Here is a 144,179-nt window from a genome sequence, read left to right as displayed (position 1 = left end):
TTTTGAAATATATGACATCCATATTTTTATGGGCGTCTTTTTCTCAGCCACCTCGTTGGGCATTTTGCCTGTTGTGGCGCGTTGTATTTGTATTTGTATTTGTATTTACAGTAACTTGATGACATTGTGTCGTCTTCAAGCGCAGAATTTACATTGATTGAGAATAATTCATTCTATTTTTTTTTCACTGTATTCTATTACGTTTATTTTGCTCTTTCGTTATTTTCATGAATTAAAAATTAATCAAATTAAATTCAAACATATTTATATACTTCAGACAATTTTTGAACAACTATCTTCTAATGGAAAAACGGGGGGTAGAAAATTATTCATGTTCGCAAGAGGGGGAGGGGGCATAGGAATGAGAAATGGTTGAAAGGGGGCCATGGACAAAAAAAGGTTGAGAACCACTGTATTAAAGGATATTTTTAAAGATAGTCTGAAAAAGTATCGAACCAAATAAAAATACTACGTCTGATATTCTTGGCATGCTGGAACTAGTTTCAAGTTTCATATCAGGGTTATTGTGAATTGATGATTTTCGACAAATTATTTCGATATTTACGTCCACCACCCCATTCGGAAAATTAAGTTTGCTCCCCCTAAAATATAATTCATGTGCCTCTACACACATAAAGATTAGAAACAACTGATCTATTGGACGATTGAGGGCACAACAGCTACTAGAGCTAGTATACTATATTACTGAAGTAATTAAAGATATTCGGCTTCAGAGGGCGATCGCTCTACCGGTTTCTCTATATCAGGGATTAATAACATCAAAATTGCTGAAACGCTATCGCAATTTCACTTTTATTCTTTTACTGGTATGTTTCTAATTAACACCAATTAGCGGCTGACACCGAACACACAGCTATATCGTTCATGCTACCGAATTGAAATCACTCCAATCAGAAGATCAGAAATTCAGACTAAAAAGTGGGTTATTTTCAAAACGGGAGGTATGGTCTCACCCTAAAACAAATGAGCCCCGCTTCAGATTTACCAAATGCGATAAACTCTACACTAGCCACATTGGCAAGGGAAAAGGAGTAGAATGGCTGTAAAATGTCTATTGGCCGGGCAGCTGCGTGGGTTGTTTCTACTCAGACTGATGAATAAAATATTAATGGTAATGACCCTCAAAAAAACGACAAACTCTTAGGAAATTTATAAAAAAGTATATATTATTTCTCAATTTTTTGGAATTACAAGCTTTGATATTTCCCGCACAATAAGTTCTGTTGTTTTTTTTTTCCTTCTCAGCCGTATATTGCATCATATTTCCACTGTTAGGAATATATTTTCTGTTGTTAGCACACGTTCAAAGGGGGGGAGACGGCCATTTACCTGTATAGAGAAGAAAAATACGGGATATATATACATTGCAAATATCCAAAATATAATCCTTTTCGAAATCCACTAAATATTCAAACAAACAAAAGTATCTGAAAAGTATCTCATTTACCTAAATACTTCAGATTCGCGGGTCGATACCAAAGATACTGAAGTGAAATCTTAACAATTAGGGACGTGCCCTTCATTTTAAACTTTCGCGAGGTGGAGTTTGGATACAAGGCAACTAAACCTACAATTTTTCTACTCACCATAGCGGTGGGTATAATTAGAGAATGGAAGAGTCTCTAATTATACCACCCGAATCGCCGGATTTTAGTCTCGAGATTTCCCTATTTGATTTCTGATTTTCCGAATGCAATTACACGAGTAAACATCGCCACAAAGCTAATCTGGTATCTCTCGAGATCGCTATACATCACACCGGTATCCTAATTGCTAGAGAGAGAATGGCTTAGATCCGTAAGAAAGCCATTACCAGCTTTCCTGTCCGGCGACGATCGGAAGTATTATCCAAGGAAGAGTATCGTCTTTTTCCTCTATTATGTAAGGGTAGAGATATTGGGCAACATCTGGGGAGCTCAGTTTCCTATACACACACACACACACACACACTATCCATGTCTTCGAGCTCAGGATGACGCGCGAATAAAATGGTTGTGGGAGCTGCAGAAAATACGTCCAAAAGCACGAAGATTCGATCAAATATCGATAAAGTTGTGACACGAATCGTGAGTAAGATTCATTTTGGGTCAGTGAATGGTTGTCGATGTGAAATATAAAAGTTTCCCAAAAAAAAGTTTGGACACGTATAGAGAAGAGGTGGCTTAAGAATTAGTGAAACAAACAACTCTTGATTAGAGAGTCCGAAAAGAAAACGGCTGCCAGGAACCAATACAGGGTTTCTTTGGTCTTCAATTGGATGAAGCTAGCTCCCCTAAAATAGCTTTGTGATTCTTAATTAATTAACTGAATAGGAATGTAATAACCGTAATTTTCACGTTATAAATAGCTTTAAAATCTTTAGTTTTGAATTAGTTTCAAATGGTTTAAAAATTCGTAAAAATAGAACGAATTGGTATGTTGGAATGCGGTTTGCGAAAATTTATTCTCACGAAGGGTAATTTTTTTAATTTTTTTTTTGGTACAGAAAAGATAATTAGTGTAAAGTTTTAACGATAGAAGGCACTGCATGAAAGTAAATCATTGGTAATACGTAAATCAGAGTCCTATAAGATGCAGGGTGTATGATTAACAGCTCATTTCTGAATTTTCCTGTCACTGGCGCACAAACAAAAGATTTTTTCATTTGATGTCGGCATTGATGGTTAAAGCAGTTGAAGTTGTTATGCCTCAGTTACAAAACTTTACGAACGTTTCGGACATATAATACATTGAAGAAAGGTTCAGATCCAATACTCCTGTCGGACTTTCGTGAAGCACCCTCTACCGACAAAAAATTTTAACCAATTTTTTTTTTCTGCACCAAAACAAAACCCTTCCTGAAAATATATTTTTCTCAATCCTCATTCAAATATACAAATTCTTTCAATTTTTATCAATTTTCAAACTATTTACGAATTTATGGGACGCCCTGTATTATAAAATTCCAAAAGGAAACGTCCACGGTAAGTTTATCATACAGCATTCAGTTTTATTTCAATCTGGGTAGTGTTTTTTTTTTTGGTGTTTTTCCATCAGGTTCATTAATTGAATTAATCATTTTTGAATTCCCATGTGTGTGTATGCCGGGCTTAGGTATTTTGGTGCATTGTGGGATGAAAATATTTGCGGCCTGCTGTAATATCTGTATGTATGGATTACACAAGCGTAATGCTGACGGGACTCATCATTAAAATAAGAAGTCAAATTGCATTTTCTTTTTTCATTATAAATTTATTAAACATTCGATGCATAGAGTCATTCTCAAAACCCGGACTGGGGTTAGTCAAACACCGTTACCTAGAAATGAGGAGTGGTCACATCTTGTATATGTGTTTGTTTGTTAATAAGGTGTATCACTCATTATTTTTGGGATATTCCGTCTATTAATTGATCAGATTCTAATCTAAGACTTCCTTGAACAGTTAAGGTAAAAATAAAACACTTGGTCAATGTATTTTACTCCCTTTCAATGAACCTTAATATTTTATAGGTCAGTGCTCACCCTTCGCATATACCGTGGTCCGGTATACAATCTAGAGATCAAATTAAGTAGGCTACTGTGCGATGTATTTCTGCAAGAGCATACTTACAGAAACTAACCTCGCCAGCGCGCACACACGTCTAACACGAGAACTATCTCTCCACACGACTAATATTTCTAATTCAACTTACCACACGCTGGTACACGCTAGGCATTTAGATGAGAACGGTCTTTCCGGAAAGGAGCGTTGGTGCGACGATTCCTCTGTTGAGGAGAAGTCCTCCGGTCTTAAGACCGAGTGGTGCGCCGATTCCTCTGTTGAGGAGAAGTCCTCCGGTCGTAAGACCGAGTGGTGCGACGATTCCATTGTTCAAGAGAACGCCACCGGGAGCGAGTCCGAGGGTGTTCAGCGTGGCCACCTTGCCGAGACCCAGTGGGGCAGGAGCCAAAATCGGTGCTGGAGCGATGAGTCCAGGAGCCAAGACAGAGGCTTGGGCTGCAGCCAAGCCAAGGCAGATCAATAGAACCTGTGGAAGAAAGAGAATAATGACAATTTAAATAGTGATAACATAGATTGTTTATTTCAGGAACCATTTCGGTATATATTTATGTAGTTCATGCTGCGAATCTTGAAGATGGGTTCATTGAAAGTTTCATGAAGTCAAAGCAATAGGTCCAGAAATGAAATCAGCATAATTGCCAAAGGTGGAGAAAGGTGCCTTATCTTAACTTCCACCTATACATCATTGCCATTATTCATCGCAAATGTTCTTACGTCAACTCGTGAAAGCGACTTCATATAGCAGACTGACAGCAGAGCAGTGAAATTGCTAGATATCATTAGGCAAGGTAGGCCTACTCCAAGTCGATGAGCTACCCATTTAATGGACTTGGGTTAAAAAAGGGCATTCCGAAGATTCCTGAGTTCCAAACTTCAAAACTTGTCTGGATCTTGAGCCACAGTCATTTCAGACCCCTATGAATACATTTGGGAAATAAAAAGAGATGGTGTCAAAGGGCAACCGCACAAGTGTACAGCACCCAAAAAAATTCTCACACTACATGCGGACTGCACACTGTTTCGGTGAGAGAGAGAGAGAGAAACTGAATTCAGTATAAACTGTTAGTGCCGATCGATCTATCCAGCCATCGTACGTGTAAAAACTTGTCAAATGACTAGCCGTCATCATTGCAGACCCCGACTCAAATCGTCGCCATCTCAGAAAACACTAGACTACCAAAAAACCTGCATTGAACGGTGGTTCGCAGAATCAATCAACATTCGTATAAAATTCAGACACTTTCACTTCAAAATATGGAAGACAGATGGCAGCACTAGTGAAACACGAAATGCTATTATAACACTGATATCATAAAAACGTTAGAGCCACACAACCACACACAACAACGGCATGAACCAACATTCATTAGTAATTCCCCAGAAGAATATTTATGACATACATGTACAGTGTAGTAATGCAATACATGAATTTCAAACTAGTGTTCCGCGGAACACCGTTGTTCCATGAGAGCTTTTCTAGGGTTCTGTGGTATCATTAGCTGTAAATTCTTTTATTGACGTGGCAACAGTACCATCTCTCTTAGAGGGAAAAATTTATAGGCTATTTTAGCCTAATTATTATGAGATAGCTTGACCGTTGGAATTCTCTGGTCGTATCAACCTCAGAAATTTAAAATAATATACCCCACCAATGCCGTAACTAACCATTCCTGTGCCCCGGGAAATAAGTAGCATTTACGCCCCATCTGGCTCATTCTTGGACCCAGAATGAGCCAGAAGAGGCCCCCCTTCCATGTGGGCCCTGTGCGGGTGCACCTGTCTAATTACGGCACTGACCGCATACTTTATAAATGCCGGCTTGGACAGAATTTGAAACAACTCGAAACAAACTAACCACAAGAAAGATACTAAGACTATATAGTATGCAATAAACATGCACAAAATAATAACATAATCCAATATAATACCTGAGCGATCATTCTGGAGATTTTGGATTCTGCTCAACGAAGGCAACACGAGAAACAGCAATGAGGTTGGTGAGTATGATTCCAAGAGGGTGCCGCGACCTCTTTATATACCTCTAGGGTAAAGTACCATTGACGAATTAGGGTAATAAATACAACATTGTTCTTAACATTGAATACAATCAAATATGCGTGTAAAGATTTGATTATTAAAACCACGCCTCGTGGACATGAACAACAACAAGAAGAATGTCGTTTTCTGATGCAACGATGGTAAATATTGCCATCATTGGAATCATCTTAAGGTGTATTTGTTGTATCCGATGGCCTTTTTTTTTTTTGGGGAGTGGGTTTCGATATTCAAACGTAAACATGGGGATTTCAACCTTAACCCAGTTAAAACGATTGTTTTTGAAGGATATGTCCGATGTATCGGAATATCCTCCACGGCTTACCGTAATGGATTTATTTGACAGGGATGGTTCTATTTTTAGGAACGGCGTGTCCTTCGGATCCTTGTTCTTCCTTTCGAGTCAAGAAACTGTTTCGGTTGGAGAGAAAGAAAAAACGTTAAAATATCGTCTATTTTGAGAAATCGTATTTCGATTTGACCTTCGATGGCGTCTTGAATGTGCCGGTTTCATCATGCGTGTTTATTGCAGTTGTAATTATTATTATATAATATGGTCACGTTAACCTTTCGAGTGAGTGGTTTCAGATGAGGGAATAAATTTTTTTTATAAATTCAATGTAGACTTATACAGGGTGTCCCATGAATTCGTAAATGGTTTAAAAGTTCATGAAATATTGAAGGAATCGGTATATAGAGAATGCGTTTGCGAAAAATTTATTCTCACGAAGAAAGATTGTTGAGAGATTGCACAGGAAAAAAAATCGTTCAAATTGTTGGCGATAGAGGCCACTGCACGGGAAAAAAATCACTGGCATTCCGCAAATCAGAGTCAATATAAAAGAGAACAACAGAAATATAAGTTATCCAAAAAAAGTTCTGAGACATAAACAGAAAAAATGGCTCAAGATTTGGTGAAACAAACAACTCTTGATTAGAGATCGGAGAGAAAACGCCTGTCAATAACCAATACAGGGGTTTCGATAGTCTTCAATGGAATGACGATAGTCTTCAATGGAATGACGATAGTCTCCAATGGAATGACGATAGTCTTCAATGGAATGAAGTTAGGCTCCAGAAGTAGACCGTAGGAGCTTCTACGGCCCAGAAACACACATTTCGCTACTGTTTTTGTGATTCTGAATTAACTGAATAGGAATGTAATAATCGTAATTTTTTCTCGTAATAAATAGATTTAAAATCCTTAAAATTTCATCTTCAGCTCTAGTGGCTAGTTCGAGGCATCTAGTTGCTGCATCGTTTTTTTTCTAAATTTAATTCATTAAAAATTTAAAAATTATGAAATTTTTTTTAATTCGTTCTAGTATTGTTTTAAAATTACACTCCAGATCAATGTCTAATGTCGCATTAGTACAGGGTGTCTCGTAAATAGTTTAAAAATTCATGGATATTGAAGGAATCGGTATATTTGACTGTGGTTTGCGAAAAATTTATTCTCCCAAAGGGAGTTTTTTTTAATTGCAGAAAAAAGTTCTAACTTTTGTCGATAGAGGTCTCTGCACAAAAGCATATCACTGTAATTATGCAAATCTAGAGGGGCTTACAAAATTCATCGTGTATAATATTATATACAGGGTGTATCTGACCTATTCGGCCAAACGAAAGGTGGGTGATAAACGAGCCCAATTTGGATCACTTTAAGCACCCCACCAACACCCTATCCTATCTCAAACCATTTTCCAGTGATGATGGTGGATAATTGATTATGGAGGAAAAAATGCATCAAGTCTGAGAAAACTTTATGGAGTTTCTGAAAGACCTATACGCAAATTAGGCACACATTTGGGAAGAGCAGAAAAATGATATAAGGTGACACCAATTTCATCGAAATATCTGGTTTTAATGGCGAGCTACAAACGCTGAGAGATTGGCAAAATTCAAAATTGAATTGTCGCAAAAATTTTAATCATCAATTCTGCAAACACCCTTCTAGCTACAATCTGTCAAATTTGCCAAAACCTTTCCCATTCCACCATCTTCGTTTCACCAACCACATCCGTTTTCTAGTTCAGGAGAAATTTAGTCTTTTGTTTGCAATATATAGGCCTACATCACTGAAATCAGCGTATGTTGAAGTAGATATTCGATGAAAAATCGAAATTGGCGGTTGCAGAATTTGGCGACAATTTTGCTTCGCACAAAAAATCCTATAAGGCGACACTACCTCTATCTACAGGATGTCCGTATTTAATGGTGAGCTACAAGCGCTGAGAGATCGGTGAAGTGAAAAATCGAATTGTCGCCAAATCCTACTGAAATTACTTCATCAACGCAGGTTTCAGTGATGTATTGTTGGGAACAAAAGATTAAATTTCTCCTGAACACTGGATGGCCAATTTGGTTTATTCTAGGCTCTTTCGAAAGCTGGTGGAATGGACAAGTTTTTGCAAGTTTGACCGATTGTAGCTAGATGGGTGTTTGCGGAGTTGGCAATTAAACATTTTGGTGACAATTCGATTTTGAACTTCGCCAATCTTTCAGCGCCTGTAGCTCGCCATTAAATCCAGATATTTCAATGAAATTTGTGTGTACCTAAAAGGATATGTGTTAGGATAGGTTAGTGTTACACCTTATAGGATTACTTTCTACGCTTTCCAAATACTATATGCTTAGTTTGCGGTTTTTTCTGACTTCACGCATTTTTTTTTTCGATATAATCGATTATTCACCATAACTCCAAAAAGGATCTGGGCCCAGGCCACTGAAATCGTTAGACGCTACTGAAACCAGTAGTGCAGCAAATCGATTTATTTCCGGATTGTAAGTAGATTAGTGTGGCATGCAGTAATCATGCTTATAACAACCCTACTGTAATTTGTTCAGTTCTTCGTATTTAATTGAATCTCACCGATTATCATAAAATACAGGGTGTCCTGTAAGAGCTAATGCGACCTTTATCTCATCAACCCATCGTCGTAAAAATAAAGTTTCAATTTAAAAAATGCTTAGAAGACGTTCAAAAATTACCCTCTACTAGTTTTGAGAATTAGAATACAGTGTGTAACAAAATAAAAAAATCTTAAATTTTCATATGGTTCCCCCTGTTCTCTAACTTCCAATTAGAAAGTTGCCGAGACTCTTCTGAAGAGCCAAAAAGAAGAAAATTCCAAGTTTCTAATTGCAATATTAGCTAAGATGTTCGGATTCACAAAATAACGGACAACGCTCCTTTCCCTTATTTACTCTGTGTAGAAGCAACAAATTTTCGTTACATTTCAAACTTCTTTCATAATTCCGAGATAATTAACATTTATTATACAATTGAATTCACAGAACCTACAAGAACGAACGGACCGCGTGACTGTCTGGTTTGAGCGGCCAAACGCAAGTCCAGTTCCTCCATCGCGCAGGCGCGCTCTTTTACCTATTACGCGGACAGCGCCATCTGTATTATTTTGCCACACATTGTATTCTCACTCTCAAAACCGGTACAGAGTATTTTTCAAACGCCTTTTTGAGCATTTTTTAAATTGAAACTATATCTATACGACGTGCGGTTGATGAGATAAAGGCCGCATTAGCACTTACAGGACACCCTATCTATCTTGTTACGTACTTAAGGGGGACATGACGTTCAAATGAAAATTTCTTATTACTCTATATTTCTTGCTAAAAATGCTCTAATGACATTTCAGTACCAATATAATAACAATTTCAGGTCTCTTAGTTTAAAAAATATGTATTTCAACAAGTTTGGCGCCTTATTTATACACCAAAAAGCGCCAAATTGGAACGGTCATTTTTTTGTCCCCTGCATCTCAAATTTCATTGAAAAGCATCTATGATAAACCATTGATGAATAAAAAAATATAAACCTGTTTTTACGGCACAAATTTGCAAATTTTTCATCATTTTTCAACTTTTTTTGCCAAAATTATCATGAAAATGAAATCACACAGTAAAATGCATGCTACAATTTATTGATATATGCCTAACAGAGCAAAATAAAAAAAAAACTGATGCTTTTCAATGAAATTTGAGACACAGGGGACAAAAAATGACTAAAAATTTACCGTTCCAATTTGGCGCCTTTTGATGTATAAATAAGGCGCCAAGCTTGTTGAAAAGCATTTTTTAAACTAAGAGACCTTTAAAATTGTTATTGTATTGATACCGAAATGTCATTGAAGCATTTTTAGCAAGAAATATAGAATAATAAGAAATTTTCATTTGAACGTCATGCGTTGTCCCCTTAAAGCTCTAATTCGTTTAAAATCTATCTATACCCGGTTTAAAGACTGAATTATAAATATCATAATCCAATAGCAAGTTGGGGGAAAAAACAACATCTTTAAAATAGGTATTTGTAAGTGGATATTGGGTCGCATTAGAGAGAATTATAAGAAGGGGGGACACTCTAATGGCTGTTTACAAATTAGAGTTACTCGCCCACAGGAAAGAGTCGAATGTTTTGTTGATTAGCGAGTACTTCTCGTGTCCAAACTATTGAATATAGTTCCCCCCCGAAGGTAATTTCAAAAGTTGTGTCCAAGAGGAGAGAGAGTTCCCATCATCATGATCAGGAAGAAAACATGTTGACTGCGAGGATGGTATGTGAGCTTCGAAATTTTCCGATCTAATCTAATAGTACTTTGATGGCAATGAGATAGACTGTTCGGGTCACGTGGAAAACAAACCCGGATCGATGATTTAATGAAAGTGCTAGCCATTCGAAACTTAATTTGAAACGTTTACGTCCGTTACGCCTTCTTTACGCATTGGATTCGTTATCAATTATATAGAATTGAAATCAATTATATTATACACTGTACGCTTTTCAGAATTATTTCAATTCGAATTACACTCTACACAGGGTGTCCTACAAATCCCTCATCAACCGCTAGCCATAGAGGTATGGTTCCAATCTAAACAATGCTCAAAATGCAGGGCCGTCATTTCAACTTTTTCCGGGGGAGGGGGGGGGAACACATGTATACAAATACAAATACAGCGCCACAACAGGCAAATTGCCGAACGAGGTGGCTGACCTTTAAGAACATCATGGATCCCCGAGCCATTTTTTGGAGGCCCTACCTACTACTGCTACACCACACATGCACCCCGCCCACACCCCCCCCCCCCTCCGTGGAACCCCCAACGAATCGGTACATGCGGGAATGTGCGTGTACGTGTAATGAAACCTGACGTGAAGTTTTTTGTTTCTCTGTAATGCTTGTTATGTGTAGTGCTGCCATCTGCCACCAGTTTTTCTAACTATGAGTGAAGTGTTATGATTGAATGATTTATTGTTGTAGGACTGTTGCTCTCTGTGGTATGTATGTATATACCATATCTGTATGTATATACCATATGTCCGTATCAAAAAGTACTCTCTCAATGTATGTATATGTATATACCATTTTTAGTGTATTTTCAAAAGCCGGGGGGGCAACGGCCTCCCTCCCCTGCCCCCCCCCCGCCCCTAAATGACGGGCCTGTCAAAATGCGTTCGAAAATTACTCGGTATCAATTTTTAGAGTGAAAATACAGTGTGTCAGAAAACAAAGTAAACAAAATGTAAATTTTCATGTGGACACCCTGTCAGAAAAAAGAAACTCTATTATGGAAAATTGTTGTCATGTCTTTTTGGATACCAACAAAACAAATTTCGCGTTTCTGACTGCAATACTCGATGAGATATTTGAATTCATTGGAGAAAAATTGAGGAAGAACAGTATATAAACTAAACTGACGGATTCGCCCCTCCCCTTATTTACGATAATCTTTCCCAACTTTTCCCCAAGTTTGAATTCACATATTTCGGTGAATACTGCAGTTAAAAACGTGGAACGTGATTTTTTTTTCTGCCTTACAAGGGGCAGGGAAACAACTTTCTAATTAATTTTTTTTGGACAGGGTGTTCATATAAAATTTAGGTTTTTTTATTTCCAACTGTATTTTCACTCTCAAAACTGATGCAGGGTAATTTCTGAGCACATTTTGGGCATTTTTTAAATTGAAGCTATACCTCTACGACGAACGGTTGATGAGATAAAGGCTGTATTAGGACTTACAGGACAACCTGTATATCTTTCAAAAATGAAGGAACCGCAAAAAACTTACAGATAACGCTCATCTCACTTATTTATGCTGCCCTTTCACAACTTTCCGCTGATTTTGAATTCGAATATCTCAGCGAATGAAACTTGGAATTTTTTTTCTTTTTGTTTGGGAAAGAAGAGACAGGGCAAAACAACTTTCTAATTGAGAGTTTTAGGACAGGAGGGCCATTTATAAATTTTGATTTTTTTATTTTGTTACACACTGTATGTTTCACTCTCAAAACTGCTTCAAAGAAATTTTTGAACGCCTTTTGAGCATTTTTCTAATTGAAACTACGCTTCTACGACGGACGGTTGATGACATAGCGGCAGCATTAGCACTTACAGAACACCCAGTACGTGTGGGGAAAATATCGCATTTTCACGATTTCCGTGAGACTCGTCTTAGTGGAAATTTGGCAATACCTATTGCAGTTATCCAGACGTCCCGTATATACGGGATTGTACCATAGGCGGAGATAGACTTAAAAGTCTGGGGGGGCACGATGTTTGCTAGAGGCGCATGATGATGATGATGACGCCAATTCATATATACGCAAATACATTTGGTTAGTCGGTTTTACCTTTAACATTGGGAGAGGCAGCCCCAACCGCCCCCGTATCTCCACCCATGGATTGTACCAATGTCCCGGGAAAAAAAGCATTTCGTTTGTTTCGTCACAAATTCCTAAATTACAGAAAAAGCAGAAATTTGTGATTCTTTGATAATTGTTATAAAAGTTGAAAATTTTTTTATTAGTTTTTCACAACCCCTGGTGGTGGTCCAAATTCGGCCCGGAAGGACTTCCATCGGGAGCGCGAAGGGTGTTCCGGTTGAAAAGAGGAAAATCAGGAAAGTAAAAAATATTCCTTTAGGTCTGCTGGAAGGACTTTTTAGTCCCTTGAGGCTACTAAGTATTTGTTTGTATCATGTGCGTATTATTTATTGGTATTCGTGTATTATTATACTTGCATTTATCTATGACATGTTTGTATTTGCGTGGCATATGTTTGGATTCCTGTACGTTTGTATTTGTGAAATAAATAAAAAAAAAATGTCGAAGTCCGTATCAAAAAGTATCATTGAATGGCCGACCATATTTCCGTCATAAAAATACGGGAACGGGGCATCGCCAATTATTGCAAAAAAATAGCCTGAGGTACATAAAGTTGCCAATTGTAACCAATAAATGCCAAAGATTTGCCAGTTTATGCCAAAAAAAATGGAATTGTTAAGTAAAGTGGCCAACTGTCACAAGTCCCGTCAGAGCAGTGTGTGGCCGCCTTAAAAGACCATGTGAGTATACGAAATGTGTCACCTCTTGATTTGTTTAGTGAGTACCGCGGTGCTCCCTAACAACAGGTTCAAGATGACTGACTGCCTTCTATATGTGACAGTAATTTTCTCTTATTTCTCTCTCTCTCTCTCTCCAGCTGAAAAGCCAGCTACGACCTTGATTACTGGTTGAGTTACCAGGTTGAGAAAACATGAATACGTTACTGTTTAGCAGCCTATATAAGTAGCCTTCAAAGCATAAAGCAACTTCTATAGAGGCCTTTCTTTAGTTTTAATCATCCACAAATCCTTCATTGTGGCCACCAACAACAGTTCCAACCTTTCCTGGAAGAGATTATTTTCGTCAGAATACTATTTTCTTGGCAGGCCTTTAGGTGCCTATATAACCGGGCGGACTCATCAACCTCCATCTTGGACAATGGTGCAAAACCCAGTTTTCTTGTTCAAAGTGATGTATAATCGTTAAAAAGAATACGGATATAGGAGACAGTAGTTCTCTTGGAAACCCAGACTGACTTATCCGCCATCTTTGTGCCAAGTAAGCCGTCTGTATTATCGCCACAGCCAGACGCTGTTCCCTATCCCGTTTTTACGCAACGATTAGATGTCACTATTGACAAAAAATTTGTTTTTGTTTCTCCAAGATAGAGGAGGATGAGTCCGCCCTGTTATCAAGGGAACAGCGTGATTGGCTAAAATGTCACACTTAGCTCAAAAATGACAGATAAGTCAGCCTGGAGGCAGACCTAACAGCGTGGTCGTCCCTATATCCAGTGCTTTTGAATAAGAATTCATTCACCTGTTAATCAAAAACGCCTTTTTTAACGACAAAATCTGGTTTCATGAGTGTCTCTTATTGAGAGGTTGTACTGTATAGCCCGCATTTTAGAAGATAAATAGCCCATAGGGTGTATAAAAAAGAGTAATAAAAACACGAAATGAAGAGAAAAAAGTTTCAAAATTAGAATTTATTTAATAATTTCAATTTCATTGACATGAACTTTTCGAGCTGATTTTCCAGAAGCATTACATCAAGTTCTCGAACCTAGCTGTGAATTCCGGTCTGTAGCAGCGACCCCTGCAATGAAATAAATGCACAATTTTCAACTCTAGAACATGCATAAAGTTAACTTATTGTACAAAAAAATCATCAGATATCGAGCATGTACTCAGTACTGAATAAATTACTGCTGTTCTTCTATTGGATCAGTCAATCATGTTGGAAGGTTTGGAGTCCGCTTTGCAAGGAAAATGTCAAGACATGAATAACTGAGTGTTGTAGATACATACCTGTCATTACGGTATCAATATATTGCTTTTCCTATGACGGCGCCTCTGGGAACTCCGATCACACCGCCATGGGCAATACCGATTGGAGCAGCCACGACTGCAGGGGCGATCGGTCTTGCGTAGGCAATGGGCCTAGCGGCGATAATAGGAGCACCGATGGGTGCTACCAGGCTGCCGTGGGCGACTGCAGCTACGAGCAAGAGGATGGCTACCTATTGAATAATTCGAGAACACTAGTTATAAAAGAAGCGCACAGAAACACACCAAAATATTGTCACTTACGTACATTGAGTGCACACGGGGTGCTCTAACACTTTAAAAACCAACTAAAAGGAAACAATGATAGTTAACAAACTTCTTATGGGCTCAAAAAAAGATCGGATTTTTTTTTTTAATCCAAGAAAAAAATTAGTTCCAAAAGTTTTCGATAGATGGAGCTGAGATTAAATATTTGAAGCAGATTTTATGCAAATCATCGTCAGCACCATCTCTATTACAATTCCAACTCGGATTGGAGGAAGGAGCAACCTAATTATCTTAAATAAAAGAAAAATTTAGTTACCACGTTTAAATAATTGACTTATTGAAAGACATGATAAGTAGATTTCGCACAATCGCTTAACAGTTTATCCCGAGTATACTCGTGCATCTCATTTTGAAATTTCGTGTTAATTATATTCGCGTCTCATTTATTTTGGCGTACTTTCCGATTAATAGATGGTGTTGCCTAAGTATTGAACAAAGTTTCTCGGCGATAAAAAGGGGGTGTTTTTATTATTTCAGTCGTATAATACACAACTGTATGGAAAAATACAAATTACCTACTGATACAAAAATGCAACATTAATTTTCTACAATACAAAATATTTAAATTCAGTGGCCTATGCTTTTTTACATGTATTTTGCATTTAACAAAGCGTTTTTCATTGGATTTCTTGTGTTAAAAAAAAAATTCTGGGTATTTTTTTTCAATAATCACAATATATAAGAGCAGTTTATCTAATTGCTTCAAGTATCGACGCATGCCTTTAACATTGATGAGGTTGCCTAAGCCTCTAGCTCATATAGGGAATTGGAATCAACTGTGTCAAAAAAAAGTTCAAAGGGCCAGATTAAACAATGTGGGGAGCTCCCAAACTAAACACTACATTTCCATGGGGAGATTAATTTAGAATAATATGATATTAAATTCTTTCTTTTATTTTAGCAATTGAAAAATCCTAATCCTGGCCAAAGAACCCGGTTAAAGATTGTGCGCGAGAGAGAGGGGGGCTCCTAAACCAAACACTTCATGCACATAAAAGACATTAATTGATTATAATCAACGTCTTTAACGCTCTCACCGACATTGACGAGATATGAATAATATAAGAATATGAGTATATTCTTAAAATAATTTTTATTTTAGCAGTCTACAAATCCTGGCCCAAAAGTCCATTTAAAGAATGTGAAAAGCTCCTAAACGAAATACTACATGTCTATAGGAGGCATTAGTTGGGAACAATCAGCGATATTTAATCCTCTCACATGGGTATCGGCAAAATATCCCATCTCCTTTAAACCCTTTCGTTTTAGCAATTAAAAATCCTGGCCTAAGAGAGTGGTTAAAGAACATTGGAGGCTTCTAAACTAAAGATTACATTTCCATAGGAGTCATTAATTGAGAATGATCAACGATATTTTTAAACGTCTCACCGTCATCAACGAGATATCTCGTTATTGTAAAAGCCTTCATCTTTCTGGCATGAGGGTCCCTTGCCTTCGTATTACAGGCACAAAGAGTCCGCGGAGTGGAACACAATAAGTTAAGAACCTGTAATTTTGAAGAGGCAAAAGTCACAAATGAAAAAACTACTCACCTTAGCGATCATGATGACTTTTCTTCTAGAGATCAAGGAATCGTATGATGCCGTCTACAAACTATCCCGGCCTTTATATACCATAAAAACGGCTCGCATTTATTAATTGGGTTTTAAATTAAAAAAGAAATTCCCATGAAATCGAAAAATTATCAAATAAATTTAAATCTATAATTAACTTCCAACATGGTAATGATCGAAGATAATTCTATTTCGAGATATGGTCAGAAAAAAATATTGCATACGCGTCGAGAATATTGATCATACATACGTCTGATGTAATAAGAGCCTAATCTTGCAAGGGATTGATTGCCTTCAGCGGAAATCTATCATCCATAGGCGTCGCCGCCGCATGTCCCTAATAAAAGAAACAGGCCTATAGGCTACTGAAAGCACACACACACATGGCGAGTGAAGGTCTTTATGTAAATTAGCACAACAGCATCGCACTAATACTAAAATAAAAATGCTAACAATAATAATAACGGTTAATCGTTCATTTGTGTTCGGCTGCTCAGCATTCGGAGCTGTCAACATCATGGCATGTTTGAAATAAATTAAAAAAAAAAAATTCATGCGCCAATTTTACATGAATTAGAAGAAAACCGTGAATCTTATGAGAGAGAGAGATGTTGACTAAAAACTGACTTTTCAAGGATTTCTGGAACAAGGTGGTTCGAAGCAATGTTCAGGCGCATGCCCTTGATGTTGGACGAACGAACAGATTTCAGTTCACCTTGAAAAGTTTTTTGTTTTTTTTTTTGAAAAATAAAGTTTTTGATTAATATTTTCTGAAAATTTTCAAGAAGATAATTAAGACCAGATGGATTTAATGGATCAAATCATTTGCCTGTGGATAGAAAAGCAAAATATAGCGACGGAAATCATTTCTTAGAGTTTCATATGAACCGATAATTATTAAAGATGATAATAGGGCAGGATGAGTGATAATTATATTCATGCTCATGGATTCAATTTCAGTATAGTGTCTTTTTCTGCTAATAATAATGGTTTATTTTCCATACACACACATAAAAATGCTGTTTACTCTGCAAGTTTTTACATGCTATGATGGAAATGTTTCCGTATGTTTGTTGATCATTGATCATTTTTGTCGCACCACGGTCATTTTCTACACACGAGGGCTAATTATACCGGGACCTACAATTTAGTGCCGATTCCGAACGGCAATTGTTTGTTTTTTTATACTCATCGAGAGGTTGGTGCTGTAACCCCTCGATTGGGGACTTCCCTGCGGTAGCAATTTTTTCTCCGGTCATGTCGCCGTTTTTGTTGTACCTCTGTGTCAGGAAAGTTTTCTGACAAGGACGGACCGAGTATCGAACTCGCGACACCTCTAAACATCCTTTGGTACTTTAGGCGAGTATCTTATCGACCTGGGCTACCGCGCCCTCCGTATGTTTCTATCGAAGGGGTACTGAACAAGGCAGAGCGTTAAAGCCTATGACAAGGGTCAAAGATTTTTGGTTATAGTATAGATATAGATATAGTATAGTATAAATCTTCCGAATTACAGAAGCAAACACAAACCAACCTCATGAAAAGCAGGTTTTGAAATCTGGAACATTATAAACGTTTGACCAGCAGATGGCGCTAATCTAAAATCAAATTTTCACAAGTAAGAAATTTTCATTTCGGATAAGAGAAATTATTACTGTCATCCAATGAAGGTATCCGCTATAAATGCAAATCTTTCTCTCTTTTGGACTTCTTTTTTTCCTTTCTTTCAAACCGAGCACAACCCTGGTCTATCGCCATGGGCAATTTGCTACCGAGTGAGTTGTGCTGGAAGTGTGAGTGTGTATGCGTAACAGTCTGAGTGTGTATACAGGATGTCCTGTTAGTGCTAGCATGGCCTTTATCTCATCAACTGTCCGTCGTAGAGGTATGGCTGTTTCAATTTAAAAAAATGCTCAACAGGCAGTCAAAAATTACCCTGTATCAGTTTTGAGAGTGAAAATACAGTGTGTAACAAAATAAAAAAAAATCAAAATTTTTATACGGTCCCTTATGCTCTAACATCCAGTCAGAACATTGTTCCTCTGTATCTCCCGAGGCCAACAAAAATAGTCCAAGTTTCTAAGTGTATTATTCGCTGAGATGTTCGAATTCAGAAATTGGAGAAAAGTTGGGAAAGGACAGCATAGAGATGAGGGAAAGGAGCGTTGTGTGTGTGTCCATTAGTTTTTTTGCTGTTCTTTCATAACTTTTCATTGCACTCAGAACAATGGAATTTTTTCCTTTGGCTTCAGAAGGCAACAACTTTTTTAATTAGAAGTTAGAGGACGGGGGGGGGGGGGTTCAGATTTCTTATTTTGTTACACACTGTATTTTCACTCCCAAAACTAGTACAGGGTAATTTTTGAACGCCTGTTCGGTATTTTTTAAATTAGAATCCCACCTCTACGACGGACGGTTGATGAGATAAAGGCCATGTTAGCACTTACAGGACATCCTGTATAGCATATTTTCCCAACGTTTTTTCCTCCCACCGCCCCCTTCTTCGAGAAATTTTTTCCTCCCAGCGCCCCCCAACGCAATCTAACCAATAGAATCCTATGCTATATTCGTAGCTTCTACCGCCCCCTGGAACATTCCATCGCCCCCCCCCCAGGGGGGCGTTAACGCCCACGTTGGGAATCACTGCTGTATAGTGTTGTGTTTGATTTGTCAGCGCTGCCATCTACATTTCAGAAGTGAAGTGAGTGAATTATAATGATTGAATATTTGTTCCGTTGTAGGCCTGTTGGCAAGACTTTTCAACTGGCAGATCGGCTCGCATTCGCGCCCTGAACTTTGAAACCACAGGAAAAACAATTTCACCCGACCACTCCACTTCGGGACCACGATAGAGCGAATTAGAAGACTTTCATTGCGCAAGCTTTCCTTCGCTTTATGCTACATAATCGCGTAAAGTGAGTTGAATTTAGTGTGACTAAGATATAAATGGGGGAAGTTTCTTCTCAGATGAATAAAGAAAATAAACCAAACTGTAGCAGCAAAATAAATTTTTATGAACGAATTGATTACTTTAAGTAAGAGGATAAGTTTCATAAAATCATAATTAATTCATTTATAGAATTAATTGAATTAATAATTTTTACTTCTCTGACTGCTCTTAATTGTTGGACTGGTTCTGGTGAGAGTGTGGATCCTGATCGCGAAAAAACTGGATGAGAGCTGATGAAATAGTCTGCTAATGAAATAGTCAAGAATCAGATGAACAGCAAAGAGCAGCATTCTTCGCCTGCACAAAAACCTTTGTAGAAACACACAGAATCCCGAATATACTTCGCAAATATGACGATCATTCTTGTTAGTTTCTTAAAACAAGTGCAAAAAGATTGTGACTGCAAAAAGATGCGTTGTTAAAAGATATTCATTGGAAGTTTTGATTAGTTAAATTTAAGCGGGGGGGGGGGGGGGTTTCCCCGACTTATCTACTGTAAATTCCCCAAATACAACGGATTTTGTCATTAAAACAGAATTTTCAATCACGTCGAATCTTTAATTCGTACGCCGCAATTTACAAAATTAAAATCAAACTCCAGATTTTCGTAGGTTGCAATTTCTTACAGTAATTTTTCAAAATCGCGTTATAGCGAAAACGCGTAAAGGGAGATCGCATAAAGCGAGGGATAACTGTAGCCGCGAAAATTTGCATATTATAGACACATACGTAATTGCTAAAACTTGAAATAAAACATATTTTTATTAAAGTCGCTGAGATTTCAAATAGAGGAATGATAAATGAAGAAGAAATGACACAGATTATTCCTGAGCATACAGGAAGGAAAACTCGATAAAAAAAAAAAAAAACTTATGATAAATCTGAAGTAATTTTGAAAAATGTACGTACAAATTAGTAGCAGGGAAAATCATGATGAATATGATCAAAGTATTTCAAGTTCATAGTTTTTCTGCAAGTGCGTATGTTAAGATGCTACAGCAAATTAAACCATTAAGTCAGCAAGGCCCATGCGTGATCGTATATACAGGGTGTACGTAATTTCTGAGCTGTCTGAAGCCGTAACTACTCATCAGGAAACTTTGAGAATGTCTTAATGAAGGGATAGGAAAGAAACCGAATATAACAAATTTAATGGGTTCCGACTACTTTCACTACTGGAGAATATTTTCTACGCGAATAGTTGTGCATGTGCTAATGTTTTGCAAACGTGAGACCACAATCTAAAACACTGTACAGATCATTCCCAAAATTATCCCGTATATCGGTTTCAGGGAATTAACAGAGCAGCTGAACTGTTGGGGAAGGATGGTTGTTCTTCTATGGCGTGTGAGGAGAAATTTTAACCAATACGGTGCGTAAAAAAGATATGAAGCCTTTGGAAATCCGGTGTTACGCATTAAGGAATATTTCATACTTCTGTTTCAAAATGAATGAGGAGCCTCGAAGGGAAACAGCTTTCGATTAACGTAATACTTGATATCATTTCTGAAGTTGATGCTAGGGTAAATAAAAACAATCTGGCCTTAAAATACGTCATTTCTCCATCGACCCTTTCAACATTTTTGAAAAATCGGACGAATTTGTAGTTTGGAATTGAAACAGGAGCCTTTTCCAGCAGGGCCACGGAGCGGCGGGAGGAGACGTTCTAGGATCCCGTAGGAAAAAAGACTAAACTTTCAAATTTTCAAGATGTGGATGTCTTTACAGGACACTTTAGAGAAACATGCATGTTTTCAAAACGTTCGTTCCAGAAATATGCCAGCATGTGCTTTTGGATGCGATATCTTTCGAGCACTTATTTTAAACATTGCGACGCGTTTGAGTCCACGTATACTTTAGAAGAATTTGTTGTTTCCTCAGCTTTTCCACAATATTTGTACAAAAAAAATACGGATTATTTGCCTCAAATATGTCAAGTAAGTAAGTAAAACTTATCCAAAAAAAAACAAAAACGCGGTGCTTAATTGATTAAGTTGATCTTTTGAAATTTAACTTCATACTTTTTATTTTTGAGAATAAGTAATTTTTTTTCCTTAGAATCAAATTCCACTACAATGAATTCTTTTTAACAGATGTCAAAATTCGCAAAATCGGAAATTCCTTCATAATGAAATTCCGTTATAACGAAGTGATTTCTTCGGTCTCTCGCAGTTCGTTATAGCGGGATTCGACTGTAGTAGTATATATATATATATATGTATATATAGTTGGACCAGCTTAAAATGAAGTCGAAAAAAGAAAAAACAGCGGAAATATTCGTAAAATGTGAACTTCGTTGTATCCAGACCGACCTGAAAAGTATAGATGAGCAATACGAAATTCCCATGAAATGGCGAAACTCCGTTACATGTAAAAATTCGAGATATTCGTGTTGGTTATAAGTGAGTCCAATGTATATAGGTGTCCCAGAGTCCAAAAACCAATTTTCCGCAACGCTTGTTTGTCCCGTAACCATTGATAACCATAAGGAAAGAAAAGTAGAACAGCACGAAAATTAGAAAAAGAAACGAATCATTACAGTGACCGATTAATTCAAACAAGTTTTCATTCAACTTTTTCCCCTCTCTACTTGCGTGACCATAAATTTTACGTATTTCCCGGGACATTATAATCGTATTTTCGCGTAGTTTTCGCCATCCCGACATTTTTGTAAAAATGTCCTATATCCCATGAATTTTCAATTAAGCGAACTTCAATTTTCTGCCTTTTTTTTGAAATCAAGGATTAAAATCATCTTCCCAACTCATAAATTATATTATAATAATTACGACAATAAATGCCAAACCAATATTCCTCTCACATACAGGGTCATAATTAAAGTTCCCGTACTCTGAGCAGGTCTTTTTTTTTTTCAAAAACTGCTTATCCGAATACAGACAAGTTTTTAGGATATCTTAAAGAGACCATGAGAGAGATTTATGAAATAAAACGAAGCTCAATTTTCGACCACCAGGTGAAAAAGTGGGTTTTTTTTTATTGCATTTTACATTTTCCATAGGTAGCCATATAGCGTATATATGAATACCTATGTACACGTATGGCCACTCTACATCCCGTATTTCCCGGGACAGTCCCGGTTTTTTTCTGTTTTTCTAGCTGTCCCGACTTCTTTGCAAAAATATCCCGATTTTTCACGTGTTTTCAACGAAGCCAACTCGACTTTTCATTCTTCATTTTATTCATCAAATCAACAGATAAAATTATCTTCCCAACTCAGAAATTATGACAGTTACACGACTGCAAATTCATCTCACATATTTGTCATGCTTTTTATTTTAATTCACTAAAATTTGAAGTGGGTCTTCATTTCTCATGATTGGTGACTTTTCTGCGATTTTAGCAACAGTTAGCAACTTTGCTTGGTTTTGACATCATTTTTTGGCAAAAATTGGAAATGTTTCGTATTTTCCTGTATTTTTCTCGAGAAAATATGGTCAGTCGGTATTTATACCAAGTTTCAATGAAATACGTCAACCAAAACGGGTATAGGTCTGGGTTGTTTTAGAAAACTCAAGGGCGTAGCGAGGGGGGAATTGGGGGTTTGGTCCCCCCCCCCTAAATGTGAGAAAATGACCGAAGAAAGAACAATAGATTTGGCCATCTTTTTCCCTATCATTTTGGTTTCCCCCCCCCCCGAACAAAATTTCTGCTACGTCCCTGAATATACTGACACTGCTCAAACTAATGTAATGTCATTGATATCCTAAAAAATTTGGCTATACAGTTTTGAGAAAAACTACTCAGAGTACTGGAACTTCAATTATAATCAACGTTTATCGTGTTTTTCATTTTTTAATTTCATTTCGTAAAATTCTCTTTAACACTTAGGCTGACCAATTGTTGCCAAAAATGACGCCAAAATCGAACAAAGTTGGCAAATATTGTTGAAATTACGGAAAAATCACAATGGCGGGAAACGAAGCATTTCTGCAAATTACAGTGGATTAAAATGAATTTCACAAAAAAAAAGTTCACCAAGACAATTGTGGGAGATTAGTATTCTGATATATAGTTGTAATTATCATAATATAATTTATGAGTTGAGAAATAATTTTAATCTTTGACTTGAATAAAGAATAAAAATTGAAGTAGGCTTCGTGTAAAATACGGGAAAAACCGGGACACTTTTGCCAAAAAGTCGGGACGACCAAAAAAAACAGAAAATACCGGGACTGTCCCGGGAAATACGGGACGTATGGTCACCCTAAGTAGAGCTTCATTTCCAGAGATTGCGATTTTTCAGTTGATCTCACCAATTTTTGACAACTTTCCTTACTTTTGGCATCGTTTTTGGCAGTTATTGGCAAGCTCTTGCGTTTTCCGAAGAAATCTGGTCAGTCTATAAATAGGCTGTTGAAAAAAACGGGACATTTCCATAAAAGAAAAGTGGAACGAAAAATACATTAGAAAATGGACATGTTTGGCGCCGAAAAAATAAAAGTCGCCAGAGATTCCTTTTTTTTTCCTAATCACTGAAGTTCCATTCCCATTTCTGAGGCGAACGAAAGTTTAGTTTATTTTTTATATAATAATAAAGCAATAAAGTCCGTCGGGGGCGTAGCTCAGATGGTAGAGCGCTCGCTTAGCATGCGAGAGGTACCGGGATCGATACCCGGCGCCTCCAAGTGACATTTTTTTTTTTTTCCCCCACCCAAACTGTTCAACAAAGCAAAACTATAATTAAAATGAAACTAATTTTCCAAAAATCAACAACAAAGTATCATAATTGTTTTTCCTAGTTTATATTTCATTCTCGCTGTGCATCATTCCTTAAACTTGTTTAGTAAAACGCTGATAATATTTGAATTGAAACGTTATAAATGCTGTAATAACGCATTTTAAATTTTTAAGGTAATTTTTCATTTTTTAAATAAAATATTTAGAATATTTAAAAATATAATTCGCTTAATTTTCATTAATATGCGAGAATGCAAATTTTATATATACAAAAAAAAAACCCCGTTTAATAAAACTTAAATCGAACCAAAAAGGAAACCGAATTTTGAATAAATTTCTCTTTTGTAAAATTGTAAAATATAAATATTGTTGAAACAATATTTATATTGTTTCATTTTACAAAAGAGATTACTGTATGTAGATTGAACATCTAAAAATAAACACAAAACTGCAACAAAAAAACCACGCAAAAAAAACCTAATTCATAACTTAGGAAACATTATTCATTATTTTTTCACAATTTAAAATTAAATGTGTATATTTATATGACCTTATATTTTGTATATTTTGCTTCAGAAAAATTTTGACGTTGATAAATAACTTCATTATCATTGAAATTTGTATTCTAAATGGCATGTGTGTAATTTTGTTAACCCATTTTTCACTGACGTTGCATTTTTGCGCTTAGTTTTTAATTTCTTTCTTTTTTTTTTTATTTAATTTTCATACAAATTTTTGTATGAAATTAACATTTTTGGCATCAGACCTTCCAATTTAAAAAATTAAAAAAGGTCTAATGTACGCGCCGTGTAGTATTTTTAAAAATTTGTTTACATAGAAATTTAATTTTCTTTTTTTGTGACTTTTCAAAAATGAATGTTTCGGAAATTTTATCTCAATTTTCGATCTGGTAAGACCATGAACAGAGAAAAAATAAATTTCAAAAATAGAAATAGTTTCTTCTTAAATTTCTTTTGTCACACGTGAAACATGAAATTTCTTAAAATCATAACAATTTGATAACAAACATTATTGGTTAACCATCAATAAATAATTAAATGGCCTTATTTAATATGTATTAATTTTAAATTTACATTAATTACAAAGCAGAACATGTTAAATAAAAATCCAATTTTTCGAAACTTCCCAAATTTTTTTTTTTGAGCAACCATCAATTATCATAAAAAAGAATTGTGCAATTCTGTCATGAATTGTAGAAGCAGTCAAAAATGGGGCAAGTAAATTATTGTTTTCCACTAAAATATTCAAAAACCAAAATAACATCAAATTTTTAATAATTTTTATCTTTTCTAACATAGAACAACATATCTGAGAAATCATCTCTAATGCTTTTCTCCCATAACCGAATTAAGAATTGATTACATGGATATATGCTTCTCTATAGCTTCAGAATAGTAATTGAACCCTTAATTAAAATCAATTTAATAATTAACTTTATTACAATTGGAGGAATTTGTATTTTAAATGATACGATATCATGAGTGAATATCTATTTTTTAATGGAAGTATGGATTGCAATTTACTCAGCATTTTTCTGTTGTCGGGGTTTGTTTATATAAGATAATACATAATAAAGTACTGGTGGCAACAGGGGGTGTAGCTCAGTGGTAGAGCGTTCGCTTTGCATGTGAAAGGCCCCGGGTTCGATCCCCGGCACCTCCACTTTTTTTTTTTCTTCTTCCTTTCCCCCCCCCCCTCCTCGACGAAATGTCGAAAAATTGCTAGGTACAATGTGAATACAATTTTGTTTTGTCAAAATGGACTTTTAAGAATACAATTTATTGAGTATAAAAACAGCATTGTGCATTGAACGCTAGATAATCTTGATGAGTTTGGGGCCATAGGTGTAAACTTGCATCCGGGACATGCAGGGCTGGACAATGGGTGAGGCCGCACCGGGCCACTAAATTTTAGGGGCCGCAAAACAGATTTGATTACATTTGACCTTCAAAAAATGACTAATTTGCATTTTGATTTCATAACATTAGCTTAAAATTTTGTCCAAGACTACAAAAATTCGGACATCTAAAGCCTAGGGTTTTGACAAACTGTTTTTGCACCGGGCCGCAAAATACTTAAGACCGGCCATGGGTACATAGGCGGAGATAGACTTGGAGATCTGGGGGGCGCGATGATGTCAATTCATATATGCATATATACATTAGATCAGTCAACTTCACCTTTGATGCTGGGGGGGGGGGGGGCAATGCCCCCCACATCTCCACCCATGTATGGGTAAAGCCGTCTCAAAAGTATCACGGGCTCTTTTCCAGTGATTTTTGTGAGGCCCTGTACCTGGCTAGAAATTGTTGCCTACTAATTAAAATGCTTACTGCCTAAAATTTGAACACATTCGTAAGGCCCCTCTGCACTCAAGGCTCCCGGGTTAAGACGGCACTGCCCATTTACCCGCCTTTCAACCCAGTCGATAAGGGCTGGCAGGGAGCATAGGCGGATATAGACTTAAAACCATAAGCCGGGAACGATGACCTCGGTTACTAATAGTACAGGGCCGGTTCTTGGCATTTTTCAAGTGCAAGAGAATATTTCAGAGATAAAAAAAAATCACTCCTCATCTCTGGTTGTTTGGCGCCCTAAACAAATCACTCCCCCTTTTTCCCATCAGTCGGCGCCTTCTGCGGCTGCGTATTTCGCACGCGTATTAAAGCCGGGTTTTCCTGGGAGCCTGCTCCGTGCGCGAATCACGCGCGCAACGTGATTCGCCCAGCGTGACACGCAGTCCACTCACCAATAAGAAAAGCAGCATGACTGTTTTCCTACAGAGCGCAATACCGGTGCCGTCTTAACGCACGGCCCGGGGGCGTCACAGAAGTGACATCCGGTTGAAATTCTCTAAAATTTTCAAGGTAGGGGCCAAGGCCTCAGAAAAACCACTTGGCCCGGGGGCGCGTGATGCTCTTAAGACGGCCCTGCGCAATACGCCTCACGACAACGCATTACGTCGGGCGTGATTGGCCTACTGCTTCTGGAGGAGTCAAATGCGTCGTGCGCCGCGGTTTTGCCGATGTTCTCTTCACTCTCGTGTTTTCTCTCCCTTCCTGTCAAACCGGAACATGCAGACGACAGAGTAGCTGATGCCAAGGCCATATACTATTATAATATAGCTACCCTGCTCTGATGCGCCACGCTAGGAAAATACAAACGCGTAGCGTAATCATGTAACGCGTTGCTACCGACGCGAAACTATACTGTTTGGTTCACGCGGCGCAAAACACCTATTCCTTAGGAAAACCCGGCTTAAAACACATTGGAATCTTCCGATCCAGATTTTGAACACCAGGCACCAAGTTCATCACTGAGGCGGCTCGTGCTGCCATCTCTTATAAACATGTACAGTTCGAAAATGTTATGAGTTTATACGTAATGTTAAGATGGCAGCACGAACACATTAAAAGCAGTGAATTTTCAAATTGTCGAAATTGGTTTTTTTTCCCTTCTTGAGTGGTCCCGCCAGTACCCGACTTTAAGGGGTATGCGACATGTGCGATCTCACATGGGGGGGCCCCCCCCCAGTGCCGTCTTAACGCACGGCCTCAAGAGAAGAGGGGCCTCGCAAAAATGAGATCCGGTTGAAATTTTTTGGGATTTACCGGGTAGGGCCTCCGAAAAACCACTTGGCCCGGGGACCCATTGTACTCTTCAGACGGCCCTTTCCCCCCCCCCAACTCTTAAGAATTTACGAAAGAAATTATCGTAATTTTCATCCATTTTGGAAATCTACACTTTCACCTATAAACTAGTTTCCCAAACTTTTTGTTCTATCCGCTTTTCTTTCATCAGAAATTTTTTTGTCTCATCGCCACGCCCCACTCAAGCAAACCTACAGGATCTTATGTTAAATCAGCAGCTTTCATCGCCCTAACCTGGATCACTCCATCACCCACCAGGGGTCGATATTGCCCACTTTGGGAAACACTGATCTAGAAATAACTCCGTAATTCTGATCTAGAAAGAAAAAATTTGTGGAATTTTCATCAATTCTAGAATTATTTCATTTATTTCGAAAAGCTTTTAACAATTTCAAAAAAATAGAAAAAAAAAGCAAAGAGTCCGTAGAAAATTGAAAAATTCATGAAAACCGGAAAGTAACCGATTTAAAAAAAACGGTTTGCAGTGTTACCATCGTTACGTCATGGGAAGTTTTACGAGGGGAGAAATTATAAAAACAGCCGATAGGTGGCACTGACGTACACAATTCAAAAAAAAAAGATACGCAAATAACGAACAGAATGCCTCCACACAAATCGTTTATTACAGCAATATGTGTTCATGACCACCACAGGGAATAACACATTGAAGACGAGTCACAAATCCAGCAACGGAATTCAGCATCCTTGCTCACGAAACTCGTGACGTCACTGAATGAATGAACGCCAGGGGTAAGACGCCTTCATATAGGAGTTATTAAGGAGTGTATTAAGGAGTTCTAGCCAGGGGCTCCACCACTGGACCCATCCCGTTGTCGAGATCTCTTCCAGCCCAGCTTGCGTGGTAGAGTCTGGAACAAAGTGAGTGCACCTAATAGTCTCAGTGTGTAGCTAGTGTTGTATCTGATATTTCAGTGCTGCCATCGATACTTCAAATTGTGAGTGGAGTGTAATGATTGAATATTTGTAATGTTGTAGGCCTGTTGCTCTCTGCGGCGAGACTTTTCAGCGGGGAGATCGGCTCGCTTCAATGACGTCACTGAAGAATGCCATTTGACCTATTGCCATTGGCTATAGCAGGCCGACGCATGCGATACCTTTGCCTTTTTTGCAATATATGAAATGGTAATAGGAGAAATGGCCGCATTCATTGACGACAAAACCTCCGTGCGGAGGCCTTGTGCTATAGGTGGTGTTAGCTCACGTACACGGTTTACAATGGTAAACTGGTTGTCGATTAAAAGCGAAAGTTCTTATAACCGTCTCATTTGCATATTTCCACCGAAGTAGCTCGTACCAGCGCTACCTATCGTACCAGTTATCGGCTATTTTTTAAGGGGTGGTTATTTTCTCTCGTTAGCCCCTAGCTTTCCGATTAGACGTCATAATCATCAGCATCACTATGAGGGACAAGCACAGGATGGGCGTGTTACAATTAATAACCATATTTGCTCGAGAAAAACACGGGTCATTACCAATTATAGCCAAAAATTCTGCTGAAAGTAAGCAGTCGCCAAACCATGCTAAAATCACAGAAAAGTCACTAATCGCGGAAAATGAAGCGTCACTTTAAATTTCACTGAATTAAAAAAAATAGAGACAAAAGGGAGATGAATATTCTTGTTTGGTTTGTAGTCGTACTTATCGTACTGTAATTTCTGAGTTGGAAAGAGAACATTTTAATCGTTAATTTGAATAATAAAAAAGTCAATTTTGTTTCGTTGAAAATACGTAGAAAACGGTACATTTTTTGCAAAAAAGTTGGCACAGCCAAAAAAACAGGACCATCCCGGGAAATACGGAACGTATGGTCACTTGTGGTGGCCGCCTATAAAATTAAAAAAAACAAAACTATTCATAATTTTTCTAGCAAAATTAGTCTGGTTGCTTTCAACCATTAAAAAGAACAATATTTGTACGATATCGATGTATAAAGCTTTTACGACCTGGTACAATTACTCAACCATTACACTTTGCTCATAGTTAGAAAAACTGATGGCAGAAAAAAACTAATACACAGAAACAAACACAACACGTACCAATTTGTTAGAAAGGGGCCGTTCAAGTATTACGTAAGCAAATTTTTAGCCATTTTTGACCCCCCCCCCCCCGTCAGCAAAATTTCGTCATCAGCTCTGTCCCTCTGAATCCTAACTCATATTTTCATAAAGGGTGGTTGATGACGTAAGCATTATCCAAACCCCCCCCCCCATCAAAAGTCAGCAAATTGGAAATCTCCCCCCCCCCCCATCGATGATTACGTAATACTTGAACGGCTCCAAATTCCGTGTAGGAATGCGCACGAAGTGCATGTACGGTTGAGAAGTAGTGGTAGTAGTGTAGAGATTCTAGTATAACATAATTTTATGCAATCAACATCGATGGAGAGGAAAAGTCTACTTTTCAACAATTTAAGAAAATACTAGGGCTAGATATGCAATAAATTAGCAACACAATTTACCCCCAGAAAAAGAAAAAGCAATACCCCCCCCCCCCCTAGTACGTTACATCAATGTTATTAATGATTGCACCGTAATTTATTATCGGTTTCTCGAGGTCCGGTCCGAACTCTGCTTTCAAGACAGCTTCCGGGGAACAAGGCACTCGCACCAATCGGCCTAGAAATTCGGCCGAGCAGATGTCGAAACTTGGTAAAGTGTACCTAAAATTACAAAACAGTTGTCCTTATCAATGACAGTTTCACATAGGTACAATCACAAAACTATCCAGCTATTATTGGACGGGTGGTCGCAAAGTGTCGTAATGTTTGTTAAGATTCATGTCTCTCCCTCTCAGACACCTACCTAAGCAAATATCCATCTCTGTATCTTGATGTATGTCGAAGCTCTGAACCTAGTTCTTCCCGGATGAAATACAGCTCGGTTTGGACGTCGTTGAATCGCATGGTGAATTGGTGGTCCTGGAAAAAACGCACAACAAGCATACTTTATGTTAAGCATAAAAATAGTTATTCAACTAAGTATACGTAGGGTTACGATGTGCCGAAACTTGGCTAAGAGGACGCAAGCGTGCGCACTTTGGCAATGTCACTTAATGTGTTTCCAACCAGGGACGTCGGAAGTGTTTCAGACGTGTGGGTTCAATGACTTGAGATTTATGTGCAAGATTTTGATTTCTGAAGTAATTCGGAAGTTGTTTGTCCCCATGCTACAGAATTCTAATTCTACCCACTTGCTCTGACGCGACTAGATTCAAACCAGGAGCGCCCTTATCAGAAGCGGAGGACGGTGCGAAAATATAAAATCGGGGCTAAGTAGTAGCCCCCCCTTTCTGGGGTAGGGGAGGAATTGGCATCCAAAGATTCACACGTTACAACAAAATGAACAGGAACGCTGAAAAAAATCTATTTACCAATGAAAATTCAGAATTAATCAAAGAAAAAAAAAATCTCAGAATTCAAAATATGTGTGATATACTGTATATATTTTTTTTACTTCTACAGTATTACGGTAAGTACGGGCATCCCCCCCCCACAAACAGTGGGGCCCGGTGCGACCACACCTGTCACACGCCTCTTAAGGGCGGTTCTGTTTTAAACATAGGGTTATCAGACGTCCTCATTTTTTTATGTTATTCTGAGCATCCTCATACGTTTTCGAAATTTCCCTCTCTTTATTCCCCTTTTGTCCTCATTTCAAAGTTTCCGGAATTATTAAATTATTATTTTTCCTTCTTCGGAAAGAAAAATGCACTGCGAAACATCTCTTCATCCGTATGCGTGTTTACAGGTGTTTTTTCCCCTTGCACACTTCGATCAATCGCCATCGAAATCCATAGAAAACAAGAACCCAAGTTGCCTATATGGAAATCATTAAACCTTCCGGAAAAATTTGCTACCAAGATTTTTTTTTTCCGATTGCGAGCTGATAAATTCGTCTCCCTCCCCCCCCCCCCCCCCCCCAGAAAAAACCAATATAATAAAAAAACAAGAGAGAAAAAAACTATCGTTTTCTGTTATTTATACTGCACGCATGTGATCGTATACTGCCTCGAAGAAAACCCCATCCTTTCCTCTCCGCTTCTGTTATCAGATTACGAACGGAAGCTGACTCCGCCCGATTGGCGTTTGATTGGCAGGATGGGAGGGGGTGGAAATAGGTGACCAGGCAAAGCTCTCTGTACAGAGCTACTAGCTAGGATCGTGAATGCCAAAATGAGAGGGATTTAAGGAGACGAGATATCTAGGCAATGTCGCTGTAAGGGTTAAAGTTCAACTTTCAGGGGTTTTTAAGATGACTTCAAAAGGGGTAAAATGAGCCACTCATGGAAAAGTGTGATTTATTATATAAAAGTTAGTAATAAAATTCTAAAAAAAAAATTATATGTGAATATGAATACACCCTGCATCAACTTGGCTGCAAAAGTCAGTGTATCTCAAAGTGTGCGCCACGGCTTCTAGGAGCGTCGCCAACCTATGTCATGAGCGTCGCGGCGAGCTGGAGATATTGATTTGTGTGCCTGTTCATGCATTGAAGCGGTTCTTTTAATAGTGCAAATGTCCATTCAACTATTCTGGGGAGTCGCAGATGCAGTACCGTCTTAAGGCATGGGCCAACCCGGGCACGGCCCGGGGGCCTCAAGAGAAAAGGGGCCCCACAAAAAATGAGATCTGGTTGAGATTTTCGAGAATTTGCCTGGTAGGGCCTCAGAAAAATCATTTGGCACGGGGGCCAACGATGATCTTAAGACGGCCTAGCGCAGATGGCCCATAAATTGGTCAAGGGAGCCGCGGGGGACAAAAGTTTGAGAACCACTGCCCTAAGTGATACATGCACAACTAATCTCGAAATCACACAAACTAAACTCACCGATCTATCCCAATCGAAGAGATGATCCCCACTGCTATTCACTTGATCGGCCAGAACCAAATCGATTACATCGGGATCGATTTCCCACGTTGCATAATCGATTTCCGATGCTGTCGAAATGATGTCACAATCTCGATACCAACCTGAAATATTCAAATTAGTAATGCTTGATTAAATTGGAAAATTCACTTTTATAGGCTTCCCTGTAATTTTCATGTTTTGTTTCTTCCTCACCGAGCAAAGTTTCGCTCCACAAGAAGAAATCCATCAGCATTGGTTTGAAACGGAGTCTTAGTTCCTCAGAAGAACTATGAAAAGCATTTCTCAGTTTCTTGGTGGTTCGTGGCTTCTTCGTTTCGCCCACAGTCTTTTTTCGATCGCATTCCAAGAACCTCGAAGATGAGATCTGCTGAAGGAAAGAAACGGGATCCGAAGGAATGTAGATGGAGCCACCATCGTATTCCAGTCTCACTGGAACAAACCTAATAAAACCATAGAAAATTTTCAACTTATGTTACATGGCATGAAAGGATATCACAGTCAAGCCTGTCTGTACAGAATTTCTTTAGTATCCCCTTGAGCGCAATTTATGCACTCACACAAAAAAAACTTTTTATATTACGGTGTTAATGAAATAACCAATCATTTTCAAGTCTCCACTTCACTCATGGCCCCGTTGGCCTATCCATTGAGCCCCCGAGATTATTCATCATTTTTTGCCTTTCATAACAGAGGAGTCCCTGTCCAGGGCCCACCAAAGATCTCTATGGGCCCTACTGCAGGATTCATGGGTCTCTGCGCAGTCCCCGGTTTAACGCGTGGTTGGGACTCACGAGGCTGGAGCCCCGTCAGCCTATTGAGAGGCATATTCACGAATCAAAAACTTTGATTATAACCATCACCAGAAGAAAAGCTTCCGTACAAGAACTCTAAGATATGCTTTAACTGAAATAATCAGGATGCTAATCATTGAATTACAGGTTTTTCACCTGAGTTGCCGGTGAATATATCCCGAGTAGAAAATCAAGTATCCATTCTCAATGGTTTACGTGAGCACCATGACCCCTCCCCCAAAGGTGGGGCCGACAAGGCTCTAACACGGGGGTCCGGGACAAATCTTATTGTTTCTGTTTTTACAATATAGAGGCCCTACGAAAGATCTCAGTCTTGGGGAGGGGCTGTCTTCGGGTGACGGGGCACGATGATAACCGAGATACTAGCGGCGGGAGAAAAAAATTTATTTTTACGTAAAATATACCCTCTTCATCCCCTCCCCCTTCCGATGGAGGTACATTATCTTTTATTTCACCTGCACAGAATTTTTCTCTGCACACAGAATTCCCATGCCTGTGCAGAATGACAAAATAACACGCTACCCCATACAATGTGGAGAACTTTTTCTCTGCTCATAAAAAAACTGTACATATGGAGGCATTCTCAGTCATTCTCACAGTCTAAACGTCCATATTTTTTGTAAACTTATAAAACCATGAAAAAAAGAAAATGAAAAATTTTCTCCATAACCAATAAACGGGAAAAAAAGTAAAATTTTATCAGCATGAATCACCCGATTTCATAATGATTCTACACTTGAAGTCGAGCATTAACAAAAATTGTTCATAAAAACGTAGACACGCATTTTCCCCCGTATATTCACAAAATACTTATCATTATATTGTGTTTTAATTTTTAAGAAATATACAATTTTGAGAAATCGGATGATTCTCTCCAAATCACCCTGTAAACCTACTATCTTGATATCATCCGCTACATGCTAAAAGCACGAATGCACAAATTTTCCTTTCTTTTTATCAGCTGTTTGGATATCTTATTTTGCTATCCAAGTTGTGCCTGAAACGCGAATGCGTATCCCTGTTGAAACACGTTTCAAAACACTTCATAAAAATAACTTCCATAGAGTAACATGGGTAGAGTAAATATTCAAACGTTATTTTTTTGCAAGGACATTGCGCAGTCGTGATTCTGGCGTGACGGAGCCGATATATTGATTATTGTGCAAGTAGAATTTGATGAAGTTACATTGTACGATACACATGGTAATCAGCTCAGCTGAATAAAGGCATTCTTTAGTTTTGACATATTTTAAAATAAAAATGAATGTCTTATTTGGAAGTTCTTATTTTGAAGATTCTCTCACGACCCCCCCCCCCCCCCCACCCTTTAGTTCATTGACGCGACCACAGAGTAATAATACTATAGAGTGCGCGCGAGGGGTTACAATGTGAAGCAAAGATCCGGAGTCACGTGATTCCGGTCGAAAGGCTGGTCAGGGAATCTCGCTGGCAATGCTTTCCTTATGGCTACTCGTATGACGATCTACACGCGCTGTCTTATTTTTGATTAGAATGGCCAACACGTGTGCAGCTTTCGGATGTTCTGAACGGTTTAGGAAAGGAGGAACATTATCCTTTCACAAAGGAATACTTTTTTGCTTATTCCCCTTCTTATAAATTAAAAATTGGAATATTAAATTGACGATGCAATGGATTTCTGACGTAATCTCAGTTTCTAACGACTCCATTTTGGATTTAATTCAATTAAAGTTCCAAGTTTTGGTAAAATTCAAATGACATGAATCATTATTAAATGTTTTAATAGAATTTTTGGCAATAAATGATTGAAATTGTGAGTTTTATGAAGTTTTAACTGAAATATACGTCTCCGCAAGATTTGGCGAGATTTGGCGAGCTAGTGAGTTCATTCGAGTTTTGCTCAACTTGGAAGAAAATATGCTTTTCAGATGGAGAAATTTATGAAAAATATTCTATTTAAATAGAATGTGAGGAAAACTCCCCCCCCCCTCTAGACAATTGCAGTTTTGCATAAAAATGCATAACAACCTCTAAAAATAATAGTATTTTTACCCCTCTTCGTAACGGTTATGTTTGCATATGCTGATAAATACAGCAAAAGCCAACATGAACTAAGCCGATGAAAAAAAATCTCTCTCTATCTTCGCATTTATTATTAATTTAATTTTTATGGCGAAATATGTGTAGTGCACGCATCTCATACGGACAGAACTAAGTTGTTGAAATAAAGTGATATTTCAGCATGGATTTTTTCCATATTCATTAAACTTACTAACTTCATTTTGAGAATTATTCGATTCATTCGTAAAAAGTGATAAATGCTACGAAATTCATCAAACTTACTAAAAATATTGGTAATTATGCATATATTTACCAACTATTATGCATAATTTCTGAAGATAACGCGCACTACGGATTTATCAAATTTACAGTAACATAAACATTATATATTTGTTGTATACAATATTTTGTTTCCTGTGTGTGTATAGATATTTAGAAAGCTATTAAAAACTGTGCCAAAAAAATTTATTTCATGAAATTTATACTGTTTATATTCACTTCCTTCAAATATTATATATTCAATTAAAATTTAAAAACCCATGTGTTAAGAAATTATTAAGAATTATCACTTAATGGAAAATAAATAAATTCCGTTTTCCAATATTTGTTTATTTTATAGAATTTATTTTTTCAAATCTGATACTCCCTAAATATTTCACATAAAAATGAGTGAAATTCATTGAAAAAATGAAGGAAAGTTTTCATCAACTTGATCGAATTGAGTCAAATTTCGTTACAGCAACATCCTAGCTTCTGCGAAAACGCGCCAAATGTAATAGCGCAGAACCTGTTCTTTCCCCGACAATACTGCTCATCTTTTCTTCACGTTCGACAAGTTTTATGAATAGCGTGCGCGGTCTATTTATATCTTAAGTCTATGGACGCGACCCACGGTTAGCGCACCACTGCTTTCATCCCTCGGTCACCAAGTCATTCTTTTAGTGACTCACATGCTTGCACACACTCTAGGTTTCACCCAAGTGGTCTGGATTTTTCTTAAACGATACTATCCTGTTAAAAACGCACGAAGAAAAGCTTTGCGAGTATCAGTAACATGAAAGTTTTTCCTCTTTGAAAACTCTACGAGTTCCGGCATTTTTAAGGGTTCCACGGCGTTTCATCACACGGAACCCCCCCCCCCCCCCAGGGTTCCGCGGAACATCAGTTGGAGAGCCATTTTGCCTTAGAGACACAAACTTATTAGGTGTCATTCACAAGTATTCGGATTTGCTGACTTGATGACAAGGGGGGGGGGGGGGGGGGAAGAGGGGTTTGAAGGTTGCTTACGTCATCAACCACCCATTTTTTGAAGATATGAAATATTCTAAGCTGCTGACGAAATTTTGCTCACGGGGAGGAGGGGGTCAGTGTTTTGCTGACAAGGGGGGGGAGGGAGGGGGGTCAAAAATGGCTGAAAATCTGCTTACGTAATACTTGAATGGTCCCTTACCCACAAATAACCGCGATTTGGGTTTACCTCCAACCTTTTGGAATGACTGATATCAGCATCAGACTGAAATCCGAGCTTTGACGCCAACTCACCTCTCGTAGGCCGAATCCATACCTGCGTACAGCAACTTCTCCATCTTAACGATGTTCATAAGCCTCGTGGGCAAAGCTGGTAATTTTTCGAACCACAGGAAACCCCGCCTCGAGAAGAACACGACGACGTGCATCACGATGTTCCGGCGAATGTAGAAATGGTGACTCGATAAGTTGCCCGGAATCTTCTTGCCTTGGCGCGATGACATCCATCTCCGTCCCTCAGACTTCACTTCGTAATGTTGGAATCGGAACTCCTTCAAAACGGTCTCGTTCTAGATTTGAGGAAGGAAATTTTTTTTTGTATTTGAATTAAGTTGTGATGGGAATAATGCAGATTGAAATTTCTTTTGAAGAAGAGTTCACTAAAACTTAATGACGGGAAGGGGATTCACGGAAAATATTCATCGCCAACAATTCACCAAGAAGAAATTTCACCGAAGGAAAAACTCACCGACAACAGTCCAGTCGACACAAGCTTCAGTAGACTACTAAAACTGATTTCGCGACAGTTCGCTGCCGAGAAATCGAGTGAGTGGGTAGTGAAATTACTGAGTGAACTCACTCGCTCACTGACTAGGTCACTCACGTACTCACTAACTCGGTCACTCTGTGGTGAACAGTTGTTTGTGAACTTTTACCTTTCTCTGAATTTTCCATCGATGAATCATGTTGGTGTATTTTCCAGTGTTAGTGAACAATTAAATCATTGAGTGAAGGAGTTATAGTCACTTGTTCATTCACTCACTCACTCAATACCGTACTACTTTACCGCACATTAACTCCCGTCAAATCACCATACGGCAATTTCATACTCTGGAGTTGGGTGAGAAATTAAGACACCATCTATCAGTGATCGCTCTAGGCCAACACTACCTGTATAACAAGGCCTCCGCACGAATCTTGTGACGTCAATGAAGGCCATTTCTCTTATTTCCATTGGATATACTGCAAAAAAAAAGTAAATATATCGCATGCGTAAGCCTGCTATATTCAATGGCAATAGGTGAAATGGCCTTCTTCAGTGACGTCACGAGCTTTGTGCGGAGGCCTTGTTCTATAGGTGGTGTTGCCTAGGCTCGGTAGGTAAAGAACTTGTTTTCCCTAAATGTTCTTTCCCCCCTTACCGAACCCGTGGATCCTGACGGTAACCTTCATGGTGGAAGACTAGCATCTTACCTCACTCACTGACTAGGTTACTTGCTCACTCGTTCACACATTACTCACTCAGACATTCACATAGTGCCGTCTTAAGGCATAGACCCGGGGGGGGTGGGGGGATGCCCTCTAGAGAAAAGCAGCCTCACAAAAAATGAGATCTGGTTGAAATCTTCGATAATTTGCCTGGTTGGTCCTCAGATAAAATCACTTAGCCCGCCCCCCCCCCCCGATGCTCTTAAGACGGCTCTTTATTCACTCACTGGCTCGGACACTCTTTGAGGAACTGTTATCATCGGTGAACTTCTACCCATAAATGAATTTTCCGTCGGTGATGGATTTACCCGGTCATGTCTCCAGAACTTACTGAATTGATCTTTGGAAGATCTCGTTCCAGGATAGCGAAGTTAACGACGTTCGAAGTTCCCAGAATGGACTCCATGTCGCACCTCCGTGCCGCGAGCAGAACTTTCAGCTTTTCCGTCGTCATGCAGTACAATATGCTCGGCTCCACGAGCACTGGCTTGACGTCGAGTTGGGACATCGCCAAGTTGAAGTCCAATAAGACGGTGCTGACTGGGTGTTGGACTCGTTGACGTTTTGAGCTTCTTTTCTACAGGTAAAATTGAAAATAAGTCCATAAACTGACATATACAAAGTATAGCTATTAGTTTTTCATAAATCCCTCCACCACTCAGAGCCGGACGTTTTAACGCATGGGCCACACCTTGTATGGGTCAGAGCAACACCCCCTATAGATAAGGGCGTATTCTCCCCTCTTATCTACAGGGGGTGTTGCTCTGAGACCCTCATAATAAGATGCGTATGTAAAGTGGGGTGGGCTATAGCCCAGAGTGGCAAATATTTGATGAATGAGTAGCTTAGGAAATTAGTGTAGAATGAGAGAAGGGCGACAAAGCCATGAGTTCACTTATGTTTAGAGGTCGGGGGAAGATCCAAGTTAGTGAGTGATCACAAGAGTGATCTAGATATGTGGGCAACAGCGGGAGTGGCCGAGCATGTCAGCGACAAAGATCTAGAGCTGGGGTGCACAAATTTTTCAGTCAGCGGGCCAGATATGCCGTATTTCTGCATCTCGCGGGCCAGAAATAATATATACAGTCGAATCCCGTTTTAACGAGAATACCGTTATAACGAAAATCTCGTCAAAAGGAGAACTTCTAATCCACCAGATAAGTTTACATAGGAACAATGCGAAAAACCTGGAAATTCCTTTATAACGAAATTTTGTTTCAACGAAGTGATTTCTCCGGTCTCTTGAGTTCGTTATAACGGGATTAGACTGTGTATATATACACACACACACACACACAAATATATATATATATATATATATATATATATATATATATATATATATATATATATATATATAGGGTGACAAATGACCCGTATTTTACTGAACATTCTGATCATTTTGGTCATCTCAACCTTTTCATAAAATGTCCCTTTTTTTCCCTTTTATTTTAAACACTAATTTTTTATTTCAAGAATTCTTATAATTTTCATGACCTTTATGAAGTAATGCCTTTTTGGCTATAATTGGCATTTTTACTTGCCTTTTTTCAATTTTTTTAGCTCAAATTGACACTTTGTTATGCTAAAATTGGCGTCTTTACTTTTACAAATTTTTTAGCTCAAATTTGCACCATTACTTGCCTTTTTCATTTTTTCAACTCCAATTGGCAACTGTACTTGCCTTGGACTTCTTTTTTTTTTGTGATAAATGCAATAGACAAGGATGACGTCACTCTCCGCTATCATACGAAGGTTTTTTAGCAACTGGATGTCGCGAAGATATATTTTGGAAAGAGAAAATTCAACTGCCCCTGCGGGGAATCGAACCCACCTCTTTTCACTTTCCGGGTGAACGCCCTATATTTTCCAAAATATATCTTCGCGACATCCAGTTGTTAAAACCTTCGTATGATAGCGGAGAGTGACGTCATCCTTGTCTAAGTCGCCATCTGGTGGCAGCGTCAGCAGTTGTGAGCTTGGCCTGAGTCTGGTCCGGCCGTCCATGTACGGTCCCTTTCAGTGTACACGAGCTCCAAGGAAAGATTGAGAGATTCAGTGCCTCTGTAGTCTAGGGCGTTCACCCGGAAAGTGAAAGGACGTGGGTTCGATTCCCCGCAGGGGCAGTTGAATTTTCTCTCTTTCCAAAATATATCTTCGCGACATCCAGTTGTTAAAACCTTCGTATAAATGCAATATCCTGTGTGGATACCAATTTCCCGTATTTTATGAATTAAATGTGGTCAGCTTAGGCACTTATTGTGTCGTGTTTGGCAGCTGCCGTTATCGATAATTTTCCACTAGAACACTTTCCGCGGGCCGGCTGGAACCTCTTGGTGGCCCACAGGTTGCGCACCCCTAATCTAGAGAGCGTGCAAACATATGTGGGACCGCAAGAGTGATCCAGAAAGTGTGCAAGCATGTGAGCGATCAAAAGAGTCACCCGGAAAGTGCAAATGTAGGCACCCCCCTTTCGCAACAGCGTTACTGGTGGAGCCGACTGATCTAATATATTTTCGAATTCTCATATTTATGCTAGAATCATGATCATCGGCCTTCCACTCACTCAGCCGCTGTGGTGGTCGAGTGGTCGTAATGACGGACTCGCATCGCGGGGATCCGGGTTCGAACCCCACCGTCACCGCAGTGGTGGTCGGCTGAAGTTGGTTTCCTGTGGTTCCCAACTTCGAGGCGCAAATGCGAACCGATCTCCCCATTAAAAAGTCTCGCCTCAGAGAGCAACACGCCTACAACGATAAATTATTCAATCATTACACTTCACTCACAGTTAGAAAAATTGGTGGCAGATGGCAGCACGACACATAACCAGCATTACACAGAAACAAACTTCACCTCAGGTTTCACTACACGTATACACACACATTTCCGCATGTACCAATTCGTTAGAGGTTCCGCAGAGGAATATGGATGAGGTGCATGTGGGGTTTAGTAGTAGTAGTAGCCTTCCACTCAAACTTAGAAGTCAATCTTCACCTATGAGGGTGCAAGCGTGTGAGTGACCAAAGAAGTGACCCAGAAAGCGAGAGGTAAGGTCAGTGATTTACCAAAACAGTGACCTAGACAGTGTGTGAGCATGGGAGTGACGTTAGTGAGCTATTAAAAAAAGAATACGGTGAGCGACGAATCGCATTAGTGAGTGGCCAAAAGAATGCAAGCATGTCCAGGTCAGTGAGGGGAGTAATAATGGAAGTAGTAGTGGTGGAAGTATAGTGAGCGAGGGCCGAACCTAGAGCTATGAAAACGCGCGCGACCAAAAAAGTGACTTGGGGCAAAGGCATATTCACAATAGGTATCTTTCGGTCAAGAGAATTATTCTAGAATGGGTAAATGGACAGCAAAATTTGCAGAGCCCACAAGCGATAAAACAGTCTCTGCTCATAATAATTTTCCATTGCAATTAACATCAACTGTGCCCCCCCCCCCCCCATGCTACTGTTAAGATAGCCCTGATACAGAGTGGCGTTGTGAGCACCAAAATTGACAATATTTTTACTTGCAGCATTTCCGTCGTGGCGGTCATCGTAGCCATCATCCGAATCGCTCTTTCGTATTACATTCAGCTGATCATTGGCAGCGACAACGCAGAGGAGTTTGCTGGGTGCCTTCAGACAATGTCCGTATCCGTCCCGCAGAACATCAGCGACATTAGCAATGACAGAGGAATCCCTCAGAAACTGTTGCTCACTTGGCATCTAAAAATAAAGATATTTTCTATATCTACAGGGTGTCCAATAAACTCGTAAATGGTGTAAAAATTCATAAAAATTGAACAATGATAGGTTAATTCAGAAATTCGTACACCCTGCATTTTTTTTTTTTTTTTTTTTGGACTCTGATTTGCATGTTCCTAGTGCTTTGCTTTCGTGCAGCACCCTCTATCGACAATTTGACCAATTTTCTTTTGCATCAAAAAAAGATTATTCCCCCTTCGTGAGAATAACTTCCGCATTCGTATATGACAATTCCTTCAATTTTTATGAACTTTCAAACTGTTCACGAATTTACGGGACACCCTGTATTTCGATGGGCAGAAAATGAATGAATGATGATCGAAAATAAGGATAAAGTTTTTAGCAATTTTTATTGTTGAAATAAAAATTATTTTTTTGCAATTTTAATTCTCAAAAAATAAAATTTTGATTTTTGAAAGAAAAAAACAATTTTTGAGTTTTTAAAAACCGAAACTAAAAACTAAATTTATGTTGAAAAAAAAGGAATTTAAAATAAAAACAAATAGAACTCATTAGAACCTTTCAGTTCTAAAAAAATGAGCGTACTTACAAAAATACGCGAGAAAAGTACTTGTTTTTAAACAAAGTTTTGCCCAAATCAGTAGCGGTTTACGGAAATTTCTCACCTTGCTGAGTGACCAAGTGAGTGAATGGAATGCGTGACCGTATGAGTGAGTGACAGTATGCGATCGTACGATAAACCAAGTATGTGGTCCCTCATACGGTTGCTAACTTAGGGCCGTATTTCACAGACATGGTTTAAACTGTAGTCACAATTTTTGGATAAGAGATCAACATAAACTGGTTAAAAATCTGAATTTAACCAATCCGTGTCGATCTCTTATCAAACAAAAGTGACGATAGTTTAAACCGGTGGTTCTCAACCTTTTTTTTTTGTCCATGGGCCCCCTTTCAACCATTTCTCATTCCTATGCCCCCCTCCCCCCCTCTAGCGAACATGAATAATTTTCTACAACCCCCGTTTTTCCATTAGAAGATAGTTGTTCAAAAATTGTCTGAAGTATATGAATATGTTTCAATTTAATTTTATTAATTTTTAATTTGTGAAAATAACTAAAGAGCAAAATAAACGTAATAGAATACAGTAAAAAAAATAGAATGAATTATTTGCAATCAATGTAAATTCTGCGCTTGAAGACGGCACAATGTCATCAAGTTACTGTACTCGTTACAGTGAAATCTGACGATACGAGGGGTCACTGGAAGAAAATTCTTTCCCCCACCGAAACATGTTCAACAAGATCCTCAGAACTAGTAAGAACTAAATCCAAAATAGCAGTACCCCTAGTGGCTTCTGATACATGCTGATACGAAACATTTTCGAGCACCAACTTAAGAAAGTCTCTTTCATACTGATCTCTAAATGAAAGGTTTACCCAATCAATACCTGGGTAATTGAAATCCCCTAGTATGAGAACCCTCTTACGCTTACACATGTAGGAAAATTCACCATGGATGAAATTTGTATTATTCCAAATTAGTTTATTTTTGTGTAAATAATTATGGTTTCATTGAGAAAATGTCAGTTGTAGCTCCCAAAATACGCATTCTTGTAGTGATAAAAATCACAAAAAGTGGTAGCAAGCAGTTTTATTAATTTTATTCTCTTCATGCGGATAAAAGTAGTTAAGAGTAGCCACACAAATTAATCACAATTGAAAAAGTTCAACCTTTCACATCGTTTTCAACAATAATACATGTATCAAGGATATAGGTTCATGTTGTAGCCCTACTATAAACTTAAAAAAATGAACTAAAATACGTGTGAAAAATATTTAAATATTTGTTTGAAACATTCATTCCAGAGAAATCATGTACGCAGTCACAGGGACGGATTAACCATTAAGCAAAATAAGCACGTGCTTAAGGCATCAGTACAAAAAGGCACCACAAAAAGATATGAAATGGTATTTTTTTTAATGTAAAAATTTTTTTCAACATCGATCATCCGATAGAAGATCCTAAAATTTAAAGAACACTTGATTGTATAGTTGAAGTTCATTATCACAAGGATGGCACAAAAGATGAGAAACTAATAATATTGCAAACTAGACCACATTATTTTGCTGAGGTTTTTGTGATTAGCTTTTCACAATTTTCATAAAGTACGCCCAGGGCTGTCTTAACATTATCACACGCCCACATACAAAGTGATTTTTCTGAGAGAGGCACTGCTGCATAGCTAAAAATTCCTATCTACCTATTTGCATATTTACTCTAGAAAATCGGAACCAGATCTAGTTGTCACTTGGTTGTCAGAAGTGCTCAGGTGAGCCCATGCGGTAAACCAAGTTCTACACAATAAGGACATGATTTTTGTGGATCATTAGTGGATCAACTGTGTAGTTTGATCTATAGAAGTAAAAGAGAATAACCAATATATAACGGTGATTCGTCAGAAATAAGATACCTACTGGCAGGGCCGCAACTGGATACTTGGTTAGCCGGGGCAACCACTCATTTAGGCACCCCCCCCCCGTAATGCTGAAGGATAGGTTGAATGGTTATAAATCTGCGCCCCCTTTTTAACGCGCCCGGGTCACCAGACTCGCCTGTTCCCCGCCCCCCCCAACTACTTGCGGCCCTGCGTATTGGTAATATTATGGCTATTCTAAGACTCAATGGTTTCTCCTTGGAGTACTGTTACAGACTTTATCTCATCAACCGTTCGTTTTAGTGGTATGGCTCTAATTTTAAAAATTCTCAAAATGTGACCAGAAATTACCCTGTACGAGTTTTGAGGATGAAAATACAGTGTACACAAAATAAAAAAATGAAATTTTTATACGATTCCTTCCCCTCCCCCCGCCCTCCAACTTCCAATTAGACAGTTGTTGCTCTTTCTCTTCTGAGCCCAACAAACAAATTACATGTTTTTAATTGCATTATTCCCTGAGATATTTAAATTCAAAAATCGGAGACCAGTCCGGGCTTAGGAGAATTTCATGGCTGGCCCAATGCAAAAAAAAAAAATTGCGGGCCCCCTCTAACATTTTTTTTATGTAGTTACTCCTCGACTTACAAACTTTTCGAGTTACGAACATAAATCTTGAATGGGGAATTTTGTTTTCAAGAAAAGAACGAACTCTATCACACTCATTTTTTTTCATTATTTCAGGAACGCGTTGATAGTCTGGATCGTAATCAAACACGATCCATTGAGAGGGAATGGCATTAATTTTACAAAATTCATAAATTATTAATAGTAATTATCACGTGGTCCACCTGCTGACACTTCGTCGTGGCTCGAACCCTATTGAACAGACATAAATTTTCGTCAAACTTTTAAAGCGCTTCATCACCATCTCTTTATCAAATATACGTTGCAATTCTATAATTTTGATCATTTTTCGAATTTTTTATTGATGTTTTTGTTTAATTAATGTAAATTAATAGAAGTAAAGGAATCAGGTACTACCATTCCATGACCCCCCCCCCCCACAAGAGTGGGGCTGACAGGCAGGATCGTCGTAATCGCATCATAGGCCCCCGAGCCAAAGGATTTTTTGGAGGCCCTACCTGAAAAATTCTCGAAAAATTCGTAAAATAAATAAATAAATAAATAAAATAAATAAATAAATTGAATCTGGTAACCCTATCTGAAGACCACATAATCCGTATTTTCACTTATTTGTTCGATCATACATATTGTCCGAATGTTTTTGTGGAAAGAAATAATTATTTTTTTCTACATAAAATCGATTGTTGCAAATGTACAATTTTTGTTACCAAAATATTCGTCTCAAAAAAAAATTTTATGCCAAAAAATAACAAAGAACTCTCTATCTCTCTCTTTCATCATCGCATGAGTTGATTGCAATTTCGAGATTAAATGGCAGCACCAACAGTACATAAATCAAGCCTACGGAGAGCGGGGCTCGGATAGAGTATGACGTCAGCGGTCTCCACCTTGGCAGTGCTGAGAACTGTCCCCCCCAACATCTTTCGTCGGAACATCACGTGACTTCGCGAAAACAAACACGATCCCCCGTTATTTTCTTATGGCATAAATAGGAGTTTAAAACAATAAATTAAAAAATAATTTCAGCATGGACGAGATAATTCCAAAATTAATGAAAGTTATCATTTCAGCATTAATGGAAGAAAATATTCCAGAATTAATGTAAGAGATAATTGCAGCACTGATAAAAGGGATAATTCCAAAATTAATGAAAGAGACAATTCCAGAATTAATGAATTAATGAGATATAATTTCAGAATTAATGAATTAATGAGATATAATTTCAGAATCAATGACAGAAATAATTCCAGCATTAATGAAAGAAATAATTTCAGCATTAATGAAAGAAACAAATCCAGAATTGATGAAAGCAATTATTTCAGAAGTAATGAAAGAAATAATAATTAATAAAGGAAATAATTCCAGAATTAATGAAAGAATATTCAAAAAATAATGAAGGAAAATTCCAGACTTAATGGAGGAAAATTCAAGAAATGGTGAACGAAATTATTCCACATTAATGAAAGAAATGAGATTCCGGTATTAAATGAAAATAATTTAATCTTTTTTCATCTCTCTTTAGATGAGTTCTTTATCCTTTTTTTAAATCTTTAAAACCCAATATTTAAAGATCGAACTGTACATTTCTATGGAAAAATTGCCAGGCGGGAAGTTTGTTTTCTCCGAGTGACGTGATTTCCCTGCATTTGATGTCGCTGCAGTCGCGGTGGCTGGATGCTCCCTCCTGTAATATATAATCTCTGTCGTCTGCTTCTCTCCAGGTTACTTGTTTCGGACTGCTCCTTGTGCCCTGAAGAAATTACTGAACTGGCAGTTCCAACTTCCAGTTCCGTTCGTGAGCTCAGCTTGTAGGAAACCGACTTCTTGTCTGTCGTCTGCTCATTAAGAGGTTCTTTGCTTTGGACGCCTCCTTATGCTCAAATAAAATAACCGAACTTATAGTTCAAATTTCCAGTTCAGTTTACGAGCTTTGTTTATAAGGAACTGAGCGGAATAAAGAATATAGTTTTTTACTTTGAACTTCATCACCACATGAGTCGCTTTTAAATTTGAGGTTAGATGGCAGCACATTACTATAAAGTGGAGTGTGGAAAAATTCCCTTTTTACGATCTTATCCGTCGTCTGCTTGTGTGGAGATCCTTTGTTTTGGATGTCTCCTTGGGTCTTCAAAAAATTACTGAACTGGAAGATTGATCTTTCAGGTCAGTTTATAAGCTTTGTTTATAAAGAGTAAAGCTGAATGAAGAATTTAGTTTTTTATACCTGAGCTTCGCCATCACTACATAAGGCACTTCTGATTTCGAAAGTAGGTAGCAGCACCAACAATATTTTTAAAAATGAATGTCTTAAAGTATTCTAGAGTATTAAATTAATTTTAATTCACTTAAAAAATTGTTAGTGCCATTGTGAATTCGCTGCAAATGCTACAAGGCAAAAAAAAAAACAAACTGCTTTAGCGGACGGCGTAAAATTTCGAGTCAGCCGGTATATACGGGTTTTATCATTGCGTAACGCAGTGACAAAACTTTTCATGTGAACATAATAATGATTCATTATTCAAGCCCATCGAAAAATATAAATAATCAGATTTTCAAATAAGAAAATTATCAGTTTGTTGACTTCAATTTCGATACGGTGAAAATCTGATATTTCGTTGGATGACAAGCTACCTTCAAGTGGCTTTTTAGTTCATAATGTGGCCGCTCTCTCGCAGGCGAACGAAGCAACGTGCGAGTTGGCTTAGACACAATACAATATTTCACATAATAGTCCGTACTATATTTAATATACAAGGCGCTTAAGCCGGGTTTTCCTAGGAATAGGTTTGTTGCGCAGCGTGAACCGAATTAGACTATTTCGCGCCGACGGAAACGTGTTACATAATCACGCTACGCGTTTGTGTTTTCCTATCGAGGCGCATCAGATCAGGGTGGCTACATAAAGTATATGGCTTTGGCATCAGCTACTCTGTCGTCTGCATGCTCCGGTTTGAAGGGAAGGAAAAGAAAACACACAAATAGTGAAGAGAATATCGGCAAAACCGCGGCGCACGACGCATTTGACTCCTCCAGAAGCAGTCGACCAATCACGCCCGACGTAAAGCGCTGTCGTGAGGCGTATTGCGCTTTGTAGGAAAACAGTCATGCTGTTTTACTTACTGGTGAGTGGACGGCGTGTCGCGCTGGGCGAATCACGTTGCGCGCGGCACAGGAAACCTGCTCCTAGGAAAACCCGGCTTTAGGTAACGGGGCATATGACATTTTACTGGCGAACCATTGGTCCTGGAAAAAGTGCAATATTCACTGAGATATTCAAAGACAGTTGGAAAAAAAATATATTAAATGCGAGGAAACCATTTTACCCGCATTTAATGCTGTTTTCGAATTCACATATCTGGGTGAATATTGCTCTTAGAAACGTGAAATTATTTTAGTTGCCATCGGAAAAGACAGAGCAACGACTTCTTAATTGGGTTCTTTGGCACACGATGACGGTATAAAAAGTTTTTTTTACTTATAACTATACAACCCCTTACAACATGAATGGCATATCTGAGTTGGACACGTGATTTGGATACTTTTTCTAGTTGGGTATGTCTCTAAGACTAACGACTCACCAGTAAAGTACCATACGCCCTGTTACCCATGCAGTCTGCATACGCACGTAACAAAAATAGTTTGAGACGAAATACAGTCGACTCTCGTTTTAACGAATACCGTTATAACGGGAAAAAAATCGTTTTAACGAAAACTTTTCTAATGCCTCGGATAAGTTTACATAGGAACAATATAAAAATTTGAAATTCCTTTGTAACGAAATTTCTTTTTTACTCCGGTCTCTTGGAGTTCATTATAATGGGGCTTGACTGTATTCCCACCAAAAAGAAATCTGATATTTTTCCACTAAAGTAATTGAACTTTTGCAATTTGATCTGAAAACAGTCCTTTTTATAATGATTATGTCATTTTACTTTTATAAATTTAGGAAGGAAACAAAAGGAGGAAAGGGTGGGGGAGGAAAAAAAATGGCCGAGAGGGGCTGTATTGTGCGTAAATGCCTTGAAATTCCACTTGTGCGCAAGGGGATTCGCGCCTCACTCCCAGTTTTATGTCAAAATTTCACATTTATGAGACATTTGACTAAGGTTACGATTAGCCTCTATGTATAGCTTTCAATATTAAAATATTTCGTTTATATATACGAAGCACAATTTCAATTATTTGACATTTTCATTTTGACTCGAACTCAAAATCTTTGGCATTTAGACATCATTTCTATCTATCAAATCCACGAGGTTTTTACAGATTGTGAAAAATGCGTCGCTGAATTGGTTTTGCATGCGTATTATCAACACTGAAAACCATGAATTTTAGGTTGACCGATACAAAGATACGCATTGAGCCGGTCGGTTATGGACATTTCAAAGTGAAGACTTGCGTGAGAATTTATTACGCGTTTCTGAGAAATCAGCAGACGCAGTGAGTCTCAAATAAACGGATTTAAATTGCTGCTTTAAATGTGGTCATACGCCATTTTATAATTTTTTTTTTCTTCTAATGTCCACAACATTGTTCTTGCAGGATAGGAAAATTGCATTGAAATTATTTGGGATGTTGCAGGCCAGTACTAGGCCAGCAACAGGCTTACATAGTAGGGCAGTTATATTATAGTATAGATTAAAAAAACTTTAAAGATGTGGTGTCAATCTTAGAATCTGCTTGGATTGCATATAGAAACCAATCAGCAGACCAAATGACGTTAAGACCGTCTTAAATATGTTTAAAATTACGTTTTTCCTATTGAATTGAAAGGAATGGCATATGAACACTTGGGATTTTGAAACAACAGCAAATTTATGCAATTACAGTTTCTTAAGTTATACAGCAATGTAGTTTTAAAAAATATAATTTCGTGGGTATTTTTCCTCATGTATGATTTGGTCTTTTGGAGTTCGTTATAACTGAATTCGACTTCATTTCTTTTCAGTGGAGGCAATGGGTGTTAGCACACCCCTCCCCAAAAATTCATAAAAAATACCCCAGAGCAATCATTCCTTATTCGATTTTTATAAATAATTATATAATAATTTTATAATTCCCCATCAGACCACTCAGTGCCGGTTGAAAATAGCTTTCCGTCTGTAATTGAATGAAAATGATGGGGGGGGGGGGGTTACAAGCTTTCATTTTCCACCCATTTACTTCTTGGATTACATTTACTACCAGCACACTCAAAAGAATGTCAATGAATGGTCAACAAATCTTTGTCTGTTTTCTTTATGGCAGCCCTCTTTGAATGAAAAGTCTTCGAACACACACACAATTTTCTGTCTTTACAGTTACTCCATTTTGCTTAAACCTCTTCTATAGTTTGTGTCAGGGCCTACTGTCACCCCCAAGTCATAAACCCCCCGAGCTTACACGCAACACTTTATTTCCTTCTTGATGTTAATGTTACTCAAATAGAGGAAATATTGCAAAAATTATATTCTATGCATTTTGTTTGAAATTAAATTTTTTTAGTCAGTGACTAAAAAAAATTTAATTTCTCAAACTTCACCGTGGCCCTCGTATCAGTAGCCGTGGCTCCCCTTTTGCAAGATTTTCATCCGTGGGCCCCCCCCCCGGAATATCCTGGGGCCCTCCTGAGGACATATGGCCCCCGGTTGAGAACCACTGGTTTAAACCATGTCTGTGAATACCGCCCTTGATCACTAAGGCTGTCACTCGTACGGTCAGGCACTTGATGACTCATACTCACTTAACCATTCACCCACACAACCATAGTCACTCACATTTACTCATACGATCACTCACTTGATCACTCTTTCTTATTTTACGGTCACTTGCTCACCCATACCGTCACTTCACACTCACTCATACGGTCATTCACTTAATCTTTCATACGGCTACTCACTCACTTGATCACTCATGCGGTCTCATACGCTCTCTCACCCATACAATTACTCACTCATATAGTCAATGACGAGCTCACTTTGTCCCTCTTATAGTCACTCACTCTCTTACTTATAGGGGGACTCACCCAATCAATTGGCCATTCACAAAGTCAGTGCGGGAAGCGTCGGAATCGTCAATAAATTGTAGGTACCGGTCTAATTATCCCTCATGTGCAGAAAATGACCTTGGTGCGACAAAAATGATCAACACAGTCAGTCACTCACACACTCGGCCATTCGTACATACAGGGCAAGCGAAATGTCAGCGGGCTGTAGAAAAGGGTGATAAGTTCGAAGGGCCTTCATATTTAAGTAACTGATGATCAAGAACTTATTCAGTAAATTAAAATCTTCCAAACGACGACTAAAAATTGCATCATATGAAAAAAAAAAAAAATTCATCTGCGCAATAATTATAATACACATGACACAAGCTTACCTGCACGTGCCTGAATACAAGAATCTGACTTATCAACCAACCAGCAATCGACACGGCAACTAAGGAAGACGCGATCTTTAGATACCTCGAGATATTAATAGCAGCCATGCTTCGTAACACTGACTATCACACTCAGCAATCAACAAGGAAGCACACGTGTACACCAGAACAGCATTCAGGACAACATCCGTGACTTGTATATTTTTATAGCCTCGTGGAGAGATCAAAGGGCGATCGACACCCCCTTTAATGGATAGTTTTTGATGGAATGCATCGGGGGGAAAAAAAAAACTCCAAATTCCAAGTATTAATCCAATAAAAAATCATTGATCAATCAAAAAAAACGTTTCAAGAAAATACTAGTACGTAGTTATAATGATCGTGAATGTATTTTTAACATTGTCAGTCGAACCGGGGGAAAAGCTTCCAACAATGTGTCTGTAAAGTGATACGAATTCTAAACAAATTCAGAATAAAATTCTGACATGAAAGCTCCAAAAATGCTCATTTATTTCTAGTTTCCTAGTTTAACTATAAGCATATTCACCAGATTTTGCACCAAATGTGGCGTCAAAATTTATTGTTTCGCATAGAGAGTACAGGGTGTATTATCAATTCGTAAAATGTTAAAAAAAAAAAAAATCATGAAAATTAAAGGAATATGAAAATTTTTATTTTATATTTGATACAGGGAAAAAAATTGGTTAAAATTCTCAGTCGATAGAGGGCACTGCAAGAAATCAAATCACAGAACCTTTATTTAATCTCTTCTGTGTCCGAAACCTCCGCCGGCTGTTCGTGGCTGAGGTTAACAACAACTACAATACTGCTTTTTATCCACCAATGTACGAAAGCAAATCAGAGTCCTATAAAATATTCTGGGTGTAGGTTAAATAGACCAGACCAAAATTAAATTTTGGCTGATTCCCAGCCCTATGGGCCGCCTGTCAGCATACAAGCTGGCCATGAAGGCCTATGAAGAAAGGGAAGAGTATATATTGTTTGTGTAAAGAATTATGTTGTGCATGTTTGTGTTAGTGCTTGATTTAAAAAAGTCCAATCGGTCATGGTCTGTCTGTCTACTCTAACACACTCAATGCCGCCACAACATACACAGTGCCACCACAAAACATCACAAGGGAGAAAGTACATTCGATCATAACATCTGTTCTGGGTGTAAAAGGGGAAAAAACATCATATGGGTGTCGTGACGAAAAAAACCTTCAATTTTCGTCATCAAAATTCAAAAAGCATACATGAAAGTTCTGTTCAAGTATTCAGTGCAGTGCCTTCAGAAAAAATTTCCCCATACAATCAAAAATTGTATGAATGTCCTAAAAATGTCCAAGTAGAAAGTCCAACTGTCACTTTTTTTTTTCTCTCCCAGTTCCATCAATAAGGTGATTAAATGCGGTTAAGAAAAACAAAATAAATGCGACTAAATATGGATAAATGCAGATAAAGTTCTATCAGGACACAAAATACAATTGTGTGCAATTGCTGGCTCCTTAATTTTACAAATTACAGAGATGAAAAGAACATGCTCACTTATATACAATATTTACAATATTCCCCCTTCCTGAGAAATAACTTATGTTGCCTTAAAGTAGCTCCCAGTCCAAGTGCATTATCTGTCTAGGTCTCCTATATTTCCTTAGGATCCTTATGTCGTAATTCACTATTTCTTTGAGGTGTACAAAATCATAGTTTAGCATTCTGTCGAATTGTTCTGTATTTAATTGTTTAATGTATGTAAATATATGCGAATGTTCCATTTCTTATATTAACTCCTCTTACATACCAGGGTGCACCTACAAATCTCCTCAGGATCTTGTTTTGAGTAATTTGTGGTTTTTTTATGTTTGTTTTGCAAGCCTGGGCCGACGCATATAGCATTGTTGGTCTTAAAATTCAAGTGAACTACATCTTCGAATTTCTCTGTTACGAGCGTTTACATAACGTTGGTTTCCATCGTAATGGCTGCCATTGGTGGATAAAAAACACCATGTTGTTTTCTCTTCAGCCACTTCAGCTCCTTCAGCTTCACTGTAGAACCAAGCCATGACTGTAAAAATGAAGGGACGGACGGACGGACGGACATTCATTTTTACAGTCATGGCTAATAAATCGAAGAGAAGAGCTACGTGTGTCGTTATTCGCACACGGGGCTTGATTATTCTTTATGGGCATTGCATAATATTTTATCATGTATATATATATTGTTTTTAATATTGCATTTTTAATTGGGTTGCTGTATTTTTTAAATATATGACATCCGTATTTGTTATGGGCATCTTTTTCTCAGCCACCTCGTTGAGCATTTTGCCTGCTGTTGCGTTGTATTTTTATTTAGTAGTAGCCTTCATCAGAAAGGGTCCCTGGAACACAAAGGGTTAAAAGGTCTGCGGTAAAGGATGGAAATGAGTTAGCGTCGTCGTCATACAGTTGTGCTCAGACTTTGGTGACGACCGGGAATCAGTGTTTTTTGGTTTTTCCTTCCCTTATTTTATCCAACAGCCACCTTCTTTCGTTTTGTTTGTTGCTTCAATGTTCCAGCGCTTTGTTGAAAATTGTTAGATACGGTGTCAGTTCCAAGCTTGCTGCTCCACTGCTTATTTGCGAATGAATATCTAGGGTTTCTCTGAGATCTTCAGGAAGTTTCACCCTCACAGCGGTGTCTTATATTGTGAATCGAGTCGTTATAATATCACTTGAAGGTTGGTGATTAATCAAATTGCTGTTCGTACCGCTAGACTTCCAGTGGTGTTGGCTGCTATTTAACTCACATACGGTGAGATCCTTGTTGTTAATGCGTCTCATAAGCTCGGTAAGCACTCTTTTTGCAATCCACCGTCTCTCTCAATTCCGCTGATTAATTAACTAACCCCTTCACGTGCAAGGCTGTTGGCGATAAATTAGAATGATCTGTGTTATACGTATAGGCGATAAATATGGTAGCCTTGTTCTCGCGTTAAAAAAACGAAGGGAAAGAAACCGAAAAAAAACAATTGGGGGGGGGAGGGAGAGGAACAGTACAGACAGTAGATAATTAGATAAGAAAGTTACAAAGAGATAAGATATTTACAGTACCTTGCTTTTTCACCCTCACCTGCGTGTTACCTTTGTCACTGCCATGTACAGTATATAATAGAAAGGTTAATTCTGAGAAATTATATTGTATGTGGGGAGGAATGCCGTGGAAAACGAGGAGGGAGAAAAGGTGGAACATACACTACTTTATTTCATAGGGTTACAATAAGCTTCGCGATGAGGAAAAAAGAGGATGAGAAACAGAGAAGTTGAAGAAACGGACAGCTAGATTTTATTTATTCCACTGGCATTTGGACGTAATATTACGTCCCTGATCGTGAAATAGTTAACAAAACATTTCCCAACATCAATTACCTCAAGTCATAGGCGGGAATAGACTTGGAAGTCTGGGGGGGACATGATGATGATGTCAATTCATATATACATATATACATTAGATCAGTCGACTCCATCTTTGACACTGGGGGGGGAGGATGCCCCCCCCCCGGATTCCCTCCCATGCTTCAAGTTGTTCCCCACCCCGTCATTTGTCGAGAAGGACAGGCTCACGATTTTAAAAGACTTATCCTAGTGTCCTGGGAAAACGTAACACAGTACAATCCCGACTGTCCGGCCTAATGAGGCGGAAGGGCGGGCCGGAGTTCTATAAATGCCCACTTCCTACATGCCATGGTCGAAAATGTTTTATACGAGCAGTGTTCGGCTTCAACTTGATGCATGGAACTGATTATTAAAAAAAAGGCTGGAGTTTTCGATCCCTTCTGCGGAATAAAAAATATATTTTTTGTATCAAAATAATGTGCCGTAAGTGCTCGAGCAGCCGGGCCGTCTTAAGAGCATCACGGGCCAAGTGATTTTTCTGAGGCCCTACCACGTAAATTCTGGAAAATTTCAACCAGATCTTATTTTTGTGAATCTAATGCGACAATGCCTCAAGACGACACTGTCGAACAGTCGGTGTTTACGCAACAAAAACACTGCGATGACGACGTTATCGAGAGCACTGCCGTGGCGCTTTTAGTGAAATTTCTAGGCGGCCAAAATAGCACTAAAAACGCCAAACGGGAAAGCGCCGAAGCTCTTGCGCTATTCTCGTTGGGCAGTTGCTTTACCTAAAAGTAAATAATAGAATCATCCGACATGACGTAACGTGACGTAGCCAGTGTTCTTCTCGTGATCGGTGGACTATACATAGTGGGTAATGCAAGCAGCCCTCGTTGCATTCACATGAAAATCGATTCAAAATGTGCACCTTTCACACGGTATGTACTGCACTGTACGTTTCAAATAATTATTTCAGAAAAGCGAAGTCCAACAATATAAATTTGATTACGAAAATTATGTAAATAGTTCTTTCCTATCTATAGTTCTTTTCCTATTTATTATGTCATTTTCACCCGTAAACAGTCATTATCTTATATAAAAATGAAAATTAATGCTTTCCTCTGTAAATATCGACAAATTCGCAACAAACTAAGGTAATTGAAATAAAAGATAGGCCTTTAATCATTGAAAAAAGCTGAACAAGGAATAGTGATTGGCTGTAGCGATAATACTAACGTCGCAATACGCTCAAAGATAGCGGATAAGTCAGCCTGGAGATTCCCCCCCCCTCCACTTAGGATCTCATACACGGTAATGTCCTTGAAGTATAGTAATTTCTGTGCGAAGTCGGCAGTATCTGTACAGTCGCACCAACACCACCTATATAACAAGGCCTCCGCACGAACCTTGTGACGTCGATGAAGGAAGGCCATTTCTCCTATTGCCATTGGATATACTGCAAAAAAGGTAAAAATATCACATACGTCGGCCTGCTATATTTAATGGCAATAGGTGAAATGGCCTTCTTCAGTGACGTGCTTCGTGAGGGAAGCCTTGTTCTATAAGGTGGTGCTGGTCCTTCAATTTTGGAACAATTCTCAACCTACTTCACCAACTCTTGCCATATCATAATTCACTGTTATTAATGGGATGGAAATGAAGGCGCGGTCGATCGGTGGTCGCCTCAAGTTCGTGGGGAAAATACCTTAACTGCATCCTCCCTCGGATTCGCACCCGGGACCAACCTTCACAAAGGTAAACGAGCTTCTTACCACCACGCCACTCGGGCGGTATATGGTATATGACTGGAGTTGGTGCAGTGTGGAAATTTCCAGCTAGTGGAGATGGGTGGGAAATCAAGGCACCATCTATCGCTGGCCGCCCCAGGCTCGATAGATAAAGAGCTTTTTTTTATTTTTTTCGGCTGGATTCAAAACCATGGACCTTGACAAAAACCTTCATAGTGAAAGACGAGAATCTTACCACTGCGCCACTCGTGCCAGTTCTCAACTTGGTGGCATATACCCCCCCCTACCAACCGGTCCTGAGATATTCTGAGTGCGAGGTCACAGCAGATGAAATGGGGGGAGTCATGACAATTGATGAAGGTGGGGGCCACAGAGAACTGTGCAGCAATGAAGCTTCCAAGTGAAATATCATGTAAAAAAATGTGGCTACTTTCAAAATCCATCAGAGCTGTTTATAGAACCAAAGTCGTGGTGGCCCTTTGGCAATTTCTTTTGGCTATGATCGGCAACCACACTGGCTTTACACTATTTTTTAATGTAATTTGCAACTTTACAATTTTTTTATTACACTGTAATTGTCGTTTACTTGTGCTGTTATACTTGCCAATTATAGCCAAATGTAAAATTATAGCCAATTATAGCCAAAAAATGTCAAGTATTTTCAGACAGGTTCCACCCCCCCCCCGTTTTTTTTCTTTTTTTTTTTAACGGTAACTGGTCACTCGCATTTGACAATTTTTTTTTTTTTTTTTTTTTTTTTTGCTGTAATTTGTGATGTCCCGTATGGATCCCGATTTCCCGTATATTTATGAATGAAATATCGTCAACATAGGCTTTTATCGTTTTGTGTGTGTTAATTTTCCACCGCAACACCTTCCGCTTGCCGGATGGAACTTCTAAGGGCCGTATTCACCGACATGGTTTAAACTGTAGTGTCACAATTTTTGAAAAAAACATCTACATAGATTGGTTAAAACCTGAATTTAACCAATATCCGTGTAGATCTCTTATCAAAAAATTGTGACTATAGTTTAAACCATGTCGGTTGCATTTGCTCGAATGTAAACGATCATCATGTTAGTCGAATTTTTCAAGTTTTATAAAAGCCCTTTTACAAAACTTATAGTGTAATCCCGGCCTTACATGCCATTACATCAGAACTGAGTTATCATATTTATCGCCGATTCGTCAAACAAAGATCATCCGAATTTCTTGCTATTCGCTTGTAAGCGAAGCAATTTAACATGTGTATTTCTGCAATAGCTATAGTATTTCGTTGGCGAGAATTGTATAATGCATCCAGTGGATGCTGCCATCTGTTTATCGAATGGAAATTAACAAATTGGTGATCGGGGTGTGTGAACGTGAAATTATCTTTTTTTTTCTTTGCAGGTAAACGATGAACCGTTTTGCAAAGTTTACGTTGATCACGGTGCTATCGGTCGCATGTGTGATACTCCTGATCGTGATCATCTTCTACCTTTGCTACCGGTGCTGTTGCCGGAGCGGCGCAGCGAACGTCGTAAGCTCCACTACCGCCAGTGCCGCAGCATCGCCTTCGGTTGCCGCCCCTGCACCGTCGACTGGCATTTATCCGACGATGACTCCGCCAAATGCTCCCCCGTTTCCCCCAAATGCGCCTGCCGCAGGTTCACAAATGTATCAACTGATGAATCGTTATTATCCACAGATTCGCCAGTTTGTCAATCCTGGAAGTACTCAAGGAACCGTGAATGCCGGTCATCCATCGACTCAACAACCAACGAATCCCGCTAATCTATCGATCCAACAACCTGTGAATGCCGATCATCCATCGACTCAACAACCCACGAATCCCGCTAATCCATCGATCCAACAACCTGTGAATGTCGATCATCCATCGATTCAACAACCTGTGAATGTCGATCATCCATCGATTCAACAACCTGTGAATGTCGATCATCCATCGATTCAACAACCTGTGAATGTCGATCATCCATCGATTCAACAACCTGTGAATGTCGATCATCCATCGATTCAACAACCCACGAATCCCGATAATACATCGACTCAACCACCCACGAATCCCGGTAATCCATCTGCTCAATAACCTGTGAAACGCTGTTCATCCATCAACTCAACAGCCTTTGAATGCTAATTGTTCTAATTGTTCTAATAATACACACTCAGCAAACTGTAAATCCGCCGATAATCCTTCGACTTAACGACCGATGGAGATCTCGATCAATTCTCAGAGCAACGACTTTGTTACTGAAACATCGCTCCTCTCTTTCATGGGATGCGCAAATTCACACAACGAAGTAATAAAAATAAAAGATGCTCATTTGTTCAAAAGATATTCTATAGAATGTTTCATTGGACCTCTCATAACAGTATGGACCTCTTATAACGGACCTTTCCGTTAAGCCAAGGCAACACTCGTGTCAATGGTGTTGTCAACACCCTGGCCCAATAGTCATTCGCAAATTCATATTTGCTTCCAATACTACTCCTGAAGCCATGGTCACACTCGAGTCAAGGCTGGCCAAATACCGGTAGAGAGTACCTTCCAGCTTCCAACCCAAGTCAAAGGTGCCACCTTTCCCGAACTTCCAATCTGGCCAGTCCCGTAACTAGGCTGGGACAACTGGGCACTACCCTGGGGCACGAGCAGAATGGGGATGGGGCCTCTTATAAAGTATTCACTTATTTAGCATAATAATAATCATTTTAAGGGTCCCCCCAAGAAAACGTCTTTCCCGAGGGGCCCCTCGAGAAGACACGCTATCTGCGTCTGAGCACCCATTGGTCGAAGAACGCCAACAGTCCTAACATGAAAGTGTTCTGGAAAAACCTGTTCTGTGCTTGCTAAATATTCTCCAAGGAATATTTGGCCAAGCTTGGTCAATTTCAGTCTATGGCATAATAAAGCAACAATAAGGGGGCACAGCAAGCCTATGCCTTTCAACTCCGGTCTATTGCCATGTCTATACGCACAGAGACTGTTAGCTGCGCACACTCACACTTCCGTCAATTTATTGCCGAATGAGTTTTGCCGGAAGTGTGAGTGTGTGCACATAACAGTCTCAGTGAGTATACAGTATAGTAGCTGCCATCTATATTTCAGAACTGAAGTCAGTGAAGTGTAATGATTGAATATTTGTACAGTTTGTCGGCCTGTTGTTCTCTGTGGCGAGACTTTTTAACGAGGAGGTTGGCTCGCATTCGCGCGTTGAAGTCGGGAACCGCAGAAAAGCAACTTTCTGTCGGCAACTTTCAGCCGACCACCACTGTGGCGACGGTGGGTTAGCCTATGCTGCTGCTGCTGCTGTTTTACATCGGGGAAGGCAAATTATTGGAAGCAAAAGATTTGTAAATGGATAATTAGGCTAGCACGAGTGTCGCCCAGGCTTAATATAAAGAAGCAGTGGCGACATAGGCCGGATAAACATTTGCCCAGTTTGGCCCAATATTCCTTTGCGAATATTTGCCAAGAACAGAACAGCTTTCTCCCCAGAACACGCTTTGTGTTGTGACTGTTCGACTGACTGTTGTTCTTCAATCAATGTGTGACCAGATGGATTAGAAGATCGGGAAGGAAAGCGGTACCATTGACTTGTGTTGGAAGCAGGAAAGTACTGGTCGTTCGGTACGCGACCACCCTTCCAATACCTTCGATCTTACAACATTTGACGATCATTGCCAATGGTGGAGCGGCCACACTACTTACCCATGGAACGTATTGGGCCAACCTTGACGCGAGTGTGGCTATGGGTTTAGCAGGCAACTCCCGTAGTATAGCGCAAAGGACGCTCTGAGTCGCTGTGAGGACGCTCAGATGCTTAGATATTCATATCATATTCGTTGCATACAAATTTGATTTATAAATAAACACTAGATGCATCCATCCCTTGGGAGCACCTTGAAATCTGTAAAAGATACAAGGCGCAATGCATCTGGTCTTATTTGATAACTCTGTTAGCGAACATTTTTCCAGCAAAAAAGTATCAGGCTTTAATGTATTTTGCAATGAATATGATAACGGAAACCAGGGCCTGTTTCTCACGAGTTCGGGGAGTTGGCAAATATGAATTTTTGGGTCCAGTAAATATATTGTTCTTTGAGACATACTCACACGCACAGAGGCATACGAAGGAGAGGGGGGATGTGCATGTATGCCTACGATAAAAAAATGCAAAAAGGGTACGGTTTTGGGCCCTAAAAGTTTGTGAACGCTGGGCATGTGCTCCGTTCGCTTGCCCATAAACAGGCTCCGAAGCACAGTCCCCGTAAAGCAGGATTTTTCCCTAGGAACAGATTTCTCTGGGCCGCGTGTATCGAATAGGACCATTTCACGCTGGCAAAAACTTTAACGCAACGCGTTTGTGTTTTCCTAGTCATTATGGAAGGAATCATTTGTTCTGTCGTCTGAATATCTACGTATGTTTACCCTTCGCGAGGCTCACGACGCATTTGACTCCTCCAGAAGCAGTCGGCCATCACCAAACCAGAACTTCTTATATCTATATATATAAAATTGATTTTCTGTGTTTGTGTGTGTTCTCTATACAAATCTACAATTTTAGATCGATCGTCGCCAAATTTTGCATATATACCAAATGGGACCCGACTTAAACGATAGGCTACTTTAAAATTTCGTCAGAGCAGGGCAAATGCCCCAAATGGGCAAAAAACTGTCGGGCAACAATGGTTTCTGGGCCTCAACAATCACTTTCGGAACGTTTGCTTTGGTTACCGTGGTTCCCTAGCAATGCGTTTAAGACGTGTATAGTTTGTCATTTCTTCAATGCTGTACGTATATGTATAATATTTATGCCTTTATAATGGTTTGCCACTTTATTCAATCCTCCCAGTAATGAGAGCTTTTTGAATAGACACCATCATCAGCATCACTTTGAGGGTCAAACAAAGGATGATCCCTCATAAGAAATCATTGTTAAAATTGCCGATTTTAATATAGAAATGCTGAAATTTGTTGGAAATTTTTCTGTTACATCAATAATTTTGAAAATTGTATTAAATACTTGATTTTTGAAATATCGTGTTCGCTTAGAGATATACGAAGCCCAGGAGATTAAATATGAAGTAATTAGCCGGACATTTATTTTTGCGGTTGGATATTCATGCAATAACATTGATTTCAGCTTTTTATTTATATCTTCTCAAACATGAAAATTAATGTCCCGAATTGTCTTTTAATATTCACCTGCATAAATTCATATAGTTTAGGTTGCTTTAAAATTAATTATGGGCCCGTAAAAAGTACATCGAAAAATTCCACAGCTTGAATTAAGCATTTTTTTGAAGCAGAAACAGGCAGATATGGATAACTTGAAGTTCAAAGGGGGAATCGAAATACCTAGCACCCTTTAAAAAAAGAAAAATGTATATATTTATTTTTACGTTTCTTTAAATCTAGATTTGTTTCTTTCATGAGTCGCGAAGGAAGTAGCCATATTGGTGAACTTAGACACGGTATGCATGTCCCTCAAAGAAAGAGGGAGATATCACATGATCCAAAAAAGTCTCATTCAAGAAAACCGGGTATTATAGCTAATTGATTAATAAAATTAATTTGTATGTATTGCCCCCGTAAAGAGCTTAATCGCAATACGCCGTGGCATGGCCCCATGGCCCGGGACGGTTATCATCATTTTTTTGCTTTTTCACGCTATAAACTAACTACAGAAGGAGCCCGTTAAAAATCTGACTGAGGGGCCCGCAAAAGTTTCGAGCCTAGGATGTGGAGGCCGTGATGGCCCTCATATCCTGTAGCAGGGCGCCAAGGCTGGAATCTTTGGCAGGCCCCGAGCCAGATTGATTCTCGTGGGCCCCTACATAGTAAATTTACAACGTGAAAAATAAAAAAAAATGACAAGAATCATCCCGGGCTCCCGAGCTGGAGCCCTGCCAGCCCAACCAGTGTGGGGGAGGGGCATGTAGAACCACCCACATGAAGAAAACATTGAAGGAGGCTGAAAGTTGCTTTTCTGCGGTTCCCGACTTCAACGCGCGAATGCGAGCCAAACTCCTCGTTAAAAAGTCTCGCCACAGAGAACAACAGGCCAACAAACTGTACAAATATTCAATCATTACACTTCACTGACTTCAGTTCTGAAATATAGATGGCAGCTACTATACTGTATACTCACTGAGACTGTTATGTGCACACACCCACACTTCCGGCAAAACTCATTCGGCAATAAATTGACGGAAGTGTGAGTGTGCGCACCTAACAGTCTCTGTGCGTATAGACATGGCGATAGACCGGAGTTGAAAGGCATAGGCTTGCTGTGCCCCCTTATTGTTGCTTTATTATGCCATAGACTGAAATTGACCAAGCTTGGCCAAATATTCCTTGGAGAATATTTAGCAAGCACAGAACAGGTTTTTCCAGAACACTTTTCATGTTAGGACTGTTGGCGTTCTTCGACCAATGGGTGCTCAGACGCAGATAGCGTGTCTTCTCGAGGGGCCCCCGTGAAAGACGTTTTCTTGGGGGGGACCCTTAAAATGATTGGTCATTCAACCACGTTTTCAGTCTGCGCTATAACACTCTTTGCCACTGAAGCAGGAGCTACGTTAGCCTCGACACAGATGTTTGGTGTTAAAAATTCTGAGCTATTTTGAGATTCATCTTTGGACTTTCATTTATATTACCATAATGAGCTCAAAAGGTATTTTCTTCCCTTTATTATGAGCTGGACCTCAACTAGTGGGGGGGGGGCGTTCAGGCTGGTCTGGGGCTCCGCGCGCCGTACTAGAGGGGGCGCAAATTTCACTCTTTAATCTCTCCTTCATTACGGGGGGGGAGGGGTGCCAAAATGCATGCTTGCCCCGGCTGGCCAAGCATCTAGTTGCGGCCCTGATTATGAGTGTAGCGATTGAATATTTGTACCGTTGTAGGTCTATTGCTCTGTGTGGCTAGATCTTTTAACAGAGACAGCCGCTCGCATACGCTTTTAGATCAGATTAAGAGGGGGTGGATTTGGGTTACTTAATGTTCAATTTCCTGACTTTTAGTACAGGAGAGCCTCTCGAAAATGGATATCCACGGAGACCGAAATTTTTATCCGCTAAATACGGGATTTCCTAGGAACAGGTTTTCTGTGGTAGCCCTCTCGGCATAGATGCTGAAAGGCTACTCCAGGTTTCTCTTAACCGCTCATATTATAAGTTACGAGCAACTGTCGAGAAGTTTGGAAATATTACGAAGGGTAGAAATTTGAAAAAAAAAATGTTACTGTATGTTAAGAACGTGTGCCATTTGAATTTTCGAATAGAACAGCGAGATAATATGAACTCGGACAGAAGAATTCAAAGAGAAAAGACGTATGTACGAATGGCTGCTATATTTTAGCAAGACATATTTTAGCTGCTGAAAACAAAAGTTTTTTTGTTCTCAAATCCTCGTTCTTCTGAATTTTCGCGCATCGTCAAGTCTACCGCGGAGAACCTGACAGAGATTCGCGCGAGGGTGCAGTAGCATGCATTGCATGCTGTTTTTGATGTTCATTGTTGCACAAATCGGAAATTCCGTCTTTGTTGTTTGTGATGGGAGTTTCTCGCATTGTTGTCCTTGGGACGACAAACAATGCAAAACTGATTCTTCGAACCCTATATAAAGAGTTCCGATTACGGTTATGGTAGCTCCGGTTGTTCGAGGCTTGTGTGAATGTCATTATAATAGTTATTCTTATTCTAAGCTCTCAAGACTTTAGGTCCTTAGCTGGATTACTTCACACAGTGGGGGATTCGTGAGTTCAAGGAGTGACATGGTGGCATTTAGTCGATGAAGTGGAGGATTGGACACATTTTTTCGGTCATTCGTTCTCCATGGTCATGCTCACTCTCAACTTCCCCAAGCATGTTCCATGAGCTTATGCTTGATTTAGGTGTTCACTCCGAAGCGGAGGCTCCCGACGTAAGTTGTGATTTGCGATATTTAGCTTCTAGTCCTTGCGTTTATCCACGGAAGTGAAGCCTTGCTTGATGAGACGTAGTTGTTTGGGTGCCCAAACGTAAAATAATGTAAGATAGCTCTGACTGTCCAAGTGAACAATCGGTGGCCGAACGTGAGATCACGAGTCGACTCTCCCGGGGAGTTGGGAACTAGTGGCACGTTCGAACGGGTAACAAACACATGTACAAACACAAAGGCCACAACAGGCAAGTTACCCAGCGAGATGCCTAAAGAAATATCGATGCCAAATACAACCAAATACAGCAACCCAATGCCTATAAAAGGCGTTATGGCTGTCTTATCTATCCACTATGTTTGTCGCACATCTTTTTAGACATGTCAATCTCGAAAAATCTTTCTTCTGCGTTGTCTAGTTTTCTGTTTTTGCATTATTCCTGATGTGCAGGAATCCTGATGTGATTGGGAAATCCTGCCCTGATACCCACAAAACATCTCAATCCAGAAGCCTTGTTCGGTGACGTGGAGGCCCATTGCTGAGAGATACTTTGCAGATAAATTATATTGAATGTACACTATACTGCACTGTGTTTTTATAGGGCTGTGGTTCCCAATCTGTTCGTTGCAGCACTTTCTGGGTGCTGCGCACAGGGCCATAACTAAGAGTGAAGATTATTGCTGTCGAGTTGGGCGGGTGGGCTGCCACAAATGTAGTTTACATCACAGTGTAAAAATTGATGACTTTGAAAGATAGCTTTTGTTTCCCCTAAAATTTTAAAGAGAAAAGCCTGAGACCAGCCTGAACCCCCCCCCCCCCAACTAGTTGAGGTCCAGCTCATAATAAAGGGAAGAAAATACCTTTTGAGCTCATTATGGTAATATAAATGAAAGTCCAAAGATGAATCTCAAAATAGCTCAGAATTTTTAACACCAAACATCTGTGTCGAGGCTAACGTAGCTCCTGCTTCAGTGGCAAAGAGTGTTATAGCGCAGACTGAAAACGTGGTTGAATGACCAATCATTTTAAGGGTCCCCCCCCAAGAAAACGTCTTTCACGGGGGCCCCTCGAGAAGACACGCTATCTGCGTCTGAGCACTCATTGGTCGAACAACGCCAACAATCCTAACATGAAGAGTGTTCTGGAAAAACCTGTTCTGTGCTTGGTAAATATTCTCCAAGGAATATTTGGCCAAGCTTGGTCAATTGCAGTCTATGGCATAGTAAAGCATACATAAGGGGGCACAGCATGCCTATGCCTTTCAAACCAAGGACAACTCCGGTCTATCGCCATGTCTATAGGTCATGACTGTTAGGTGCGCACACTCACACTTCCGTCAATTTATTGCAGAATGAGTTTTGCCGGAAGTGTGAGTGTATGCACGTAACAGTCTCAGTGAATATACAGTATAGTAGCTGCCATCTATATTTCAGAACTGAAGTCAGTGAAGTGTAATGATTGAATATTTGTACAGTTTGTTGGCCTGTTGTTCTCTGTGGCGAGACTTTTTAACGAGGAGGTTGGCTCGCATTCGCGCGTTGAAGTCGGGAACCGCAGAAAAGCAACTTTCTGTCGGCAACTTTCAGCCGACCACCACTGTAGCGACGGTAGGTTAGCCTATGCTGCTGCTGCTGTTTTACATCAGGGGAAGGCAAATTATTGGAAGCAAAGGATTTGTAAATGGATAATTAGGCTAGCTTCAAAACGAATGTCGCCCTGGCTTAATATAAAGAAGCAGTGGCGACATAGGCCGGATAAACATTTGCCCAGTTTGGCCCAATATTCCTTTGCGAATATTTGCCAAGAACAGAACAGCTTTCTCCCCAGAACACGCTTTGTGTTGTGACTGTTCGACTGACTGTTGTTCTTCAATCAATGTGTGACCAGATGGATTAGAAGATCGGGAAGGAAAGCGGTACCATTGACTTGTGTTGGAAGCAGGAAAGTACTGGTCGTTCGGTACGCGACCACCCTTCCAATACCTTCGATCTTACAACATTTGACGATCATTGCCAATGGTGGAGCGGCCACACTACTTACCCATGGAACGTATTGGGCCAACCTTGACGCGAGTGTGGCTATGGGTTTAGCAGGCAACTCCCGTAGTATAGCGCAAAGGACGCTCTGAGTCGCTGTGAGGACGCTCAGATGCTTAGATATTCATATCATATTCGTTGCATACAAATTTGATTTATAAATAAACACTAGATGCATCCATCCCTTGGGAGCACCTTGAAATCTGTAAAAGATACAAGGCGCAATGCATCTGGTCTTATTTGATAACTCTGTTAGCGAACATTTTTCCAGCAAAAAAGTATCAGGCTTTAATGTATTTTGCAATGAATATGATAACGGAAACCAGGGCCTGTTTCTCACGAGTTCGGGGAGTTGGCAAATATGAATTTTTGGGTCCAGTAAATATATTGTTCTTTGAGACATACTCACACGCACAGAGGCATACGAAGGAGAGGGGGGATGTGCATGTATGCCTACGATAAAAAAATGCAAAAAGGGTACGGTTTTGGGCCCTAAAAGTTTGTGAACGCTGGGCATGTGCTCCGTTCGCTTGCCCATAAACAGGCTCCGAAGCACAGTCCCCGTAAAGCAGGATTTTTCCCTAGGAACAGATTTCTCTGGGCCGCGTGTATCGAATAGGACCATTTCACGCTGGCAAAAACTTTAAAACGCAACGCGTTTGTGTTTTCCTAGTCATTATGGAAGGAATCATTTGTTCTGTCGTCTGAATATCCACGTATGTTTACCCTTCGCGAGGCGCACGACGCATTTGACTCCTCCAGAAGCAGTCGGCCATCACCAAACCAGAACTTCTTATATCTATACTAGGGGGGGCTCTGCCAATACCTTCTAAAGCAGAGCTCTAAAGCCTTGCTCTAGAAGGTGTTGGCTCTGCCCCCCTGCCGCCTTTCGAGGCCAACCCCCCCCCCCACTTCTCTCCCGGACATATCTTGTTTATTTCGTCCCACTTCATCAGCGTGCTATGGAAAAGGGGAAAGGGACGTGTGAAAGCACCAGCCTACTGAAGAAGCGAATTTTAATGAAAATAGTAATAAAGCAACAAAAAACAAATGAGATTCATCAAGTATCCCCAGAAAACTTCCCCATGGGGGTCCCCAGATTCAATTCGCTGAATTTCAGTGGGACCCCACACTGGATATATCTTGGGCTACCGATGTGTTGCAAATTTTACAATGTTAAACCACAAAAATCAATGAGATACATTCAGGGGCACCGGATTACAACCTGCCAACATTTCCATGAAGCTCTGACCTGCAAGCTTGTCGGACACCCCCCTGTGAGAATTTTTCATTTTTATCAATTTTACAACGAATAAAATCCAGGGCCCCACATCCAGTAGCAGGGACACAATACGCAGATTTTTAGTGGGGCAAACATAGGGCCCCCGACTTGGAAGCTTGTCGGTCATCCCCCGGAGCGAGTGCCATGAAAAATTCCCATTTGTATTCGTTTTACCAACGAATAAAATCCAGGGCCCCCAACCAATTACCCGGGACACCAATTCGCATACTTTTGGTGGGGCCCCAGACTGGCTTCATCTCGGGCTTCCGCTGTTGCGAATTCTACAACAGAAAAGAATGAGATTCGTCCAGGGCCCCAAAATGAAACCTGTAAACATGGGGCCCCCGACTTGGAAGCTTGTCGGTCATCCCCCGGTGCGAGTGCCATGAAAAATTTCCATTTGTATTCGTTTTACTAACGAATAAAATCCAGGGCCCCCAAAATGAAACCTGTAAACATGGGGCCCCCGACTTGGAAGCTTGTCGGTCATCCCCCGGAGCGAGTGCCATGAAAAATTTTCATTTGTATTCGTTTTACCAACGAATAAAATCCAGGGCCACCAAAATGAAACCTGTAAACATGGGGCCCCCGACTTGGAAGCTTGTCGGTCATCCTCCGAAGCGAGTGCCATGAAAAATTTCCATTTGTATTCGTTTTACCAACGAATAAAATCCAGGGCCCCCAACCAATTACCCGGGACACCAATTCGCATACTTTTGGTGGGGCCCCAGACTGGCTTTATCTCGGGCTTCCGCTGTTGCGAATTCTACAACAGAAAAGAATGAGATTCGTCCAGGGCCCCAAAATGAAACCTGTAAACATGGGGCCCCCGACTTTGAAGCTTGTCGGTCATCGCCCGGTGCGAGTGCTATGAAAAATTTCCATTTGTATTCGTTTTACCAACGAATAAAATCCAGGGCCCCCAAAATGAAACCTGTAAACATGGGGCCCCCGACTTGGAAGCTTGTCGGTCATCCCCCGGAGCGAGTGCCATGAAAAATTTCCATTTGTATTCGTTTTACCAACGAATAAAATCCAGGGCCCCCAAAATGAAACCTGTAAACATGGGGCCCCCGACTTGGAAGCTTGTCGGTCATCCCCCGGAGCGAGTGCCATGAAAAATTTCCATTTGTATTCGTTTTACCAACGAATAAAATCCAGGGCCCCCAACCAATTACCCGGGACACCAATTCGCATACTTTTGGTGGGGTCCCAGACTGGCTTTATCTCGGGCTTCGGCTGTTACAAATTCTACAACAGAAAAGAATGAGATTCATCCAGGGCCCCCAAACTGAAACCTGTAAACATAGGGCCCCCGACTTGGAAGCTTGTCGGTCATCCCCCGGAGCGAGTGCCATGAAAAATTTCCATTTGTATTCGTTTTACCAACGAATAAAATCCAGGGCCCCCAACCAATTACCCGGGACACCAATTCGCATACTTTTGGTGGGGCCCCAGACTGGCTTTATCTCGGGCTTCGGCTGTTGCAAATTCTACAACAGAAAAGAATGAGATTCATCCAGGGCCCCCAAACTGAAACCTGTAAACATAGGGCCCCCGACTTGGAAGCTTGTCGGTCATCCCCCGGAGCAAGTGCCATGAAAAATTTTCATTTGTATTCGTTTTACCAACGAATAAAATCCAGGACCCCCCAACCAATTACCCGGGACACCAATTCGCATACTTTTGGTGGGGCCCCAGACTGGATATATCTTTTACTTCCGCTATCGAAATTTTTCAACGTTAAAGCAGCAAGAAAACAATGAGATCCATCAAGGGCCCCTGGAAATGAAAACTTTTTACTTATACGTGAAATCTTCCCCGGGTACCCCGACCCTGTGTTGGGAGCACTGCTGTTGTGTGTGTATATTATACATATATATACCTCTCGGCATGGACCTCCCCCCCCCCCCCCCCACACAAAGGAAGGGCTGACAGGGGCCACAACGATTCTTATCACTTTTTGATTTTTCACACTATAAATTAATCACAGAGGGGCCCCTGAAAAGCTGGTTTGGAGGCTCGAAATCTAAATTCCAGCCTAAGGGCTCTGCTGTAGGATGTAGGAGCCTCTTGGTACATGCACGTAACATGGTCCCGATGGGTCAAATGGGTCCCGATATGTGAATATCGACCCAATATCGATATATTATATATGATATCATATCGATATATGAATATATGAATATGAATGTACGATATATGAATGTGAATATCGATATTTGAATCGAAACGACTTCCGTAACAGATTTCCGTCACTCAAAAATTTCACCCACTTCCGTCACTCGGTTGCTTAGCAACAGGCCCTTTTCGAGCTTGTTTGTGATTTTATATTATAGAATAGATATATAAAATTGATTTCCTGTGTGTGTGTGTGTGTGTGTGTGTTCTCTATACAAATCTACAATTTTAGATCGATCGTCGCCAAATTTTGCATATATACCAAATGGGACCCGACTTAAACGATAGGCTACTTTAAAATTTCGTCAGAGCAGGGTAAATGCCCCAAATGGGCAAAAAAACTCTCGGGCAACAATGGTTTCTGGGCCTCAACAATCACTTTCGGAACGTTTACTTTGGTTACCGTGGTTCCCTAGCAATGCGTTTAAGACGTGTATATGACTTTACAACGGTTTGTCACGGTGTATAATAGTTTATGCCTTTATAATGGTTTGCCACTCTATTCAATCCTCCCAGTAATGAGAGCTTTTTAAATAGACACCATCATCAGCATCACTTTGAGGGTCAAACAAAGGATGATCCCCATAAGAAATCATTGTTAAAATTGCTGATTTTAATGTAGAAATGCGGAAATTTGTTGTGAATTTTTCTGTTACATCAATAATTTTGAAAATTGTATTAAATACTTGATTTTTGAAATATCGTGTTCGCTTAGAGATATACGAAGCCCAGGAGATTAAATATGAAGTAATTAGCCGGACATTTATTTTTGCGGTTGGATATTCATGCAATAACATTGATTTCAGCTTTTTATTTATATCTTCTCAAACATGAAAATTAATGTCCCCGAATTATCTTCTGATATTCAACTGCATAAATTCATATAGTTTAGGTTGCTTTAAAATTAATTATGGGCCCGTAAAAAGTACATCGAAAAATTCCACAGCTTCAATTAAGCATTTTTTTTGAATCAGAAACAGGCAGAAATGGATAACTTGAAGTTCAAAGGGGGAATCGAAATACCTAGCACCCTTTAAAAAAAGAAAAATGTATATATTTATTTTTACGTTTCTTTAAATCTAGATTTCTTTCTTTCATGAGTCGCGAAGGAAGTAGCTATATTGGTGAACTTAGACACGGTTTGCATGTCCCTCAAAGAAAGAGGGAGATATCACGTGATCCAAAAAAGTCTCATTCAAGAAAACCGGGTATTATAGCTAGTTGATTAATAAAATTAATTTGGATGTATTGCCCCCGTAAAGAGCTTAATCGCAATACGCCGTGGCATGGCCCCATGGCCCAGGACGGTTATCATCATTTTTTGCTTTTTCACGCTATAAACTAACTACAGAAGGAGCCCGCTAAAAATCTGACTGAGGGGCCCGCAAAAGTTTCGAGCCTAGGATGTGGAGGCCGTGATGGCCCTCATATCCTGTAGCAGGGCACCAAGGCTGAAATCTTTGGCAGGCCCCGAGACAGACTGATTCTCGTGGGCCCCTACATAGTAAATTTACAGCGTGAAAAATAAAAAATAATGACAAGAATCATCCCGGGCTCCCGAGCTGGAGCCCTGCCAGCCCAACCAGTGTGGGGAGGGGCATGTAGAACCACCCACATGAAGAAAACATTGAAGGAGGCTGAAAGTTGCTTTTCTGCGGTTCCCGACTTCAACGCGCGAATGCGAGCCAAACTCCTCGTTAAAAAGTCTCGCCACAGAGAACAACAGGCCAACAAACTGTACAAATATTCAATCATTACACTTCACTGACTTCAGTTCTGAAATATAGATGGCAGCTACTATACTGTATACTCACTGAGACTGTTATGTGCACACACCCACACTTCCGGCAAAACTCATTCGGCAATAAATTGACGGAAGTGTGAGTGTGCGCACCTAACAGTCTCTGTGCGTATAGACATGGCGATAGACCGGAGTTGAAAGGCATAGGCTTGCTGTGCCCCCTTATTGTTGCTTTATTATGCCATAGACTGAAATTGACCAAGCTTGGCCAAATATTCCTTGGAGAATATTTAGCAAGCACAGAACAGGTTTTTCCAGAACACTTTTCATGTTAGGACTGTTGGCGTTGTTCGACCAATGGGTGCTCAGACGCAGATAGCGGGGGCTGAAAGTTGCTGGTCGACCCGAATATATGGGACACAAGCGCGTACGCAGGAGAGAGAGAGGGTGCCATGGCCCCCACATCTTGGTGCAGTGCCCCCTAGGCTGGAATATTTGTCGGGTCCCCAGAACCAGATTTTTCACGGGCCAAAATTTATAGCATGAAAAATCAAAAAATGATAATTGTCTCGGGCACCAGGGCTGGAGCCCTGTCAGCCCTATGTAGGACCATATCTACCCATGTGGGAGCCATGGAGGGTGCATTGCATTGTTTTTACAGAAATTATTGGGGGCCGTTCCCTCATAATATATATTGGAAGGGGCCTCAAATAGCTCCATCGGCCCAGGGAACAGGGAAAATAAATTTCAAAGAAATTTTTATTTGAATATCATTATTTCATCAGCCACTGCAGAAAAATAACGAGTTGTGTGTAAAACGCTGTGATGTTTCCACAAAAACTTTTGGTCCTGGGCAGCAATTTGGAGAGGACGGCAAATTTTAGGGGAAACAAAAGCTATCTTTCAAAGTCATCAATTTTTACACTGTGATGTAAACTACATTTGTGGCAGCCCACCCGCCCAACTCGACAGCAATAATCTTCACTCTTAGTTATGGCCCTGTGCGCAGCACCCAGAAAGTGCTGCAACGAACAGATTGGGAACCACAGCCCTATAAAAACACAGTGCAGTATAGTGTACATTCAATATAATTTATCTGCAAAGTATCTCTCAGCAATGGGCCTCCACGTCACCGAACAAGGCTTCTGGATTGAGATGTTTTGTGGGTATCAGGGCAGGATTTCCCAATCACATCAGGATTCCTGCACATCAGGAATAATGCAAAAACAGAAAACTAGACAACGCAGAAGAAAGATTTTTCGAGATTGACATGTCTAAAAAGATGTGCGACAAACATAGTGGATAGATAAGACAGCCATAACGCCTTTTATAGGCATTGGGTTGCTGTATTTGGTTGTATTTGGCATCGATATTTCTTTAGGCATCTCGCTGGGTAACTTGCCTGTTGTGGCCTTTGTGTTTGTACATGTGTTTGTTACCCGTTCGAACGTGCCACTAGTTCCCAACTCCCCGGGAGAGTCGACTCGTGATCTCACGTTCGGCCACCGATTGTTCACTTGGACAGTCAGAGCTATCTTACATTATTTTACGTTTGGGCACCCAAACAACTACGTCTCATCAAGCAAGGCTTCACTTCCGTGGATAAACGCAAGGACTAGAAGCTAAATATCGCAAATCACAACTTACGTCGGGAGCCTCCGCTTCGGAGTGAACACCTAAATCAAGCATAAGCTCATGGAACATGCTTGGGGAAGTTGAGAGTGAGCATGACCATGGAGAACGAATGACCGAAAAAATGTGTCCAATCCTCCACTTCATCGACTAAATGCCACCATGTCACTCCTTGAACTCACGAATCCCCCACTGTGTGAAGTAATCCAGCTAAGGACCTAAAGTCTTGAGAGCTTAGAATAAGAATAACTATTATAATGACATTCACACAAGCCTCGAACAACCGGAGCTACCATAACCGTAATCGGAACTCTTTATATAGGGTTCGAAGAATCAGTTTTGCATTGTTTGTCGTCCCAAGGACAACAATGCGAGAAACTCCCATCACAAACAACAAAGACGGAATTTCCGATTTGTGCAACAATGAACATCAAAAACAGCATGCAATGCATGCTACTGCACCCTCGCGCGAATCTCTGTCAGGTTCTCCGCGGTAGACTTGACGATGCGCGAAAATTCAGAAGAACGAGGATTTGAGAACAAAAAAACTTTTGTTTTCAGCAGCTAAAATATGTCTTGCTAAAATATAGCAGCCATTCGTACATACGTCTTTTCTCTTTGAATTCTTCTGTCCGAGTTCATATTATCTCGCTGTTCTATTCGAAAATTCAAATGGCACACGTTCTTAACATACAGTAACATTTTTTTTTTCAAATTTCTACCCTTCGTAATATTTCCAAACTTCTCGACAGTTGCTCGTAACTTATAATATGAGCGGTTAAGAGAAACCTGGAGTAGCCTTTCAGCATCTATGCCGAGAGGGCTACCACAGAAAACCTGTTCCTAGGAAATCCCGTATTTAGCGGACAAAAATTTCGGTCTCCGTGGATATCCATTTTCGAGAGGCTCTCCTGTACTAAAAGTCAGAAAATTGAACATTAAGTAACCCAAATCCACCCCCTCTTAATCTGATCTAAAAGCGTATGCGAGCCGATCTCCATGTTAAAAGATCTAGCACACAGAGCAATAGACCTACAACGGTACAAATATTCAATCGCTACACTCATAATCAGGGCCGCAACTAGATGCTTCACCAGCCGGGGCAAGCATGCATTTTGGCACCCCCACCCGTAATGAAGGAGAGATTAAAGAGTGAAATTTGCGGTCATAATAAAGGGAAGGAAATACCTTTTGAGCTCATTATGGTAATATAAATGAAAATCCAAAGATGAATCTCAAAATAACTCAGAATTTTTAACACCAAACATCTGTGTCGAGGCTAACGTAGCTCCTGCTTCAGTTGGAAGTTGGAGTGTTATAGCGCAGACTGAAAACGTGGTTGAATGACCAATCACGAGACGAGGGATTCGCCCCGCTTTTGCGTGTAGGATCGGTTTGCGTTTAGACGTACGATTTTGAACCCGCTATTGAACGCTGGAATGACCAGTTCCAGCGTTCAATCGCGGAACTGGATTCCTAACCGTACACTTTTTTTTCGCCTTTACATGCACACTCTAGAAGGCGGTTCTGGGTTTGTTTACAGCAGTCGCGCGCGCAAAAGCGAGGCCTTAAGGGTCGAAAGTAGTGCACGCCGGTTTCTAATTCTGCGCGTCGGCACAGCTATGGATTGGTTAAAAACCTGAATATGAAGTTTTTGTAACCAATCCTTAACGGTGCCGACTCACAGCATTCGAAACCGGCGCGTGCTCCGTGTTCGTACCCAAAAATAGAAAAAAAACGCCACATAAGACGAAAAATGAGAGGACTGCGATGGCTGAATTGTTTATGTGTGGTTGCAACTAGGGACGGGATCATTACCTTTGTCTAGTTGCATTTTATGTCTCTCTACATCTGGGGTAGAAGTATCTCTAGGTGCTAATGTCTAACCAGTCTCTGGTTTCACTCTGCATTGAATATTACGAGTAGAGTCACTGGATGGATACTTACCCCGAGCATCGAAGTCAGTCTTTATGTCTAGTTGCGGCCCTGAGTGGGACCTTCCCGGACACCATCATTAAAGAAAATTTTTATGCCCAAGTAACGGGGATCCAGTGTATTTTGCTCTGATTAGATTATGTCAACGGACAATCCCCATTAACAGACGAAATTTCGGTCCCCCATGGATGTCCGTTATCGAGAGGTTCCACTGTACAAAAACGTAACCACTGAATAGAACTAATCCAGCTTCTTTCCCCCAAATCTGACCTAAAACCAATGAAACGGTCCGTAAAGTTGTTCAACTGCTCGCGAGCACGAAATTGGACACAAGCATCGAGTACTCTGGGTGCTTCAGGAATCCCCGAAACCCGGCGGAGACCCATGATGCTCTTGAGACGACCGTGGGTTCGGCCCCCTTCCCCTAGAAATGTGAGAAAATGAGTGATTGATGGAATCACATAATTAAGTTTACTGCCGATCTGGCGGCTCAAATAGCCACCTTGGTGCTCGCGAGTAGCTGGTTGAAGATGCAAATTTGAGGTCAGCTTGCATTCGTGCCTTAAAGTTGGAAAACCACAGAAACCAACCTAGGCCGGCCACTACTATGCCTTCAGTAGGGTCCAACCTGGATCATCGCGATGCAACTCCAGCTAAGAAACGTACAGAATATTTTTCTTCAATCCCTTTTTGACTGACGCTTCGTTTGAATTGTTTTTTTCAAATATTTTTCATTCAAATTTTTGTATGAAATGAACATTTTTGGGAACTAAAAGGTTATTTAAGTTGCCAGTAATCGCATATAAAAAAATTGTGATCATTTTTGTCGCACCACGGTCATTTTCTGCACACGAGGAATAATTAGACCGGGACCTACAATTTATTGCCGATTCCAAACGGCAGGCTTGTTTTTTATACTCATCGAGGGGTTGGTGCGCTAATCCCTTGCGGTAGCAATTTTTTCCTGCGGCCATGTCACCGTTTTTGTTGTACTTGTGTCAGGAAATTTTTCTGACAAGGACGAACCGGGTATCGAACTCGCGACACCTCTAATACAAATACAACGCCACAACAGGCAAATTGCCCAACGAGGTGGCTGACTTAAGAACATCATGGATCCCCGAGCCCCTACCTACTACTGCTACACCACACATGCACCCCCCAACGAATCGGTACATGTGGGAATGTGCGTGTAGTGCAACCTGACGTAAAGTTTGTTTCTGTGCAATGCTTGTTATGTGTAGTGCTGTCATCTGCCCCCAGTTTTACTAACTATGAGTGAAGTGTTATGGTTGAATGATTGACCGTTGTAGGACTGTTGCTCTCTGTGGCGAGACTTTTTAACGGGGAGATCGGCTCGCATTTGCGCCTTGAAGTTGGGAACCACAGAAAACCAACTTCAGCCGACCACCACTGTGGGGTTCGAACCCGGATCCTCGCATCACGAGTCCGGCACTATAACCACTCGACCACCACAGCGGCCTAAACATCCTTTAGTACTTTAGGCGAGCATCTTATCGACCTGGGCTACCGCACCCAAAAAAAAAAATTGTGAGAGTTTGTCACGAATTGTAAGAACGGTCAAAAATGGGTCGAAGGGCGATCCGTAGCCTCCATCAGAAAGAGTCCCTGGAACACAAAGGGTTAAAAAACCCCTTTAGGTAAAGGATGGAAACGAGTTGTCGGCGTCGTCGCCCTCAGAATTTGATGACGACCGGGATTCAGTGGTTTTTTTTTAGTTTTTTTTCTTTCTCTTATAATATCCAACAGCCATCTTTTTTTCGTTTTGTTTGTTGCTTCAATGTTCTAGCGCTTTGTTGAAAATTATTAGATACGGTGTCAATTTGCAAGCTTGCTTATTTGCGAACGCATCTAGGGTTTCTCCGAAAACTTCAGCAAGTTTCGCCCTATCAGCGTTGTCTTATTATTGTGAATCGAGTCGTTATAATATCACTTGAAGGTTAGTCATTAATCAAATGGCTGTTCGTACCGTTAGACTTCCACTGGTGTTGGTCGCGATTTCACTCGCATTCGATCAGATCCACGTTGTCGATGCATTTGGTCATTTCGGTAAGCACTCTTTTGCAATCCACCATTTCTCTCAATTGCGCTGATTAACCCCTAAGCTGCGAGAATAGCAAGAGAAAACTTTCTCTCAAAATGCGGCCGAGTAAAAATTTTTTAGTGGCCTTTTGTGAAAGATAAACGGTACTCAAATCCATACGTTGCAAATACAGTGACACCTCGGCTAACGAAGATAATTCGTTCTGGAATCACGTTCGCTAGCCGAGGTATAAATGTACAGTGAAACCTTTCTTCGACGAAATCAAAATATAATCCCTTCATTGATTAATGTTTTGTGTGTGTGTGTGTGCGCGCGCGCACTGTTATAAAATGTGGAAACCTGTTTATAATGGAATATTTTTTCAGACTCCTGACGCGCGTTGCGTTTCGTACAGGTGTTTCAATGCTTTATACCAGTTTCCCAACCTTTTTTGTCCCATCGCCCCCTCCTTCGGGAATTTTTTTCTCCCACCGCCCCCCCCCCAACGCAATCTAACCCATAGGATCATGTTATACCCGTAGCTTCTACCGCCCTCCCCCATCGCCCCCAAGGGGGCGTTAAAGCCCACGTTGGGAATCACTGCTTTATACAATCGAAAAAGAAAAGGGATAATACAAACAAAGAGAATCTAGGTTCGAATCCACCACCAACAAAAGAGTGATTCGGGGGCAAGAACTCTACCACCACTCACTCAGGGATGGTAAACCATTTTTTAATGTAATTGACTTGTCCTTAACAAGTTTTCTGTCTGTGATTGTCATTTACTTGGCTGTAATTTTTTTCGTTTTTCTTTGCGATAATTTGTGATGATAATTTGATCCCGTATGGATCCCGATTTCCCGTATTTTTATGAAAGAAATATGATCAACATAGGCTTTTATCGTTTTGTGTGTATTGATGATTTTCTAACGGAACACCTCCCACTTACCGGATGGAACTTCTTAGCGGGCTGCGGGAACTCTGACCCGCGGGCTGAAGGCTGTGCACCCCGTCCTAGAAGTTTATCCACTTCACGATGAAGCACGTAATTATTGCGTCCAAACGCCAGTGGAATAAATTCAAATAAGTCTGTTTTCTCTCCTCATCACCACGAAACTTTGTGGCAACCGTATGAAAAAAAAAGTAGTTCTTTCTACCTCCGTCTTGAGGAGGTAAAAAGTTTCTACTCTAAGGTTAAATAGGTTCTACTATATATACATGTACATAAGAGGGGAAAGAGAGATATACTTCATACCTATATATAGATGGTAAGAGAGAAATAGTAATATACTGTTTTTCCCCCCTTTCATTTGTTTCCCCCTATTACTTTTCTACTTTTTTCCCCTTCCTTTTTCTAACATGCCATTACGTCAGAACTCACCACATCATTTATCACCGATTCGTCAAACAGATTAATACATCCGAATCTCTTGCTATTCACTTGTAAGTGAAGCGGTTAAACACGCGCATTTCTGCAACACCTGGTATTTCGTTGGCGGCGAAACAATAGAGCCTTGTATTATGCGTCCAGTAGCTGCTGCCATCTATTTATCGAATCGAAATTAAGAAGTTGGCGATCGGGTGTGTGTGTAAACGTGAAATCATCATTTTTTTTTATTTCTTTTAATTTGCAGGTTCGATCATGGTGCCATCGATCATAGGTACGCTATTATTAATCTTGATCATCTTCTACCTCTGTTACCGGTACAGTCGCCGGAACGACGCAACGGCCATCGTAGGCCCCAGTGCCGCCTCTTCACCGCCGACTGGTATTTATCCGACGATGATTCCGTCATATGCTCCCCCGAATGCCTATGCCGCAGGTTCACAAATGTATCAACTGATGAATCCTTATAATCCACCGACTCGCCAACCTGTCAATCCTGAAAATACTCAGCGAACCGTGAATGCCGATCATCCATCAACTCAACAATCCGTGAATCCCCCGTATGCTCAACAGCCTGTCCCGTATGCTCAACAGTCTGCGAATCCCCCGTATGCTCAACAGCCTGCCCCGTATGCTCAACAGTCTGCGAATCCCCCGTATGCTCAACAGTCTGCCCCGTATGCTCAACAGCCTGCCCCGTATGCTCAACAGCCTGCGAATCCCCCGTATGCTCAACAGCCTGCGAATCACCCATATGCTCAACAACCTGTAAATGCCGATCATTCATCGACTCAACAACCCACGAATCCCGATAATTCATCGACTCAACAGCCCACGAATCCTGGTAATCCATCTGCTCAATAACCTGTGAAATGCTGTTCACCCATCAACTCAATTCCTCTGAGTGCTAATTGTTCATCTGCGCTCAACAAAATGTAAATCCGCCGATAATCCGTCGACTTAACGATCCATGGAGATCTCGATCAATTCTCAGCAACGACACTTTGTTACTGAAACATCCCTCCTGTCTTTCATGAGATGCGCAAATTCACACAACGAAGCAATAAAAGATGCTAATTTGTTCTCAAGATATTCTATAGAATGTTTCTTTGGTATCCTTGATATGGACTTCTCATAACGGACCTCTCCGTTAAGCCAGGGCAGTGCCGTTACTAGATTATTTGTCACCCGGAGCAAGCCGGAATTTTTGCGCCCGTTGCATGTAAAGAAAGCAGTTAAAGCGTGAATTCGGCACCCCTTCCGATTCAGCACCAGACCTGCCTGCTTCCCCCCCCCCCAGTTGCGGCCCTGAGCCAGGACAACACTAGCGTCAAGCCTGGCCCAACAGTTATCAGCAAATATTTGTTTCCAATACTTGCCTTCCCCCTAAACACATAGCCACACTCGTGCCAAGGCGGGAACAATACTGGTCGAGTACCTTCCAGCTTCCAACCCAAGTCAAAGGCGCCCTTTCCTTCCCAAGCTTCCAATCAGTCTGACCAGTCCCGTAACTAGGCTGGTGGAACCAGACACTGCTCCGCACTCAGTGGAATATGGAGGGAGGTGGCCCTCTTAAAAAAATATTCACCTATTTTGCATAATAATAATCTTTTCAAGCGGCCCCCAGAAAAAATCTGTTCCCGGGGGCCCCAAGAAGGCACGCTATAGCCCTGCGCCTGGGCATATAAATTGGTCGAGGAACGCCAACAGTCACAACACGGAGAGTATTCTGAAAAAACGGTTCTGTTCTTGTTGTAGGTAATAAAGTAATTCAATAAGGAATATTGAGCCAAGCTGGGGCGATGTGTGAAGTTGGGGCCCCTGCTTCTTTGAATCAGGGAAGGCAAATTATTTTAACCAATTTGCGAATGGTTATTGGGCCATCCCTGACACGAGTGTGGCCCTAGCTTGATACAAAGAAGCAGCAGTGGCAGGGGCTGGCTGCATAATGGCCCAGCTTGGCCGAAATATTCTTTGGCGAATATTTGTCACGAACAGAGCCGGGTTTTCCAGAACACTCTTCGTGTTGTGACTGTCGCCGTTCTTCTATCAATGTGTGGCCAGACAGATTGGAAGAAAGGCGGCACACCACATTGACTTGGTTTGGAAGATGGATGGTACTGGTCGTTCGGTACGACCAACCCTTCCACCTTACAACATTTGACGATCATTGCCAATGGTGGAGCGGCCACACTACTTACCCATGGAACGTATTGTGCCAACCTTGCACGAGTGTGGCCATGGCTTTAGCGAACGTCCACTGTAGATATAATGGGGGGGGGGGGGGGCATCAAAGAACCCAACCTAGGAGCACAGGTGTAGGATGTGGGGAGCCATGACGGCAGCACTAAATTTTTAGGGCTAAAAATTTCAGGCTAAACACTAGGTTGTTAGGTACACATACATACTTCCGGCCATGGCCCACACAGGGGTGGGGCTGGCAGGGCTCCAGTCGTGGAGCCCGGGAAGATTCTCATAATTTTTTTTTTCTTCACGATACAAATGCATCATAAACGGGCCCAAAAAAGATCACAGCCTAGTGGGGCCTGCTGCAAGGGGGAAAGGCGTGCTTCTCCGGCACAACTCATTAGGAATTAAATTCACCCATGGCGATAGAACGGAGTTGTACTCGATTTCAAACGAAAAAGGATCTAAAAGCCTGTAAAAACGGTCGCACGTACAGGAAATACCATTCAGTACCTTGAATGGCAATCGAATCACGTGCTACCATTTTTCCATTCTAATAGGTGGCTTTATTTCCCATTCCCCCCCCCCCGACAAACCAGTCACGGCCCAGGCTCTGTCCCTCCAGGGATATAAGCCTTTTACCCTTGCGGTTTGGGTCGCGCTGACACCCCCCCCCCCCCCGCGGCCCAACTGATGAGGCACCGGTCCCCCTAAACCGTAGATTGCGGGTTCGGATCCCGCCACGGATACTATTTCTTTTGGGGATGCTGAATCAGTATTCCGAAGTGTAGGTCCTAAGGGTCGAAAAATAGTGCACGTTGGTTTCCAATTCTGTCAGTCAGCGCCGTTATGGATTGGTTGAAAACTTGAATTTCAAGTTTTTGTGACCAATCCATATCGGCGTAGTACGTATCCAAAGGAGAAGTACGATTTATTACATAAAATTTAGCAATAATATTCTGGAAAAAAATTGTATGTGAAGATGAATATACCCTGCATCACCTTGGCTGAAAAAAATGTGAATGAAGTGAATTATTTATTCACCAAAAAAAAATTTAAAAAATAAATATTTGCTGACATTTATGTTTTTAATGAATTTTTTGAATATCAAAAATGCAAGAACATTTCGAAAATTCCAAAAAATGAATGCTTGGGTATTAAAGGATTAATACAGGAAACAAAATAAATTCCCCCATGTCAAACCCTTCAATTAATGCCACCCTCCTTTCCTGTAGGATATCGCAGACTGAGTAAAGCTAATGTTTGCAAAAAACTAAAAAAAAATCAAACCAATAAAAAAAAAAACATTGTTACATAATTAATTATAATTACATTTATTGCACACAAACTTGTGACACCTTCTACTGACTTTAAACCACTCAAGAACATTTAAGATTCACATTTTAAAAAAAACTTTAAAAAATTGTTCAACATTTCATTAACTTGAATGTAACGCACATGGTCACAGCCCAATGCCCAAACGTCTATCTCAACATCAGATTATCAAAACCAAATACAAATATTCGTAATAAAAAAAGTAAAACAAATAACATCAGTGACACATACACATAAGATACAAAAAAAGGTAGACAGTCTCGATAATAGGTATCTAAAAACAAGTTAATTTTTCTGAAGGGCTTTCTTTAACAAGTCTATGATGCTGTACACACAATGTTCGGTCAAAAGAATTTCTCTGTGGAGGAAAAATGTAAGTCATTCACAACACAAAGTTAAACGATCATAAAAGTGCAATTTAAATAAATCTTCCTTGAATACAAAAATATCTCAAAAAATTAATATAAGGTGCAGAACATTCACTTAGCTTTTTTGGTATTACATCTGTTAATATAATAGACTTTTTTATATCTAAACCCTGTTGGTACACCCCACCAGAGTCGCAACGAAAAACAAAAATTTGTTTAGCCTAGCCCAGTCAACTGGGGCTAGTTTAAATTTTGGCACCCTCCTTCCTGTAATTTTAAACAAAATTAAAAGTTAACTCCGAGCCCTTCCTAGTCCAGCACCCGGTGCATCACACCCACTCTGCCCTCTCATAGTTGCAACCCTGAACCCCACAATATAAGAATAATTAAATTTTTAGATTCACTAAAGTCCTGAATATCATGTCGATTTTAAAATGATGATTTAGCAATAAATTTTTAATTCACGGGTAGGTTCTTCCCAATACTTCCCAGATCGATAACAGTCCAAGTCAATGCTTTCAGAATCATCCCACAGATTGTGTATTTTATTTTGAATTAATAAAGCAGTGATTATAAGCAGAGAAGCACTAGCGCGCTATTGCACCAAATACCAAAGATTTTGAGAGAGAGAGAAAAAAGGTTCTTCAACAAACTAGGTTTCAGATACCAATGCGAGTTGGAATGAAATGACTTCACACTCATATAAAATTTAGATGATTTATATCTGCAAACCACTTCTAAAAGACCTTACAAAAACTCATTACAAACTGAATAAGGGATCATCAAAGTATGATTGCAGTGATGTCACTTATGCGCTATATAAAGAGATACACACCAATTTTGAAAAAGATGTGTGAAAATTCAATTCACAAGTTCTATGATACACTTTCACTCACTAAGGACCCAGGTTATTCTACAATCTAGGTTTCAAGGATCCAGGAGAGTAACCATTAAGTGACATCACTGTGCGCTTTTTTTTTTTGTTCTTCTGTATAAGCCTGAATTCTGATTTGCAGTCCATAAAATTTTCGGCTATCGGCTAGACACATTAGGAAAAAACCATACAGTCGACCCCTGATTTCACAAGCCAGTACGGACTTAAACAATTAGTTTGTAAATGAGAAACATGTTTAAAGAAATGGGATGTTGTTTGAGAACACGTGACTAGTTCATAAAAACATGCTGTTTGTAAAATGGAGGTTCGTAATATTGAGCGCCGACTGTATCTGCCAGAATAAAAGACGCATGTATCTCAAAAACGAGGTCTGGCATGTCATACTAAAATAATGTCTGTGAAAGACCAATTCCCAACAGGATCAACTTTTTATGGTTTGGAGTCTCCTTTCCCCCCCCCCTTTATATATAAGTTAACCTCTTAAATCAAAATACCACTCCTTCAAAGAGAGGAGTAACTCCTTTTTCTTAGAGAGGTTTCGCTGTAGTTAAGTGTTAAAAAAAATGCCTCTTATACACCCACAAGTTTGTTACATACATGATGCAAAACTGGATATATCATCCTCAAAGCGAAAATCCATCTTGTTTAATAATAGATTGGGTAATATGGCTTCTTTTGATGCAAAAAATAAACATTGATTACTGAGTAAACATTGACTACTGAGTTTTTATGTCCAAAAGAGAAATCTGAGTACCACAATAATACTAAAAAAAAGTCATACAGAGTGATACAATTTGTAAGTACCTACATGGAGACTATGGCCATCTTGCTTTATTAGACAGAAAATATATATATAATATATAACATTTAAAAAAATCTTGGTTTACTAGATATATCGATATAACAATAATGCCAATAATATATTAAATATATTTAATACTCGACACATAAAACTCATCATCAAACCCACATAAACCATGAAATTTACATATTTATAATAGTTATATATAATATATTACGATATATGTAGGTAAGTCTAAATAAAAATATTTCATCTCTTTTAAGATTCTCGCCTCCTCTTAAAAACTCTAATATTAACTTACACATTGGAAAAGACTAGATGTTTTGCCCATGTTAAACCTCCTGGAGAAACATTCATCTTTTACCAGCCGTATTAAGATTTGAATTGATTTTCATAACTTTTTCCTTTTATTTCCCCCTCTGATCCTTCAGTATAGACACATCAATCAAAAAAACATCCACAAAAAAAAATTTCCCGTATATTTTCTGGACTTCCCATGTCCATAGAAACATTAAAATTCAAAACAAAAAAAATTAAATTTTATTCTTCCTTAAAAATAGGTGATTTAAAAAAAATTAAATTGATAGCAGCATGTGTTAGAGATGTAAAGTTCTCGAGAATAATCTTCAAGAGAATATTCCTATCGAGGATATTCTCATCTGGGACTATTATAAATAACTTGTGAGAATGTTCTTATAAATTCTTGATGAGAATATTCTCCTGTTATTTATAATATAGTTATATATAATATCCTCAAGAATATTCTCTAGGACTACTTTTATAAATTACTGGGGAATATTCATATCGAAAATAATAAGAATTATTATTTTTCAAGTAATTAAGTCCTTCCAGAGAATATTCTCCTTGATGAGATATTCTTCCGTTATAGAAGTCTTTCCAGAGAGTATTCTCAAGAATATTTGTAATAGCATGTATTATAATAAATATAATCTCTATAAATAACTTGAGAACAATTATTATTATTTTCGATAAGAATATTATCTAGTAATTTATAATAGTAGTCCTTCGAGTGAATATTCTCAAGAATATTCAGACAAAGAAAGACAGAGAAATTCTCAAGAATATTCTCTGTCCCCGTCTCTCTTCCCATCAAGAAGACGGGAATATTGAAGTTTGCAGCCCATAATATTAAAGTTTAAAAGCGAGAAAATTAAACTAACATGGCTGAATTGCACAACTTTTAAAGAAATATGAGTAATACAGAATTTAAGTGTATGTACATTGAAGAAAACAACAGTTCTGTATTTTCTTAGAATGAAGGTGATTATATAAGAATAGCTTCCTTTATCGATCACCTTTGGTATAATTTTTTGTTTTGAACTTATTTCTGAAAATTTATCCAATTTTAAAATAATTTTTTAAGGTTTTAATCTTAAGGTTTCTAAAATCTTCATAAATAAACTTTTAAAACATCATGACCAAGAGCTGAACTAAAAGTTGCAATTATGTCAAAAATTGTTTTTTTTTAATGTTTCAGGCAACGAAAAAACTGATTTATATTTCATAATATAAACAAAATTAGTAAAAAAATTTATAATATAAAAGAAAATTAATATTCCCAATCCCGATTATTCCCCATCTTTTAAATCCAGGAGAATATTCTTGTTCTTTGATCACATTTCTAGCTTGAAATTTTTGTTGCGCAAAATTAAGTTTGGAATCTCACACCTTTGAGGGAAGAAAAAATTAAGTGCTTTCATGAATCCAAAATATCATATAAACATTGGCCGTTGAAAAGTTAACATCTTTAACTTGCATAGAACCTTGTAACACAATCTTAAAAAAAAAATACACGTCAAATAATGAGAACAACTGTTGCACTTAACGTGGAAATTTCTGGTATCCCCCTGATTGGACAAATGTTTCAATTTTCTAGAATGGGATCTTCTACGGGGCTAGTCATAACTTCATTGCATGCATCATTAAAGTTCTTGACACACTCTGCATTTGGAGTCGGCACCACCGTTGGAGCTTTTGATTTCTTTTTCTTCAAGAACAGACGAACATAGTTTGCCGGTATCAGCCCATAATGCTGCTTATCTGCAGTAGCTAGAATCCAATTTTTGACTTTCGGCTGAACACCTACAAAAAATTATGTTATTTTACTTGCTTCCACATCATCACATTCACCTACTGATATTACTTCTGAAGATAGAATGCAAAAGGTTGACATATAGTCATTCCTAGGTATAGTTAGGGGCATATGCGAGATTGGAGCTTTTGGATGGGCACAAGACATTTCTTTCAGAGAAATTTTGAGTTATTAACCTTCAAAAAGCATTTAAATTAGCATGAATGGATAAAATAACATATAAAAGGTATTTTCCTTTCAGTATTTTAATATTTTTTCATGAAAATACTAGCTGTTATCAAGTCCACACGAGCAAAGCCATGGATAATCTGAAAATTACTCCGCGATGATTTGCCCATACAGCATTTAAACCTATCACGATCCCCTTGGGGGTTGACTTTTCAGAAATCCTGTCTTAGTGGGTGTCTACATTATAGAATGTAATACTGAGACCAAATTTCATGTTTATAGCTTCAGCGGTAGCAGTTTCATCTCTCATGATAACAACAGAATACCTTATTGAATTGTTTTGTTTTTTTTTGAGAGAGAGAGATATATAGTGATAATCAGTGTTACCAACTGTTTTTATTTCAACAAAATTTGGAAAACAGTGAAATTTTTTTTTATCTCAGGAAAATTCTTTTATAACAAATTTATAATCTCACGTTTGAAGGAAAAATTCACGTGTTCAGCAACATCTAGTAAAGGGGTAGGTAAAATTACAACCAATTGAGATGAAGGATGCGGAGTGCTATCAAAAATTGTGGGTGGTACAGCGGTTTATTTACATATGGACCCGAGTTATCAGGAACACACTTTAGATTCTTATATCATGAAAAAAAACATGAAATGAATAAGAAATATTTTTGGGACTTTGCCTTTTGGAGCTTATCATACTGGTCCTTATAATGGAATAGTTGCAATAACACATTTTTGCGATAAAAAGTGTCAACTGAATAAGTGTTGTGGCATTTTTATTCAAGAATACATGATTTTAGAGCTTGTAGCGGTTATGTTGATGCAGCACATAGACGAGTTTTCATTTTGAAAAAATAATTCATGAAAAAAGTTGAAAAATGCTAACAAATATTGTATAGGAAACATTACAAACTTTGCCTAGTTTCGATTCAAACTATAGGACAAGTTTTCAAAAACAATTGGGCAGTTTTTAGGCCATTGCTAAAAACTGCATGTTTTTAATTCACAGTCAAAGAGTTAAACAAGATGCCCACAGGTGCCGAACCTGAGAGCTCAGGCTATTTGAGCCCCTTCCAAATTTTGTAAAGGGACTGAGACTGCTCCTCCCCCGCAATGTTTTTTTTCATGACACAGAAAGGATGGTTGCTAGATGGCATAAAACAAAAGAAACTGTACAGTTTATGATGGGGGTTTCATACATACATCACAGGGACACAGTGTATTAGGGAAATATGAAAATATATGCACAGAAACAAAATATACTATTGCAGAATACACAACGCTGTAGGCATAGTGCATTGAATGGAGACATGACATGCTGAAACAGATGGCTACCAAATTAATTCTCAACTGCCAATGCACCTCAACCAATACAAAGGAAAAACAATGGGCAGACACTTCCACGGCAGACAGTAACCCACTACCCTTTCAATGACTTTATTTGTTGGTTTCAAACCACAACTTTTCTGAAGATAGCTATCTCTTCATTGCCAGGGCCGAAATGCATAGACCAGAGAGGACATTTTATATATGTTGTAAAAATGTGTTTTAAATAAATACAACGCCACAACAGACAAAATGCTCAACGAGGTGGCTGAGAAATGCCCATAACAAATACGAATGTCATATATTTCAAAAATACAGCAACCCAATTAAAATGTAATCACAAACAATAATATACATGATAAAATATTATACAATGCCCATAAAGAATACTTATGTTTGTCTTATTCTAAGTATGAATAGCTTCTCAATTTACCCCAACATGTTTATCGTATTTCTTTTTGAACGTGTCAATTGTGTTACAATTTACTACCATGGGGGGTAAGTTATTCCATTTATTAACAACCCCATTAGAGAAAAATTCCCTGCGACACCATAACCTTGCGTTGTCTCTTACCAATCAATACTGGTGCCCCCTTGTAAAAGCAGTCGATTGACGGTGTACTAATAATTCATGGTCCATCCTATCCAACCCATTGAAAATTTTGAACACTTTGATCGTATCTCATCTCCCCAACACCTGCGTTCATCCAATGTAAACACTAAAAAAATGAAGTCTCTTTTCATAACTCAAGCCCTGTGTGCCAATAAGGGCACGTGTAGTTCTTCTCTGTGCCCCTTCAACCAAGTCTATGTCCCTTCTGTAAGTATAGTCTCCAAAACCTTACAGCATACTCCAGTCCAGGATGAACTAAGCCTCGGAAAAGCAGAGGAATGACTTTAGGAGAACGCGAAGAGACCTTTTTGAAAATTAAACCGAGCATTCTATTCGCTTTTTTGACCACCGCTGAACAATGTTCAGAAAACCTAAAAGCCACTCGTCAATGAGAATTCCCAAATTGGTGACCCTAGTTGCATCAGGGATAGTCACACCATTCAACTCATAAGAGAACTGTGAGTTGTTGAAACCAAAATGAGCAACCCTGCACTTGTAAACGCCAAATGTCATGCTCCAATCCTGTTAAAATTAGTCTGGAGCAACTCCCTTAGTTTGAAATTTTCATAGTCATATTTTTAATTACTGGAAGTAACATCAATTCCAGAAAATACTTAAGAGATGGCAAAATTTGACTATCAATTTCAGACATTTGAAATATACGTTTCTGCAATTTAAAAAAAAAAATTCAAAGAAAGAGGGGGAAAAAACCAAGGCAAGACAACTTAACACCTACTTTCAGGAGCTACCAACAAACGCTGCCCACGTCTAAATGACAATTCACTAGGATTAGAAGAGTTGAAATCATACAATCCAACTGCCATATATTCTTCTCCAACCTCTGGAAAAAAAATGTGGGAAAAAATATACATGAATACTAATGAAATGTATTAATGCCTTAAACGATAATTAAAAAAATACAATTTGAACTCTGACATCAAATAACATACGGTCGAACTTGGTTGTAAAAACACCTCAGCTGTAATGTCAATAGTTGGCAGGTATTACTTTGAAAACTTGAAATTACCTATTTTTTTTGCAGCCATTTTGGAGAAAATTCGAAAAAGCAGCCACGGAGCCCCAAACACCAATCCCAAAAATACAGCTATCGGCCATACAGAATGGCCTGGGTCATCTTCGGCCTTGGCTGATTTCAGAGCTGTGTTAGTTGCAGCTGCCCATGCCGCTTCAGCTGATGGGTGATTTTTCGTCAATCCTACAGGTAGGAATTGTGTACGCATAAGATGAACTCAATTTTCTGGTTTAAATAATATTGATAAAAAAAAGAGGAATTTATAGAGAATTTTTACATAATACAATATAGAGACGCAACATGTTTTATGCTTTTCGAACTTAAATTTTATTATCATAGGTGCCGATTCCAAAACGAAAAATCTGTGGTTTATCATGTGATGAAATGTTTTGTATCGAAGGAAACGTGTCATACAAACAAAAGGAAAAACAGGATTGCATGGGGATATGCATATGTATATGAGGATTGCATATTTATAGTCATAATATTCTTTTTAAAATTTAATCGTTGATTATAAATACATCCTAACCTCTCTTTTACAAATGGCGGCGGAACAAAAAAGTTTGTCCGTAAAAGAAGGGTGACTGTTAATCAGGGGTTTGAAATGCATACTTTAATCATATAGGGAAATTATTATTTTGCTGTAAAAGTTTTGTCATAGTTAAAATTTTTTTGCAGAATTCATTTTAATCGACTGTGATTTATATTAGCGCCGCTGTGGTGGTCGAGTGGTCATAGTGACGGACTCGCATCGCGGAGACTCGGGTTTGAGCCCCACCGTCGCCACAGTGGTGGTCAGCTGAAGTTGGTTTTCTGTGGTTCCCAACTTCTCGCCACAGAGAGCAACAGGCCTACAAACAGCAAAAATATTCAGTCACTACACATCACTCACTTCACTTCTGGGATATAGATGGCAGCACTGAAAAATCATACACAACACTAGATACGCACTCAGACTGTTAGGTACACACAGTTACAATTCCGGCACAACTCGCTAGGTAGTAAATTGCCTATGGCGATAGACCTAAGTTGTGCTCGGTATGAAAAAAAAAAAAAAATTTATATTAGTGCTTCATTTCCTGCCATGCGCGTTTTTCTACAATTTTAACAGTAACTGGCAACTTTGCTTACTTTAGGCATCATATTTGACAACAGTCGATTTCCCATCGTTGAAATCAATACTATTTTCCCATATTTTTTCCAAACATGGTTAGCCTGGAATCAGGCCCATTGGGGAGGTCGGGGGAGCTTGCCCATCCCCCCCCCCCACCATCATTAAGAAATACACTAGAAATGACATACATACATTGAGTACATGTTCTTTGCCCCCCACCCCTGGAAAAAGTTTAAATGACGGGCCTACCTGGGATAGTAAGAACTGAAAGAGTATTTTCTTCAGGGATTTTTTTGTTCACGCCAAGCGTAATTTGAGAATTTCTAGGGATTTTTCTATATCAGAATATTTAAGACAGGGAAATTTCAGAAAACATGAATGTTTGTCAAGTATTTCACCCTCACGATCAATAGTGCTCAGGCTTAAAGGGATAAAAAGATGGAAATCGGAAGAATCTGGTTTCTGACTGGAAGATTCCAATAAAGGTAAAAAAAATCGAAAGCATTGGCACACGTGCATTATTTTCAATTCAATAAAAAGAATATATTGCAGCAACATGAATTAACGAATGCCATGACTATCACCAGACTTATACCCGTTGTCGAGATCTCTTCCAGCCCAGCTTCATGAGTGTCTGAAACAAAAAGCGTGTTTACTCAACAGTCTGAATATGTAGTGTTGTGTGTGACTTTTCAGTGCTGCTATCTATATTTCAAATTGTGAGTGTAGTGATTGAATATTTGTACTGTTGAAGGCCTGTTGCTCTCTGTGGCGAGACTTTTTAAAGCGAAGATCAGCTGACACTCTAAAAGTGGGAGAACCACAGAAAACCAACTTCAGACTAATACTACTATGGCACTGGTGGGGTTTGAACCCGGGTCCTCGTCATACTAGTCCTTTACTATGACTACTCACCATGCGACCACAGTGGCTATTTATACATGTCTCAACACTACAATGAAAGTGTCCATTTTTTAAACATTTTATAAACACACACAATTAAGAGCAATTTTTTTTTCGTTTATTGTAATAACAGAAATATTGAAAACCATACTTACGCAAGAAATACAACAGGCGATACACAAACCATTGCAATGCTCGAACAAGAGCTAACGTCGAAAGAATGTGGGAAAGTTGGCTCTTCAATCTCGAAAAATTCTCAACAACACCCAGTACCGCACGATAAGAACTGTACACTGCGTGGTATGTTGACTCCAGCATCATACTAATGGATCCGACAGCATTAACTAAGGACTCTATAGACTGGAATGCCGGCCTCGAACTCTCCTCGGCTAATCGGATGAAAGCATTGTCCGGACTGTTATAAGATTGGTAGGCATTGGGATAACCGTAACCAGTTCCGAATCCACCGCCGAAGCTTCCGAATGCACCGAACGGGGAATAACTGGATCCGTATGGCCTACTGTAGGGCATGTTGTACGACATGCCACCGTACGGTACATTGGGTCTGTAGCCCGTACGGACACTGTTGGATCCCGCACGAGGTGGCAGTGGTGGAGCTGCCAAAGGAATGTCCCTTGTTATCTGCTGGGGAGGTTGCTGTTGGTTTGGCAGAGGATCTTGAGACGAGTTCAGTTGTGTTGGCATCGAAACTTTACTAGATCTATCCATGTCTGTAAGAGAGAATAAAGCATGCAAATTTCAGATTGAATATATAATAGGTAACATAGGAACGCATCAAAATAAAACTGACACAGCATTTTCCTCACGCCATATTGCCGAAAAATTACAGATGTGTACTACTGAAGAATTTCTCAATAAAAGAGACTCACCTAATTCAGTACTTTATCTGTTTCAAAAAAAGTCAACTATCAACGAGTGAAAAAAATTAAAGCTTGGGACTCAGAAAAGTGTCTAATAATGGGAGATTCCACCACAGATTACAATACATACACTGCATTCATCTAGATATGAAGTATCATACCAGGACTTAACAAATCGGGGGGGGGGGGAATTAAGCACAAGATTACACCTTAAGAGCCACAGATTTCCCCCACCCTAGAAAAAAAAAGTCTTGCTAATATTCTCTCCTCCCCCCCCCCCCCACCATCTTGCAATACAAGACTTCTTCTCAATAACGGAAATATATCCAACTGATCTGACATACTGATATAAATTGAAAACCTCTGTATTATCCTCAGGCTCCAATTTTTATAAATTGTATATATAATTGTATACTAATATTTTCCAATAAATATTGGAAAATATTAAAGGTACAGTGAAAGCTCAATATAACGATACTCTGAAGGCAAAGAAAAAATATTGTTGTAGAGCGATTATCGCTATCATCAGGCGCCACCAAATTGCTGTTGTTTTGCATCTCTTCTGAACTGGCATTGTTAGTACTGTCCTGAAATGCATTTGCGAGTGTTTATTCACACACAGTTAAATGCATTTCCGAACAAGACTTGAAAAAATATTGTTTACGAGGGATTTATTGTCATACTGAGTGTCATTGTGGCAAGGTTTCACTGTATATAAATCGTAACATTGACACAGAGAAGAATGCACGTCACAAAAAAATGAAAAATTATTATTTTTTGCAGATAATATAGTACAAACCCATACCAGTGGCATGGTCAAGTGAGTCACTAGAAGAAATAGTTTAGTTCCTGCAGCTCTCCAAATATGGAGTTAGCATGGGGTGGGGTATTCATGGCTTTGGTACAGAGACTTCGGATTTTCCTGTAAAATTTGATTTTTATGACTTATATGCTTTTCCATGTCAACATTAATTGTCAATTACAATTGACATCATCATCATCCTGCTTCCGTCGCTGTACCCCCCCCCCCAGCCTTTCAAGTCTATCTCCGCCTCTGACATACTGATATAAATTGAAAACCTCTGTATTATCCTCAGGCTCCAATTTTTATAAATTGTATATATAATTGTATACTAATATTTTCCAATAAATATTGGAAAATATTAAAGGTACAACCTAAGGGAATAGATATCCAATAATTAATCCGACCCACACACTACATTATATAAACAGACGGAAGAGAAAATGAACTAATCTGCAACGATTTTTCAAATCATTCAAAACGCTGCGGCTATAAGGTGGCGTCATTTGGAAGAAAAAAGAGAGAGAGAATGAAGACACGTTTGAAAATGGCAGTTGGAAGTTTCAAAAGATGCGCTAGAAACAATAGAAAACAACCACCAGCGCCATCTCGCTGTATTTTTTTAACAAAACATTCTAGAGCAACGACAACCCTGCAGGCAACCGCAACACAGAACACCACAGTGCGCTGGCAACTTATCATCGGAAAAAAGTCGCGAAGTTGTCGTGTCCCTTATACCGAAGCTGTTCCGTTCTATGCCTGGATTCGAACCCATAGGACCTTGACAGTAACCTTCCTAGACGAGCCTCTTACCACTGCACCACTCGGGTGGTGGAACTGGAAAACATAAGCCACATTGACTGAAACAGAATGATACTTACCATGACACAAACAAGAGACCTAGGCTACCTACAGCTTCCCACCCTCGCCATTCATCCTACACATATGGGACTCAAGCTCGAACAAGCAGAATGGTGAATTGCATTGCATATTCTTGAATTATTCAGCCCCTTACAAAATTTATTGAATTTATTCATTAATTGGTGGGGGTGAGGTATTCAAATAGCCTCAGCCTCCAGATTCCGGCACCTGTGAAGACAGTTTTTTTTTTCTTAAAGTTTTCATAAATTACTTGGAACTTTATATCAATTTTTTATTCTTTCGAAGATGATTGTGATTTTTTAGTATAGAAAACACTGAAATCAACTCACGGGGGAGCCCTTGCACACGCCAGTGCTTGATAGGCATCTCACCAATAATTTTAAGCTAATTAGTTGACAGCAGTCATTCATCATTCATTTACGACTCCTTGAAATGATAGTAACATAGATACTAACACTATTTCCGACCAAATCCAACTATGGATACTGTTACACATGGCCCCCACATCCTGAAGTAGGGCCCCTAGGCCGGGATCTTTCACGGGCCCCTTTATGATAAATTTATAGTGTGAAAAAGCAAAAAAATTGTGAAAATTGTCTCGGGCCCCAGGGCTGGAGCCTTATCAGCCCACCCCTTGTTTGGGCCATGCTGTTGCAACACACTAGAAATGACAGCTCCATCCATTGCTCAAGAGATTAATGAAATATGGGTCAAGTCAAAGCAACTGCCCTCAAAAATTGATACACCCCCCCCCCACCATTGCTTTAACAACAAAAACCCCAAAAAAATCACTTTACTCGAGAAATGCTCATGGTTATTTTAATTACATTTCCTAAAATTTATTTCATTGTGAAAAATGACAGCGTCATTCTTTACACTTACTTTTATTTCCTTGTTTTTCTTTTAGGTGAAGCTTTTTTTACAATCGCGGTAAATATAATATAAAAGCCCCCCTGAACTACCTTGAAATCATCATTGAGCTCATTACATTACGAGTTAAAAGGGGAAAAATGACACGATGATTAAAAAAACGCTAAACAAGTAAAATTTCCTATTCATTAACTTACGCAACTACATTAATGCTAATATTCACTCGTGTTTATTGAAAGTGTAGTAATAATGCCTTGTAACACGTACTGTACTTATGATGAAACTCTTTACCCCCTTTGGAGTTGGCAGGAAAAATCGTAAATTAGTATGTACTAATCGTTAATTAGTATCAAATGACCATATATTGCGATAAAACCGGAACATTTTCTTTATTCAGTCTTCACTGATTTTTTCAGTAATTTTGCTGACCAAAGATGACTGATATGTTTAATATTCTATGTAAAGTTTCCATATTTTCTTTCAATTCTTGTAGTTTCTCCTTCTCAATGAGTTTTTTAAAGAAATGTCCCGTTTTTTTTGATGAAATTGTTTTTTTTTCTCCATAAAACACATTTGATACATTGCATTCCGCAGTATCCCTTGATTTCTTGACAAAAAGAAACTTTCATCAACTTTTCGCTTAACTAATAGTTTTTTGCTTTTTTTTGGCAACTTTTTTGATAAGATCTTTCTCAATTTCAGCGATGGTCCATATTTTTCGGATGAAATATGGTTAGATAAAATTTCAATAGTGCACAACGAAAAGTTTGATTTTTTTTTTTTTTTGAAAAAATGAGGTGAAAATGAGATTTTTATCAAACCATAGAATTAGTTTTTCAAATCAATGAAATTTAAATATTTTAATTTAAAAAACAAAGAAAACAAAACCATCCCGTTCAAAACGGTATGTATGGTCATGTTTTAGAAAAAGTCAAGATTTCTGATAGTTTTATCTTCAGAGTAATTTGAAAGTTTTCAAAAATCACAAAGCAAGTGGTGATCAGCCAAGAAGACCACTTGTCACAGTTTCGTAAACCCCGGGGAATCCATTATATGTAAACAATATTTCACTCACGTGGTGAATTATTTTAAATTTCTCCATGAGAAATGAATGGGTTTTTCACCCATATTGGTTCAATTGAAATTATTTCTCTCCATTAGTGATCGGCTATTTAATTGATGATTTTTTAACTACTCGGAAAATCGATCGGCGTGATTATTTTTAGTGAGTATGTTTATACACACAGTTCATAATCAAAATATTATACAGGGCTTTATACCACCCAATTGTAATCATAACCTACACAGTTAAGCAATATGGCTATTGATTAAAATGTTTTAGGCAAAATTATAATAAAAGCATGGATTTCTCTATCCGATCTTTGACCAAAGAATCCAAAATTGAAATGTTAAAAGATTCAAACTCCCAGAGAACAACTGTCAAAGAAATTTGGGAGATATAATAACAATATGCTTAACACAGACTAGCTGTACGAATCGAGGTTTGGCGATTTCATTTTCAGCCAACACCATTCTCAGGAACTTGAACCACTTCTAGTGCAAACAATCATTTTCACCAATAACTATTATTTAAAACCATACACACTATATATAATGATGCAATAGAAAAAGTGTTGGAACAGCTGTAGTATAATCCCTTTTGGCGATGTGTTGGCGATTTTTTTTTTCTTTGACAAGAAAAGCATCGAAAACATGACGGGAAGTCACATAGATTGAAACGGAGTCATGCTTACAGATGTCTTTCTTGCTAAAGAGAAAAATCAGTAAAACAACAAACCAGAGCGCGCCAACGATGGCAACTTATCGCCGGAAAAAAGTCGCCAACTTGGCGTATCCCCTATATCGAAGCTGTTCCTCTACTTATGCTATGGTCATTATGGGAAAAAATCGCCATCATATAAAACCACAATAAGCATAACAATAATAAAAATATCACTTTCTAGACAACAAGACATGCTGAAAAAAAAACAATGAAATGAAATATGGTGTCGCAGGGAATTTTTCTCTTATAGGGTTGTTAATAAATAGAATAGCTTACCCCCGGGGGTAGTTAATTGTAACACAATTGATACGTTTAAAATGAAATACGACAAACATGTTGGGGTGAATCTAGAAGCTATCCATACTTAGAATAAGACAACCATAAATACATTATGGAATTGTATAGTATTTATCATGTGTATATATTGTTTATAATTTTTGTGATTGTGTTTTTCATTGGGTTGCTGTGTTTTGAAATATGACATCCATATTTGTAATGGGCATCTTTTTCTCAGCCACCTTGTTGGGCATTTTGCCTGTTGTGGCGTTGTATTTGTATTTATATGAAAGGGCAGTTTCAAATTTCAAAAGACATGTTCAAACAAACAAAGGTAGAACCTGTTTGAAAAACCCGCAGAACCAGAGCCACCTGCATAGAAAGATCTATAAAAAATGTGACAGATTGGGCAATCCAGCACAATTATGTTGGTCATTGGTGACACCATGCCATAGCTGCCAAGTCTCCCGAATTTTAGCTTCATCCCTCGCCCTCCCGAAAAGTTCTTAAATCTCCCGAATTTTTACAAAAGTCACAAAAAATCCCTAATTGTCCTTAAAAATTCTCTACTTTATTTAAAAAAATCTCTACTTATGAAAACAATCCCTAATTAATTTCTTGTGGGGCATGAAGCCTTTTTTTTTCTTCTTTCGAAAGGACGTCAAACGTCATAAATGGGAAAATTCCATATTTTACAAACCATCTGATGGTAACAAGAAAGTTATTTGTGTTGTCGTGCAGGGAAATAGCTTAGCAGCCAATAGTCCTGGATAATAATTGAAGATTATAGTAACGCGCATATGGTCAAAATTTCTTTTGTTAAATTTACCTATGTGCGATATAACAAAACACGAATACTGATAAGCAAAAACATATTTAATCACTTTTAAAGATACTTATTCCAATGAATTTTCTTTCATCAAACGTTCCAGAAAAAGGCAGACTTTTCCTTTTTGTGCAAGTTGTGTTATGGACATAAACATACGTCATGATGGAAAGACTGACATCATCACTCATGTGAAATGGAAAAAAAAACATCCCGCAAGTGTCACAAAAAGTCAGTGTTTTTCAAAAATTGACGCTTTTTTCCCCTTCATCTTCCGATGATTTTGGGGTCATTCACGCAGAATGTTTGTTCACAGCGTTTCTGAACACGATATTTATTTATTTTTTAGATCACCATTTTGAAGTTTTGGCCTCCAATTTCACTTATTTTTGCGTAGGGATTTTGTTCCCGAGGGTTTAACTTCCATGTGTGTAAAATCCCTATTTTAATTTGACTTCAGTTTTTCAGTAGGAATTTTATTCCCTATGCTTTAACTTTTATGTGTGGGAAATCCCTATTTTATTTGTAAAAATCCCTTTCGTATTTATTAGGGAGTGGTTTTAGTATAAAATATGGGTTCGCGCGAAAATCTCCAGAATTTTCATTTTCAAAAGTTAGCAACCATGCAATGCCTTGAAATGACGAACATGGTGTCATGAACATAAGAATTGGACAAACAACAATGGGAGAATGTCATCTGGTCAGACGAATCATCGTTCACATTGTTCCAGACTAACGGACGTGTTTACGTTTGGAGAACGCCAGCACAAGCCTATGACGTTGATTGTCTCATTGTTAGAAAAAGTCGCCTAGGAACAGGGTTGGTAAAAAACCCGGATTTTTTGAAAAAAACCAAAAAACCGGGTTTTTTTGGTTTAAACCAGGTTTTTTTGGTTTAAACCGTTTTTTTTGTTTTAAATAGTATTAACATTAAAAACAATTAAATTTCTGAAAAATCCTTCAAACTTCTAACAATTAACTAAAATGAAATGTTTATTAATGTAATTAACACTATTCCCATGCTAATTAATCAATAAATATTTATTACATTTTAACAAAAACCAACTTTTGCAATTTAATTATTTTTTGCTTAACTGAATGGATTACTGTGTGTTTGAAAATTCTTTCAATGTTATTATTAATCATATAGTATATAAAAGTTTTTCTCCAGTTACTTTCAGTATGCTTAATTAGGAAGCTATTTCGCAAAAAGTAATAAAAATTAGGTGAATATAATGTATTTAATGAAGCATAAATAATGCAGATTAATTAGCAATGGTTTACGATATACAGGGTGGTTATAACTAAGGTTCTGATTTCAAAACACTGTAAAAAAAGAACGATTGTCAGAATGACTTGAAAATTGACATGAATATTCCTGAAAAAATGGAATTTTATTTGGTAAAGGGGAAAAAGATAATTAAAAATGTAAAATTAACGACATCATCCACCACTTGGGAAATTTGCTTGCAGAATGGAAATGATAGCCAGTCATGGCAAAATGATAACTTAATTATAGCATTTCACGATTTCATAATTCATGGAAACATCACAAAAAACAAAGTAATTGAACAAATAACTACAACTTACTTAAGAAATGTTAAATATGTTGTCCACCGCGTGTTCTTACTATGAGGTTGAAAGCACAAAAATTCTTGTTCAACAGCGAAATCGGAGTATGCCATGGTCATAATGTGGATGTTCTTGCAATTCAGCTTTATTAAACCACTTAATCTGACCACTGTTTATAACATTTTGAGGTCCCCCACAGCCAGGAGTTGCAAGGGTTGAGGTGCATCCTGTCAAAATGGGTCTTCTGCAGCTGCTTTGCTGGTATTGCAATGTGCATCTTGATAGAAGTTCTATCACACACTGATGCTGTGGAAGTGCCGAAATGATGTGGTTACACAAAATAGATTATACTGCTGGCCAAGTACAGCATCATTTACTTTTTCTTTTGCGAAAGAAACTTCCATTGCTTCAGGAGTATCCATGCAAATTTTCAAGTCATTCTGATCAGTACTTATTGTATAGTTTTGGAATCAAAACTTAAATTATAATCACCCAGTATATAGCTGATTATTTTTCAAAAATCTGTTACTACTATACAGTAGAACCTTGATTAACTGGGCTTAACAGTGTGTGTGTGTGTTAAGCCCAGTATAAAAGCCCAGATAAAAAAAAACAACTATTGAATATTAAGACTGGGAGATATACAGTAGGAGATGTGCTACTTCTTATGGGAAAGAAAATGAAAATGTATGTGAGGTAATGTACTACTAGTACACTAGTCTTTGTCCTTTAAGGACAGCTGGTGTCTTTATTGGATTATAGGACCACCTGACCCTAACATGATGGTGTCACTACTGTAGCTGCTTCTTTGTGAAGGGGAAAAAAACCCTGTGAGATAATACACCACTACATTTAGATGTGTGATGCAATCCTTATTCATGAATTTGCTAAAGATAGAGCATCAGAATGTAGCCAAAGGGTAGAAAATGTTGTAAGAATGAGAAATTATGTCTTTTACATATAACTTTAAATGACTAAGATACTTCATATGAAAAAAATATATATTCTGGCCACTTTTATGAGACTTTTTGAAAAAAACCACTTATAAAATCTTATGTCATTTAAAGATATACCATCAGAATGTACCCAAGGATATAAAATGTGATAAAAATGAAACATTTTGGCTAATAATGAACCAATATGATATTTTTCAAGGAAAAAAAATTATATTTAGGCAACTTTTATTTGATTTTTTGAAAAAAACCGAAGTGGTTTTTTTAAAAAAACCACTTGGTTAAAACCAAGGTTTAAACCAACGTGGTTTAAACCAAACAACCCTGCCTAGGAAAGTAGCAGATTATACCAAAACTGTTCCAAAACACGATTGCAGGATCAAAACTATAATGACTAGTCTGCAAAAAATAAGTATATGTGTGAATGTACAATATGAGAGAAATAAATCTTAACAGAGAGATATTCTCCAACAAGATAACTGAATGTATCATACTGGGAAAAATGGTATATACAATACAATGTACAAACAAACAATCAAAAAGCAAACTCCAAAATTCTAGCAACTCAATTGATTCAAACAGCTGTACGTCTATACAAAAGCTTATTATTAACTAGTAACCTTCATGGGATTCATATCATCTTCCGACGATATCTAATAGTGAAAAATGGCAGGAAATGGCAACCTGAAGGAAATAATTGCAGATGGGGGAAAAAAAAGACCAATGAGAGTGAAAATATCTTGCCAGGAAGAAAAGCGCCAACAGGCTAGAAAGGAAATTGCAGGAGAAAAAAAGAGGTGATACTATAGCTGTTCCAAAAATGCAACTGTGATGATCGAGTGGTCATAGTGATGCATCGTGAGGACCTGGATTTGAGCCCCACAGGAACCACAGCAGTGGTCGACTGAAGGTGGTATTCAACTTTCTGGCGCGACTGTGAACCAATTTCCCCATTGAAAAGTCTTGCCACAAAGAGCAACAGGCCTACAATGATACAAATATTCAATCATTCATTTCACTTCTGAAATATAGATGGCAGCGGGGTCGTAACTACATACTTTTTCAGCCGGGGCAAGAATGCATCTAGGTGCTCACATGTAATATGGAAGTATTTGAAGGGTGCATTCAGTGTCCCCCCCCCCCTTCCATCCAGCGCCCGGGGCTCAAGACCCGCCTGCTTCCCCCCCCCCCCCCCAGTTGCGGTCCTGGATGGCAGAACTAAAGAGAATCAATACTATTTACAATACAATCTATTTACGCACTCAGACTGTTAGGTACACTCACTCTGTAGTAAATTTCCCGTGGCAATAGACCAGAATTGTTTTCGGTTTGAAAGAAAGAAAGCTTTTCCAAAATGTTTTCAATCATATAATATAATCAGTTGTTAGTGAGTGTTTGAGTAAAAGAAACGAGAAGGCAAAATTATTTCAGTTGCAACTGCCAAATCATAGTTTGGGGTCAAAGATACTGTTTTCGAAATGCCTCACTTTTTCTTTTTAACTCTAATTCAGCGATACACTTGACCCATACCATTCTTGACTACTCAAACAACTACTTAATTCAAACAATTCACAACATACCCCTATAATGGTATTTGAATTTTCAATACCAGCTGTCGAGGGGTATGTTTTGAATTGTTTGAATTAAGTAGTTGTTTGAGTAGTCAAGAATGGTATGAGTCAAGTGTATCGCTCGTGTGGCCCGCTCGGTCCCCTTATCTTAATATAATTGAACCTTTGTGGGGTATTTTTCAGGCCAAAATGTGCAGTAGGTTTCCACCTCCAAAGATACCTTCTGAATTAGTGGCTTTTTTGCAGGAGGAGTGGCTACGTATCTATCTCTGTGACTGTTGTGCATGACTTGTATTTGTCCATTCCACAATGGATACAAGCTGTAATTAATGAAAAAGGAGGGCCAACATCCTATTAATAAAGATTTTGTCTCATTTCACAGGTGTGCATATTATTTTGTCCAACCCCTGTAGGTCACTGTATTATTGGTTAATATGAAATAATTTGCGTATTTCTTTGACTTTACAAGGTTCAACTATAGCAAGGCAAACATGATTTTGCCCCCCCCCCCCCACCAATTTAAAATTCAGTAATGGTGTTCTTTGTTTCCACCTAAAAACTTGCCACCCTCTAAATTGTTGCCCCCTCTAGTTCCAGCCCTGTATGAGGTTTAACAGAGCAACGTACAGGGTGGTCATAAAATAACTTAACAACTGACAATAACCAGCCCCCCCCCCCCCCCAGCAGCCACAAAAATCAGTGAATGTAAATGAAATTTGTGATATGGGTGTTAAACACCAGTGCTGGACACAGGCAAAAAATAAACATGAGGAAACAAACAATAACAGGTCATATTTCGGCCACTGGAAGTTGCATGCCAAGGAGTTGGCAGAGCTGAAAGCACAGACCCCCTTCTTGAGATCTTCCATCTTTGTTTGTGTTGCCGTTTATGGTTATAGCTGATGTGATGGTCGAATGATAATAGTGGCAGACTTGCATCACAAGGACCCAGGTTGAAACCCCACCAGTGCCACAATGTTGGTCAGAGGAAGTGGATTTTCTGTGGTTCCCAACTTCGAAGTGTGAATGCGAGCCAAATTCTCTATCAAAAAATCTCGCCACAGAGAATGTAGAATGGTACAAATATTCAATCATTGCACTTCACTCACAATTTTGAATATAGATGACAGCACTAAAAATTCACTCGCAACACTAGATATGCATTCAGACTGTTAGGTGTGCACACACTTTGTTCCAGACTCTGCCACGAAGCTGGGCTGGAAGAGATCTTGACAACGCGTGATAAGTCTGTTGGCAGAGTCCTGGCATTCATTCATCCCACCATTTATAGTGCTACAGGTACCATTCCAACGCCATTCGTGTCTTTTTATTGTGACGGTCACTTAACAATGCATGAAAAAGAGTGACGTCATTTGAATTTTTCGAAATTTCTTCGCTCTAACCATATTTGCAGGGTCTATGGTTTTTGTTTCTCTCCCAAGCTCATACTTTGAAATACCTATATCTTGAGTTTCATTCACATTCATTGATTTTTGCAGCTGCGGGAGGGGGGGGGATGTTCATGTAATAGGGAAAGTTATTTTATGACCACCCTGTACATCTATATTTCATCAAATCGGGAGTAAAAGTTTTTCATAAAAATAAATCCTTTTCCGTGAGAAAATTTGATTTTTATTTTCTTTTTCCCTTAGAAATGCCTCAAGGAAAGAAAAGGAAGTTTGGAGGGGATAATATTGATGAGATGAAGGCAAAGAGCCCCAAAAAAATCAATGCTGCTCATGAAATCAATGTAACCACCTGTGAAAAACCATTACAAAGTGTAAATTATAGTTTTGTCGAACATGATCTGGGGAAAAAAAGCCCAAAGAAGAAGAAGCAGCAGCTTAACATCAAAGAATGCTCAGTTCGTTTGAAGAAACTATCAAGTTCTGAAATCAACAAATGCAGTTCTTCGCCCAAAATCCTCAAATCGGAAAATAAATCTATTCCAAAAGCAAAGCAGAGGAGGAAGGATGCGGAATCCAGCTCATACAATTCTGACTCCGGTCTTGCGATACCACCTGAATTATCAGTAGAGATGAAAATGGCAATGTTTAAATATTCATCAGCTAAAAAGACATCAAATAACTGTAATGTTTCTGCTAAAAACAGTCCTCTGAAGAAGTCTGGTAAAGACGTCACTGACAAGGAAATCACTGAGAAAAAATCGCAAGGAATGAAAGAAATTGCCAAATCGGAGCCTAAAGACATTGCTATGAAGGAAAAAAAAGTTGTCTGTGATCCGAAAGCGAAAACACCTTTAAAAAAAAAAAAGCTATCGTCAGAAATTGTTGAAAAAACTCCTTCTAGCAAAAAGAAGAAAGCAGAAACCTCGCATCAAGTTGAAAGCAAGAACATGCTTGTTACAGCGAATGTAAATGTAGTTAAAGCTGGAAAAACTAAAAGTCCAAAGAAAACAGAACAAAATTCAGATTCCTCCGAATCGGAATCAGATTGGGAAGAAGTTAAAGAAACAGCAGACGACAGCAATGAAGGGGATCAATTAGAAAACTATAACCCAGAAATTCCGAAAGAAGGCGTGCAGATAACTTTGGAAGGTCCGAAAATAGTTAAACGGAGGAAGAAGAAGTCGTGGGACCAAATGGAAGCCATTCGATTATACATAAACAGGGAAAGGAAGGAACTTCAGATGAATAAACACAAGACACATTTGTTATGTCTTGTCGCTCATGGCATGCGTGTGAATAATATCTTAAACGAACCTGAGGTGTGCGCTTTTGCACTGTCTGTTATACCAACAGAGTTCCTTGGCCTGAGCAAGAAATCAGCAAAAATTGATCTCGAAGCGATCCAGAAAATGTTCAAATGGTTTTGCGGAGAATTCACAGTCCAGGAGAAGTATAAGTTCTATCACATAAGTGTAGGTAAACTTTGTAAGTGCTTCGAACAGAGAAAGGCATCAAACGTTCAGGAATACAATATGTTATTCATTATCATTGCACGTACTTTAGGTCTGTCGGTTCGATTATGTGCTTCGTTGTACCCGACGTCTTTCAAAGCTAAAAACTTGCTGAAGAAACCAAAAACGAAAGAAAATGATGAGAATGTGGAAGCGGATGTTGCTGAAAAGTTGATGCAGGCAAAATTAAAAAAGCTATTTAATGATGACAAGAAGTCAATCAGCGATTCGAAACTTTCTATAATCAAGGACAAGTCTCTAGATGTGAAGAAGGAAGATGAGTCAACTTATGGCCATCGCCAGAAAGGGAAGAAAAGTGTTAAGGATGGGGGCAATACCTTTGAGAAGAAGAATTCGAAAGGCAAGAAAAAGTGGAGAACCGCTGAAGAACCTGGTAAGAAAATTAAGTCTGTGAAAGTTAAGGATGACATCAAACAAGAAGTGAAAACTACCAAAAGTGAGTCTTCCAAATCATCAAGCGGCAGACCACGACGATCTATTGACAAAAAAGTCTATAACATGAGTAGTGGCGAAAGTGACATTGATGATAGTGATGACGAGTTTCAAGATCAAATGGAAAATAAAGTCAGGCGAAAAGTAGTTGCAACAGCATCTTCTAAAAATAGAAAGTCAGAAAAACACAAGACTGCTACTGCTAAAACTCTCAAAGAAAATAGAAAAATATTATCGAGTGACTCTGAAAGTTCTGAGTGTGATTCTCGAGATTCCCAGACCCCGGGTGTTGAGTATTGGCTCGAAATATATTGTAAAGTAACCAAGAAATGGGTCAGTATTGAATGTTTCCACAAGATCATAAATAAGCCGTACGAAATCGAGAAAGTTGTAACCCACCCGATCAGCTACGTTTTGGCTTTTGATAATTCATCATTTGTCAAAGATATCACGAAACGTTATTGTGTAGACTTTTTAACTGAAACAAGAAAGCTCCGTCGAGATGTTGAATGGTGGGAAGAGAGTCTTCTTCCATTTATGCCGCCAAACACCAAAGAAGATCGTGAGGAGGAAAGTCAGATGGAGGCCACACTTTTGACAAAACCGCTGCCAAAAACTATTGGAGAGTGAGTTTGTATTCATTTAAGTTTTTTGGTGATACTTGTTGGTTATCGGGATAACTATCTATGTCATTCAGGAGGGTTTTTGATAGTAACCTGATGTGTTTCTATTTGCATTTGCGATTTTAATGGTGAATTTTTTATCAACCATTCACACAACCTTTTCAGTCTACAAGCCAGATATATGATGTTGTTTCTCACAGGTTGGGAACCACCACGAGTGTGTGTGTGTGTGTAGGGCAGTGGTTCTCAAACTTTTATCACCCACGGCTTCCTTGCTTTGCCGCTGTGGTGGTTGGGGTCGGCTGAAGTTGGTTTTCTGTGGTTCCCAACTTCAAGGTGCGAATGTGAGCCGATCTCCCCGTTAAAAAGTCTCGCCACAGAGAGCAACAGGCCTACAACGTTACAAATATTCAATCATTACACTTCACCCACAATTTGAAGTATAGATGGCAGCACTGAAATATCATACACAACACTAGCTACACACTCAGACTGTTAGGTGTACACACTCACTTTGTTCCAGACTCTGCCACAAAGCTGGACTGGAAAAGATTTCGGCAATGGGATAAGTCCGGTGGCAGAGACTCTGGCGTTCATTCATTTGCTGTGGTGGTTGGGTGGTCATCATAGTGACAGATTTGCATTGCGAGAACCCGGGTTCGAACCTCACTGGCACCAGCCACAGTGGTGATCGGCTGAAGTTGGTTTCCTGTGATTCCCAACTTCAAGGCATGAATGCGAGCCGATCTCTTTGTTTAAAAGCCTTGCAACAGGCCTATAATTGTACAAATATCAAGTCACTACACTTTACTCATTTCACTTCTGAAATATAGATAACATACTGAAAATCAGACACAACATTATATACACACTCAGATTGTCAGGTACACTCCCACACTTCCGGCACAACTCGGTAGTAAATTTCCCATGGTGATAGGCCAGAGTTGTGCCGGTTTGAAAGAAAGGTTTCCTTGTCTTAAGTTAATATTTAGCCACAGCTCCCCGGAATAGTTTAACAAAGAAACCAAAGCACTGAACAGGTACACATCAATGGTGCCAGCTTTCTGCGACACACACCACCACCCCTGACAAAGGTTGGTAATGTCCCTAGGAGCCCCCAATACACACTTTGAGAACTACTGGTATAGGTAGTCATGTGTCTAGTGGCGTGTTTACAGAGGGCTTAGCGAGCCATACCCCAGGGTAACAAGTTTGAAGAGGTGGAAAATTTGGGAAATGAGTCTTCGAGAAAATAAGTTGAATGCAAGAATGGCTGCAAAACTTTCACAGCCCACCATAAATCCAACTCTGCCTGAGAGCAAGAGACAGTTCAGCAAGTGAACAAAAGAGTGTGCAAGCCCGTGAGCAACCATAGGAGTGACAGGTAGTGTGCAAGCATGACAATGACCGAAAGAGTGAACTAGAGAGTGAGATGCTGGGTCAAAAAGTGACCCAGAGAGGGCGTGAACAAAGAATGATGGGCTAGGTCAGTGATTGCCAACGGAGTGGCCTAGAGAGTGTGTCTGAGCATGGGAGTGACCCAAACAGCAAGGAACCATGCCAGTGAGCCACTTACAGAGCAACATACGGGTAAATGGTGGTAAAATTTGTATAGCCCAAAGACAGCAAAATCATAAATCTGCCCCTGCATGCGAGACCCATATTTTACAGGACATTTCTGTAGCTTTTGCCATCCTGACTTTTTAATAATAAGAACTGTTCGTTTTTTTCATGTTTTTTTAATGAAAGATAAAGGAGTTTTTATTCTTTACTGAAATCAGTAATTAAGATTATTTTCTTTACTTATAAATTATATTACAATAATTTTATACCATAATGATTTTGCTAATTTGTTGTTTGGAATTTTCCACAGGTACAAAAACCATCCTCTGTATGCGCTCAAAAGGCATCTATTGAAATTTGAAGCTCTGTATCCTCCTGATGTAGAGCCTTTAGGTTTCATAAGAGGAGAACCTGTTTACTCGCGTGAAGCTGTTCGGACTTTGCATTCAAGAGAGAATTGGATCAAGGAAGCCCGCATGGTTCGAGTTGGTGAAGAACCATATAAAATTGTGAAAGCCAGGCCTAAATGGGATAGAGTATGTGTCATATGAAATGTTTTATTTTCTTAAATAATGACGTTTAAATTTCATTTGTAGAAGACAAATTAAGACTATTAATGTAAGATGTAATTTTTGTTTTCTTGGACCTGCCATGTTCACAGGCACAGGAAATTGTTGTCCAAAGACAACATGACTTTTTTTTTAATTTTTTTCAGTGTACTGAGAAATTGAATTTTCTGGATGTTATGCTGAAACTAATATTTGGAAAGAAAAGTTATTTGTCTAAATTTGTCTTTTCTTTCCAAATATTAGTTTCAGCATAACATCCAGAAAATTCAATTTCTCAGTATATTTTGGCCGAAAACAAACCATCTCTTTCCTCAGTCTGTTTACCCACATGAAAAAAAAGTTGGTTTTTGCTCGGTAAAAGATATGATCTGCCAGGCTCGTCAATTAGACTTTATCGGGGAGGGAGGGACAAAGAACATATACTCAATATATATATATATATATTTCACCTTGTTTATCCATTTCTATTGTATTTTTTAAAGCCAAGAGGGTGCTCCCCCCCCCCCCCCAAATGACAGGCCTGTAATAGACTCCATAGAAATTAGGTTGACCACTAAATTTTGTTCTGGTTTGTCGAGCCCAGTGCTATGCAGTGTATCTCAACCCCTTTCATCACTTGTGACTCTGTTTCTATATCCACTTTTGTTCATCTGCCCCACCCTCTACCTCCTACCTTTCGATGATTGCAATACCTTCTCACGTTACTTTATTGTTGAATTTTAAATAACTGATAAATGCATATTGCTCCACTTATATGTATTTACTTCTACTTAGTAATCTATAACCCCATTCACATGTACAAATATTGGGGTAGCATTGAGAGTTCTAGCACCTGCTTGCCGACTTTTTTCTTTCATAAGGAAAGAAATGGAGAGCAGTCATTGGTTAAAATTCTTGATGTGGGTTTTAAACCCGCTTTTTCTGTTTCCCATGTAAATGGGACTTATGAGCATATCACATTCTGTTTCTGTGCCATCAGAATGGTTTTTTTTCAATAGTCAATTCGCAATAAGTCGAACTCTGATACCTCAAATGTGTGTTTAAGACAAAGTTTTCACTCGACCCCCAGAACTTTTTACATATTTTAGTGTTAAATTTTTCCTCAACTCAAAGTTTTATTCCTTTAAATCAGAGTTTTCGCAAATGAGAGAAATTTCAAAAAATAACAATTACAGTCAAAATCCTGTTATAACAAAAATCTCATTACGAAAACATCTCTAATCTTTAAGTTTATACAGAAGCAATGCATTGCAAATTTGTATATTACGAAATGAAAAATCTGTTATCACAAATTCAAAACAAGTTTTTGAAAAATCAACAAAAGAGTACAGAAACTTCCAAAAATGTTTCCATAAAATCAGTTTCGGAGAATCAATTTGCTGAACTGTTGAGGAAGAAGGGTTGTTGTTCTATGGCTTGTGGAGAAGAAATTTTAACCATTAGGGATGCGTGAAAAATAAATCAAATCCATCATATGGCAGTGCTTAGGAGTATTTCATATTTTCTTCTGTTTCAAAATGAGTGGCCTCGAAAGGAAACAGTTTTTGATTAAAGGAAATAAAGATCATTTCTGAAGTTGATGCTGGAGTAAATAAAAGCAATGTTACTCTGAAATACAGCATATCTTCATCTACTCTTTCAACATTTTTGAAAAATCTGACTAAATGTTGGAATTTAAAATTCAAACAGCAGTTATAGGATCCCATAGGAAAAAAGAATAGACTTTCTCTCAAATTTTCAAGCTGTCTTTACAGGACATTTGATTCAAGACATTTTATTGCAACATACATTTCCAAAATGTGCAGTTACCAGCCCTTTCATATATGAGAAGAGACTTTGGAATTTGTGCTTTGGAATGTGCTTTTGGATGAGAAATCTTTCAAGCATAGCACTCATACCTTAGAGGAATTTGTTTTCCTCGGTTTCCACAATACTTATGCAAACCACAAATTACGGATTGTTAACCTCAAATATGTTAAATAAAATTAATAAAAAAAAATGCAAGAGTGATTCATTCAGAAAGATTTGAATTGCTTTAAGTTATTTTTTGAATCATAATTTCATTCTTTTTGTTATCTAGAATGTAAATAAATAATTTTTTCCTTGGAATCGAATTCCGCTACAAAGAAATTTATTAACTAATGTAATTTATAAAACTGGAAATTCCTTTATAGCAAAACTTTGTTATAATGAAGTGATTTCCTCAGTCCCTTAGAGTTGGGTATAACAGGATTCGACTGTAGTAATAGAATTTGGCATTTAAAAATGGAATAGAATGTAGCATTTAGCAATAGGATTAAGCATATTGATTTAGCAGATTCGTTTGTCTGCTGGCAAAAAAGTGAATGAACCATGGAAGGATTATATCCCTTTAGGTCAAATAGTGTTTGTTTTGTAGTTTTTTGTTTTTCTGTCTTGTATGTTTTTGTGATGTCTAATTAATAAATAAAAGTGAATGACTTTCACATGAACTACAGATAAAAACTGGGAGTAAACTTTTATATAGGTCTACATTATTTACAATTCATTTAATTTACGCAAGTATCATGCATGCGTCCATTTCCATAATATAGTATGTGTGACTAGTTTATTCTTTAATATTCTCATTAAATGATTAAACATGATTAAATTAGAATAATTTGTCTTTTAAAATTTCTTTAGCTCCAGTAGTTTTTCATGTTTTACTTATTGGATATTCGTAAATAGCACTCTGTCATTTTAATAAATCATTCTTCTTTCCACCCTTAAATCTGAATTTCCAATAAGTCAAACTAACGATAACTCTACGGTTTTTGTTGGCTGCTGAACATTCAACTTATCAAGATTTGACTTTTAATTTGTTTTCTATTTTTCTTTTTAAATAGTTTGCTGGAGTGATGAAGACAGATCTGCCACTCGAGATTTTCGGCTATTGGCAGACGGAGGAATACATTCCACCTATTGCTCATAATGGAAAAGTTCCAAGGAATGAATATGGAAATGTAGAACTATTCAAGCCTTGCATGTTGCCCATCGGAACTGTTCATTTACAACGTACGTTCTTTGAACCTTTTTTTCCACTCTCTGAGTTATTTTTCCTTGATATTCTTTATTGGGAAAATATGAATGAATATTGAAGTAAATTCTTCATTGTATTATAAATCACAGTAACAAATATTATATTTCATGATAATCGTATACAAAGATTTTTTTTTTTTCCTAATTTTTCTTATGAAAGAAAATTCATTGTTTTCAAAATATGTTTGAGATTTATTCAAAAAAAAAATGGTGTAGTTGCCTGATTATATGACAAAGTTCTCTTTTTAAAATTTTGTCTCTCCAAAATGGAGGGGCAGAATCCTCTTATGTGAGGCAAAGCAAAGGGAACAAATTTTATTCTTCCCGAACAAAAAATGTTGAATAGTAAAATCTGCATCTCTGTTAAACCAAAAAGAAGTATCACAGTGAAACTCCCCTTGGCGGCCACCTCTATTCCCCGGCCACACCCCTTCACCGCCAGTTTTCCTCAAAACGGTTAAAGGCTCCGTAGACATTATATAAAAATCACCCCCATTCTGTGGCCACCTCTGTATGCGGTCAGCGGCCACTTCCTTGTAGATAAGAGTTTAAAAAAACAAGTTTTTGTGTGTTTTTTTCCTTAGTGCATTCAGAGCATGTAGTTCTTTTTGTATAACCTTATAATCTTTATACATCATCATAAATACCTTTTTGGATCAATCTGATTTTCTGTTAATGTATGACACTATCATACATTGGAAACATTTGTAAATAGGATGACAAAGGTTAATGCTATACGGTTGCTACTACCTGATGAGACAGTTTAAAAATTTACTCTCGGGGTGGCAGGGTAAACCAGACAAATATAGTCTATACTGTTTACTGAATAGGTGAAGGATGTGGAAGTTTCGGCTTTGAGGATACTTTCCTCAGAGATTCAGTAGAATAACAGTAAGGGAGTAAAAGAAATGTGATGAAAGAACATGTACAGAGTACTTGCTATAAAAAAAGAACAGATCCCATATAATGCAGATTAAGGAGTTGATCGGATGATCTGGTATTTCAAGTTCTGCTTAAGATACAGTGAAACCTCGATACACATAACGATGCCAAATCAAGAAAAAATACCTTTGAATTAACAGTCAAAATTATCAACATGTGTCATCAAATTTATGTTGCTGTTGGTAACTTTTTCTAAATCGGTGTTTTCAGTATCACCAAAAAATATGCTTTTGTGTATTTATTTGCTGCAAAATATTTTAATTGATTAGTGTAACATGACGGGAGTACCCGTGAATTATTGTTAGTCAGGTCCCGTGGTTTGCGGGTAGGGACCTTGCAGAGTCGTCGTCAAAGTTAGAGATTAAGATGACAATGTTTTGCATTGAGAATTAATGTTTTGCAAGCATAATTATAGATGTTTTTACAATATTTTACCTTCATGCTGTCGGTAGGCCTAGGACCATTTCACAGTTAATAATGTCATGGGCTCTTTTTTTTGAAAATGCGATCCTCACGTATTCCCAAGGGATCAGCATGATATGATTCAATCTATAATAGGCCTAATGTTGTGGACCCTGGCCAGGTCTTCAATTTTTATGGTTTTTTGTGTTGCCAGATGCCAAATATCATAATCTGTAATGAAATATTAAAAGTTGTAGTGGTTTCAAAGTCCTCCTAGAAATATTGTTATAGAGGGGGTTTATCACAGTAAAAGATATCATTGTATCGAGAGAAGTTTAGCATTACAGACTATGTAACAATATTTAAACAATACTGTTCGAAACAATATTTTAAAAAATACCATTGTAGAGGGATTTATTGTTATATAGAGTATCATTTGTAGCAAGGTTTCACTGTATATGTATCTGTTTTGTGGGCATTGTAAGTAAATTGAGCATAAGATTTTGTGACATTGAAAACCATTATTTTTACACGTCCCCTGACATGTGCTTTTCCTGTCATACAACCCCTATTTGGCAGTCACCTCCACAGATGGCCACTTTTTTGCGGAACGCGAGTGGGCGTCTTAGAGGAGCTTCACTGTATTTCGAAATTTATTCATAGCCACAGTACGTCAATGCATACATTACCATACTTTTTATTTTTTCTCTCTCTAGATAATGATAACCATAAACAAATGAACTTAATAATGATTAGTCATATATTCTTCTTTCTTCGCAGTTCCTGGAATAAATACTGTCGCTAAAAAATTGGGCATCGACTGTGCTACTGCAGTGATTGGATTTGATGCACACAAAGGCAACATGTGTCCTGTGTATGTGTTTTTATTCATGTTATACTTATAAGTTGAGTAAAAGATATGATAAAACAATCTCTGGATGAGCATCCCCACTTTTGATGTTATATTAGGAATGTATTTTAAGCAGAAAAATATTTCATAATCATTGATGCTGTAGAGATGATAGTCTGATAGTAAAAGTCTGATACAATGAGTACAGCTTATAATGAGAACCTTGCAGCGAATCGTCAAAGAGCTGTTTCTGAAGATGCAAAAAAAAATAGTTGCACTTAAAATGAGTTGAAAATTATAGGTTGTTTTTGCAGCAGAATTCTCAAAAGTTTTTCTTTCTTCTCAAGGATTAAGCTAAGAATGGAATATATTAATTAAGGAATAAGCTAATAAACCACTTATCATTTCACACTCTTCATGTAAACATTATTTTGGGTTTACTTCTGACAAAGGATAGACACATAAAAAACACATTTTTTTATTATTACCCCCTTCCTCCCTGTTTTCTTATTCCTAGGTTTTAATAATATATAAGAGGATGGATCGAATGAAAATGCAGTAGTTGCTGGGAATCATGTGTGATATGTGCTGGTGATCAGCTAACAGTATCGTCCAAGAGGCAATCTGTAGTTTTTTCGACTTTTTTTTTTTTTTTTCAAACCGAGCACAACTCAGGTCTGTTGCCATAGGCAATTTACTACCTAGTGAGTTGTGCCGGAAGTGTAAGTGCGTGTACCTAACAGTCTGAGTGCATATCTAGTGCTGTGTATGATTTTTCAGTGCTGCCATCTATATCTCAGAAGTGAAGTGAGTGATGTGTAGTGACTGAATATTTGTACTGTTTGTAGGACTGTTGCTCTCTGTGGCGAGACTTTTTAACGGGGAGGTCGGCTTGCATTTGCCCCTTGAAGTTGGGAACCACAGAAAACCGACTTCAGCCAACCACCACTGTGGTGACGGTGGGTCTCGAACCCGGGTCCCCGCGATGCGAGTCCGTCATTATGACCACTCGACCACCACAGCGGCTGTTTTTTCGTCTGTGGAATGTTCATGAGTAAAGAAGAGCAATGCGGTGTTATTTGTTTTTTAGTGGTGGAAGGAGTTGGTATTCACAAAATGCATCGGCTAATGAAGGCAGTGTATAGAGAACATATGCGCTGTCATTGATTCGTGTGCAAGACTGGTACAAGCGTTTTCGCAAGGGACGGGAGTCTGTGAATGATGATACGTGACCACGAAGGCTTTATTGAAAAATGTTGACCAGATAACCAACACAAACAGATGACGCACGATAAGGGACATCAGCAAGAAGATAAGAGTGCATTTTGGTTCTGTTCATGCCATCATTACAGAGAAACTCCACTACAAGGAAGTGAGTGCATAGAGGAAACGCTTGTGTTAGTCCTGCACCCGAATCAGTGACAGTGCATGTTCACCATACACTGCTTTTGTTCACTGATGCACTTCAACAAACTCCTCCTCCTTCTGGCACTGCAAAAAAAAAAAAAAACTGTTGTTGCCGTTGATCTTTATTCACAATAATTCCGCAGATGCAGATAAAAATACAACTGATTGCCTGTTGGATGATACTGTCAACGGACCACCAGCACTTATTCCATGTGACTACCTAGGGTAAGTCCATGCCACAGTAGGTGGTTCCTTCCTTACCGCTCTATCTATACACAAAGTTTCGTTACACTCATACAAAGATAAACCAAATTATAGCAACTGATTCATTTTCATTTGATCCGCCCTTATTCATATGGGGCATGTAACTTCCACTTTCACTCCTTCCAGTGACTGACAGTCTGTCAGTCACTGGAAGGAGTCATCTTGGAGACAACAGGAGACACTGTCATCTTTCACTGCCAGCTTTTATTTAACAGGATCTTGCAGTGGAACGTCGTTTCCAAACAGCTGCGCAAATCTTGCTAAAAAAAAGTTCTCCTAATTAGTGGAAAGATATTGATAAAGTCCATAAAGCTAATGAAATTGAGAAGTATGATAACACTGCATTCCCTCGCAGTAGCCGGCATGCCAGAAAACAGTGAGGGAGACCAACATGATAGGAAATTTTTGTCCGAATTTCTGATAATTCTTAAATACGTGCACTCTAAGAATTGATTGAATTGGCTGCTTTAAACCTTCCCTCTTCTCTACTTTTGAGAATCCTTTCTATTCTATATTGAGAAAGTTCAAGCTTTATGCTTGGCTTATTCTGCCAAAAATTTTGGATTTTTATTAAAAATGTCAGGTGCTAAGCATATTCATTTGCATAAGATCACAGGAGTTAAATCAGTGGTTCTTAACCAGGGGTGCAGGAGAGCATTTTGGAAGTGTGAGATGAGGAAAAAAATTAACATGTAGGCTGACTATTCAAGAAAATTGAAATGATAAAAATTAAATTTTTCATTAAAAAAAAATATGAATCATCAATATGTTGACACCTCATCTTCTGCTCCCAGAAATGTGTCATACCAATTTTGCATTGTAAAAGGTTATTTACCTGAACTATTTCATGATTTGTTTACATTGGTACCTCGTGTTATTAGCATCTTGTGCTTAGATTTGATACTGTCGTAAACACACATGACTCAGGAAAACTGTCAAAAAAAAATTTCAATTGTCAAAGTGTGTGCATTAATTTATAGTTGTTGCAGCTGGAATCAATAAGAGTTTCCAATGAGTTTTTTTTTCCAAATCTTAAAAAAGTGTCAAAAATTATAACTTACTTTTTTAGTTTTGTTTTTGAAATTTTTTTTTTCCTAAAAGAAAATGAAGCCAAAATCAAATATTAGCCACAGTTGAAAAGGGTATTAAATAATAATTAAAGGAATTCATAGAAATTAATTAATGGATAATTAATGTAATTATTTACAGAAAAAAAAACAGTTTTTTTAACAGATAAAAAATGCTTATTTGAGGGGGTGTAGGAAGGAAACAAGGTTTTTAGTTTCATGAATGCCTTAGTTGTATTCTATGTTCAAGTTTGTAAAACTAGAATAAGCAGAGTGTGAAATTAAATAATTGCATGGCAAAGCGTGGCATACACAAGTGTGAGACAGCATATTTCTTTGATCTCTGAATGTGCAAAATACATTATCTATATTTCATTGTCTGTATATGTTGACGATAATTGACTAGTAGGTAAATGCTCAATTTTCATCAAGTTCCTGGGCAAAATAAGAACAGTGAAAAACCGTTATTTTATTTTGATTTGTGTATTCATTGAGCTCTTAATTTGAATTGGTACACTGTGTTGCACACAGGGAGCAAGATTCCTGATCTATTGTAAAGTGGGTAAAGAGAGAGAATTATTAATTCTACCTAACAGAGCAAAAAATTTAAATTTGCTTAAAACAAGAAGTCCATTGTAACGATAATCCCCCCCCCTCCCCCCCATGATTGTGAGCTCTCATTATGACAGACTTTTACCATATTTTTTATTGATGAGAACATTCTCATCAATATGTTATCTAATATCTTTTTTTTTTTCATTGAATGGTTCTCTAGTTACGATGGTTATGTGATATGTGAAGAATTCCAAGATGTGGTGATGGATGCATGGAATGAAGAACAGGATATCAAAATCAAGAAAGAAGAAGAGGTATGCTTATAATATATTTATATGAAAAAAAATGTTTTTTTTTCTTTCGTGATGCAGAAAAAATAAATTTGTTTTCACTAACGTTGATTTGGATCATTTTAAAACATCCACTTTTCAAAGCCTTCAGTAAAATATTAAAGGTTTTATTCTCATTTTTGTATGCTCATAATAAAAATTATTAAGAAATTGACGCTTTACTTTGACAAAGTTGATTATATTATCTTGTACACATCAATTTGTCTCTTTTTTCCCACTCAGAAAAGAGAAAAACGCATTTATGGAAATTGGAGGAAGCTTATTAGAGGTCTTCTGATTCGAGAGAAGATAAAAATTAAATATGCTGTTGGTTGAAATCATCACACAATTGAAGGAAGATCTCTGCAATGATTGAATCTGTTTGAAGATGTAAGTTAACAAAAAAAATCGGTGTTGTGCAGTTTAGAGCGGGGTTTTTTTTTTAAATTTCATTTTTGAATGATGGGTGGACAATTGCACAGAAATTAAAATTGTCATTAAAATTAAAATAACACTTACTGTTTTATTTTTACTATCGTACTTTTTTTTAAAACCTGTAATTTTGTATGCATAACTTACTATGTACCTGAGAAAATTTTTGTTTTTCATACTCTGTAGCCAACAGTATTCTTGTTCATTCCAAAATTGGATGGACAAAAAGTTTCTGTCTAAAAATGCATTCAATTTTAACTCATCCTTTGCAACTTTATCCCAGCAAGGGTTGGGAAGAATTGTATGTGTCTTTTACCATCATTTCATTAGGTTTTCACCCATCTACCATCGCGTTCCTATGAAAGAATTGCGAAAAGATATAGTAAGAATCTGCAAATGCATCTGTATACCGATTTTTTTCCAGGGCAATTTCCATGCCCCCCCCCCCCCCAGTGGTGGGGCTGACAGGCCCAGGGGGGCCCCAAGATGATTAGTATGATTTTTTTGTTTCTTCACACTCTTAATTCACTACAGTAGGGGCTGTGAATATCTCATCTTATGGCCCCGTCAAAGATCCCAGCCCTGGGGGCCCTGCTGCAGGATGAGGGAGGTCATGCTATTTTCTTTGCAACAGGGCTAATACACAGGAAATTACATATATATTACATTATACCCAGCTTTTCTGGGTGTAAGGATTTCTCTCATGTGCATGCTTTTGAGCATTGAAAAGAAGACTAATAACTTATAACTCTGGATTTATATGAATTCAAAGAAATTGAATCGAAAACTATAATCAAGGGTTGTTCATCTTACTAAAATTGAAACATTGTAATTACATGCCATGGTACTGTAGAAAATACATAAGATAGATTCCTTAGATTGTTAATTTAAGAATGGTGAAAATGTTTTTATCTTCCCAAGAACAATCTGTATGTGGAATTTTTTTGTCTTTTGCTTTGATGGATATCATGGAAACGGGTTCCCAGCAAAATCTGCCAAGTCATTTCCCTGACCAAAATTCCTGAAGAATAAAATATACTTCTCAATCTTGACCTTTCAAATGTTTTCAGTTTTTCGTTCATATAATTTTTCCCCAATTTCAAATATTTTCATTATTTCCTTGACTTTTGAAATTGTTAGGAACACTGCATTGTATGTAACATTTCATCTGTATGAAAGGAATCTCTTAGTTTTATCTTTTGTATTTTACTTAATTTTCATGTTGATCGCTAGTTGACCTTCACATGTGCAGTTTATGATTACAGTAGAACCTTGATTAACTTTGCTCTATGGACAGTAGAGCATAGGCAGACCAAAATAAGCTGGTCATTATTTCCCCATAGCTACAGCCGTTTGGAAAGTTTGTGTAACATATGGAAGGGAGTTGTTGCATCAGTGGGAAAAGAAATAGCAGCAATTAAAGGACTCTAAAATGATGAATCTGTGGAGAAAAGTACCAGGGAATATGGTTTCGAAAAAAAAGTGTCAGAGACTGGAAATGATTACCAAGCTGAAATCGCGCACACGCGAAAAAATTTTGGGTAAAAAAAACTTTGCGGAGAAAAAAAATGTGTGTGTAAAAAAAAAGCCACATAACATGAGCTTGATGAAACAGTTTGTTTGATTCAGACAGCTGTGCGTCAAATTTTGGTGCCAGTTTCCAGGAGAAGGTGATGATCTTCAATAATAAACTAGGTGCTGCTGTGCACCCAAGCCAAAATTATAAATTTAAGAAATTATATGAGATTATAGTGCTAAACATGTGGATTAAAGCCATCATTAGACAAAATAAATCTATCCCTACCAGCAGCGGTCACTTTTTACATAATCTGGAATCTATTAACTAGAATTATTGATATCTGAAGTTATTCTGGATTTCCCTCCAGTTAATCAAGGCTCTACTACATTCCAATCATATCCTACTTAATGCTTATTTTGTCATTTCATTGAAAAAGTTTGTGAAAAATAGCTCTATATGTCTGTATGTTGTGATAATTTGGCCTGTGCTATGTATATACTATAAATATACGTGTTGCTGCTTTCTTTCCCTCCTTCACACTAGAACTAAATGTTTTTGCCCTGTTGAAAATAAGAGCTGTTTGTTTTTATATTGTTGAATGTTTAATAAATGTTGAAGACTATCTTGATGCCTTTTATATTTTGAGATATCCTTCAGTGAATGTTGTTTTATGTACATCTCAGTATTTGCTTTTCAGTTCTTCTGTGTTATGTAAAGAAGAAAATTATTATTTTTTTTTTATCATTCCTGGGTGACTAACCCTCTTCTGTACACAACACAAATTCTGAAACTCGTGTTATTCTCAGACTTCATATACTCTTAAAAATAGAGATCTAGGCACCAATTTTTTTTTTTTTTAATTATTATGGCCCCGGGATTGGTCAAGCCCAGGAATAATCAGTGATTGATGAAATGTGTACCATTGTGGAGTACTGTAATGATGATGAGTTGATGATTAGTCATTATAGAGAATGACTTGGATTCTCCAGCCCCCAACCTAAGTCAAAGGAGCCGCCTTCCCCTTCCAGATCTTCTAATCCACCTGGCCTAACGTTGGTCGAAGAAAACCAACAGTTACAACACACACACACACTGGCATATTATTCCTTAAAGAGTGTTTTGGAGGCAAATATTTGCCAAGAAACATTGGACCAGTGTGTAACCCCAGCCTATGCTGCTGGTGCTTCATTTCAACAGGGTGGCAAATATTGGAAGCAAGATATTTGTTAACGATTATTGGACCAGACTGTTGGAGTATGGCCATAGCACAATTCCCACATTTTAACAATAATTTACTTTTTTTTTGGCGATAACAGGCGATTCCCCATTACTAGGATCCCAATATGTCACATTTTTCTATAGGAAATATGGTCAGCCCAGACTTTAATAATTTTTTTTTGTACTTTTCAGGACTTGTAATAATTTTTTCTTGTGTTGAAAAACGTTTGGAAATATTTTCGTCATCTTCAACACAGGCTCCAATTTAGCAGCCACGTTTTGAAAATTTTATGTGCTGATACAGATTTCCTTGTTGGCATGGCGATCTGGGCTCTTGGGATTTGTCAATCCCTAATTTAAGTTACCGTATTCCCCCTCCGCGTTAGCCGGCATACCGCCAAACTCAGTCGGGAGACACCAGATTTTTTGAATGTCGGAGTCTGGTCTGGGAAAAGTGAGGTTTACTAAGGATTATACAGTATGCATTCAACCAATTCAATGGATTTTTTATAATAAAGATATTTAGGAATTTTCCAGAATTTGATTCGAATTTCCTGGCACACCAGCTAATGCGGAGAAATATGGTAATAGAATAACTATATATATATATTTTTTAATCTATTGAAGAGCCGAAAAGTAAGACAAATAGACATTACAAAACAATTTTTTTCCAAACCGTAAAAAACTTTCATCTCAACAAAAGAAAAAATGGTTCTTATACAGTTGATCCTAGAGGCATAATTCCGATTAGAAAATTATCCAAATACCGTGTAGACCTCAGATACGTCATTCATATTGCGAGGGTTTGCAGTTATGAAAGTGAAAAAAAAAACTATTTGGTCACTCAGTCCTAAGAATCCAGTTAGAGCGAAAATTGTTGCATTGGCTCTCCTGAGCCCAACAAAAAAAATTCCGTGCTCTTAATTGCAATATTCATCGAGATATTTGAATTCGAAAATTGCTGGAAGCTCATTTAAGGCTGCATATTTTCAGCAATTTTCGAATCCAAACGAATGTCGCACTTAAAAACGTGTTTTTTTAGAAGGGGCTGTCGAAAGACAAGGCAACAACTTTAGAATTTGGTTTTTAGGACAGAGTAACCAAACAAAAAGGTTTTTTTTAATAACTATAAAAATCTTTGCAGTATGAATGACCTATCTGAGGTCTACAGGGTATTTGGATACTTTTTCCAATTGGAAGTATACCTCTGGGATCAACGGTTCGCGAGTCATTCCAGGATAAAGGGACTTTCCTAAGAAACCTGTATGATACAAGTTCCGAAAGATATTTCGTAGGTCACAGGCCAATCGGTGGAGTAAAAAGCCTGTGATAACAGTGAGGTAGTTGGTCAAGCACTCGTTGACGAATATGATATTTGGGGAGTCAATTCAATTGTCCACGAGGACGACGGAGATGGAGGTCCCATGAATTGATCTTCATCGATAAGCACTTGCTGCAATTTATTCCTTACAGCCAATTTTCGATGATGGGGAACCTTCTTTAGGAAAGGAAGAAGGCTTACTAAAAATAGATAGTCACTGTCCCCCTTCGAAGTACTGCTCTCGTCGGTGACAAGTTGCGATTCCACTTTCTCAATTTTCGGCAATTGATCAGGCGGATCATCGTCATCTTTCGGTTTTTTGCGTTTATTTTGGGTGGCAGCGGTTTTTTGGTGTCCCGTTTTTGACTTGCTCGGTTGCCGATCTACTGGAATACTGGTGCTCGGTGAATCTGGAGCAGGTAAGAATTCGCTGGATTCGAGTTCGCCTTCGGCGTCTTCGAAATGATCTTGTTCGAGAGCAGCTGTTTGTTTTCGAATAGGTTTCTCGTTCCATGTGAGTTCTTTGGGATCGATGACATCAACCAAGAACATCATTTGGGTCATGAACGGCCATGAAGAGGCGCATTTATCGGACACGTCCTTTCCAGAATGGTAGATCCTTTTATATTCTCTCCGAAATACGTCACGGAGTCCTTTCCATTTTTTCTTCACCTCGACCACTAAAAAAAACAGAAAAATACTACCGTTTTTTAGTATAAAAATCACAGATAGACAGCGGAAAAATATGAATTTAAAATTTTACCCTTCGTTGCATCAATTGATTACTCCTGATCAACACTGAGTATAACAATATTAAACTTTGAGCCTCCTTTCCCCCCCCCCTCAATAATTCATCTGAGCTCTCCCAATATTTCCAATAACTTTATGCTCATGTGTACGTATAAATGTGAAAGTATGTTTATTCTTTATACAACTCCACACCGTTGATCGTATCGCTCCAAATTTGTTTTAGGATTCTTCGCTAATGTGTGGAACTAGCCGTAAGCATATTCCCGCCAAAAAGCATTTTTATCAAATTTTTTTTTTATCGCAGAAATTTCTCGGATGCTTTGATCAATGGTTCTTTTTCGGTGCTTGTACAAGTGTTGCTGCGATCAGTGTATTACACTAAAATGTAGATCGTGCTCCGAAAATTGAACGTGGGGAAGACAGAGATCGGGGGGGGGGGGGTTCTTCAGAAGATTAAAGAATGGAAAGCAACAGCAAAGGAACCTCTTTTCTTTTAATTAATGAATTATTCAAGCTTATGTATAAGTCCCGGGAATTTAGGCAATATGAATAAATTGAATTAATGCTTTCGCTGGCTTCACCACTTCTGATTGATTCTATTGAGTGCGGATTTTTTCTTTCCTAAAGAGCCTGGTATGATAGGGTGGTCACTCTTTTTAATGAAACAGTCGAGATTCGGCTAACATGCAGCATCTCTTTCAAACTTTAGTAGCAAAGCCAGAAAATTGAGCATATTTTTCGCACAAATGAAATTCTAGTTTCACTGGAACCACTGTTTTCGATTAAATTTCTTATAACATTATCTATGTGTTAAAAAAAAACGTTGTTCGTTAGTGAGTTTTATCAGAGAATTTCTCTCATTATTTGTCTCAGCTGCATCATCAAATCCAGCGTACTTCATCGTCAAAGGATTTAACTATGGATTTAACAAAGGATTTAACTAGTACAGGGTACATAGATAACAGGGCGTATGGCATTTTATTGGAGAACCATTGATCCCAGGGGCATACTTCCAATTAGAAAAAGTATCCAAATAACGTGTAGTACTCAGATATGTCATTAATGTTGAAAGTGGAGTGTATAGTTATTAAAATATAAAAAAATTACTCATTGTACAATCTCCATGTGCCCAAAAAACCCAACTGAAAAGTTGTTGCCCTGTATCTCCTAATGCCAGCAAAAAATTCCACGTTTCTGAGATATTCGAAAAACGTAGGAAAATTAGGGAGAAAACAGCATTAAATGCGGATAAAACGGCTTTCCTGTTATTTAATAACTATACGCATCCCCCCCCCCACCCCGCAACATGAATGACATATCTGAGTACTACACGTTATTTGAATACTTTTCTAATTGTAATATGCCTCTAGGATCAATGGTTCGCCAGTAAAATTCCATACGCCCTGTTACCTATGCACTCCATCTTGAATTTGGGAGCCCATTTCCAGGATTAAAGTGAAACACTCTAAACACACTCTTTAAGGGGAGTCACGACCCCTGAATCAACTTTAAAAAGTAGTATTTTATTCAATTGGAAATCGAATGTGAAAAAAAATTTCTTGCCCATCAATTCCTTTTTGTTCGTTTAAAATAAAAGAAGTAATGGATTACAGTGTGAATGTACATTCGAATCCCGTTTTAACGAATACCGATATAGCGAAAATCTCGTTTTAACGAACACTTTTCTAATCCCCCAGATAAGTTTACATTCATTCATTCAAGATAAGTTTACATAGGGATAATTCGAAAAGCTGCAATTCCTTTATAACGAAATTTCGTTATAATGAAGTGATTTCTCCGGTCTCTTGGAGTTCGTTATAACGGGATTCGACTGTACATGTTTTTGATATTACAAAAAAAAAACCACTGAACACGATTTCCTCAGATTGCAGTTTTTGAGCTCATCCGTAAAATTAAAAAATAACTACTGCACCAAATATTGAGATTTTACAGAAATGTTTATTCAACGTGTGTTAGTAAAATGATCCTTCGATTTTGCAATTAGCCGATAGGGAACAATTTTCAAAAAAAATGTTTGAATTTTCCGATTTTTAAAATTTACACATTTTTTTTTTCACTTTAAAAATTCATAAAATTCTAACGAATAGTCGTGTACCTAAGTTCGAGGTTCATTTTACTAACACACGTCGAATAAACATTTCTGCGCAATTTCAGATTTTTTTGATGCAGTGGTAGTTCTCATTTTATCGTACAGGTGAGCTCAAAAACTGCAATCTGAGGAAATCGCGTTCGAAGTGTTTTTTTCTGGTAATAACTACGTTTACACTTTAATTCATTAATTCCCTCTTTCGTTTTGAAAGAAAAAATTAACTGTTTCTTATGTGACCAGTGGTCAGGGAGCGGATACTAGGTAATGTGTTGGGAGGTACGATTTATTTTTTAGATTCTTAGGATCAGCCCGTACTTTTCGGGATGGAATTTTCCCACATTACCCGGCTGTAGAGATGGGCGAACAGATTTTAGTGGGGGGGGGGGGTCCGTAGAATCAAAGCCTCCTGGATGCTACTGTCTGAGAGGCTTTGGTAGCATGCATTCATTTTGTTGGCGCAGGGCAAAGCGGTTAAAATATCAACTTTGAGGCTGGGGTTCTCGACATGTGTTCAACGGAGCCCTTAGAGCCCCACACCAGGGGCTCCGTGGCCTAAGATCATAAAATAAGTTTTTGATATATTTGATAAATAAATTAAAAAATAAAGTGGCCTGAGGGGCTCCACCAAGGAAATTAAGGGCCCCGCGAATCAAAACTGTTTTAGAACCGCTGGCGTAGGGGTTCGTAGATATAATTTCATAGCAAGGCCGTGGTGAGTGGGTTAGAGGGACCAGGGGGAAGGGTCCACCACCCCCTTCCCCGAAGAATGAGAATAAAAATGGATTCTCATGTTAAATAACACGGTCAAATCTATCAATTCGGTCCCCGCCCCCGAAATGCCAGTTGTTACCCTCTGAAATTGATTTCTGGCTACGGCCCTGTCTTATTAGAATAAAGAGTCGATGGTCCAGAAGTGAAGGGACGATTCGCCAGGCTATGAAAAAAATCACTATTTTTTTTTAAACATAAAAAAAAATCTGGTTTTTTTTTTTTTTTTTTTTTTTTAATTTAAATCAGACCAGCACCGTAGCGTACACCTCAGGGCCCCCTTAAAAGGAAAAAATTATGCAAAATAAGTGTACATTTTTTGTGGGGGGGGGGCCCCCATTTGGCTCAGTGCCCCGAATGTTCCAGCCTAGTTTAAGTTTAAATTAACTGACTGCTAATTAATTTTTAAAAAAATCATGTTAATCATTGAGAATGCTTATATTTTCACCTGATCTCTCAAATTTAACTCAGTCATTTCATATATGCGCATATACATTAGATCAGTAGGTTTCATCTTTGACGCTATGGGGGCAATTCCACCCCCCCCCCCCTCTCCCGTATCACCGCCCTACCTCAAAAAAAAAATCACTTGGCCTGGGGGCCCATGATGCTCTTTAGACGTCCCTGTTATTAGCGAGTCATAGTGAAAAAAAAAGTGTGAAGTGGTGCGCTGTATGTGATGTAATCAGCTTATTTTTCTCACACACACATGCAGATGCATAAGTTCCTATAATGTCCAGACTGTTCAGTTTGCCACCTGCTGAAAATCGGAAGAAAACCTACTTCATTGGAAAATATGACATTTTGAGGAGAGGGGGAGGGGGGTGTTAGTGATTTCTGCTGTGCCACTTATAAAGGGTAAAATACTTCCCCCCCCCCCGCCCTTAGATTAATAATTCTTTCAACATGAAGTATCTCAAAATCTTTCTGAAAAAGAAAGGGGGTGTATTTGGAAAACGATTTCAAAAAGACAGATGAAAATAAATTAATCTGGCGCGAGTGACAATTACTCATTGGATTCATTTCGGATTAGGGCACTAGATTAAGGCACGAAAATTTTGCCCAAGACACAGTATATTTAACCCGAATTATGAATTTTTCTCTTGTAGAGTGCTTATATTCATAACGGCTTCCCCGGCTTTAAATAAATCTCTAGTGGCGAGACTCAATATGTAATTATTATGATTTTTTTTTAAATAAATGATTTAAATTGTGATTTTAACCAGGGTTTATAGCAAGCTCATTTAAAAAAAAATCAGCATTGATTTAAATTTTAACTAATGTGAAATGTAAACTAATTAAAATTTTAAATGGCGCAGGTTCTGCACATATTTCAAATATATGCTATTGACAAGATTGTTTCTTGCATAATTGATGCATGCATTTAATATGTGTTTCCGGCTTGCATGATGTGTTTGCTTAATAATTTACTCATTTCTCATTCTTTCACAGATTTAACAAATTTAAGAAATACGATAAACATGTTGGGGTAAATCGAGAAGCTCTATCCATACTTAGAATAAGACAACCATAAGTATTCTTTATGGGCATTGTATAATATTTTATCATGTGTATATATATTGTTTACAATTTTTGTTAATTGCATTTTTAATTGGGTTGCTGTATTTTTGAAATGTATGACATCCATATTTTTATGGGCATCTTTTTCTCAGCCACCTCGTTGGGCATTTTGCCTGTTGTGGCGTTGTTTTTGTATTTAACGAGTTTTGGTAAAAAAAACGATCAAACTTTAGCCTTTTCACTTTTCCTATTAAAATTTCAAGTTCAACGATATTTATGTTAGTACACTATCTTATTTAAATCGGCAATCATGGCATAGAGTTAAAGGCATTTTGCAAAAACTAATTTCTCTGGTTCTTTTTATCAGAGGAACCCTAGTGCCCCATTGTTTAGCAAATGCTTAAATGCAGTTATAATATCTCTAAGTTTAGCTCTCTATATTTTTCTGCAATTCTTTCCATGCACAAGATCTAAAAATTGAATAGATATCTTTCTGCACTGTATCTAGGGTTTAGGTTCAAGTCTGTATTTTTACCAGATATCTATTGCCTATTTCTTTCCAACAAGAACTTAATAACACATTTCAATGACATGCATACCAAACGAGATTACTTTTACTTGAATATCACTGAAATTAAATAAAGAAAAATGGAATTTAAATTTTGTGTGTGTGTGTGTATAATTTAAATCAATGATTTTTTTTAAATAAAGTGATTTAAATTGTGATTTTAATCAGGATTTATATAACAAGCTCATTTAAATCGGCACTGATTTAAATTTTAACTAATGTAAAATGTATAACTAATTAAAATTTTAAACTTGGAAAAATTGAAACTAAGGAAAATTCAAACTATTCAAAAAAAACCAGAACTACGATAGTGAAAATTTTGAAAACTAATTATAAAGAATTACCCACAGAACTAATGAAAGAATTCCAAAACTAATTGTAAATTTTAAACTAATCAAAGAATTCCAGAACCAATAAAAATATGAAATCAATGAGTTCCAGAGAAATTTAAAATGAATGAAAATTTTAAAACTAAAAAAATTTTAAAACTAAAAAAATTTTAAAACTAAAAAAATTTTTAACTGATGAAAAAATCGAAACTAATAATAAATGGGAATTAATGAAAATTTTAAACTAATGAAAATTTTTAAAGCAATTAAAATTTTAAACTAATGAAAAAAATTAAACTAATGAAAAAAATTAAACCAACTAAAATTTTAAACTAATGAAAAAAATTAAGATAATGAAATTTTTAAACTAATGGAAAAAATTAAGATAATTAAAATTTTAAACTAATGAAAAAAATTAACATAATGAAAATTTTAAACTAATGAAAGAAACGAGAACTAATGAAAATTTTAAACTAGTGATTGCGTACCCTGCAATTCGCCGTTACCTTTATTTCAGTATAAGTGTGTATTATACTTTTTTTAAGCAAAATTTTCTCCAAAAAAATTGAAAACTACGTTGCCGCTCAAATCGTAAAATGCAATAGGAACGCTAAACTACGTCGATATAATCAAAATCGCTGCAAATCGCGCCATTTCGAAAAAAAGCGCGCTAATCGCTGTCCCGATGACCAACCTGTTATGTAAGAAAAAAAATAAAATAATAATCAAAAACAACTCACCATCATAACCCATTTCATCAGCGACTTTCGCCCACGTTTTGCGCTGTATGTCCCTCGAATGGTACCGCTTGTCCTTCATGTCCCACAAAGCGGTCTTCTCGTGTACCGCATTTATTAAATCTTCAGTTTCCATTATACCACGTGGAGACGGTGAAGAAAAAGGGAAAACACGCGTTTTAAATATCAGATAAAAAAAACGAGTAATAAAATAAAACAGCCTCACGCGCTTTCAACCAGTTGTGACGTAGTCGCGACTACACGCGGGAGATCCCATTCTTGCAGGCGGGGTCAGTCGCCTGTAGTTGCCTGGCAGTCGGTTGCTCAAGGTCGTTTACTCTCTTTGTGCATTTAGATGTCTTGCGACTGCGCGCTGAGCTGCTTGGGTGGAAAGTCAGCTTTGGCTGCGCGCATGACTGGATGATCGCTCCTGGTCGCTGGGTCGCTTCCATCGACTGACTATAAACACAAGAATAATAAAACGGGAGGAGGGGTAAGAGCAAATTTCTGAAACTATTGCATAAGTAAAACACACAAACGCCATGCTAGGGGAATGATTATTCCAAAGGTTAAATTACAGTGGATCCCACTTATAACGTTCCCACTTACAACGTTTTTCCGCTTATTATGACTTAATTTCGTTTTCCGAACTCTTACTAATTCCTAGATTTAATTAAATAGACAGATTTAATTTCAAGTTATAATTTTAAATAACTAAGTATTATTAAGTAATTACTGGTTTCGAGATTTTTCGTTAAAGCGTTTTCCCACCTACAACGTTTTTACATCCCGTTTTTTTCGAGAAACGTTGCAAGCGGGATCTACTGAAAACTTATTTACACGTACGAAATTACAGTATTACAGGGAGAAAAGTTTTCTTTTTTTTGGACACCCCCTTTGTCTTTTGAACCGTTGGTTATGCAAATAAACTTTCAAATCTAAAAATCGAGTGTGTTTAATTCAAATAACGTGCCCATTTTAGATACAGTATAATTAATTTTACTAGGGGGACCGTATATGAAACTAATTAAAGAATTCCAGAGAACGAATGGAAAATTTAAACTAGTGAGAACTTTGAACTCATTAAAATTTTGAACTTGAAAAACTGAAACTAATGAAAGAAGCCAGAGCTAGTGAAAAATTTGAAAACTAACTAAAGAATTCCCCGCAGAACTAATGAAAGAATTGCAAAACTAATTGTAAACTTTAAACTAATCAAAGAATTCCAGAACAAATGAAAATTTAAAAATAATTAAAATTTTAAACTGATAAAAAATTGAAACTAATGAAAAATAGAAATTAATGAAAAATAGAAATTAATGAAAAATAGAAATTAATGAAAAATAGAAATTAATGAAAACTTTAAAGCAATTGAAATTTTAAACTAATGAAAATTTCAAACTAACGAAAGAATCCAGAACTAATGAAAATTTCAAATTAATGTAAATTTGAAAGAATTCCATAATTGAAAATCAATGAAAGATATAAATGAAAAGCAATGTGAGAAACATTGTAAGTGAAAACTAAGAGAAATAATTGAAGTGAAAAATAAAATGAGAAAGAAAATAGTCGGCTATTTTTTATATACAGTATATATATAAATTCGGCTAACGAACGCCTCGGCTTACGAATTTTTCGGCCAACGATAATTTTTTAACGTTTTTCTGCCTCGGCTAACGAGCATTTCCGTTGATATAAATGCATGCTCTGGAATGAATACAAGCTGTTTCGCGAGAAAAATTTTCGTGCTAATCCGAAATGAATCCAATGAGTCAGCCAAATGTCAAATGTCACTCGAGCCAGATTAATTTATTTTTCCCTCAAAATCGTTTTTCAAATACATCAAGCAAAAACTGAACAGTCTGAACAATATAGGAACTTATGCATCTGCATGTGTGTGAGAGAAAAATAAGCTGATTACATCACATAGCACCCCATTTCACGCACTGTATTTTCACTATGGCTCACTAACAAGGCCGTCTAAAGAGTATCCATGGGGGCCCCCTCGGACCCAAGTGATTTTTTGAAGCTCTACCTCATGGGCGGAGTTACGGTGGGCATGAAAGAATGCACACCGTTCCTAATATATATGCGCATATATGAATTGATATCATCATATCATTTGTATTTTTATCATCATGCCTCCCCAGACAATACGTCTAACACCCTATCTGGCAAACTCTCGGAAATTCCTACTGGTTCTCATTTTCGTGAGGCTCCCCTTTTCTCTTGAGGCCCTGGGCTTTGCCAGGGGGGAGACCATACGTTATGACGGCACTTGCTCACTAACCCGAATGCATAGCGGGTGAAAAATAAAAAGATTTTCCATATCTCATCTTCCTTTAAACCAGGTGGGTCTTCAACCTTCATCGAGTCGCAAGCACTGCGTTAGCCCACCATGAAGCGCAGAGCACCCCTTACTGCAACTTTGACATGCTTATATGTCTGAAATCTACATAATATATTGCAATCTTTAAATGCAATTTTTACAGGGTGTTTAATTGAAGCGTTGATCAAGTGCTCGCGAGCACGAAATCGGAATTGAGCACTGAGCACTCTTAGTGCTCGCGAGCAGCAGGTTGAAGATGGTTGCTTTAAACTTTCATCCAATTTCAAAGTTATTTGCCTCAGAATTCGATTGGTATTTGCCTTTCTTTACACTGATTTTAGACTGCGCTCATAAAGGAGCGAAGAGGTACAAGTTACAAGAATTGCGACTGGGAAGAAAAAAATGCGTATGGGTGGAGAAAGAGATGTCCGCGCATATACTAAACGAGGAGAAGGATAGAGAAAATGCGGCCGGAGGGGTTCTGAAATGTGAATGTGTAATAATGATGATGATCCCCTTCCGCAGAAGAAGGAAAGAAAAAAAAAAGGGAGGGGAACACGGACAAGCAGCAGATAGCGAAAATCAGCAGATAGAGGTGAAAACAAACAGGTTTGTTCAAGTCGCGCATCTCGTTGAGTGGCCTCTCTCTTCTCGAGTATGTGCGGTGTAGAACAAACAATACAATTTTTTTTCGTCTCTAGACTCTATTATTCACTGCCATACCTCTTGGTCGCCGCACTATGGGGCTGTCTAAGTATTACGTCAGCAAATTTTTAGCCATTTATGACCCCCTTCCCCTTGTCAACAAAATTTCGTCAGCACTGTCACCTACCTCCTTGGTGCGATCAGAGACGTACGCGAGAGGTGGGGCATAGGGGAACTCGTGCGTGTCCCGTCCCCCCCCCCACTCAGACGAAAATTTATTTTTTTATTGTAAAAACTATTTTTAAAAAGAATTAAAATTTCGAAAGAAAATACCTTTATATGTATAATCACATAATCTTATAATCAATTTCTGTTAATTTGTTAATTTCAATGCTATTTGAAGGTCAAGAACTCAAAATTTCTTTTTAAGAAATTCATTGTGATCCACCCTTTAAAACATATATGGTAAACCCTTGGCCCGCGGACCAATTGTGGCCCTGAAGGTTATCTGATGTGGCCTGCTCCTCAAACCTAATTTTGTGAAAATGAACTAAGCAGCACATTTACTGATCGCTTAAATGACCTGTGGCACAATTCCTGAACATTTAAGCGGCCCATGGTGCATTTTCAGATCACTGAAGTAGGCCCGTGGCACATTCACAGATCACTTAAGTAACCCGCGATACAGTTCCAGAACACTTAAGCGATCCGTGGCTCATTTAGAGATCATTTGAGTGATGCATGGCATAGTTGCAGAGCACTTAAGCGGCCCGGACACATATCCAGAGCACTTGAAGGATCCGCCAAACATTTAGAGATCACTTAAATGGATCTGTAGGGAACTTATTATTAGGGAGAATAAATTAGTTCAGGTGCCCACAAACACTTGCGAAAGGTTTTTTTTTCGTTTTTGCCGCACCGAGTGAGATACTATTTATAGAATATTTCATATTTTTGTAAAGGTTGGTTGATGACGTAAGCATCATCCAACCCCCTTGTCATCAAAAGTCTGCAAATCGGAAACCCCCTCCTCCGTCGATGCTGATGTAATACTTGAATGACCCCTATGTATTAGGCCTTTGTGTTTTATGAAAATTACTAAGGAATTTTGGGCAGTTCTTAAAACGAATTAAACGATTTTACATAGAAATGTATGGAGAATTGCCTTTCAAGCAAATGAACGTGATTCCGGAACGAATTACCTTCGTTAGCCGAGCTATCACTGTAATTAAAAATTAATGAAAGATATATCTGAAAATTAATGAAATTATGTAACTGAAACTAATGCGATAAATAATTGAAGATCAATGCGAGATGTAACTGAAAATTAATGAAAGAAATTATCCAGAAATTAAAAAAAAAAATTTTTGTAATTGGATGAAAGTACAAAATCAATGAAAGAAATACGTAATTCTAAAGAAACACCAGAGCCAGTAGAGAGGCCTCGAGTCTGGTAAGGGTGGCCCTGGGACGGGCCCAGAATATAAATAGCTTTTGCCCGTGGGACCACCATGTTGTGAAGAAATGTCTTCATAGTCTGAAAAGTTTGTTAAAACTAGTGTTGCGAGAGTTTTGAATCTCCTGTCGGATTTTTCTTATTTTTCCACCTGTTGACGTATGAATATCTCTTATCAGGGACGCTGATAGCGTAAGAGCAAAAAAAAAAAAAGAGAAAGAACCATCATATTGTTTCTCCAGAATTCTTATCAGCATTAAAAACATAATAGATTTTTTTTTTTTTTCACTTCAATTATTCAGGTTTAGATGAACGCCATCGTGTAATTTCTGTCGGACATGGTTGTGCGATTATTTCCATTTATATAGGCTATTTTCATGAAATTAATCTTCATGTATTCAGTGTTATTCGATGAGTGGATCTCGTGCAGCGCTTCTCGTGGTACTGAATACATGTAATTTCTTCCCTGGTGCTAAAGAATACTGATGATAAAGTTAGGACAACGCCGTAGAGTGCTACTGACATTGTTTTTCGTTGCCACTGTTCTGGCGTTCATTGCGACAGCCGTACGAAAAATGCCAACGGTAAGCTTGTCTCCCTCTGTCTTTTTTTCACGGTTTTATATCTTGAATGTAATGCCTAATGTACATCAGAGCCGTAAGGGGCCGTTCAAGTATTACGTAAGCAAAGTTTTAGCCATTTTTTACCCCCCCCCCCTTGTCAGCAAAACGCTGACCCCCCCCCCCCCCCCCTGTCACAAAAATTTCGTCATCAGCTCTGCCCCTCTGAATCCAATTCATATTTTCATAAAGGGAGGTTGATGACGTAAGCATTACCCAACCCTACCTCCCCCCTTGTCATCAAAAGTCAGAAAATCGGAAAACCCCCTTCCCCCCCCCCCCCATCGATGATGACGTAATACTTGAACGGCCCCTAACCAGAAATTTATTTTCGAGGGGGTCCGACTAGTATTTAGTATTCTTGAAGGGGGAGGGGGAGGGAGCAAAGGGGTAGTGCAACAGATTTGGAACCCCATGTTATTCCAAGGAAATCAGTAATTTTCTAACATTTCCGGGGGGGGGGGGGGGGACTTCTCTCCTATTTTAAGTTGCATGCCTGACAGGTCATGTAACTTAATAGATGCCCGAATCCCACGCACAAAATTTTGTATACACCAAAAATGTTTATCACTGGAAAAATTTTTCAGAAAATAGATTGAGTTATTTGCATAAAAAATATCGAAAATTTATATTTTTTATTCTTTTTTAAATAATCGAAATTTTGAAAGAAATACGAAAATTCAAAAGGAATTTGGTCACCAATTAAAAATCAAAAATTAGTCAAACCTCTAATCATAATTTTCCGTGCTACTATTGGCATCAGAAAAGAAGTCACTCAATTACAATTTATCTCACTTATAGAATCATAGCCAGATTTGCGGGACGGTACCGGACTGGGAAAGGGTGTCTCGTTATACAGTAGAACCTCGTTTATCTGAACATCAATTTTCCGAACAACTCGGTCAACCGAACACCTTTTCATCCTAACTCATTTTCAGTTTTCTATAGTCAATGATGCTAAATAGTTGGTATTTTCTTGGAACATAAATGTTGAATCCTCTTTTGTCCCAACTCGACAGTTTCGCTCTATTTTACAATAATTCACTTCTAAACAATTGTACATACCGTACCTGTGAGCTATAGATGTAAGTAGGGAGCAGATCTGGGTACAGTGTATGTACGTAGTTGACAAGCAAACGAACGTATGAATGGGAGCAGATTTAGCTGTCATCTTTTTTTTTTTCGTCTGACGAATTCATCTTAAATTCAATTTATTCCTTTACGTCACTGAATTAGTTTCGAAATCGATTTTCAGAACTTTTCACTTTTCCCGAACACCCTTCGCTCCCGATGTGTTCGGATAATGGAGGTTCTACTGTATATAATTCCAGCTGCCTCTCGTTCATTCCGTCGTGTGTTTTTGTCATGTTTCAGGCACCGAGACAGAGCAGAAACTCGCAATTTGTGAAGCAAACGGCGAGCCATACCGCCGTAAAACATCGCACCCTGCGCCTTTTCGCAAAGATCGTGGAGGAACGCCTGAACTTCTGCATCATCGAGCCGTATTTCCTATGGAATATGGTCCCATCGAAACATGATCTACTCCAGAGCAAACGCTTCAACGTGGGACGTTTCATCGGCGGAGAAAATATTCTGACGTTGGCCGTATACGAAGAGGACGTCGATAAACTAATTGACGTAAGTCTAATTAGTAGAGCTCGGATTACAAACCGATGCACTAAAATGTGCCAAAATATGCACTGAGAAGTGCCAAAATATCATTGATAAACGTGAAACATGCATCAAAAATAAAGATGAATCTTACTTGATTTATGGCGAAATGTGCCATGAAATAAAAAATACTGCGGAAAATGAAAGCAAATGAATACTTCTAATAATGCCGAAGTATGACACACAAAAAATGAAAAATTTACGCAAAAATTAAAAAAAATGAAATAATTTGAAAGCGCCGAAAAAAAGAGAAAATTGTGAAAATATGCATTCACAAAAATACCGGAATATACAGTCAAACCTCGTTAGTGCATCACCTGGTTAATACGTCACTCCGTTTACCGGATCACTTTTTGGAAGTCCCAATTATCTTCATGCAGGAATTGGTAGAACTATGGCTTACTCCGTTTAACGAGTCACTCCGCTTATCAAGTCATATTTTTGCTCTCCCAAGAGTGACTCATTAACGAGGTTTGACTGTACATGAAATGAAAAATATGCCTTAAAAATCCTTCAATATTCCCTAAAGGACTTTATACGTATATTTTGAAAAATGTGCGTGGAATGAAAAAATATATGCATTTAAAAATGCTGAAGTCTCCCTAAAAATTATAAACATGCACAAAAAGAAAAATATCAAAAACATGTACAGTCGAATCCCGTTATAACGAACTCCAAAGAGACCGGAGAAATCACTTCGTAATAATTAAATTTCGTTATGAAAGAATTCTAGATTTTTACATGGTTCCTATGTGTGTAAACTTATCCGGCAGATTAGAAAAGTTTCGTTGAAACACGAGATTTTCGCTATAACGTTATTCGTTAAAATTGGAATCGACTGTATCGAAGTATGGCCTAAGGAAAGAGGAAAAGAAAAATATGAAGTTATAAACAAAAAGTATGACGCATTCATTCAATTTAGAAGTGCAAAAATATACAAAAATGCTAAAAAATATATTATATTTAAAAGTGCTTAAAAAATGAATTTAAAAAAATGTCTAAGAAATCGAAAGTTCCTAAATATAGGCCTAAAATTAACTAAAATGAAATATAGGCCCTCAATGGCAAAATATTTTCTTGAAAAAATTAAAGAAAGTTGTTTTTAAATTTTAAGAATTGGAAGATAAAAATAATCTTGCAAACGTTAGTGCAATGCCATCAATAGAAAAAAATGCTAAAATTATGAAATTTTTCTACAATTTCGGCAATTTTATGCATTTATATACACACACTAACTATGAAAAATGCTAAAATACGCAATTGCATATACGCTTATGCATTTGCATATAATCCGAGTTCTACTAATCAGTTTTCCACTAGAGAAAAATATCACACACAACATTGTACTCTTTCCCTTGCTTGCCATGTTTTATTTTATTCCATGTATAGGATGCCATAAATAAAAAGCTGGAACGGTACGGATTCAGGAGATGGATCCTCAAGCCCAAGTCTCGTGCCCCAGAAACGGGTGGTACAATCATGACGAACCAGAAAAACGTTCTGTCTCACATCATCTACCGTAAGTCGAGTGTCCTGCTCCATGTCGTGATATTCAGAGAAACGGAGAAATACTTATGGAGCTGGAAACTCGACGGTGATTCGTTAACTGGGGACGTCAAGTTCAGACGTTTCGTGTTTGGTCGAACGGATGCCATGCTTGACAGGTGAGTGATCAAACATTTCTGGTGGTGCGCAAAGCGGGTAGGCCCTACGCAAGTCTTGTAAGGGCTTTTCGAGTCTAGGAAGCGGGGAGGGGGGGGGGAGTGAGTGAAAACTCATACGCATTTCTCAGGAGACACAAACGTCCTATGCATATACGGGGATAAACTAGTCTCGTGCGTATTTCCAGGGGTTTGCAAATGTACGTCTTCTGTGCATTTCTGGGGATATGAAAGCATTTTTACTCATTTCTAGGGATTCATAAGGCTCTTACGCAATTCTCGGGATGCATAAGTTTCCTACGCATTTCTAAAGATTCATAATACTCCTGCGCATTTTCAGAGATGCAAGTCTCCTACTCATTTCTAGAGACATGCAAGTCTCCTACTCATTTCTAGAGACATGCAAGTCTCCTACTCATTTCTAGAGACATGCAAGCATGTCTGAGTATAGAAAAACCTTGTACGCATTTCTAAGGGGAAGAAAGAGTATGCATTTCTGAACGAGAGTCTCTTAGGTGTTTCTATTGGGTATGCAAGGGAGAGTCTCTTGCGCATTTCTAGGGGTATGCCAGGGAGAGTCTCTTACCCATTTCTAGGGGTATGCAAGGGAGAGTCTCTTACCCATTTCTAGGGGTATGCAAGGGAGAGTCTCTTACCCATTTCTAGGGGTATGCAATGGAGAGTCTCTTACGCATTTCTAGGGGTATGCAATGGAGAGTCTCCAAACATTGCCGTGGAGGGATATTTGAAGCATAAGAGGTAGAATACCTACCGCCTACTGTCCCAGGGCCGGTGCCATAAATATTCTATATGGGCATTGTATAATATTTTATAATGTATATATATAAATATATTGTTTTTAGTTTTTTTAATTGCATTTTTAATTCGGTTGCTGTATTTTTGAAATATATGACATCCATATTTGTAATGGGCATCTTTCTTTCAGCCACCTCGTTGGGAATTTCACCTGTTGTGGCCTTGTATTTGTATTGGTATTTGTATCTTCTTTAAAGGTTCCAGATGATTCGTTATGGTCTTGCGAACATGCGAAACGTCTACGTGCCTCTAGATATACCCGCGTTCCTGTTCCAGCTGGAGACTGCGAGGTATGTACCCTGTGGAAACAGCAGTTCTCGTCTCCAGCAGCAGCAGCAGAAGAAGACGAGTAAAACTTTGGCCACGAAAACCAAGAAGGGCAAGAGGCCTCTTTCTCTGTTCATCGAAACGACCCAATCTGTAATCCAGGAGCTGAAGAGCCTTTTGGACCCTTCCATGACCCGGTTCTGGCTGGCTTGCGGCACGCTGTTAGGCGAGTCCATGTTTCATTCTCTAGTGACGCCAAAACGGATCTCAAATATTATGTCCATTGATCTTAAGAGATTGTTATATCAGGGCTGGATAAATCTATTGCCCGACATGCCCGAGGAATGTAAAATTTCGACCGGCCATGCCCGACGCGGGCATGTAAAAAATAACAATGCATTTAAACACTTTCGTTCGTGATAGTATTCACAGAAGAAGAGGAAAGGCTTTTCTTAGTTTGCAATATTATGACCATTATAAAATATGGGAGAAAAATTTGTGATCTCTTTGTGAATTCTGCTGCCACCTGTCAAATAGAAAGGAAACTATCTGTTATAATTTTCTAAGTAAAGTAAGTTGTTGGTTTCAAACCGGTATGTAGCATGAAAACGAACAAAATATGTTATGATTCCATATATTATTTGTTTTTATGCTGGATACCAGTGTAAATTTCATGCGCCAAAATATCGATTAATATGTTTTTGTGTTTAAAGCTAAAATAACTTTTAGTAAACGCGTAAAAAAACAGTAGCTGGTATTTTGGCATATGAAATTTACATCGGTGTGCAGCATAAAAATAAAAATAAAAATTTAGTTCTATGCCACATGTTGTTCATTTTTTATTCTGTACATTGGTTTTCTGCACAACCACCAACCGTTTTATTTTCACGAATTTTCATAGATGGCTTTGTTGCGGATCGCAACTTTACCCTTAGTATTTATAATAACGAAGTATATATTAAAATAAAGTATGAAATCAAGTATAAATCCAGTTACAATATTTTTCGGGCATGTTAAAATATTGATTCGGGCATCTATGTTTATAAATTACATGCCCGACCGCGCATGCAAATTTTCGGAGATTTGTCCAGCCCTGATCATTGCGTTACAGCAGGGCTGGACAAATCTATCGCCCGACATGCAAGAATTTTGAACGGGCAAATATTTGTTTCAACCACGAACCCAACGTTTGTATGTGAAATATCGATTCGGGTATGTATTATTTTAAGTAGGGCATGTAAATATTTGGAGATTTGTTCAGCCCTGGTTTACTGTACTATTAATGTAGGCCTATATATTTTATCATATTTGAAAATAGGTTAAGTGAAACAAATTCGATGATTTTTTTTTTTTGTTTGAATATCAGGTTGGCATCGCGAATGCGGTTTGATTCCTTTCACTCATGACGTCGATTTCGGTGCCTGGGGAACGGACCTTGATGACAATCTGATGGGATCCTTCCAGAGAAGTCACAGGCTCAGCATGCGATACGCCCTCGGCAAGGTAATTAATGCATTAGCCGAGGGATAGACAAACAGGTCATCAACATGATACTTGTATACATAGGCGTACGCAGAATTTTCTCAAGGGGGGTTTTCAATATTTTTTCTTCTCAGGGGGGGTGGGGTTACGTTTTTTTCCTGCAAAATAACACTATAATCTCGGCTTCGGGGGGGGGGGAGTTAGAACCCTTGCGTACGCCAATGCTTGCATAACATGAAAATTCAAGAATTAACCATTGTAACGTAATGAAGAAGTGGTTGTAAATGATGAAACAAATATCTCCTTTAACTAAATGATTTTTAATTTTAAATAAAAATATATGCGCATTTTATCCAAAACTCTGATGCAGACTACATTGGTCGCACAACCATCCCATCCTATGGCTCATCTCTCTTTCTATCTGCTTAGGCGACGGCGTACTACCTCCACGGGTAGCAGGTGTTTTCTAACCGGCAGATGATCCGTTTGCACGTTCCAGGACAGTCCGAATAAGTTTAAAGGGTTGGGTCAGTACCTCCTAGAGGAGGTATCTAGGAGGTAATGGTTGGATTCGACTGACTTCACACCATCTTCACTTGAAAATATGGAAAACAGATGGCACAGCACAAGCAAGCAAGAATACCAAACAAATATAAAGTAACTCAGGCAGCATAAATGCTTTAGGGCCATGCACATGTGTGTATACACACACACACATGTTCCGGCATGTACCGATTCGTTAGAAATTCCGTATAGGAATGTGTATGAGGTATATGTACGGTTAAGGGCGGTATTCACCGACATGGTTTAAGCTATAGTCACAATTTTTTGATAAGAGATCGACACGGATTAGTTAAATTCAAGGTTTTAACCAATCTATGTTGATCTCTTATCCAAAAATTGTAACTACAGGTTTAAACCATGTCGGTGAATACGGCCCTAAATAGTAGTGAATAGGCCTGCTGATGTTCCAAAACTAATAAAGGAACCTAATATCATTCCATTCTTGATCAGGATTCAGGCTCATAGAAATTATTAACTTTTTTAAACCCCCTAATGTTCCTAGTATTTGAATTTTCGAACAATATCTTAATTCTTTTTTTACATTTTTTACTTCACTGGAGCTGTTTCTTCAGTATAATATGGGTGAATCTTCCATTTACACCGATTTCCTCTTTCTCTGACACAGAGATCGGAAGACATGGAGTTCTGGCTTCGGTATCAGTGGTTGAACGTGGATCTGTTTTTCGTGTATGGAAGCAACACGTCGACTCACTTCCACGTTGGGGCTCACCGACCTGGCTTCGGATATTCCTTCAAGTTAGTAGCTATTTATTTCTCTAGATCTGTCGTTCCGGACTCATGTTAAGTCTACCGTACGTCCCCCTAAAATTGACGTGAAAGTGTAATCAGCAACGGTAGAAGAACAAAATAAAGAGTTAAGTAATGGAGAAAATACAAATACAACGCCACAACAGGCAAAATGCCCAACGAGGTGGATGAGAAAAAGATGACCATATATTTCAAAAATACAGCAACCCAATTAAAATGCAATTAACAAAAATTATAAACACTATATACACATGATAAAATATTATACAATGCCCATAAAGAATATTATGGTTGTCTTATAAATAAAAAAATATAAATAAATAAATAATATAAATGAATGAAATCAAATATAAATCCAGTTACAATATTTTTCGGGCATGTTAAAATGATTAATTAAATTAATTATTAAACTGATATGGGCATCTATGTTTATAAATTACATGCCCGACCGCACATGCAAATTTTCGGACATTTGTCCAGCCCTGATCATTGCGTTTACAGCAGGACTGGACAAATCTATCGCCCGACATGCAAGAATTTTGAACGGGCAAATATTTGTTTCAACCATGAACCCAACGTTAGTATGTGAAATATCGATTCGGGTATGTATTATTTTAAGTAGGGCATGTAAATATTTGGAGATTTGTTCAGCCCTGGTTTACTGTACTATTAATGTAGGCCTATATATTTTGTCATATTTGAAAATAGGTTAAGTGAAATAAATTCGATGATTTTTTTTTTTTGTTTGAATATCAGGTTGGCATCGCGAATGCGGTTTGATTCCTTTCACTCATGACGTCGATTTCGGTGCCTGGGGGACGGACCTTGATGACAATCTGATGGGATCCTTCCAGAGGAGCCACAGGCTCGAATATTAGTAACGGGGCACAATAGACGTACGAGTGGATACATAAGCTTACCATAGATTATCAAGGAAACAGATATTCCCTGGATTTTATGCTTAGATGAACTCGGAAAGAAAAGTCATCTGGTGTCCGCCTAAACTCGAACCCAGGCCCCTTTGCATTCCGGACCAGATGACTTTTCTTTCGAGTTTACCTCGGCATAAAATCCAGCAAATATCTGTTTTCTTGATATATTGAACTAAGAAAAAGTCGTCTATCTCTATCTTTACCAGGGATTGCTATAAGCACATCCACTCCCCCCCCCCCCATTAATGCAAGCATCCTAGGCATATTTTCTAGGTAGGTATACACAGATCTAGCGAGTAAGCAAACCTCCTACGTATTCCAGAGATAAGTTAGTTTCTAATAATGACAGAGAGATCTGAAGACATGGAGTCACCCACGTACCCATTTCTAGGAATGCGCAGGCTTTCCACCCAAAGGTTATGCATGAACGCATTTCTAGGGGTATGCAACAAAAGCCTCTTACGCATTTCTATGAGAACGCGTGACTTCAACGCATTCTCAAGTGAACTTGAAAGCATGGAAGATTAGGTATCGGCTCTAGGCAGGACCGCTACTTAAGGAGAGCAAGCAGGTTTTTGTGCCCAAGGCACCGGATCAGAATTGGTGCCAAAGATGCGCCAAATTTACCGTTTAACCTCTCCTTAGTCCATTTTCAGGCACAAGCGGGATAATCCTCTGATTTGTATCGTCCAGTTTATGACCGAAAACGGAATAAGCAGTGAATTTTTATTGTTCTCTCATCGCCTAGTGCAGAATAATCCGCAAAACGGCTACGTCCCTTATCATAAATACCTTCACCCCATTCCGACCTAGCCCACATCCATCTGGATAACGAACTTGTCTTCTCCTATGGAGACAGAGCCGGTTCTATAGCTGGATTGGCATCACCGAAAGCGGAATAAACCGTTTGTGGCATTGGTTGCTCTTAGCAAAATGCGAAATACGTATGGTGATTCCACAGTAGAGACAACGCCAGCTAGCTTTAGCTGGTGGAGATTTCCTGTCTCTGAAGGGGGGTGAAGAAAATCTACCCCAAGCCCTTCGTTTGAATATCCTCAAAGTTCCGCAGCTTTCTGATGAATAAATACGGCTCTAGACAGTTCAAAATGTGGTAAATTCAATATTAAGGCATTCTGTATCAATGCTAATATGATCTGTCTTTTTTTTGTTTTCCACATATTCCTGTTTTGTTTACAGTTTCGTTCTTCATGCAGATACATCTACCCAAAGTTTGATCTGTGCTCAACCGACTTCTTGACGTATCGGGTGTTGGTGCCCTGCGATCCTGAACCAGTATTGAAAGCCGAATACGGGAAAGACTGGCGGACACCGAAGGAGAGTTGGAACTACGAAATGTCTGCCAGAAATGTCCTGGGCAGGAGATACTGGGACGAAGATGAAGTCGACAGATACGAGGATTACGTGAACGGCTGAGACGTCAAGAGCTTAAGGCAGTGGTTCTCAAACGTTTGCCATCGCAGCTCTCTCGGCATAAAAACGTTGATCCGCGGCTTCCCAGAGTAGCCTGAAAACTAACCATTTCAAAGCACTGGACATGCTTACATCATTGTCACCATGGCAAAGGTTGATGACGCCCCAATGAGCCGCGACGCACATTTTGAGAACCACTAGCTGAAGGTGTCTTGTCTGGGACGGGGGTATTGCGCCAATCGTTGAAATGTGATGTATTTATTTTGCTGAAGCTTGATTGTACAGAGGAATAAAATTAAGTATTATTTTACTGTGACTAAAACTGTTGATGATAACGAAGAAAATTAAATAATTTAGTAACAGAATCAAGAAAACTGTCGTAGAAGTACACGAATCCGCCCCTAGGGAAAGATTCCATCGTTTTCCCCACTTGGTTTAGATGGACTGGTTTCAAGACGTAATTTTTGTATGGGGTCAATATTTCAGATTATTGCGGTTTTAAGAAAGATTTTAACAACGAGAAAATTGAGTTAAAATGTTAAAAAAAAAGCATTGTTGCTCAAAAACAAAAAACAACAAATGTGGGCAAGGGGCGTCAAAAATAGGTCCTACGTGGGTGGAGATTTTCCCTTGACTCGCCCCTAATGTCCTGGACAAAGCAGAAATTAGAAAAACCTCTGCGATTAGGATCAAAGATGTTTGGTTAGGCCGTGCACAGTGAGGCGACCAAGAGGTTAGGCAGAGTATAATAGAGATAGAGACAAGTGAGGAAAACAATTGCATTGTTTTGTTACACAGCGGACATCTCTTCCTCCACCCGCTATGCATTTTTTTATCCCTAGTCGCAATTCCTGGACATAGTACTTCTTCGCTCCACTATGAGCGCAGCCTTAGTCGGTGGATATACTATGTTATGTTGATTATATTTTGGAGCCACAAAATCAATTGTCACTGGGTAAATGCCCCATTCGCTAATGACAATGGCCCAATGCGGAAATCGGACTGCGGCGGTGAGTCAGGGCCGCCCTTATCAGACGCGGGCTCCGGTGTGAAATTAATAGTGCTGCCAGGAGCGATGGGCCTCTTGGCCGGCGTCCTAAAATCGGGAAGGGGTGGGGGGAAAACCATCAAAAAATTCAAACATCACAGAATTTCTGAAAAATATCAAAATAAAAAATATTCCCACAACAAATATAAATTTAAAAAAAAATTAATGAAAATTTAAAATTGATAAAAAAAGATTTTCGATTGAATTAAAATTTAAAAAAGAAATGATCCCGAAACTAAGAAAAAATTAGGAACTAATGAAAGAAATTATCAATAAAATTATTAATTATAAATAAAAACTTAGGATCGACGAATTGAAAGTAAGAAAAGGGAATGGAAGAAATAATTACAGAATTTCGATGAAAATTCGAAATTTATGGAAGAAAAATTCCAGAATTAGTGAAAGAACTAATTCCAGGATTAGAGCAAAAGAAATAATTCCAGGATCAGAGCAGAAGAAATAATTCCAGGATTAGAGCAAAAGAAATAATTCCAGGATTAGAGCAAAAGAAATAATTCCAGAATTAGAGTTAAAGAAATAATTCCAGAATTAGAGTTA

General features: G+C 38.5%; 7 protein-coding genes and 2 non-coding genes across 10 annotated transcripts; 5 read left to right on the top strand and 4 right to left on the bottom strand.

Moving 5' to 3' along the window:
- Nucleotides 1-1,220: 1,220 nt before the first annotated feature.
- Nucleotides 1,221-5,574, bottom strand: LOC149069046 (uncharacterized). Its single transcript, XM_089251261.1, has 3 exons — nt 5,492-5,574; nt 3,694-4,029; nt 1,221-1,350 (listed from the first exon to the last, which is right to left on the bottom strand). The coding sequence occupies exons 1-2, from the start codon at nt 5,501-5,503 to the stop codon at nt 3,718-3,720; spliced, it is 324 nt and encodes a 107-aa protein (XP_089107387.1). The 5' UTR covers nt 5,504-5,574; the 3' UTR covers nt 1,221-1,350; nt 3,694-3,717.
- Nucleotides 5,575-23,669: 18,095 nt separating this feature from the next.
- On the top strand, nt 23,670-23,742 carry TRNAA-AGC (transfer RNA alanine (anticodon AGC)). The gene has a single exon. It is a non-coding gene; the product is annotated as a tRNA-Ala (tRNA).
- Nucleotides 23,743-25,406: 1,664 nt separating this feature from the next.
- TRNAA-UGC (transfer RNA alanine (anticodon UGC)) lies at nt 25,407-25,478 on the top strand. The gene has a single exon. It is a non-coding gene; the product is annotated as a tRNA-Ala (tRNA).
- Nucleotides 25,479-29,832: 4,354 nt separating this feature from the next.
- On the bottom strand, nt 29,833-51,272 carry LOC149069043 (ribitol-5-phosphate transferase FKTN-like). Its single transcript, XM_089250792.1, has 8 exons — nt 51,096-51,272; nt 41,458-41,656; nt 38,275-38,520; nt 36,750-37,024; nt 32,548-32,795; nt 32,314-32,456; nt 30,289-30,404; nt 29,833-30,146 (listed from the first exon to the last, which is right to left on the bottom strand). The coding sequence occupies exons 2-8, from the start codon at nt 41,494-41,496 to the stop codon at nt 29,981-29,983; spliced, it is 1,233 nt and encodes a 410-aa protein (XP_089106918.1). The 5' UTR covers nt 41,497-41,656; nt 51,096-51,272; the 3' UTR covers nt 29,833-29,980.
- A 25,613-nt stretch (nt 51,273-76,885) lies between these two features.
- On the top strand, nt 76,886-79,461 carry LOC149069042 (uncharacterized). The gene is made up of 2 exons (XM_089251254.1): nt 76,886-77,014; nt 78,623-79,461. Exons 1-2 carry the CDS (start codon nt 76,921-76,923, stop codon nt 79,237-79,239), a joined length of 711 nt encoding a protein of 236 aa, XP_089107380.1. The 5' UTR covers nt 76,886-76,920; the 3' UTR covers nt 79,240-79,461.
- A 5,855-nt stretch (nt 79,462-85,316) lies between these two features.
- Nucleotides 85,317-94,921, bottom strand: Pex13 (peroxisomal biogenesis factor 13). Its single transcript, XM_089250545.1, has 5 exons — nt 94,689-94,921; nt 91,397-91,972; nt 89,219-89,407; nt 88,928-89,032; nt 85,317-86,065 (listed from the first exon to the last, which is right to left on the bottom strand). The coding sequence occupies exons 2-5, from the start codon at nt 91,968-91,970 to the stop codon at nt 85,848-85,850; spliced, it is 1,086 nt and encodes a 361-aa protein (XP_089106671.1). The 5' UTR covers nt 91,971-91,972; nt 94,689-94,921; the 3' UTR covers nt 85,317-85,847.
- A 761-nt stretch (nt 94,922-95,682) lies between these two features.
- On the top strand, nt 95,683-119,231 carry Xpc (DNA repair protein complementing XP-C cells homolog). The gene is made up of 7 exons (XM_089250727.1): nt 95,683-95,901; nt 103,310-105,656; nt 107,527-107,752; nt 110,650-110,818; nt 112,967-113,060; nt 116,550-116,643; nt 116,902-119,231. Exons 2-7 carry the CDS (start codon nt 103,312-103,314, stop codon nt 116,992-116,994), a joined length of 3,021 nt encoding a protein of 1,006 aa, XP_089106853.1. The 5' UTR covers nt 95,683-95,901; nt 103,310-103,311; the 3' UTR covers nt 116,995-119,231.
- A 1,191-nt stretch (nt 119,232-120,422) lies between these two features.
- LOC149069039 (uncharacterized) lies at nt 120,423-128,236 on the bottom strand. The gene is made up of 2 exons (XM_089250745.1): nt 127,935-128,236; nt 120,423-121,828 (listed from the first exon to the last, which is right to left on the bottom strand). The coding sequence occupies exons 1-2, from the start codon at nt 128,065-128,067 to the stop codon at nt 121,176-121,178; spliced, it is 786 nt and encodes a 261-aa protein (XP_089106871.1). The 5' UTR covers nt 128,068-128,236; the 3' UTR covers nt 120,423-121,175.
- A 4,412-nt stretch (nt 128,237-132,648) lies between these two features.
- LOC149069038 (ribitol-5-phosphate transferase FKTN-like) lies at nt 132,649-142,891 on the top strand. Of its 2 annotated transcripts, none has more exons than XM_089250959.1 (7): nt 132,649-132,945; nt 134,356-134,619; nt 136,042-136,316; nt 137,327-137,622; nt 138,763-138,899; nt 140,068-140,198; nt 142,357-142,891. In XM_089250959.1, the coding sequence occupies exons 1-7, from the start codon at nt 132,847-132,849 to the stop codon at nt 142,574-142,576; spliced, it is 1,422 nt and encodes a 473-aa protein (XP_089107085.1). In that variant the 5' UTR covers nt 132,649-132,846; the 3' UTR covers nt 142,577-142,891. The 2 variants fall into 2 exon arrangements, with proteins under 2 accessions (XP_089107085.1, XP_089107086.1); XM_089250960.1 differs by having other exon boundaries at nt 142,340-142,882.
- The last annotated feature ends 1,288 nt before the right edge of the window (nt 142,892-144,179 follow it).

This window comes from Pholcus phalangioides, unplaced genomic scaffold (assembly GCF_987345545.1).
Source record: "Pholcus phalangioides strain wild (caught in Gottingen) unplaced genomic scaffold, Ppha-v1.0 ptg000024l_1, whole genome shotgun sequence".
Classification (NCBI taxonomy): domain Eukaryota; kingdom Metazoa; phylum Arthropoda; class Arachnida; order Araneae; family Pholcidae; genus Pholcus; species Pholcus phalangioides.
This window is presented reverse-complemented; position numbering and strand designations above follow the sequence as displayed.

Coding starts and splice junctions, on each gene's coding strand:
- LOC149069043 (XM_089250792.1), bottom strand. CDS start 41,496: ATGATGGCTACGATGACCGCCACGACGGAAATGCTGCAA. Junction 37,025..38,274: donor ATCTTCCAAAGATCAATTCA/GTAAGTTCTGGA, acceptor CCTCAAATCTAG/AACGAGACCGTTTTGAAGGA. Junction 32,796..36,749: donor ATGGATTCGGCCTACGAGAG/GTGAGTTGGCGT, acceptor TGGTTTTATTAG/GTTTGTTCCAGTGAGACTGG.
- LOC149069042 (XM_089251254.1), top strand. CDS start 76,921: ATGGCTGTTCGTACCGTTAGACTTCCACTGGTGTTGGTCGCGATTTCA. Junction 77,015..78,622: donor CGATGCATTTGGTCATTTCG/GTAAGCACTCTT, acceptor TTTAATTTGCAG/GTTCGATCATGGTGCCATCG.
- Pex13 (XM_089250545.1), bottom strand. CDS start 91,970: ATGGATAGATCTAGTAAAGTTTCGATGCCAACACAACTGAACTCGTCT. Junction 89,408..91,396: donor TCGCCTGTTGTATTTCTTGC/GTAAGTATGGTT, acceptor TCCTACCTGTAG/GATTGACGAAAAATCACCCA. Junction 89,033..89,218: donor AATGGCTGCAAAAAAAATAG/GTAATTTCAAGT, acceptor TTTTTTTTCCAG/AGGTTGGAGAAGAATATATG.
- Xpc (XM_089250727.1), top strand. CDS start 103,312: ATGCCTCAAGGAAAGAAAAGGAAGTTTGGAGGGGATAATATTGATGAG. Junction 107,753..110,649: donor CCAGGCCTAAATGGGATAGA/GTATGTGTCATA, acceptor CTTTTTAAATAG/TTTGCTGGAGTGATGAAGAC. Junction 113,061..116,549: donor AAAGGCAACATGTGTCCTGT/GTATGTGTTTTT, acceptor ATGGTTCTCTAG/TTACGATGGTTATGTGATAT.
- LOC149069039 (XM_089250745.1), bottom strand. CDS start 128,067: ATGGAAACTGAAGATTTAATAAATGCGGTACACGAGAAGACCGCTTTG. Junction 121,829..127,934: donor TGATGAAATGGGTTATGATG/GTGAGTTGTTTT, acceptor TGTTTTTTTTAG/TGGTCGAGGTGAAGAAAAAA.
- LOC149069038 (XM_089250959.1), top strand. CDS start 132,847: ATGATAAAGTTAGGACAACGCCGTAGAGTGCTACTGACATTGTTTTTC. Junction 138,900..140,067: donor TGCGATACGCCCTCGGCAAG/GTAATTAATGCA, acceptor TCTCTGACACAG/AGATCGGAAGACATGGAGTT. Junction 140,199..142,356: donor GGCTTCGGATATTCCTTCAA/GTTAGTAGCTAT, acceptor TTCTTCATGCAG/ATACATCTACCCAAAGTTTG.